The sequence below is a fragment of the Sinohyriopsis cumingii genome, chromosome 7, assembly GCF_028554795.1.
Source record: "Sinohyriopsis cumingii isolate HCF-2022 chromosome 7, ASM2855479v2, whole genome shotgun sequence".
Taxonomy (NCBI): domain Eukaryota; kingdom Metazoa; phylum Mollusca; class Bivalvia; order Unionida; family Unionidae; genus Sinohyriopsis; species Sinohyriopsis cumingii.
Window position 1 is genome coordinate 24792463 of NC_142967.1, and position 132125 is coordinate 24924587.

General features: G+C 36.8%; 2 protein-coding genes across 2 annotated transcripts; one reads left to right on the plus strand and one right to left on the minus strand.

Annotated features, from left to right (window-relative positions):
- Positions 1 to 1498: 1498 nt before the first annotated feature.
- LOC149794906 (signal recognition particle subunit SRP72-like) lies at positions 1499 to 71545 on the minus strand. The gene is made up of 20 exons (XM_089964547.1): positions 71401 to 71545; positions 62040 to 62157; positions 55548 to 55668; positions 52542 to 52607; positions 47973 to 48050; positions 46212 to 46323; positions 41142 to 41217; positions 37484 to 37564; positions 34778 to 34835; positions 33765 to 33896; positions 29847 to 29975; positions 29310 to 29447; positions 26394 to 26489; positions 19579 to 19682; positions 18286 to 18363; positions 16487 to 16618; positions 15669 to 15715; positions 10038 to 10151; positions 4651 to 4690; positions 1499 to 2181 (listed from the first exon to the last, which is right to left on the minus strand). Exons 1-20 carry the CDS (start codon positions 71504 to 71506, stop codon positions 2001 to 2003), a joined length of 2007 nt encoding a protein of 668 aa, XP_089820673.1. The 5' UTR covers positions 71507 to 71545; the 3' UTR covers positions 1499 to 2000.
- A 213-nt stretch (positions 71546 to 71758) lies between these two features.
- Positions 71759 to 101091, plus strand: LOC149794907 (ras-related protein Rab-28-like). The gene is made up of 6 exons (XM_089964548.1): positions 71759 to 71973; positions 75108 to 75204; positions 78264 to 78352; positions 81505 to 81631; positions 88184 to 88287; positions 93429 to 101091. The coding sequence occupies exons 1-6, from the start codon at positions 71899 to 71901 to the stop codon at positions 93603 to 93605; spliced, it is 669 nt and encodes a 222-aa protein (XP_089820674.1). The 5' UTR covers positions 71759 to 71898; the 3' UTR covers positions 93606 to 101091.
- The last annotated feature ends 31034 nt before the right edge of the window (positions 101092 to 132125 follow it).

Consider the following 132125-nt stretch of genomic DNA (forward strand, 5'->3'; position numbering starts at 1 on the left):
AATTATTGACCTGAGGAGGTTATTGCCACTCCTCCTAAAAACTATTTGCAGGATTGCCATGAAACGTTTCACTCACATTCAATCTGAAGTCTAGTTGGTCCTGATTAAAAATGGTGCAGCCTGGACATCCAATATGCCACAAAAACTGTCATCTTGAAGATCTTGTTATCTCCTGAATGAAAAGTCATACTGACATGGGGTTTTAACTAGAAGACTTTTTATAATGTTTCTAGTTGGTCTTGAATGAAAATTGTGTCAACCTAATGTGCAATATAGCCACTGGCAGTCATCTTGAAAATCTCGCGGCCAGTCCTCCTAAATGGAAAGTCATATTGACACAGTCTTTTAACCAGGAGGCTTCTTATGTAACCCATAACTACTTGATGCCAGCAGATAAATTAAATTTAATTGTTATTTGTGTATTCGAATGAAGATGACTAGATTTTCAGGTTATCAAATATATATCAATTCAACTCTTTGCATTTGGACATTTTGTGACAAAAGCATTGTTAGTACAATTTAGCAAAATCCACTCAAGACAGATAAATAAAAGTTGGTAGGTATGCATATACTAATGGCTTAAATTGAATTTCATGCTGTCGTAGAAATTATTATTTATTGCAATTTTTGAATGCTTTGTAAGACTTTATAGTCTGTGCAGGGTAGTGGGATACACATTTTATGAATACAACAATATTTGTTCATATCAGGCCATTATGTATAGTGGAGTGGCAGCCAGATGTAAAGGTCTTCATGCCATAATGTTTTCTGTCATTCTTCTGAGCAGCATTTCAAAACTCTTTAATGGTTTTCTAATTTTAGTAACAAAAATTGGTAAAATTCTATATTGTGATTTTTGTGAAGTCATTTGAGTGATTTATTTGCTTCATTTTTGGTAACAATGGTCATATTTGATGACAGATCAGTTTTATTTGGAAAAAAAGGGAAAAGCCTTCAATCTACAATAATTTCTGTCCAATTTGTTCATATTGATTTTGGGGCTGTCCAATTTGTTCATATTGTTTTTGGGGTTGTCCAATTTGTTCTAATTGTTTTTGGTGCTGTCAAATTTGTTTGTATTGTTTTTGGGGCTGTCCAATATGTTCATATCGTTTTTTGGGGTCTGTTCCATTTCTGAAATGCACATGGTACCCACAGAAGGCATTAAAAAGAAAAAATTGGATACACTAATTATTCAAAGAGTTCATATGAAAATTAACTACCCCACATAAAGTACCTTCCATGGGTTCCAATTATGTTTATAGAAACAACCCTATGAGATTTGTTTTAGAAGTTTTACAGGTTTTTCTATTTTAAGTAATGGTTGCTATATCTGATGGCACATCCGCATCATTTGCATAAAATAAAACAGCCTTCATGCCAGGATGTGCCCTACCATGTTTCGCTAAAATTAATCTAGTGATCTTTGTGAAGTTGAAAGCAGCAACTGTTGGATGAGACCAGGTGAGCTAATAAAAAACACAACAAAACAGCAAACTTAAAAGTAAAATTTAATTTCATATTTTAACCAAGATAATGTGCAGTCCCTGCATCAGCAGCAGCTACATACTATACTATGATGGTAATACTATGTAACAACCAAATACAAATCATTGTTTTTATGTATATTTTTTGACATTAACAAAAAAGGACCATCTCAACACTGAATAGTGTATTTTCATTATGTCAAAACATTTTATTAAAAATGTAAAGATATCCATAATAAGTAAGAATACTAACGTCTAGCTATTTTCTTTCTATCTCACAACAGATGGTCAAATGAATTGTTTAAACCATGTGAATTTATGTATAATGCATATTATTGAAAGCATTCACATGAATAAAACAAAGGATATAAATAATTATTTTTTCCAAAAAGAAACTGCAATGAACTATTAATCCTGATGTACAAATTTTTCTTTCAAGTGTTAAGGTCAATAATGCATGAGAAGAGGTGTTCCTATAATAAAATTTGACAAAAGATCTTGGATATGTTCTTTTCACCATTTATTACTGCTACCCTTTTTCTTCTTTTTCTTCTGAGCATGTGCTGGCTTTTGCTGCCTGGGTCCCTGTTGAGAGGCTGACATGGCCCCTTGAGGGGATGGAGCATCACCTGATGATCCAGGCCTAGGGGAACCCACATCACTACCAGGTGCTGAGGAAGGTTTACTAGAATCTCTGAAACAAAACAAAGTTTATGAGATTATGAAAATGACCAAAGTTCCTGCATAGTTTTTCTCTGTAAATTTTACATGCCAAATTAACACAATTATTTCCTTCAGAGATAAATTAACAGTATTTGGGAAAATCATGCAAGACTGAAGCAATATCTTACAATTTTTGGAAACTAAAAATTTGGATATTTAAATCTGATGCTAACTTTGCCTTACATTATGTTTATATTTGCAAATTCTTTATGCACAATCTTTCCTTGTATACAATTAAACAAATTCTTAGAAAAGCATTAAAATTTCACAACCACATTAAATAATTAAGGACCAATTTGTTGAATAATGGGCCACAATTATGAATAGATAACTTAAATGAGAAATGCTGTATACTGTTATTGGTGTTTATTTATATAAAATTTTATGGAAAACAAGAACAAAATGTTGATATTATTGCAAAAGTATAAAATCTCTAAGACAAGATTTGTATACCTGAGACTGTTTATCTAAACATTTATTGACAAGAATCTATGAATGTGTGCAAGTGTAGATCCACTTTTTTTTTTTTCTCTGCATATCCTACTTATTACCCTAGACTGATATTCAGAAAGTTGAATAAGGTGACTTTGGGGTGGCACTCATCAACTCAATGGTAGTCCTATTAAAAGAAAATTACCCCCCCCCCAAAAAAAAACTTTTCTCGCATAAGATATTTCCTAATGTACTGAAATCCCCCAACCGCATTTTTTTCTTCTTCTGTTGGCTCTTAAGTGAAAACAGAAAGTACATTTGTCTAAATTAGCATTTACATTATATCCCTTGTTCCATACAAAGGTACATCAACACCATAGCAGCCATAAGGTACCAATTAAAACAAAAATTTTAAAGATGTATAAAACTTTTAATTCCAAAATATTCCCCAAACCCTTTAGGAAGACAAATAAATGTAAATGATAAGTACATTATAAAATTAAAAGGTAACAAATTTAAAATCCTTAAAATATATAGCCAAATTTGGTATATAATCTAAATGACCCAAAGGGACATGAATGAGTCCACAATTCTCAAAACATAAAGCTTCCTATTTCTTTTCTGCAATCATTAAAATCAATGAATTTTATTTAAGGAAAACAATTCTGGTACAAAACAAATTTAACAATACTGCAGTAAGATTTAACAAATATAAAGAAATCAATCAACATAAAAAAGCACACGATGTAAATACCAGACATTGCTAAAATCTTAAGATAGCGATTCATTCAGTGACTGAAAATTTTGCAGTTGTCAACAGATTTTTCACTTAAAGGCATTTATGTCCACTAGTGTAATTCATTTGCATGCATATGATGCAAAGAATTGAATTTCTTAACAATGAAATGAGCATAAATTCATAATTTATCAATAAACTTTTGTGGTCTAGAATGGAAAAAAAATCAGAAAAAGAGGAATATTTGCTACAATTGATTAATGGCTAAGTTGAATCTGAGATGGAAAAATCTATAGTGTGGTTGTTATCTGGTATATTAGGTAATCAGGCTTCTCAGTCATTAAACTTTATTCCATAGTTTGAATTAAAAATGCTACTCCAGATGTGGAAACATTACTGAAAATTTGCTGATGCTACTCTAGATGTGGAACCTTACTCAGAATATACAACTGCTACTCAAGATGTGGAACCTTACTCAGAATATACAGATGCTACTCTAGATGTGGAATCTTACTCAGAATGTACAAATGCTACTCAAGATGTGGAACCTTACTCAGAATATACAACTGCTACTCAAGATGTGGAACCTTACCCATAATGTACAGAGGCTACTCTAGCTGTGGAACCTTACTAAGAATGTAAAAATGCTACTCAAGATGTGGAACCTTACTCAGAATGTACAAATGTTACTCTAGATGTGGAACCTTACTCAGAATGTACAAACGGTACTTGAGATGTGGTACCTTACTCACAATGGATGCTACCTTTTGATGGGTTAGAATAATTTTTAAAAAGAATTTAGAGTCAAGATAAGTTCTTTGATGAAGGGGCCTGATATTTAAACCTGTCAGCGTTTTTCGGGGCAAAATGTATTTGGGATATTCTAATGCTAGTCTGGTGTGTGGAACGCTATGACCTTTTTACAAATCATGCTGTAATGAAGCAGTACTATATGAGACTCCTCAAAATTTTAACCCAAATTTCTGTTGCAAAATTTTAATATCGATAACAATGATGAAGCAGCAGCTGGCAGAAAAGTGGTAATAATATCTTGCCATATACCAAAACCTGGCTTGATAAAAACAAACATCTTTTTTTTAATGTTATCTCTTCTTGCTCATTTTCATATAGATTTATTGGTATTTAATTACAGATAAAATTACTTGACAGATATTTCTTTGCAGGGAGAAAAATGCCTCCTGTACTTTTTCACCTTCAACACTCTAATTACCAATACATTTACCCAAACAAAATGCTTGCAAGTGTACTTACATATCTGCTGAAGAAGTTGTTGCTCCTTGAGTTCCCTTTCCTGTAGAAAAAAATTAAGACTTAAATGTATATTTTTGAAGAATGTTGATATAGCAAATGATTGTACAAAAGGATTTTTTTTACAGTTAATTATATTTTGCCATTATTATTAACCTAATCACAACAATATTGGCAAATAAAATCTGCTACCTCTCAAATCCAATTCTCCAAATGATGAAAATTATCTTTCCATCTATATATCGATGTATCATAATAGCTCTTACAAAATACTTCCATGCGGGGGGGGGAAGGAGCAAAAAATACCAGTTGTTTACCCGAGCAAAAACAACCGGATGCTCACATTATAGGGATGGGTGGATGGGATTGATAGTAATATGCACGGGTGTGTATTCTCAAAGAAAAACATCATTTGCTGAACAACTGCCTCTCTGTTAAAAATATAACTTGATCACAATAACATAACAAGAAAAAGAAGAGAAGGAAACTGAAGAGTATCCAAACTATATAATTGTCACCCCTCAGAGGAAGAATCACAGCACCCTAGTAAAAAATATTAAATGTCTCTTAATATGAAGGTAGTACAATTAGAAAGAGTAATTTAATATTGTACAAACCAACTTGCGGGGTTCTGCACACAGACTGGTCGAATAAAGTGAAGCTATTAACTCTATGCCCAGAATGAAGGCTCTTCTTTGATGAATGGGGCCTGGTAACATTCTGGATCATGACCTGACGAGGTTCAACTCTCACCTTTGTCATGCCATATTTTGTATACAGGAGCTGTCATGAACGGAAACATTGTTTGAATGCAAAACTTGCTAAGATAACTTGAATTTCATGAGCTAAGATCTTCATGAGGCATACCTGATCCTGAGAAATCTCTGGATATGCCAATTCAATTCAATAACCCACTGGAGCCATGAGGCCAGTACTTCAGAGGTTATGTCTTGCTTTTCCACGATTTGCAAGTGGTATAGACATTTCTCAGTGCAACTTGATAGCACCTGAGAGAACAAACATGATCCTGTATATTTGCCTCTCTTGACAGAGCAACTGAAGATGGGGACAAATTATTATTTTTTGATTCCCTGTAGATGGCAACCTGTAACATCATCAGTATGAATGTATCTTTGAAACAGAACTGCAGATAATGCAAATCCTCTCTGCAAATCAAGTGCTGAACTATTTTTCCTTTTTAAAGCAAGGCTCTCTATATATTAGCCAGGTGTGAATAAGAAACTTGTCTGGATATTGACGAAATATCTGTGACCTTAGCTGTCTGAGCAATGTGAGGAGTTACCAAAATCTCATAATTTTCAGGTAACATTACAATATTGAGCAGATTGTTAATTTACCCAGGACTGTCCCATTGGAAAGGAACAACTAGAGCTAGTATGCAACTCAACTTCTGAACTACCTGTGGAATCTGGACCTCAAAAAAAAAAAGGGGGTGGGGTGGGGGTGTAGTAACATAGGTCCACATCCCCTTCTAGCTTAATGAGTATAGATGGCCAAGGCCTCTGTGTTTTGGAAAAGACATATGAAGGTGGGTAGTTTGCGGCTCCACCCAGTTTACAAACAGCTCTATTGCAATGCAGTCCCAAAATATGCAAAACTGATGACAGAAAGATGGATGGAGACCATCACCACAGAATCTCATTGACAGTAGTATAGATTTGCCATCTCGATACTGAACTCTACAGTGACAATAAACCAATTGACTCGGCTCAGGTGTACATAAGGCCTTAGTATCCCATTGGTTTTTTGGGACCAGAGAGAGAGCCTGGCTTCTGGACTACTGCCACCAAATGCTTTGTGAGCAAAAGCTCTTCTTCTGTGAAATGTTAACCTTCATTTGATCTGTCATGAAAGAGGTTAATGAAATGGTGCCAAACAAGATCCATAGCTTTAATGACTTGGATCACCCACTGGAAGTGGTTGATCCAAGTCTGCTTAAACAGGAGCCTGGCACCCACAGGAAGGTCTTCTGCAGATAGGAGAGATGAAGAGTAACTTCTGAGTACCTGGAATATCAGGAGAAAAGACACTAGGTTTTCTCTCCAACCTCTTGCCTGCCTACAAAAGTGAGGAGCCTGTGACCACTTCACTCACAATTCAATTGGGCATGAAAGGACTGTTGCTGTTGAAGCAAACATCTTCTGACCTTTTGCTAACAACCATCCCATGACTGTTACTACTCCTGACTGAAAGGAATTAAAGGTGATTGTGGACAGCTGAAGCAGTAATACTTGTGCACCTGTTTATCTTGATGCAACTGCCAAACAGGTGGGGCGAGCCAAAAGGAATAAGATGGCTGGTATATATCTTCAGACTTAAGCCAGGAAATCTGATTGTAGATTCATACAGCTGGTTTTAGTGGTACAGTAAAACCTGTTATGAGAGACCGCCCCTTCTGCCAACAAAAAGTGGTCTCACAAGACAGGTAGTCTCTCATAGCACATGTTACAAAAAGAACAGTTTCCAAGGTCCAGTTTCAGAACAATTTCAAGAACAATAACCACAATCATTGTACATATATTCTTTATTAATAGTTCTTGCTAAAATATTGTATGCATTCATCTAAAAACAAAATATGTAGCAATAAAGATATATACTTCTCTCATTAAACATGAAATCACATTTACATTTGAAGATCACATATTTTAGCATATGAAATCGTTTCTGAATTACTCGTTTATAACAATCTAAATTTGTTTTACCGATGTTGAAAACACTTTTTTGCTAGTGGTCTGCTCTTTTTTTCACTGTTTTCAGTTACTATAATTATTTTCTCCAGCCTTAAATTTTGTCTCTTTTTAGTTGGAGGTTCATCTGATGTTTTATTAAGGTTCTAGAGTGTTAAAATTATTAGTACTTTATTTTCAATATTCCTTTTATGTTTGTTTTTTATCAGAACAATCATTACTAATCAAGTGGTCATTGTAACAATTGATTACATAAAGGTCAGTGGTGTCTGTGCTCGCAATATGGATACCAGGTCCTACAATAAGGTCAGGAAGCAGGCTAAGTGTGGGAATAATTAGTCTGGTTCCCTGCTTTTTATGCTCCCTGCATTGCTCATCCTATACGAATAGTGGAGAACAATGCAGGGAGCATACGAAGCAGGGAACCAGACTAGGAAATAATCTACATATACTTTAATCTGGTTTATGACAAAAACTATAAAACAATATAGACATAGTTAAAAAATTCAGACATCGGTAGCCAGCGTATTTTTTTTTTTTAAATTTAAAATTTAGAACAGTATGAGCAGTAGCTTTTACGGGGATTAAATAAAGATCGGTGGAGTTTATCCTCATTTTTGTTATGTGGTCGTTCAGAGCAGTGTCGAAATGTATATTTTGCCAAGACATTGTGGTCACTGGTCGCGTTCAGCAGGTGGTCACTCATAACAGAGCATTTATATAATAAAACCGATCCATGCATTATGATTTTGGTCAGAAATGACGGTTGCTCATAGCAGAGGTCGCTCATAGCAGTTTTTACTGTACCAAATCCATGTATGGACATGTGAAGAACTTATATCCAGTAACCTTCCATGAAGGAGGAATATCTTTCAGCATGGTCTCCCATTTGCCTGTACAACGGCAGTAAGACAACCCTGAAGCAAACTCGTCCAGCATCTTGCACCTCGCTAGATTAATCCAATATTTCAACATTAAATGAACATGGCCCAATGTAGCAACTTTTGCATCTGTGTCTGATGTGACTATAGCTTATGTAAAATCACCATAGGGATTGGTTGGGGGCAATGCATCCCCCACTAAACTCACCACTGATTTTAAAATTTCAGGTGAAGGCTAAGAAAATACATGTCCATGGACTTGGATTGCAATCTCTTCTCCCTCCCCATGCAATCCTTTTGTAAAACTTTAGACCACTCAGAGTATGTACTACAGACAGATCATGAACTTGTAGCAAACGTCTCAGGAGTGTTTTTGATAATGATGTACCTTTTGCACCTTTTGCATTTGGACATCATTTTCACCTGAAAAAAGAGAAACTACCACATTGCAATTAAAAAAGCCCCTTAAATTAGGTCAAACTCATGAAGAGAAACACGTAGGAGAAAGAAATTCCACTGTGAGATCAAGTCATCTTATTACACACACAAAAATCCAAATTAAAATTAACACGAATGGCAACAATATTAACACTGTAAAACAAAAATATCCAATACCAGATGAACACAAAAGTTCACATTTTTTAATGCATTCAAGTCACATGGAATGTTGATGCCATTCTCAATGCATTCAAGTCACATGGAATGTTGATGCCATTCTCAATGCATTCAAGTCACACGGAATGTTGATGCCATTCTCAATGCATTCAAGTCACATGGAATGTTGATGCCATTCTCAATGCATTCAAGTCACATGGAATGTTGATGCCATTCTCAATGCATTCAAGTCACATGGAATGTTGATGCCATTCTCAATGCATTCAAGTCACATGGAATGTTGATGCCATTCTCAATGCATTCAAGTCACATGGAATGTTGATGCCATTCTCAATGCATTCAAGTCACATGGAATGTTGATGCCATTCTCAATGCATTCAAGTCACACGGAATGTTGATGCCATTCTCAATGCATTCAAGTCACATGGAATGTTGATGCCATTCTCAATGCATTCAAGTCACACGGAACGTTGATGCCATTCTTGAGCAAATACTTGAAACTGAGAATGCTTGGTGGCCACCTTGTGGTGGGAGAGCAAGGTAGGGGACTTTGAAATGGTTACTTCCTTTACTCTAAATCAGATAAAACTGAAACGATGACTTTTCATCTTCTCAGGGGGTGGGGGTGTGAGTGGATTTGGGAGGTAGTGAAGTTTAGTTCCTAATGGTAGTGTGACCAGATAATGTACCCAATGGAGAAAATCAAAAATAGATTCATGAAATTGGGGAAGCAGGAAAGCAGTAAAGCATTTAAAGATATTTTCTGTCTGTAAATTTAAGCAGGCAAAATCCTGTATTTTAAGCAAGGGAGTATAATAAATATTTACAAAAGTCTAGAGTGAATATGGCAAAAAAAACACCTGCCAATACTTTAGTTTGCACAAATGAATTGAAAATCTTTCATTGCACTTTTTACATTCCTTCCATCAGGGTTATTTAATTTAAATTATACTTGGAAGAAAGAGAACACATCTTTTTATCTCACTTGGGGGTAGGCCATAAGCATTTTTTCTGTTCTTGTTAAATCCTAACTCATTTCTATTTGTGGTGCCTTTAAAAATCAAAAAGAAGATGGGACATGTGCTCCCCTCTCCACTTAGATTTCAGTGCAATAGCCTTTGTCATCATCACATCAATCTAAGTCTGAATTAGAGGGCAAGAAAAATAAACAAGTATTTCCAAGTACCTATATCCTTCTTCTTGTCCTTCCTCTTGCCTCTGTAGTAAGACCTCTCCCTCTTGGGCAGCCATCTCTCAGGGTCTGGGGTACTGCCAGGCTCATAGTTCTTGGGAAGTTTTCCTACAGAAGAACAAGTATAGAGGAAATGAATTTCACAACACAGCCTGTGAATACACCATACAAAGGGAAAGTTTTACATGTTTTTTTTAAATCTGCTAATTTACATTTAGCAGTTAAAATTCAAAAATATTTACGTTGTGCCAACTTTGCAAAACTTTTGTGCAACTAAGGACCAAAAAAATGCACAAATGTTTCCAAATTAATACATATGTGAATATTTAATGCTGACTTCTACATTATACATTAATGCCTATAGCATCCTGTATTATTCAACTAATAGTTTTTAAGATCTAATTTCAAACAGATAAGAGCTTGTTATTCAATTTATCAGGTAAATGTATATAGTTTGAAATATTTTACTGACACTGATATGCGATGTTCAAGGTAGTGCTAAACTGTACCGTGTCATATAATATTTACTTGTTACTGTGACATTACTAATCATAAAAAGGTTGCTGGTCTCCATGTTGAAACTGCCAATGGACTTTTGCAAGATCGGTACTGAACATATCAAAACATATGATGTAACAGGTCTCTACAGCCAAATGTACTTGAAAAATGACCAGATACATAAATTTAATATCAAAGTAAATCTAGGATATAGATAGACATGGTGGACACACATGTAGACAAAAAACTGACTGCCACGTTGAGTTTCTGTGTGAGAGTGGGTGATTTGGATTTTTAACATAGCTTTAACAATTTTTCAGTCATATCACTCGAATGTCTGTAGTGTGGCAGTTTATAGTGATGTCTAGCACTGAGGCATCATGCCGCAGACATGCATCATGATGTCCCACCCAGTCATATTATCCTGACACCAGGCCGACCAGTCCTAACACCAACTCTTAATGCTGAGTACCAAGCGAGGCAGCTGTTAGCACCAATTTTTTAAGTCTTTGGTATGACTCGGCCGGAGATCAAACCCACGACCTCCCACATCCGAGGCAGATGCTCTAGCTATTAGGCCACTGGAGTGGTTTTGAGTTTCTGACAAAACTTGTTAAGAGTTACATGACATATTAGAATATCATTCATAATACACCACTCCCTTGTTTTATTTCATATATAAAAATAAAACAAATTGGCTATTATTTGATTAACATTGCACAATCACTATAAAATTTGTAAATGAAAGCTTGTTATATTGCTTGTTGTAGTCTTGCAAATGCAGCAATTTGGAATCAACATCATGAAATTGAAAAATTTAAACAAGAAATCATAACAATGTATAAAAAAACAAAAACATTTTCAATAAAAATCATATAACAAAATACCAATCCAAAGAAATACTTGTAAATGCCTCAAAGAGGCAACACTAAATATTTAATTTTAAGTCTTGTCAAGTGAAATTATGATTTAATTCAAATTTGTTAAACTTCGTTTTACTGTAAACATCATGAATATGACATGCCCTGTTATGTTCAAACATGAAAAGAGTTGACTGTCATGGCAATGCATGCAAATATTTCTGAGAGAACCTAATTAAGTGCTTACTTAATCGCAATGCTGGATTGATTTCAACAGCTTTAGAAAACTTACTACTTCTTTGGCATAATAACACAAAGTTAGTAACTGATTGGTTGTCTCAGCATGGTAAACACTTGCCAAACGGCTGTTGTCTCAGCATGGTTAACACAAGCCAAATTGTTGTCTCAGCATGGCTAACACAAGTCCAATTGTTGTCTCAGCATGGTAACAAAATCCAAATGGTTGTCTCAGCATGGTAACACTTGCCAAATGGTTGTCTCAGCATGGTAACACTTGCCATATGGTTGTCTCAGCATGGTAACACTTGCCATATGGTTGTCTCAGCATGGTAACACTTGCCAAATGGTTGTCTCAGCATGGTTAACACTTGCCAAATGGTTGTCTCAGTACGGCAACACTTGCCAAATGGTTGTCTCAACATGGTTAACAAAAGCCAAATGGTTGTCTCAACATGGTTAACACCTGCCAAAAGGTTGTCTCAGCATGGTTAACAAAAGCCAAATGGTTGTCTCAGCATGGCAACACAAGCCAAATGTTTGTCTCAGCATGGTTAACAAAAGCCAAATGGTTGTCTCAACACGGTTAACACTTGCCAAATGGTTGGCTCAACATGGTTAACAAAAGCCTAATGGTTGTCTCAGCATGGTAACATTTGCCAAATGGTTGTCTCAACATGGTAACACTTGTCAAATGGTTGTCTCAGCATGGCAATACAAGTCAAATGGTTGTCTCAGCATGGTTAACACTTGCCAAATGGTTGTCTCAGCATAGTAACAAAAGCCAAATGGTTGTCTCAGCATAGTAACACACGCCAAATGGTTGTCTCAACATGGTTAACAAAAGCCAAATGGTTGTCTCAGCATGGTAACACTTGCCAAATGGTTGTCTCAACATGGTTAACAAAAGCCAAATGGTTGTCTCAGCATGGTAACACAAGCCAAATGGTTGTTGCAGCATGGTAACACTTGCCAAATGGTTGTCTCAACATGGTTAACAAAAGCCAAATGGTTGTCTCAGCATGGTAACAAAAGCCAAATGGTTGTCTCAACATGGGTAACAAAAGCCAAATGGTTGTCTCAGTATGGTAACACAAGCCAAATGGTTGTCTCAACATGGTTAACAAAATCCAAATGGTTGGCTCAACATGGTTAACACTTGCCAAATGGTTGTCTCAGCATGGTAACATTTGCTAAATGGTTGTCTCAACATGGTAACACTTGCCAAATGGTTGTCTCAGCATGGCAATACAAGCCAAATGGTTGTCTCAGCATGGTTAACACTTGCCAAATGGTTGTCTCAGCATGGTAACAAAATCCAAATGATTGTCACAGCATGGTAACACAAGCCAAATGGTTGTCTCAGCATGGTTAACAAAAGCCAAATGGTTGTCTCAGCATGGTAACACTTGCCAAATGGTTGTCTCAACATGGTTAACAAAAGCCAAATGGTTGTTGCAGCATGGTAACACTTGCCAAATGGTTGTTGCAGCATGGTAACACTTGCCAAATGGTTGTCTCAGCATGGTAACACTTGCCAAATGGTTGTCTCAACATGGGTAACAAAAGCCAAATGGTTGTCTCAGTATGGTAACACAAGCCAAATGGTTGTCTCAACATGGTTAACAACAGCCAAATGGTTGTCTCAGCATAGTAATACTTGCCAAATGGCTGTCTCAACATGGTTAACAAAAGCCAAATGGTTGTCTCAGCATGGTAACACAAGCTAAATGGTTGTCTCAGCATGGTTAACACAAGCCAAATGGTTGTCTCAACATGGTTAATAAATGCCAAATGGTTGTCTCAACAAAGTTAACAAATGCCAAATGGTTGTCTCAGCATGCTAACACTTGCCAAATGGTTGTCTCAGCATGGTAATACTTGCCAAATGGTTGTCTCAACATGGTAGTACTTGCCAAATGGTTGTCTCAACATGATAATACTTGCCAAATGGTTGTCTCAACATGGTAATACTTGCCAAATGGTTGTCTCAACATGATTAACACTTGCCAAATGGTTGTCTCAGCATGGTAACACTTACCAAATGGTTGTCTCAACCAATTCCAAAATATAGTAAGATCCACTTGCAGGGTCAGTCTGATTTTCTTTTTAGAATCACACACTATAAACAGTTTTTACAGTGTGACAATAAGGAAGACACTGACATCTTTTTTTCTACAGATTGTAAATGTGTTTGCCAAGCTGATTTCACAACTGCATGAGTTGTTTATCCATTTGTTCTCTAAAATATCTTGAATTTTAACTGTAAATGACACTTTTCATACCTCCATTCAATGTATATGAACTATCTCCCTTGCAATAATGTCACTATATTATTGGTAGTCATGGTAATACATTATCAATTTATCTCAATTATCAACATGGTATATCCTTGAATTATTTGTAAATTAGGTATACTCTCTCTCTCTCTCTCTCTCTCTCTCTCTCTCTCTCTATATATATATATATATATATATATGCTATTGGTTGTGATATCTGTGCACTAGTATTCTTTCTTGGTTGAAACTATATTTATTTTCCCTCTAATAAGCATGCTTTTTTGATGAAAGTCAATAAAACCCACCTGATTTTCATTTAAGTTGTCACTAAGCATGTCTTTGTATCATCACCATTTAACTTTAACTGTTACACAAATCTTCAAATTAAGGAGCACCAAAGAGAGACAGAGATGTCCAGCATATACATACATGATGAGACACTGAGAATGCATGTTACAATGACCTTAATGTTGCAAAGTTTATACATCTTGAGACAGTAGTTTACTTCTGAGCTCTGGGTGTGTATATGTGTGATTTGGATTTTTAACATAGCTTTAACAATTTTCAGTCGTGTTGCTATGATATCTGCAGTGTATCAGTTTACAGTGATATCTAGTACTGGGGCAGACATGCAGCATCATGTCCCACCCAGTCACATTATCCTGACATCAAGCTGACAGTCCTATCACTAACCCCTTAATGCTGAGCACCAAGCGAGACAGCTACTAGTAGCATTCTTATAAGTCTTTAGTATAACTCTGCTGGGGCTTGAACCTGCAACCCCTTGCATCTGAGGCAGATGCTCTAGCAACTTAGGCCACCAGAGCCATTCTGAGCACTGTAACATCAACATCCAGTATGATCCACCAAAGCGGGTGGTATTACAGAAAAGGAAAATTATGAAGTTCTACAGTAATACCAAAATAAATAGACTTTCTACTTGCATTAAAAAATACAGCAGAAAAAACAAAATAGTATGAACCCTGCTAGTGTAAGGTGTTGAAGATGATGAAAAAGAACCCAAGCAGCCTGCAAAGCCTCCCAATCATTTCAAAGAACATAAAGTGATGGTTGCTTGAAAATTCATATTGAAGGAAGAGGGAGAAGGTGGCATTGTCTTTAAGTTCATGGCCTGTAGGAACAATCATTGTCTTTAAAATCATGGCCTGAAGGAACAATCATGTTCTTAAAGTTCATGACCTGTAGGAACAATCATTGCCTTTAAGTTCATGGCCTGTAGGAACCCAAGAATCCACCAAAACTGGTATACCACAAAATACTGTGAATTCAAAAAATCAAAATTTGTTTTTTCATGCCCTGATATGGTTATAGGGTGGGTCTCAATGGTTTCCAAATTATAATCCACCTACCACACATGTATGCCTCAATGTTCCTTGAGTCTATTTTAAAATCTTGGCACTTTGGTCAATGATTACACAAATTCTCACTCACCCCACCCCACCCAATCATATACCCAAGTGTTGGATCAAGATGCTAAAACCATTTCATGCATCAGTGAAACACCCCTATTCCTAAAATTTCAGATCTTGAATTGTATCAGTACACAAACATTGCATACACAGGCACACACCCATCTGGACATGCAAAATCACACAATTCCTGGGATCATCATCTTTGGCTTTAGATTAAATTAAATATTTCCCTAAATTCTTGCAACAAATAAAGGGCATAAGTAATCATCTACAGACATTGCTCATTTTTCTTTATAAAATAGTTTACATCTGATTTACCCTTTTTCTTTTTCTTTTTCATCTTTTTCAGCAGAAGTTCATCCCCACTGAAAATGGACAAAAAAGTATTTCAAAGTTTAAATATTAATTAAAACTAATCCTTTATACATTAAACTGATAGCAAATTAACTTCATCAAATATGAGTTGTTCCTAATTGTTCCATCTGAGAAGGTCACTCTGCATTAAACTAGCTCATGCAACCATGAATTGCTCAACATGAAAGGCAAAAGTGAATTTGTTGTATTCAAGGCATCAAGAAAGAATGCACTTCCAAACTGAAATCTGATCAGATCTGACTTCAATCTTTCTATCCAAGGACACCAATTCCACTATCAAAAGGGATACCACTCTAATCTGACTGCCACCATAGCAAGATGTCTGATCAGATCTGATACCAATCTAGTCTGACTTCCACCATAGCAAGATGTCTGATCAGATCCGATACCTATCTAGTCCGACTTCCACCAGAGCAAGCATATGACCTTTAAATACGTTGGTTGATAATCATGCTCAAAGATATGATGAATACCTTTGTTTTGCTTTGGAAGGCTGATTTGTGAAGTTATGGATGTACTAATGACATTATGATTGGGTATTTGACTAAGAAATTTAGTTTTGATTCTTAGTCTCAACTCAAGTTTAAGTTTACCAGCTTTGTGCTGATAAAAATGTTGACCTCAAGTTTCTCTTTCCACTAATTGCTAATTAAAATGATGTCACAAACATAAAATACTTTGCAGGTATGGTATTTGAGGACAAAATAGCATGCAAATATTCAAAACAAAGTCTCAGGATCATATGCATGTAGGATTCATACACTTTCGGCGATGGTTCTGCTTTCTGTAATTTCTTCATGTACTTGGGTCCCAGGGAACTGAATGCTGTCTCCAAGCTGTCCACATCAACTGTCTGAGAGACATCTTCTGGTGTAGGAAGTTGACGACTGATGCTGTAAAGTAAATAATTACCACAAAAAGTATTAATAATCTTATTGACAGAGTTCTTAATTATTCATTATTTGGTTGTTTGATTAGTCATAAATTATTTGATTTATCAATACATTAATTATAATAACCTGGTATTTATGCTCAACAGCTTATTCCAAATACAGCACTTACAAACTGCTTATTTGAATTTCTTCACGTCTGTGTAATTAACAGGCAACATCAAATCTTCTCTTGCCCTCAGAACAAAACCAAAAAGCACAACAATTAACTACAGATTTACCCTTTTCATACTTTAAACTGATCTTTGTTAATAAAAACACAAGTCCCCTTTTCATCAAGCCTGCTTTTTATTTAGCTTGAAAAGACAAACATAAAAACTTTGCCACTGAGGTTAATCTAGGATGATATGGATAGATCTAAAGAGGTACAGATAGACAGGTGAACATGACGAGCTTGCACTGAGGCAGGGTTGACAAAAACCTTTACAACAAGAACAATATAAATGCTATGTTACTGCCATATCAAAAGATTCTGATGAAATAATTTTTCTTCTTTCATTCTTGATCAAAATGTTGCCATTTGACATATTGACCCTAAAACTGATAGGTTCCTCTCTTGCCTCAAATGCTAGCCATCCATAAAGATTGGTCTTAGTTTATGGCATAGGACTTCTATCATTCAGTGGGAACTGTTTTTGACCTTGGAGTTTCTCTGACCTTGACATTTGATGTTTTAAGCCCTAAATAAATAGGCATCTTTCTTACCTCTAATCCAAGCTACTGACAAAGTTTAATCAAAGTGGTACAGAATTCATATAGTGTTATTGAGATCACTTCCTTCTCAATGTACCATTGAGCTGTAAACTCCTGACTCCAAATGAACTGGTCTGAGTGATACTGTGTTGACTTAACTGGTATAGTGTTTCACTGCAGAACAACACGTCAAGTTGGTCATTTAGAACAATGAATGATCCGATGGTAGGACTCTAACCCAGATTGAACCACTGTGTCTCTCTGCCTTTATTTGTTTCCTCTTATGACAAACTGAACTGCAAAATCAGACTTATCTTACATTCCTGGGGCCCCATGTGGCAGAGTGGTATAAAGCGCTCACAGTTCCAGATCATTGTCATATCACAAATGTCTGCGTAGGTCTGAGTCTTGGGCTTGGCCAATGTAGGTATGTGAGAAAGCTTGACAGGAGCTTCTCGTGGGTTGGTGGTTCTTTCTGGGGTTCTTCCCCCACCATTTATACTGGCTGCCATGTATAGCCTATCTTGTGCTGAAAAATGGCATTAAACCCTTTAACAACAACTTACATTCCTGAGCCCTCAAAAGTCACTATGGATCTAACACTAGATCTCCAGGCCCCTATAATCAATATGTGTCTTCTCAAATGCAAGGCACTTACAAAGTTCACTCACATTATCTGGAACAGTGTTCAAGTTACTGTGTAGAAAGTTTTCCTTCTTTTCATCTCAGTGACCTTGACCTTTGACATTGTACATTTTGTATGGGTGAATAGTGATGAACTTGATCTACTGTGGAAATGAAATGGGAAATAGATGGACAGACAGTCAACAGCATAACATGCAACATTCTGACTTATGGCAAGTATATAATAATCTTCAGAAAACATTGTAAAAATTCCAAATTAAGCATATTCCTACCTTTGTGCCTTGGTTGGATCAAACTTTGAATAAGCTGCAGTAAGTTGGGCTAATAACCTTGGGTCATCTGGGTTTACTCTGGATAGAGAAAATATGCAGCTGAATTATTATTTCACTCAACAAAAATATGGGAGTTATAGGGTTGATTGATCAAGACTCACAATGCAGGTATAAAAATTGTTCCTCAAATTATCTGCAACTTTCATGATTAACGTTAATAATAAAAGATTGAAACTGAATGTTACATGGTATCATCTTGTTTTTAGAGCAATAGAATTTTCAATTAGTTGAGTACCTTATACCACACTAAAACTTTCCACGTTCTCCATGATCCTTTTACTACAAAATAATGTATATATTTAAATGCATGATTTTAAAATATATATGAATAAAAGCTATGATTATCCCATCAAATCAAAACAAGTGAAAGCAAATTTAATCAGACAAGAATTCCACAGACTGCTCTCTTAAGGCAAACCCAGGAAAACCAATGAAGCATAAAACACTGGTCACTGAGGCCTCCTTCTGCCTGTCATAAGCAGCATTGTCTATGTTGAATATCCCAGCATGCTTCAATGACCTTGGAATAAATGCAAACCATCCATCCCAATTACAAGGTTCATGAGGGTGTACTGTTTGTGAGGCTGTATCCCCTCAACAAGTTTCATAAATCTTAATATAACAGTATATATACATGGTGCAAACAATTTACTTGGTCATGTGTTAAATGCTAAAAATATACTTAAACCAGTAAAATGTGAATTGCTCCAAACAGTGACACTCATTTGTTTTAAGGACTAATATAATCATCTAGCTTTATGATCCCATAATGAATATAGCTTCAGAAATTAACTTAAAAAAACAAAACTGGACCAAAGTCAATAAAAAGCCAAACATTTAAGCCAATTTTAATTATAAAAACTTGAAAGGCAAAGTTGGTTATGGTACAATGTTATATAGAAACACATAAAACACAAAGTTTGTACTGTATGTTAAACTTAGTAACTTAGTACCTTTAGAAGTGGTTGAAATAGCTTGTATTTTAGTTGCATAAATATGCATTTTCTAAGATACATTTTACAATATACCTTGGTGGTCCTGGGTTCAATAACCAGCTCAAGCACATGCAAAGTTAATTGGTCACCTAAGGATGGTGGTCCCTAAAAGTTGAGCAGTTTCCTCAAGTAGAATACCACCTTGCACTAAGATATTGTCAATTTAATCAAATTAATTGTCCGAACTTGTGGTAGAGAAAATATAAGATTTTATACACATTACAAGATACTCTCTTACTTGCGAAGTTCCTCAAGTATTTTTGCTGTTTCCTTAGCATTGCCATTCTTGAGCTGAAAGTTGGCACTTGCTCGCATTAAAGTCATCAACTCTTCACTTCCGGGCTGGAAAATAAGGGTAAAGTTTTAGATCTGGCTTAGAACTGATAAACTAATCATGTCAATGATGAAGAATAGACCTAACATTTTGTTATGAAACATCTCCATGGCTACCAATCATAACCATATTGAATTCTCTAACAAACCTTTTCTACAGTAAATATAATCTACACATTTTCTAAGCTGCATATGATTTAATATATTACTAATAAATATTCTGTTCACAGGTCAAGTCCAAATTTCTCCAACAGACATATTTTATAAATTTTCAGACATTATGCAGCCAATTCTTTTTGTGTTTTGTTCGTTAACTATCAAATGTTGAGACCTCCCCTTCTCTCTTGTTTCATCTCCCTAGCTTTCCTACAGATACCAGCTACTTTCTCTTTGGACATGACTCACTGCTGGTGCAGTTTATTCATATTTCACAAATGGCTGATCAATTAATCAATTTGCTGTAACCATGTAGAAGACAATTCAACCAGAAATCCTTGACAGCTTCTTCAATACAACAGAAGATGTCAATCATAAATGTGCAATAATTATAATCTACAATGGTATGAAAGTGACTGATCATGGACAAAAAACCAAAATGACATGAGCAACCTTATGTTTAATTTAAAAAGAAAACATTGCACACTGGGTACAACAAATCATGGGAACTGCAGATAATTTGCATGACAATCTATTCTTGGGGATGAAATCAGGTTGATTCATCAGTATGACCAAGCTTTCAGAATAGAATAGGAGGTTTTTTGAATACAAGACCAGGGCATGCAGCTTGCTCATCCTGTATGCTGAAGCCAGAGCTATCAGGAAGCAAGTCTAATAACAGCTAATAACTAAGCCACATTGAGCCACATCAAGACAAAGTAAGCAGAGCCTGAACAGGTCAAAATTAGACAACAGGTCAGTTATATCTTTCTTAAGACCAAAACCCTCTCTATCATGATGCTTGATTGATACCCTTTCATAGTGATAGGAGGTTTCTTTTTCTCAAGGACAAAAAAGTTAGCAAACTGAGGAACTGATGGTATGAGTAAGTAACATCATTGGCCTCATACCAGTCAACTTCCCCTCAGATACCATCAAAGTGGGGGACCTTCTATCTGTTAAGATCCTCTCCGGCTCCATGATAAAGTAATAAACTCTTTTCTCCTACCTGATGAAAACCGACTTGAATTAGGAGCTTATCCAGACATGGATGGAATGCCAACAACCTTGACTGCTTGAGCAATGTGGGAGTAAGCATACTCTTTCTGGGAATGTCTATTGCAAGAGTCAGTTAATTCCTGACCCAGGATTTGTCAAATAAGAGGGAAGCAATTAGTCTGAAAGAGTGCATCCTTACCTTCTGAACTACCATGAACATCAGGCATAGGCCTACATATCCTCCCTGCTGATCAACAGAATAATGATAGTGCAGGCTGCTGGATTCAGGAATGCGGAGACAAGGTGTGCAGTTTGTTGTTCCACTTTGTCACAATCACTCAAACAATGAGCAGTTGCACAGGGTTCAAATCAAAGAAAGAGACAGATGGGGAGATCACTCGATACAAAGCAGCTGGCCTCTCCTTGATTGTAAATCAGATAGGACACTGAACCTGCCTAAAATGTGCTGGAACTGTATGGAAATATAGTACTGTATACACCATTTTTATTGCAGAAGGTAATTCACCAACAACAAGCTGTCTTATATTATCAGGATAGTCTTTCCAAGCACAGAGAATGGCCTTCCTTTTCCAGAAACTGAGTAGTGTCTTATCCTGTACCATCCACTCACCGTTATCAAAAAGCGAAGCAGCAATTGGGCCTCTTAACTAAACTGTGCAGCTTGTGATTTCCAGTTTGTCAGGTTTTAATGATATTTACATTGCTAACCACTCAATCTTGCCACTAAAGCAGGAAGTGATGGATTTCAGTATAGATCACAAATGACATGAAACTGACAACCACTGTAAGGAGTGTCATCTACAGAGGCATCACATATACTGATGGCAGAGTAAATAAAGACTTCACTGCCTTGATGATCCAATCAATGCATTTGGGCAAAAGCTGAACACGGCTGATATGAGTTAGAAACTTCATACCAAGATGAACATAATGCATAAAGGGGACAATCTGACTTGTCCCTGTTTACCACAAACATTGAAGGGAGATACGCTGGTTCATATTTGGAACTAAAACTTATGAAATATTTCTGTGAGTAGAAGAGTGAAGAGTATATGAGGGCATCTCTTTTCACAAAATGCAAACTGCAAGGCGCAGTAAGGTCAATAACCATCATGTCATGTCCAATGACCACAGCTATACAGAACACTGATATCCATGCATTATCTAGTCCTGTTTTATAACCAAATGGACAATGGTCAAGGTTGGAGGTTTCCAGCAGAGGCGAAATTAGCACGATATTCCTCATCAGTTGGGGATTCCTTGTTAATACTGTAACAAAGAGGCGCAGACAAATGATATACTGATACTGTAAAAAGATTCAGAATATCCAAGTGGTATATGTCGAAGTGAGATCAATACTGACAATATCAGCACCAGCTCCTAGTTCACAAAAGAAGAAAAAAAGACTAGCATTAACAATATCTCAGATTTTGTCCTGAATATGCATGACAAATTTTGAAATTATCAACAACTGTGGAAAAATTTATAACAATGTTTGTCCTCCTAGGCAGCATTGACAGAATCTTTTATTACAGGTGAATAAGAGAAAAGACAAGAACACTGAGGACATTTCCTTATTTATAACCTTGAAGCTAAACTCTTCCAAAGTCATATCTGAGCATATCAGTAATCTGAGGTCGTCCCTTTCCTCAACAGAGGGATTTTCTTCATCCTCAATGCCTGTCATAGTCAGAAATAGCATACCTGCCATGGTCAAATACAGCATGCCTGCCTTCACCAGATACAGCATGCCTGCCTTCAGCAGAAACAACATGCCTGCCATGGTCAAATACAGCATGCCTGCCATGGTCAGATACAGCATGCCTGCCTTCACCAGATACAGCATGCCTGCTATGGTCAAATACAGCATGCTTGCCTTCAGCAGATACAGCATGACTGCCTTCGTCAGAAACAGCATGCATGCCTTGGTCAAATACAGCATTCCTGATATGGTCATATACAGCATGCCTGCCTTCACCAGATATAGCATGACATCCTTCATCAAAAACAGCATGCTTGCCATGGTCAAATACAGCATTCCTGCCATGGTCATATACAGCATGCCTGCCTTCACCAGATACAGCATGACTGCCTTCATCAGAAACAGCATGCCTGCCTTGATCAAATACAGCATTCCTGCCATGGTAATATACAGCATGCCTGCCTTCACCAGATACAGCATGCCTGCCTTCATCAGAAACAGCATGCCTGCCTTGGTCAAATACAGCATTCCTGCCATGGTCATATACAGCATGCCAGCCTTCACCAGATACAGTGTGACCGCCTTTGTCAGAAACAGCATGCCTGCCATGGTCAAATACAGCATGCCCGCCTTCACCAGATACAGCATGACTGCCTTAGTCAAAAACAGCATGCCTGTCTTGGTCAAATACAGCATGCCTGCCATGGTCATATACAGCATGCCTGCCTTCACCAGATACAGCATGACCGCCTTTGTCAGAAACAGCATGCCTGCCATGCTCAAATACAACATGACCGCCTTCAACAGATACAGCATAACAGCCTTCGTCATAAAAACAGCATGCCTGCTTCGTCAGATACAGCATGCATGCCTTGGTCAAATACAGCATTCCTGTCATGGTCATATACAGCATGCCTGCCTTCACCAGATACAGCATGACCGCCTTCATCAGAAACAGCATGCCTGCCATGATAAAAAAAATACAGCATGTCTACCATGGTCAGATACAGCATGCCTGCCATGGTCAGAAACAGCATGCCTGCCATGGTCAGAAACAGCATGCCTGCCATGGTCAAATACAACATGCCTGCCATGGTCAAAAACAGCACTCATGCCACAGTCAGATACAGCATGTCTGCCATGGTCAAATATAGCATACCAAAGGGCAATGAAAATGCTGTATAAATCACCATGTGTGGTGTTGAACGCTAATGACTGCATAGGCAAGTATATTCAGCCTCACTGTATCCAAAACAGAAATGGGTCCAGATGGTGAGTTTTGTACCAAGACAGTCATTGGGGTTGGGATGGGTAGCTGGATGGTTGGTATAGTATGTGCAGTCAGTTGACCAGTAAATAATGTCTGCTTTATTAGCTGGAAATTGAAAGGGTATGAAATTGTACGTGCGTTCGACTTTAATTTTTTTTAAATAAAAGTGACTCATGACCATTGCAGGCCTATGCACTTAGTTCTTGGGTTTTACATGTGTATGGGGTTTTCTTATGAACTCGTTATTAATTTCCTATGTGTGACAAAATTATTGAATAGTTTAAATATGAATGCAATTTTGGCAATGGAGTTACATATATTATGGATTAATTGCAAGCCCCCATGGTACGATATCAGATGGCAAGTAAACGGTGTTGATACTGTGTTCATGCTGTATATTAGATGTTGAATTCAGACTCAATGATCTGGGAAAAAATTATTAAATATTGTAAATCTGTGTGAATTTTTTCAATGGAATTACATGCATTATAGATGAAATGCACGCCACGATGGCACAATAGTAAGCGGTGTTGATACCCTATTCATCATACACATTAGACATGAATACATGTTTATGTGCCAATGAGTTGTTCTCTGAAAAAAGTAAAATGCTGTAAAACCCCGCATTAATACAACCCCGATATTAACGCGATCCACTTTTTGGAACCCCAAATTATTGCATTATAGTGGGGTTCCACTGTATTATCACTTATTTAAAAACAGCATAAGGATATTTTAAACTATTTCATATTAGATATATTATTGTTTCTTTCAGCTTAGCTGTTTTCTATATTTTTAGATGTATCATGTTCATTGCAATTATCATCTGTCCTATTTCAACTCAATCCCAAATTAAGACTACATACAGTTTCTTTTAAAACTCGAATCTCAGTGTTCATAGACATACCTCTTTTGTCAAAAATGATTTCATGCTGAAGGCTTCTTGTTTTGCCTGTACTAAGTGCAACAGCTTAAGGTTATTTTCAGCTGCATGTGACCATGGAGCACTATCTACCACTGCATGCAAATCAATATCCTTCTGGCATAATTTGCATTTTGCAAAGCTATCTGAGAAACATCTCATAATCCAAACTTTATATTTTTCTTCATCTAAAAACCAAAGTAGGAATCAGCAGCCAGCCATGTCAAAGCGAATGATTCAAATTTAAACTACTGCTACATGTGGGCTTTGTACAAGCGGAAGTTCAAAATGTACGACTGCGTAGTGGCCAGTTGAGGAAAAAGTTCCGTTCTGGCACAAACTTAGTGAGAGTCTGACTGTTTTTTGCTGTTTTTTTCCCCTTTTCTTTTTATTTAATTCTGTAAAATGAAAACTGTTTATTAATTCCTTTTGGTTTCATGAAAATCAAGGCTTTTCAAGAAGCCCAGACAATATTTTCAAGGTCCTCTACGGACCCTGTCAACAGTCTTATTATCACTCAACTTTGAGTAATATACTCAAAACCAGGTTGGCCAGATGGATGGATGGACTAGTTGGCAACCAGAATAGCATATAATGGAAAGTATGGTTCTTCCATGCTATAATGCCTGACAAACAAAGTCTGAATGTAACCACAAGCACCCAGTCTTACTGACACCAAGGCCATGTGTGAGAAAGCTTAGGGACTTATTTCCAATGTGTCATGGACAAGGGAAAATCTTTCCCCATATTCTCTGATTTTGCCAGTAGATAGCCAGCAAATTACATGGAACCAATATTTCACATATTGCTTGTGATTCTAACAATCTATGTATGTCATAACAGCATTTGTGATGTCAGGCCACTGCTGTCAGAGCACTGAAGGGACTCTTCATGGGAGGTGGGGTGCACCATAACATTGTCCCAAAGAATGCAAGTGATTTTGGATATGGGTGAATTCTTGAAAAATCTGGGGCAGACATTTTAGATTATGACCTCTTCTCACTGCCGTTCAAAGGTTAATTTGAGACATTAAACCACACTCTACCCATGTACTGCAGACACTGCATTGACTAAAAGACTTGCACTTGATGCATGACAGACATGCCATATAATTGTCCTCAGCAAACCAGGAAAAGAAAACAGCATTAATACAAATAAATGAAATAGTGTCTACTTTGCAGTTCAATAGTGTAACACAGGTGAATATAGCAAACATGCACAACTTACTGGTCAATGAACAGGTCTCCAGAAATGCACAAATATACAACCAGAATGTCAACACTAAAACTAACTAAAACACAAAAAAATGTAGAGAGATGGCTTAAAACACTGAATAAATGTCAATGGATTTAGAAGGAACAATGAAAGCTTAAACTTGCAAACATCCAGTAAATGCCTGAAAAGGTGAGGTACTTTGTAAAAGTTACTTCCCTCTGTGTGTGTGTTTTTCTCTGTGTGTGGGTGGGGTTGTGTGTGCACATGCATTTACACACAGCTAAAAGATAATTTCTGTCATTTTAACGATGGCTGTATTCAGAATGTTGCAGACATTTTCCAAATTCTAATGTCATCATTACTGTATCTGACTGAGAAATAAATGTATGGCATCCATGAGCAAGCCTGACTTGCTCTACATGTCTACCCACTCACCTGTCTTTTCTTGTACCAGTCGATGGCCCGAGTAAAGATGTCAGATGCTGCATTATGGTCCTCCTGGCTGAGATACAGAGTCACCAGAGCTGACACCTGGAACAAACAAAACTTGATGGGAAGTATATAAAGTCAATTCTTTTTAATTTAGCCCCTACTTTGGCATGAAGTCAGGCATAGCAGCTCAGTGGTCAGCATCCTGGATTCATGATCAGTGGGTTGTGGGTTTGAATCCTGACAATGAAGAGTCTTGACATAACCACTACTCTTGGCACTAAACAGTCTTTCATTAAATGCCTACCAAAATATAATAAAATCTCGGAAAAATGGTAGGTTGTTAGAGGGGTAGATTAATAGAGTGGTAAATTAATAGGGGGTGGTAGATTGGTAAAAAGGTCAATTGATGTAGCAGTAAATTAATAGAGAGTTGTAGATTGGTAGGATGATCAACTGACAGAATGTAAATTAATAGGGGGTGGTAAATTATTAGAGATGTAGATTGAGAGAGTGGTAAATTAATAGGGGTTGTTAGATTGGCAGAATAGTCAATTGATAGAGTGGTCAATTGGTAAATTAGTAGATTGACAGAATGGTAGATTTACAGAGTGGTAGATTGACGGACTGTTAAATTGGTGATGTGGTACACTTATGGAGCGGTAGATTGATAAGAGTGGTAGATTGACAGAGTGGTAGATTGATAGAGTGGTAGATTGATAGACTTTAAAATTGGTGATGTGGTAGACTGATGGAGTGGTAGATTGATAAGAATGGTAGATTGATAGAGTGGTAGATTGATAGAGTGGTAGATTGATAAAGTGGTAGATTGATAGACTGTTAAATTGGTGATGTCGTAGACTCATGGAGTGGTAGATTGATAGAGTGGTAGATTGATAGACTGTTAAATTGGTGATGTGGTAGACTCATGGAGTGGTAGATTGATAGAGTGGTAGATTGATAGACTGTTAAATTGGTGATGTGGTACACTCATGGAGTGGTAGATTGATAGAGTGGTAGATTGATAGACCGTTAAATTGGTGATGTGGTAGACTCATGGAGTGGTAGATTGATAGAGTGGTAGATTGATAGACTGTTAAATTGGTGATGTGGTAGACTCATGGAGTGGTAGATTGACAGAGTGGTAGATTGACAGAGTGGTAGATTGATAGAGTGGTAGATTGATAGAGTGGTAGATTGATAGAGTAGTAGATTGATAGAGTGGTAGATTGATAGAGTAGTAGATTGATAGAGTGGTAGATTGATAAAGCGGTAGATTGATAGACTGTTAAATTGGTGATGTCGTAGACTCATGGAGTGGTAGATTGATAGAATGGTAGATTGATAGAGTAGTAGATTGATAAGAGTGGTAGATTGATATGATGGCAGATATCTACTGCATAGTATTTAAACTCTTTAATCTCATGTTAATGTTAAATAAATCCAGTATTTTTAAAGAGACTGCTCTGCACTGTAGTAAAACCAGATTATTCAAGAAAAACTTCATGAAAAACTTCACTGAACATGTGCTTTTCTATTGTAGTGCTGAACTTATTTCTCTTAGACTCTTCTAAAGCCTAGTGCTACCTTTATATAATTCAATTTGAATTCTTAATTATAACGGAAATATAATACATGGATCAGACTGAATGAAAATAATACATTTGAAAATTATTTTAAAAATCTCCAATTTCCACAGCTGCTTTATCAATGCCTTCATTTACATGTTGGCTACACATTCTCCAGCAATTGAAGTACTGACTAGTGAACAAACACATATTTTACCTACTGTAGAATAATCAATACCTTCAGGCAGTTCTGAACAAGGTGAACACTGACCTGGGTTATATGAGGAAACAAAAGTCCCTCATGTCTTTTGACCTTCGAATCATTGTCAGAGTGCAGACTATCAACTGGTTCATTGAAATGCAATTAAATACAGAGCCTACTCAATATCCCAGTGCATTATGTACAAAACTGCGAGCAATGATTTCTCATTCCATATGGTCTGGTTTTCAAAACTTCTGCACCCAAGTGCAGATATGTTGATGGTTAGATCTGTACTGTTTCATTCTGAACCAATCAAATACTGCAAGAACTGTTTAACGTTCAAGTCAATACCACCAGTCATGTATGACGAAATAGTGTTACAAAATTGGTCACAGTTCATATAAACATAATTTTCATTCTGTGTTTCAGTGAAAATGTCTTGCTGAAAAGATAAATTCAGGAAAAGTAACCATATAAATATTTTCAAAATGGCTGCTGTGGTAACTACTTTGCAGATTAGAGCATCATTTTAATACAGGAATAACATATACATTTCAAGAAAGAAGTGTCTATTATTAAATATCTGTATGGCCACCATTAGAAATCTTTTCACAAAAACTTGATGTTGGCATGACCATCTATTCTGGAAAAGTAGCAATAACAAGATTTTCAAGATAGCCATTTTGGAAGCTAAACTAGATATCAGATTGTCAGGATTTTCATTTAGGACCAACTAGACATCGTAAGAAGAGACCATCTGTTAGGCAGAATAGCAATAACAAGATGATGGTTACTGCAGTAGCCACACTGGATGTCAGAATGAAACAATTTTCATTTAGGACCAAATTAACTCTGAGATGAATGTGCATCAAATTTCATGAAAAATCCTCCAAGTAGTTCAGGAGGAGCAGCAATAAAAACCTTGGCTTATGGACAGACAGATCAAGGACCACAACATAGTCTCTTCTAATCTATGACCAGAAAGGCTGCAAATAAGACTTACAGAGAGACAATGACCGCATCACTTGAAATGTATGCTGCAGATCTCCAAATGCTTAAAAATCTAAGTTCACATTTTCCAAAGTTAGAGAAACTAGCTTACACAGACAAAATCAAAACAAGTAAAGACAGGCAGACATATACTGCACTTACCACTCCAAGTTTGTACTGCAAATCTCCAAGAGCCTTAAGGCAATCACATGCTTGGTAAACACTGCCCTGGCTCAAATACAACTGGGCTGAAGCCAACTGAATACTCAAAGCATGCTCTGGGTGAGCTTTGCTGTAAACCTGCAACAGAAAGCACCTGCCTTTAATATTAATAACAGATAATCTAGCCTAACAGAATTATTGTATAATGGTACACACAATATATTCAGTTCTCACAGACCTTATGTTTTAATGTTTGATGTGCAAATAATGTTACATGCTAAGAATGATCTATCTATCCTAGAGAAAACGTTTCCTCTCAAATAATATCCAAACACAACATTAAATATATATTAAAAAAATTAATTTGACCCTTATTTTGTTACCAAAGTTTTTTTAAACTCAGTTTTACCCACAGTTCTGACACCAAGGAGATTGTTTACTCTAAATCTTGCACCCTTATGGGGATACACTGTAAAAACCATGCAAAAACAATTATTATAAATATATTTAAAGCTGCAATATTATATACTTGTTTACCTCAAGAACCTGAATGGCTTTGGACATCTGTTTGTCTCTAGCAAAATGGGCAGCCTCAATCAATACAGGTGTTTCAATATCTGGGTATTTGCCCTTCAGTTGGTCAGCCAGCTGGACACACTGGTCAGACTGAAAAACATTTTTAAAAACAATTTGTTCATTTTGCTTTAATCATAGGTATAAATATCTAGTTGTTTTAGGGGTAAAACTAATTTCAATTACTTAATACTTACCTTTGACTATTGCCTTATTTATCTCATCTGGATGCAAATCCCCACCCTCCAGCAAATAATTCCATCCTCGCATCAGATGGTAAGTTCAAGAAATCTTGAACAGACAGAACACAGACCCTGTCTGACTTACACATTACATGTACATGCCAAATACACCTCTTGGACCTGAACTGTGATTACACTTCGGACATCAAAGATGTTTGAGGGGTGAGTATTACATATTCAAAATTAGTTTTTCCTCTCCATCCGCACCCAACATTTTAATAGCAGAAACACAATACATGTCTCTATCAAATTTTGCTACTTTGGAGGAAGGTAGAGGGTCTCAAGAAACTGTTAAAAGAAAGATGTACATACTCATACATTTTGCTACTATAGAGTACAACGAGAAAATGCTTCCATTCTGGTGCACCAAAAATTAAAGGTAAAAGGAGAAAGTAATGTGGAACAGCCAAAATGTGGGCTCTCATAACATTTTCCAATGAAGAATAATTAAGAAAGGCTTGGGAAGTGGCAAACGCTCTGACTTCAGATTCTTTAACTGTCATTCAAGAAAGGTCCCTTTCAGAGAGGGACTGATAAGCTCCTTTCATAGCGAGTTTAATCCACCTGGAGACTGTGATGCTGAAATATCAGTGGAGCCCTTAATAGGTAAGAAGGGATCTTCCTCCTCCTTTTAGAGGCAGCCAAACATAACCATAAAGCCAGAACTGGGCAGAGAAGCCTATCTTGATTATCACCAGTGCAAATACAACTGTGGCTGGGGATCTCAATATGGAATGGAACTACCAAATGAAGCTGGTTCTATGCTTGGAACTCTAGTTCGCAAAGATGAGAAACTGTCTCATAACTTATGTTGAATTTTTAACAACCTTTTTCTCCGTACAAGGCATGAAGCTCACTCTCTCTCACCACAGGCAGACTACTTTAAGTGTAATATCCTCATTGGAGGCTTCACTCAATCATTCAAAAGGGGAAATTGAAAAGCTCACAAAAAGCATAATGGGTGAGACCAAACATCTCCTCTCCTTAAAAAGAGAAGAAAGTTGGTCAATGCACTCAAAAGAGACATATAGGATCAATGTGCTTGCTACTGCCACCAACCACAGAAACTTCTCCACTCTATACTATATACCTTAGATGTGGGATGCCTCCAAGCCCAGACTGTGCAGCAACTTTGCTAAAAACAAACTGGTCATGCTGGACTGATTGCTTGAGATCAGCCAAGCATGATGGTGGAGAATCTGTGGCTTGCTGTGGGGAAAGGATCCCTTGTGCTGTGACAGCAGTTCCTTCCTCTGAGGAAATCCCCTGAATTTGTCTACCAACAGGATGAGTAGAATGCTGAACAATGGGGCCATAGCCAGGCTACAATGAGCCTGGGAGCAAAGGTCCTGACTTTATGGACTACATGAAGATTCATTCTGAAGGGCAGGAAGGTATAGAGCACAGATGATCCCACATTAGACTGAAGGTGTCCATTGCACAGGCCACCTCATCAGGTCTGAAGAGACATGAAGGGCAAGCTTTTTGTTTAGCCATGTCATGAACAAATCCACCAAAGGTTTCTCTCACACCTTGAACAGAAACTCTGTTATAGATTGGTGCAGAAACCAGTGAGAGTGCTAGTAAAGTCCTTCTAATGGAAACAGGAGGTCCACCACAGAGTTCAAAGATCCCAGGAGTGAAAGGTATAGTTGAAATGACAAGGTCTTGGCTTGCATAAGGGATCCTTTGATGGCATTATACATCAACCAGTCATCAAATTACAGGTGGATTGGGATCCATCAAGACCTCAGGCAGACTACAATTATTCTAATTACCCTGATAAATGTTCCTGGGGCAGAGGCCTCCAAACGGTGAAGTTAAAAACGAAAAAGCCCAATGCTCCAGGTGAAAACAGAGATACTTTAGGTGTGGAGGAAAAATGGGGATATGAAGGTATAATGTTGACGGACCAGCTAGAGGGCCTTGTGGCATTTCTGACTGAGGCAGTCATCTCTATACTGAATTGCTTCTCATATGGGAATGTGTTTAACGCTGAAAGATCAATGATAATCCAAAACTTTCTGCAATTTTTGAAACACCAGGAAATTCCAGGTTTAGAAAGCCAGTGACAGGCCTTTTAGCATATCTCTACTGTACCTTCTAAAAGAAGGGTATACACTGTTCCATAAATGTCTTAGAGCCTCTTCTTTCCCTTCCTTGGGGAGATCATCAACTTTCTCACCCGTCTCTCCATCTAGAAAAGGACTGGTGAAAAGGAGCTCTGACTGGGTTCTCATTAGAAGAATTGGAGTGAGACTGTTGCTCTCCCTTGCCTGCTAGGTCCAATCTGCTCTTCACCATTGGGGAGCTGACTTTGAGAGGGTTACAATCATGATCTAGCTGGAGAGTACACATTCTCTCTGTGAGAGGGTACTGCTCAAGCCAAAATCAGAAAGTGTATTCACACTCTTCCAGTGACTGTCTGCACTAAGAAGTGACCCAGGATTGATTCCTGTCAGGAGGTGATTGTCCTGTGATGACCGTCCAGTATCTTTGGGCCCTATATAAATTTGGCATAATATAAATAGGTGTGGTGATTCTCCCTCAGGGCCCTCTTGTGCCCACATTTCCTCCACTCTGCAGCATTTCAAGCTGAAATGACAAATATGTACTGCCAAAGCAAGTACTCTCTGAAATGGAGAACATTACAAAAGAAATATTCTAATTTAGAAGAAAAAAATAGATAGCCACTGGTCAGAAGTGAGGAGGGCCATTCAAGAGGGGGACCACTGTAGTTTTTGTTGTTCTTGCTTTCGGTTTAATGCCATTTCTCATCGCAAGATAGACAACACATGGCAGCCAGTATAACTGGTGTATGAAGGGCAAATCCTTGTAAGAACCACCAATCCGTAGGAAGTTACTGGTAGCTTTCTCACATACCCACACTGGCCAAGCCTGAGACTAAAATCCATATAGACAGAGGCGAGATGGCAGTAACCAGTACCAGGTGAAAGCTTTAAACCACTTGGCCACTCTGGGACCATACCACTGTACAGTAAATTATCATACACATATCATATATTTGACATCAATGTGGATAGTGTACCGTCCTGCTCAAAGAACTAGCATCATTACAAATTAATTGGCAATTGCTTCAGAATAGATTTTGTAGAGATAAGATACATTTCTATGATATGACAATCAGAACATTAGTTGTCTGCAAAATGTAAAACAAATATGGCCAGCTGGGAGTCAAGGACTGGAAAGCTTGCAAGTTCATGCAAACAATATAAGAAATGGATATTCCAAATGCAGAAACGGGGATACACAATCTCAGGAAGTCATATGGTATACTGATGGCATATCACATTATATGAATAAACAAGTTCATATAATTCCTTTGTTCCAAATTAAACTGCAACAAAAAGAGGATCTGTCTCACTGACATCATATTAAACAAGTTGGTATAGTCTGAAAAATACTGATGTTCTTTTAAGCATGGTTTTGCTACTATTATGTGTATCATGCTGAATTTGATCATAAATCAATTAAAGAGACTTGTAATGTGTTGGATAAAAAAGTAATCATAAAGAAAACTTCAGATTTGGAAAAATGATAACTCTGTTCTAGGATTGCCTGATCCAGACAACAAAACAAAAGAAAGATAAATTAGCAGACTGTTTCATCTTCATATTACCTGGTTTGTGTACATATGCAGCAGACATTGGTTTATGCTGATTAGTTCTTTCTGCTTAGATGACAACTTCTGCTTCAGATTGTCTGCAGTGGCCACTTTCATTTTCTTCTTGGAGTCAAAAACATTCTGATCCTGGGAAAGAGACATTAGGATGAGTTAGTAAACATTAACAGATTTTAAAAAGAATACAACTTATTTTTCTAAAATTACTACACAAAAAAACGCAAAAGCAGTGACTGCCAAAAGAACTGATCTAAATGGAAATGTTGTTGCTGCTGCTGTGCTGTTTCACCATTTTCAGCACAAGATTGGCTATGCATGGCAGACAATATAACTGGTGGAGGAAGAACCTGTGGAAAACAGAAGAACCACTGACCCACAAGAAGCTACTGGCAGGCTTTCTCACATACCCATGTTTGCCGAGTTCGAGACTCAAACTTATGCAGAGTTGAGATGGCAGTGATCTCGAATGTCGAGCAATTTAGACCACTAGGCCACCAGAAATATTAACCCGATATGGGTAAAACAAATTCATGGTACTTTCATCTCTACAAAACAGGTACCAAAAATTATTCAACTTGTGTGTTCGAGTTAATTTGCGAGTATGCAGGAATTATATTGGGTACAAATTATATTTGTTCCAACTCCAAATGAAATATTTGTATGGGTTCATGCAAAGAATATAGAATAACATAATGTATTTCAACAAAGCCATTATTTTAATCTATATTCTGAAATCCAGCATATTCTGAATCCCACACTTAATCAAAATTGCTTTCATTTTTATTTTTATTCACCTGCTTGAAAAAAACAAGCTTTCTGGTGCACTATTAATCCTACATTACAATTTTCTGGTGCACTATTAATCCTACATTACAATTTCCTGCATGAAATGACAGGGTTAACTAACAACACAATTAAATGATTTAAACTTTGATATAGGTATGCAGAGAGATCTGACACTAAGCAATGAAAAACAAATAACAATTTATATAAGTAACCACAACTCTTACCTTGTTAATGGTGACTATGTTGTTGGAAACCACGGCCATCAGTCCAACATCTGAGGGTCTGAAAATTAATAAACAGTTTTTTAATTTTTTTTTTGTTTCAGAGCTACTCTGTTAAAATTTTTTACAGACATAAACAGATGACCTGAACCCTGATTTACTTACTTCAGGAGAAGTAGCAATGACAAGATTTTCAAAATCATTTGTGTGGTGGCCATACTGTTTGTCTCAGCAGCATGCATGTTAAGTTTTATAGGAATCTTCCAAGTAGACAACTGGGGTGAGCATGCATGTCAAGTTTTATAGGAATCCTCCAAGCAGACCATGGGGTGAACATGCATGTCAAGTTTTATAGGAATCCTGCAAGTAGACCATAAGGTGAGCATGCATGTCAAGTTTTATTGGAATCCTGCAAGTAGAACATGGGATGAGCATGCATGTCAAGTTTTACTGGAATCCTGCAAGTAGAACATGGGGTAATCATGCATGTCAAGTTTTATTGGAATCCTCCAAGTAGACCATAGGGTGAGCATGCATGTCAAGTTTTATTGCAATCCTGCAAGTAGAACATGGGGTGATCATGCATGTCAAAGTTTATAGGAATCCTCCAAGTAGACCATGAGGTGAGCATGCATGACACGTTTTATAGGAATCCTGCAAGTAGAACATGGGGTGAGCATGCATGTCAAGTTTTAAAAGGAATCCTCCAAGTAGTTTAGGAACAGTGGTAACAAGTTTATGCTAATGAACAATTAATATCAGACCATCCGATAAGCTCTCCTTGTCTATGACCAGTAGGTTAAGACAGGGGCATACCTTTTTAAAAAAAACAAACAGTGAAGCATGTTAATGAAAACACATGCATATTTTCACCTCATGTTAATGAACACTGTCAAATTTCAGGATAATTACTCAAGAGATGTGGGACTGACTGCATACAGAAGAACTGTTATACAGTATAAAACTGTTATACAGAATATACATTTAACACTAAAACAGGCACAGCTCTGAAAAAACTCACCAGTAAATTCTGCTAGGATTTTCATAATTCCCCATCTGGCATTTTGTATAAAGGATGCTTTAAAATTCTGAAAGGATGCAGCTTTTACAACGCGACTTACAATATGTTTCAACAAATGTGTGTGATAAATACCTTCAATCAATTAAATTCAAGGCTCACAATTTTATCTTCATTATTGGCATAGTGGCAGTGATTGTGTGTACTGACCATGGCACTATGTCATATGCAGAAGAACTGCATAAACATGCAGTGATGTTATCACCCAATACAAAAACTGTGTGTAAAAGCAGTGACATTACAACCCAAAATACAAACTGCATGTAAAAGCAGAGACATTACCACCCAATAAAAAATGCATGCAAAAGCAGTGACATTACCACCTAACACAAAAACTATATGCAAAAGCAGTGACATTACCTCCCAATACCAAAACTTCGTGTTAAAGCAGTGATGTTACCACCCAATACAAAAACTTCATGTAAAAGCAGTGACATTACCACCCAATACAAACATTGCATATAAAAGCAGTGACATTACCACCTAAAAAAATTGCAAGTTAAAGCAGTGATACTACCACCCAATACAAAATGCACTTAAGCAGTGACAATACCACCCAATACAAAACTGCACATAAAACCAGTGACATTACCACCTAATACAAAATCTGCACGTAAAAGTTGTGACATTACCAAGAAATAACAAAACTGCATGTAAAGGCAGTGATAATACCACTGATTACAAAACCTGCATGTGAATGCAGTGACATTACCATCCAATACAAAAACTGCATGCAAGAGCAGTGATAATTCCACCAAATTGAAAAGCTACATATAAAAGCAGACATATTACCATCCAGTACAAAAATCGCATGTAAAAGCATTGACATTACCACTCAATGTAAAACTGCATGTCTGCCATTGCACAACCTCGCCAAAAGTGCACTGGATAAAATGTTTATCATAACACTTGATATTCAATGAAACTATCTCACAACTCAATTACAACAAGATATTTAGCATCCATTTGATTATGGCAGCTGATCTTTAAGTCAAGCATTCATATGATCAGGTTGAGCCTTCTTCATATTAATGAATGATACAGGTTTTGCTATGCTTGCAGTGACTGCATGACTTTCATGAACTCACTCATTTTTATGGGGCAATTCAATGAATATAGCTGGGACTTGCACAATCGTATGTCCAAGAGAAAACACTGCACATGCTCACCTCATGTCAATAAGGTTACAACTGATCATGCACAGAAACCGGAGTAAGCTACAAACACACACATACATTTTCAGGATACAGATGTTGGGATGGAAAGACAAGCCAATGCCAATATGCCCATGCCATATTCATGGTGTAAATGTTTGACCTGGAAAGACAAGCCCAATGCCAATATGCCTCTTCCATATTCATGGTGAATACGTTTGGCATGGAATGACAAGCCCAATGACAATATACCCCTGCCATATTCATGCTGTAGATATTTGGCATGGAAAGAGAAGCCCAGTGCCAATATACCTTTGCCATATTCATGGTGTAGATATCTGGCATGGAAAGAGAAGCCCAGTGCCAATATACCCTTGCCATATTCATGGTGTATATATCTGGCATGGATAGAGAAGCCCAGTGCCAATATACCCTTGTTATAGTCATGGTATAATGAGTACTTTGTTATATTCTTACTTGGTTTTCAGCACTTGATTGTACAGCTGAGTTGCTTCTTGTATTCTGCCTTGTTTTTGTAAAACATATGCAAGTTGTACTCTGCAAGAGAAGCAAATCCACAAATAAATATGAAGTTTAGATACACTAATTAAGGGATCATGTGAACAGACACAGATATACAGACTGCTAAGCAAGACAGCATTGAGAGAGAGAGGGAGAAAGAAAGAGAAAGATAGAGATTAAAATAGGTTTTACGGAATTTCTAACAAATCTTGATAAAGTCTAGGCAAAGTCCATGCAATAATTACAAGCAAAGAAATATGTAATTTAAAATAACAAAATCACAACACCAGTAGGTAATATGACAGTATCATGTACCAACTTTTGGTCATTTAAGTCCAGATGTGAAATCATAGCAGTACCACTTATTTCAAAGGTATATGACAAAATAAACACGAAATCTGCAGATTTAATAGTTTTGCTTTATCTAAACTGTTTAGTACTTTTAATAATTTTTTACCTATCCATATCAACACTATTTCATACCCTTGTTTAGTACTTTTTATGATGCATCTTATGTATCAGGTAATATCATTCTGCAGTAACAGTGCCAAAAATAAAACTGAGCTTAATGCAAAGGTTAATACAAATCACTAGAGCTTGAAAATACAGGTCACAGTGATTTAGTTTTGAATAAAGAATGTTGTGCTTCTCTGCATCCTCTGTACATATCAAGTTATATGACTGAAGGCAATAGTGTCTAAGAAAAGTTAACGCAGATGACTATCATGTGAAATGTCAGTCACTGTGACCTATTCTGACTTATGGGTGTAGTAATCTTCATGATGGATTTATATTACCAAGGAGATAACCCTAATGGCAATAGTGTCTGAAAAACGAAACTAAATTCAAAGGTTAAAGTAGGTGACTATTGTGGAAACAACAGGTCCCAGTGATCTGGGTATGACTGAAGGGTGTGGCATTCCTAACGATGCAAACTTATTGCAAGTTACATGTCCGTAATCTGTATAATAATGTCAGATAAAATGAGATAAATGCAAACCCAAACATAAATGCAACGGTAAGCACAAATCATATACCCATGATAATTAGGTCAAAAATATTTAGGTTTCACAGATACAAGTCATATGACTGTACAAATAACAGTGTTAAAGAAATTGGCCTAAATGCAAAAACTAGCTTCAGTGTTAATGCCAGAAGGACAGACTGATGATTACAATTCCAGACAGACACCATCAATCCATAACAGGGATGATCAAATTTTGTTTTCACCCACATGTCCAGGACAAGTATTTTCTGAAAATGTGCATGTCCCACCTTACTTTTCACTAGTCCCAAATCTGTAATCATTTGTCAAGGTTTGATGAAATGTATTGCTTAAAAAATCTATAGAAATAATAAACAGAATAATGGACAACAGAATTTATTTATTTAAAGAATTTGCATTTTTCAAAATATTTGTTGATACCACACATTTGGTTACTTTAAGTGTATATATATATATATATATATATATATATATATATATATATATATATATATATTTATATCTCTGTGTGTGTGTTTTAGATGCAGGATTTGTATGTGTACATGTCTGCCACTAGGACCAGTGCTAAAGCAAGAGTTGATAGCTCTATGTTGAAATCCTCAAGATGCAGTCCATTTGCTGACATGTCCTTTAGAATTTGTAAAGGCTCTTCATGTCATGAAAGCCATACTGGTGGCCTAGTGGTCAAAGCGTCCGCCTCAGATGCGGGAGGTCGTGGGTTCAATCCCCGGCCAAGTCATATCAAAGACTGACAAAAATGGTACTAACAGCTGCCTCGCTTGGCACTCAGCATTAAGAGGTTAGTGTTAGGACTGGTCGGCCTGGTGTCAGGATAATCTGACTGGGTGGGACATCATGCTACATGTCTGCAGCATGATGCCCCAGTGCTAGACATCACTATAAACTGTCACACTGCAGACATTGTAGTGATATGACTGAAAAATTGTTAAAGCTACATTAAAAATCCAAACCACACACACACACACACGTCATGAATTCCTTAATGAAGTCTTGATTAAGTTCCTTGAACTAAATTCTCATTCACACACAGCAGTGGATGGGCATATAACAAACAGGGTCTCCAACAGTTGCATAATAGACTCAGCGAAGGTGGAGTGTTCACCAAGAGTGTTTCAATAATTTCTACAGGTGGATCCTGAGACTCATTATATTCACTTTGAAATCTAAATACTGCTGATGAATCGAAGGACAGTCTTCCTTGATCAAAACAACTTCAGACAACTGGCAAAAGCATGCAACACTTCCTTCCAGTATTACACCAGAGCTGCCCTCTCATCGGAAAGTGCATGTAGTCAATGACTAATACATTGGTTGAATTTCCAACCTATGCCAAATTGTGGGATATTGTTTACAATAACTGCAAGACAGCTTTCCTTCTAAGTCAATGAATTCAATCTGGTGATAAAAGACAACACAATGCTTTTGAAACTTTTTGTCTTTTACTTACATAATATTTGTCTTTTACTTACATTATATTTGTCATTTACTTACATTATATTTGTCATTTTTTGCTGCCACAGATTCAGGCTTAACTCTCTTTGGAATTTTTTTTTTACCTCACGCTCGGTAGCAGTAGTATATTTTATCCCTCCACTTTCACTTGAATTTTCTTTTTTCCAAATTTTCTTATCACAATGTTGATGTGAAAATAATTTAGCAAACTCATTTTATCCAAAGAGTAAATATCAAATTCACAACATACTTTTTGTCATTTAAATATGAACAGAGACAGCTCATAAATTAGCATAATTGTCTTGCCTGATATGCAATATTACCTGTGGAAGTTAATCCTCTGTATTATCAATAAAAACTACAGGAATCATTAGTCATTTCATCAGAAAACCAACACCAAGCTGGTGAAGGTCCTTTCAATAATTTAATTACACCTGCATCAAAATCAAAATAAGCTGTTTGTGAGGGTCTTGTCTATGTCAATGCAATACAATAAAGCCACTTAAAACACTACTACTGCACAGACTTTGTTTTGTTTGTTGTGTTCTAATTTGGTTGCTTGGCCCCAAATGCAGTCAAATGGTAACAGAACATGCATACATGAAGCAATTAAAGTTATCAATGACCACTGCTAGGTGTGATACAGGATGTAAATGTATACATGGACGGGGCAAAATCAAGTGTTCAGTAAATCCCGAGGGTATGAATGGCTAGATAAAGGTTGATAATGCCAGACTTTTTAGAAGAGGAAGAAAGGCACTTGTCCTGGACTAGTGACTTGGAATATTTTACTTCCCTAACTTCAAAAATGAGTAATCTGGGAAGATGGGTTAGAGATTTGATCAGCCCTGCGTAAGCCAGAATTGCTTTGTGATATGGCCAAATATTCCTTCTTTTCTTCATTTATAGATACATTTAATCTCCAGGATGTCAGATACACAAGAAAATTACATGTAGAAGGCTCCTGTAGAACAACACCAGAAACCTCTTCCATGGGAATCATTCTATGATGTATGTTATATGACTCTGCAAACACTAATAAGGACACTTTAGCAATGTGAAATCTTGTCAATTAATCACTGTCCTCACAAGTGACAAGCAACAGAACAATAAATAGCCTACTGGATTTTTTACCTGATAATTGCCAGCTCTTCTTCAACTTCCTCCTCAGTTACATCTGGATCATCAGCAAAACTGCTTTTACAGAGGGCTGTCAATGAATTGCATCAAAAATGAGACAAGCCTTTGAAAAGAACTTGAAGATGATTAAATAATTTTATGTCACAAAACAATCAATTATTTTGTTGGAAGTAGGAATATACCAACATTACCCCAAATACATGGACCATACAAATTTCCAGTCACCACATTTCCAAACTTTGTAATAATTTTCAACAATACATTAAATTTCTGGACACCATGTACAGTGTTTTAAGCAGATGGAGAAATAAAATCAAATGGAGTGAAAACAGATGTTGAGCACATACTTAAAAATGTGTGATTGACCGGATGATAAGCAAATCCTGAAACTGCTTTCATTACCCTAGTTACTGTCAGAGTTTCTTTGCCCTTCTTATATGCTTTTTTATTTTATATCTCTTTCTAATTGCTGAGATTTTATTTCACGTAGGGGTCATCATATAATATTCACATCACTATCATCTTATCCAAATGATTTATAGTTGTAACCCAGTATGTAGACAGGGCCAAAATAATTCTGCTCTCAATACTGCATTAATGATTAAAGTGAACCATTTTTTATAAGCTGATTCTATTTAAAGTCACTATATTTTTTACTCTATGAGTATCCACATGCCTGAAAAGTGGATGTCACTCTTACTAAAATGATATACTCAGCTGGAAACATGATGAGTCTAACACAAACAGACCTTTGTGAAAACTTATCTACAATGGCAGTTTATTTACACAAACAAAAAGAAAAACAAAACACCAGTAATACAACTAGTATTATTTATTTGTAAAAGAAAATATTAAAATATTATCAAGTAAGTGTTTTGATTTGCAATCAAGGAAAGAATGCAAAATTGTAGAACTAGCTCATTTTTGGCTCATATTTATGACTGAATGTTCCATGTGCATCAAAACATAATAAAGATATTAATTTTCCAGATACGAATTTCAGGAAACAAGAGTCCCTTGAAGGGGCTAATGTTCCACTGTCCAAAAGAATTCCTACTTCTATCTGTAGAAAATGCTGGGCATCTTACTTCTATCTGTAGAAAAGGCTGGGCATCCTACTTCTATCTGTAGAAAATGCTGAGCATCCTACATCTGTAGAAAATGCTGAGCATCCTATATCTGTAGAAAATACTGAGCATCCTACTTCTATCTGTAGAAAATGCTGAGCATCCTACTTCTATCTGTAGAAAATGCATTTCACCCTTGTTTAGTTCCAAGCTCAACACCCTTTATAGAAACACATTTACCACCAGGGTCCATCTTTAGTTCATTTAATAACTCAGATACTGGCTTTTCCCTTCCTTAGCTCTCTGAGAAGCAGTACAGAACCCATCCAAAACAGATTTCATTGCAGATACATCCCCGACCTCCTTCTTAAATGTCATGCTGGCAGATGCCAAAGATGGTATAATGTCCATCAGAAAATAAAGCATGGCAACAAACGTATGGTGTGTGAGATTTTCATAAATATGCACGTATTCCCATCCTTTCTGTGCTTTTCAAAATAGCATATCACTGGCTTCCAAGAATGGTACACAGCATATAATGCACCGTAGAATGCCAGCCAAAAAATTTTATGTACTTCGTTCATAGATTATTCATTCGAGTCTATTACATTTTAAATCTTTCAGTTCAGTTGTCCTTGCATTAGACTTCTTAAAATACCTGAACAATTCTTTCAATACATCTTGAAAGGCTTCTTTTAAATAAGTTACTTCTTCTGAAGCCTTTGAAGAACACAGGTTTAACATATGTGCCATACAGTTTACTGACACAAGATGAGGTTCCTTTCATTGCAACAGCAGTTTTAATGCCAGTCATAATGGAGGTATCATCACTGCCAAGCCCTAAAATCTTTAAAAATTTCTCTAGCTCACTAAAGAGAACATTTGCTGTCATATGTACACTATTCATATGCAATTTTCTGAGGAAAAGTAACCACTTTTGCAAATACAACAAGCTTTTTATTGACAGAAATGTCAGTGCTGTCATCTATCATAACAATGATAAATTCACTAGAGTGTAGTTTCTTCTCTACATCTGTTGTGATAAAATCTGCAAAATTGCTGCAAGAATCATAGTGTGCATTATCCCCTGATTTTAAGGACTGTTAATGCTACACATGCATTCAATTTCTGCAATTCATTCAAACTAGAATATTTTCCAACTGGCAGGCTATTATAGGCAACATAACATGCTGTTCACACGGCACAAATGACAGCATAATTTTTTCTGCCATTTTTTAAACTGCATGTAACGCTGCTGACTGGAACTCCTTCTGCATCAAACTTTCATCAAGTGCTTGGACATGATCTGCTGATTCCATATGCCATGTCAAAATTTGTGCAACCATTTTCATTAGTAAATAGATTATTTTTGTTAGGTTCTTGACAAAAAACATCCCTCCTTTTGGTTCTTTCCTTAACCAGCTGGTGGTATTCAACCACTTGTCTTGAAATTTTGGTTCCTTTTTTTCCTCCTTTACTCAGTCTCTGGCTCCACTTCCACATGCCTGATGACAAGTTGCCAGCTAGTTCTGTGTCACTGGTTTGTTTGTCATTTTCATTTCATGTTGGAACATGAGAGCTTTCCTCTTGCTCTATAATATCAATTGTAGCAGACGATCTTACTGCAAAGAAATCTGTTATCTTCCTTTTCAGCATACTTAAGCTCACTACTTGTTACACTCTATAAATTTATAGTATGGCTGATCACTGGTTCATATTGTTATATCCCTCTGGGGGAAAATTAAATTGGAACCCGTGGATAATTTCTGCTAGGAAAACCAAACCTTAGACTGGTCCAATGTCATACTTTTATATATGTAATTACACATTATGGGCAGTATCTATATTTCAGTCAGGAACCAGGCAATAAAATCAGCAGCCGAATTCAATCTTAAAGATGCTTGCATTGAAACACTTTATTTACCTTACGATAGCTTGATGGAGATCACTGGCAAAATGGATGAATAAGACTTAATTCTGACAAACTGTGATGTTTAATTTCTATCTTTAGTAAATAAAAATATAAAAATACAGCACTCATTGGGTACAACAAATTGTGGGAGAAGTTGCGTGACTAATGGTTTTTTTGCAAAATTTCCTGCAATCTCGCAGCCTGGCAGCATCTCTGCTTGCTGTTTGCTTTTTGAATAAGGAACAGCCTTGAATAAAATCCCAGTGAGTGTGGCCTTTGCACAACCACCACCGCTTGCTTTCTGATGAGTGATTGCATCCTTCTCCCAATTTAATGGTATACATCGTGAAGAGGGAAGATGAGGAAAGGGGAGGGGGTTGGGTAAATGAGACCTGAAGACTATCTGAAACGACCTGGATCACCCAATCATATTCTGAGAGATAGTGAGTCTGAAATTGCACAAGTCGGTGGCCCCCAGGTAGGCTGTCTACAGGCGGTGGGGAATGTAGGTCAATGTTTATAGTTAGGAGGCTTGAAGGTGGAAAAATACCCAAAAGCCAGTCAAACACCTCCTTGATTTTAGCCAACTAGGGAATGAGCCACAAAGCCAGTGTCTCTTCCTCCTTGTCGAAATCTACCGATGCTTTAACTTGCAGTATTGAGTAACAGTAGGGAATGGAGGTCATTCTGATGCTGCAAACACCAAATAAATTTCCTCGACTGCAACCTTAAAGCTAAATTCAGTCTGTTCCGTGGTCAGATCTGAGTATGGAGGATTTGAGGAGCATTGTCTCACTCGGAGTCAGGTCTCATTTGGAATCAGCTTGCAGCCCAATATAAAATCACACCAGGTCGCATCAATGACAGAAGTCTGAAAATGTCACTAGTGCTCCCTTGTAGATAAGCTGTGAACATTTGGAAGTCTGGCACTGCTGGAATTGCTGGTTAGTCTTGCCAGGGTACAAGTTGGCCTGGACTCAATGGTATAGAAGATAGTCTGGCTATCACTGGTACTAACCGCTCCAAGGCCCTCGCAGGACAGACAGATTTCTCACTGAAATCTCCAATATAGTAAAGGCATGTCAAAGACGGTGCGGCTAGATGGACAGATCTGTCACTAACATCCGCATAAATCCTAGCTGGCTGGACCGTTTAAAAAAGAAGGTCCCCATGCTGGGATGGCTAGATGGCCAGCAACAGATGGTCAGCTGGTGATGGCTGATAACGGTGCAGTGGTAAGATGTACAAAACTGCATGGACTGTGACTTACAGGCCCAAAGGCTATGTTCTGACCTTAAGGGGAACTTATACCCACCAGGCTAAAATTGGAGGAACACTCCCCGTATGAATTTTAATTGGTGTGACAATTTTTTCAAAAGGACCAAAATGCTGGCTGGCCGGCATCAGTGTGACTATAATGAGCTGGATCAAACAGATCCGGTACAAACCCCATTGAGTCCTGACTTACAGGCCCAAAGGCATTCTCCGACATGCAGGGGGTCTTATGCCTGCTGGGCTGCCAAAAATTGAAGGACACTCCCCCAATGAGTCAGAATCAGCAGTGATGAACTTTTGGTTGTCTTCCTCGACTTATTCCATATTTCCTTCCCTCAGATGCCATATGGACTATTTCTCTGAACTTTGCATTTTATGAATTTAGTAGACATATCTCCTGAAAAGTAACAAGAAAACAAAGCATAAATTAGCAATTTTGTATGTTACTAACTAGCTAATACTGTATCCCAGACTTCCAATGACCACAAATTACACATGCTGCGTAGTCATACACAATATACACTTAGTATATACAAAACAAACGTCATGGTAGACTTCCATGCTAGGAAGTTGCATTTATTGCATGAAGAAAACATTTCTGCTGAAATGAACAAGGAAAGAAAAATAATGTCACATTCTATACTTTCTAGACTGCTTTGAACTTATGCATTCATGCTTTTAGTTGACATTTCTACTGAAATGACATAAGAAGGGGAATCAAAGCATACATAAACAAATACAAGGTGATCTTCTGTGACCAACTCCTATCTTCAGGGGAACTGTATACAAATTTATTTCCATAAGATTTACCTTCAGTCTTTTTCAGTTTCTCCTCTGCTAACTTCAAGTTTCCCTTTCCAACAAGGAAGCAGCTGTGATTATAACACAATTCATATGAATTTTCTCTCAATCCTGGGTCATCCTAAAGTTAAAACAAAGATTTTAAGAAAAAGAAAGCAAAATAGCAAATATTAAAATAACAGGAAAGAATAAAAATCTTTAGGTAATCTGACAATAATAAGAATTTAGGGCTTGACAGACCACCATATCTCACCATGCCATCATTAATCTTCTCCATATGTGGCTTTCTAAAACTGGAATGCAAATCTGAATGTTGACTGCAATGCTATCATCACCACTGTCAAAAGTAAGATATCTATGTTTCACTATGTTCTTGCTTCAGGTCTGGGGATGAAGAATATGTTCAAAGTACTGCATGTTAAAAGAAGTGACTAAATGAGGCAGAATCTCTGATGGTACATTGGTTAGGATGATGCACTTGTGACAAAAGGATGTGGGATTGAACCAGCCCAGCTCAGCTACCACAGAGTGTCCTTTGACATGGCACTTTATTTCAAACACCTCAAAACAAATTAATCTACATGTGTTGCTGCATCATAAAACACCAGACCAAACCAATAATTCATGTCTTGCAGAGTCTGCAAAATTTACAGTGCATCCTGCACGGTCATATTAAGCTATTTTACAAATTTGGACCATGTGCCCACTTATTTCTAACATCAGGTCTCCATGTTTATCCTGAAAACTGTCAGGAAATATAGACCGTATCAGCAAAACATTAAAACATAGGCTGTCAACTATATGTAATCTGCAGACATTAGGCTTCTAGCTAAATTTAATTTACAGACATTAGGTTGCTATCTATACTTAATGAACAGACATTAGACTAACACCTAGGTTTGATGCACAGACATTAGGCTGGCACCTACGTTTAATGTAGTGAAATTAGGCTGGCACCTACATTTAATGTACAGACATTAGGTTGACACCTACATTTAATGTACAGACATTAGGCTGCCACCTACATTTAATGTACAGACATTAAGCTGCCACCTACATTTAATGTACAGACGTTAGGCTGACATCTATATTTGATGAACAGACATTAGGCTGACACTACATTTAATGTACAGACATTCGGTTGACACCTACATTTAATGTACAGACATTAGGCTGACACCTACATTTAATGTACAGACATTAGGTTGACACCTACATTTAATGTAATAAGGCTGATGCCTATAATTAATGTGTAGACATTTGGCTGACACCTATATGTACTGTGCAGACAATAGGTTGCCACCTATGTGTAATGTGCAGACTGTCTGTGCATATAATTTTACTATGCTTATCATTATAATTACTGCTATACTAAGCATGAGAACTCTTATATTTGGTAATGCAAATATGTTGGATAGGCAGTACTCTCACATTTGGTAATGCAAATATGCTGGATATGCAGTACTCTTATGTTTGGTAATGCAAATATGCTGGATAGGCAGTACTCTTATATTTGGTAATGCAAATATGCTGGATAGGCAGTACTCTTATATTTGGTAATGTAAATATGCTGGATAGGCAGTACTCTTACATTTGGTACTGCAAATATACTGGATATGTAAATAACAAATGTGCACATAAACAGTTAAATTTATGTAAATATAAGAGATACGCAAATAAGCATATGCAGCTAAGTAGCTCCAATTTATACCTATAAAAAATATCCCTAGCTAATAGACAATTCACAATAACAAATTTCCATACATATACCTGATCTACTCCATCCCAAAGTTGCAGTGACGCCAGGACAGCAGCTAGATTTGTCTCCCTTTCCTCATCAAATTCATCCTGAAATACAGATGATGTACATGGCTAATTAATGCTCACATCAAACTTATAAGTACTACATGTCCATACCTAAAGGTCTATACAAATTTAGTATATACTTCTGACAAATCAGAAACATGGCTATCAGGAAACAGTTCCTATTTAATTTGTAATTTTTCACAGCAGCAATTATAAATGTCTAATACAAGATGACATCCAGTTTAAAAAATGCCATGAGAATTTTGATAATTTACACAGCTTCCGAGTACTTGTAAACTGCTCCAATGCCTGAATTAAGTTCACACATTATTTAGTCTTTGGGGAAACTAATTTTTCAAGCAAAATATGTTTCCTTGATTATACTTAACTGATCAAACATCATACTACTGTACAAGTACAATGTTGCTGGCCACATGTTTGTCTTATTTTCCCTTACAATAGGAAATAATCTTTCATTGTCACTGTTGCTTATCTCGAACTGCGAAAGACAGGTTATGTTCAACAAGAAAGCTCACAAACAATGCTTCAGCACTGGTAGCATGCAGGACTTCACTAGGTGGCTTAAAGTACTCCAAAACTGAAATCTGGGGGGGGTGCTATAGCAGTGTGCTGTTTCACATCGTTCTGCCACATACCTCCAATGGCTCATTTTGTTGCTTACAAGTTATCTTTCATACATGTACTTATAATAATATTATTACATGGTACATATATGACAGGTAAATTATAAGCAACAATACCAGCCCTTGTGCCCATTCCAAACTGTAAAATTTTTGGCACACTACTGTGCGAAAAGCATAATTTACATTGATGTTTGATGGCTGAACACTAGGCCAAATTTTTGTGTACTTCAATTTATACTTCATTTTTTGTGTAATGCAATTTTTTTCCTTGGAGGTGAAAACATTTTAACTGCAGTGTATCTTAATTACAAAATGACATTAATCTAGAAGACAAAACATCAAACGGTGAACAATTAATGGTGTCGTAGAATATGAGAAAACTGTGAACTCAAGCAAATTACAATAAGCTAATCTTTCAATCTAAACAATTCCAACACTCGAAAAAGCTGTCTTCATGCTGTTTCCCAACCTTTATGTGCTTTTTGCTACTAATGTGCTTCCTCACATCGTCTCTGCCACCATGCTCAATGCTAAAATTTGTGGCACACTGTGAACAAAAAGCATGATGTATATCAGTATTTGACGGCTGAATGGACGGCAAATGTTTGGTATATTCCAATGTAAACATCACTTTTTGTGCAATACATGTCTTTTTCCTCGGTGGTGGAAACTTTTTAAAGAGGTGATGCCGAACAGTAATTCAAATCAGTGTTGGCAACACATGCATGGAGAAAAATTCCCATTAGGCCCCAGTTTCTTTTAAAAGTATTTGTAAAACTACTCTTGAACATATAGATTAAAATATGCTATAATGCTTGCTACCGGGCCAACGGTACCAATTTGCTATAGTTCTACTAATATCGCAATTAGCAGTGCCGAACCATTTCGGCAATAGCCAATACCATGACTAGCACTTAATGGGAAAATTAAAAATAATTGAGAATTAGGGAATTCGTGATTTTTTGGCATGCGGTGTGAATCCACAGATCCTGTAGAAAGTTGTGAAATTCATGCCAAAATTGTGAGGGTTGGCAGCTATGCTTATTGCTACTAATTTCATGAGCTGAAATGCTTAACAAGTTCATTTAATATGGGTTAAATCTCTGTATCCAGAATGGATAGCTATCTTAACCAGGATAGAGTCTGTGTTGAGATGTGATCCTTGCTCTCTTTCCTGTCTGGAATATGATGAACTTTTACTTGGATTAGTAGCTGAAGAAACCACCTAAAAAAATCAGCAAAAAGAATGCATGGGTCTGGAATCTGGTTTCCCCGTGCCTTTTGATGGAATTCACCACAGTGGAGTTCCCAGATAGAATGAGAATGCCCCTTCCATGTAACGCTTCCTGCTACCAATGAAATGCTTTCAGTATTGCTTTCACCTCCAGGATAATGATATGCAATAGACAATCCTGAGTGGATCACATGCCATCTGAAAAGATGAAATGAGATGTGAACACCAGTCTTTCTTCATTAGCAAGTTAACAGATGTGAGAAGACAAGGAGAAAACTCTGTTGGTAACATGCAAAAGACTTCTTTGACATTCTAATGATAAAGTGATCATGCTTGTCAGCATATTTACTCATCTCTAGAAGAATGTGGTGATGTCTGTGCCTCTTGTATAATCTAAGCTGGCACTGGAGAAAATGGTCTAAATTAGCAATCAACCATACTAGCATAATTGTAATTTGCAGATGATCATGGAGCACATCCTCCCTCAGAGTAACATGTTCCACTTCACAGGTACTCTGGCATTAAACTGGGCACAGGGTGCTGTGTCTTAGGGTGCTATAGTGGTTATGCTGATACAAGAGAGTGCCAGGTATTAGGTATCTGGTGTTAGGTAGGCATACTGGACAAAGATATTCCCTACTTTGACTTGCAAGGCAATATCAACTGTGGTTTTAACTTCTTGTGATCTGAAATGTATGGTCAATTCAGATCATGGTAGAACAGTGTTAACTGAGTTAGTGTAATCTGATCTTGATTTTACTTATTGATAGCCAGTTGAGACAAGCAGCCAATGAACCAATGAAGTATGTAGTCTACACATCCAACCAAAAATGGTTTGTCAGGTTGAGGCAGCAAAGGTGGATCTGGGGCTGTAGCTGCTGTGGAAGAAAATATCATGGATCACTTCTTGGCTGATAGACCTCCTGAACTGCAATACTCATCCCACAGGAAATCACTGGTTGAGGTCTTGTGTGTAATGGCTTCCTCTTCTCTCGAAGTGTCCTTTTGCATTTCCAATTTCTGTTTCGACTGTGCTCCAAATATTAAGGCCCAATGACTTTCAGTCCAGCCTGTACATATATGACATGTACCCATACTAAGGCCCACTGACTTTCAAACCAGCCTGTACATATATGACATGTACCCACACTAAGGCCCACTGACTTTCAGTCCAGCCTGTACATATATGACATGTAGCCATAATAAGGCCCACTGACTTTCAGTCCAGCCTGTACATATATGTCATGTACCCATAATAAGTCTCACTGACTTTCAGTCCAGCCTGTATATATATGACATGTACCCATACTAAGGCTCACTGACTTTTAGTCCAGCCTGTACCTATATCACATGTACCCACAGTGGTAAACAACACAAACTAGACATGTACTATGGTTGTCTTCCACACCTTTCCACACTTTTAAAAAAAACTGTGTGCAGTGCATGCCCAGCCATTTAACAGCACCATCATCAGCAAGGTGCAGAGCATGCAGTCCAATGGGGAACTTTGCCAGTGGGTGGTTTTTCACAATGTGTGACATGTATGTGATGTCACCTTTCCACTGTGAACATTGTTTGCACTAAATCCTGCCCATGGTTGGAATCTGTAACAAGAATTAGAGCAAACAATAATATGCAAGTGTGGCCAGCAATTCGCCCTGCTACAGAACCCAAGCAGTGGACATTACAAGGTTACTACACTATACTGTGTAAAATCACCTGTGAAAAACCCGATTGGCATCTTATAAAAGCAACAAATGAGAAGCATCACTTTCAGTAACTATGGTGTAAAATGTTATGTAAGAAAGGCCACACGAGACTGTCTATACAGGTAAAGTCACCAAAGAGTCACTTTTCATAACTACAAAGTAGATAACTATAAATTATCGATAGAAAACTGGAGTATACTGTCCTGAGAAAAGAAACTACTCTAACTTGCTATAATATCAAATACCTTATTAAGATTCTTGCATCAGGAGACAGGATGCTACTCAGTATGAGTGGAAGAACTATGTGTCTACAGGATTTGGCACTAATCCAGATATCATAAGGAGAACACGCTGATTACTACCTTTGTGATCAGAAAACATTTTGCTCCCACAGCTAACAAATTTTAGCTGGAATGACTGGATTTGCAAGGAAATGGTAGTACTCCTAAGATATTATGATCATGTAATATTTTTGAAGAAGAAATTAAGGATTTTGGGGTTCCAAAGAGAGGTTATTTCGACACATATTTTCTTGCCTTACTTTATCCTAATTATTTGGTGTTTCTTGAATATATGTACAATTGAACAAATGACTAGTATTCCTTGAATCACTGCCAATACATGTAGTTTACTAAAGAAAGTGCTGAATAATGAATTATTATAGTACAAGACTTAAAAAGTAAACCTAATGCTGACTTGTATCTTCCATTATGTCCCATAGGGAACATAAATGTAACTAAGAATACACATAAAGCACATAAAATAAAAAAAAAGAGAAACTGAAGAGAGCTGGGGACATTCTTGGTCTACTCAGGCTATTTGAGCACAAGAACTACAGTCATTAACACCCTGGCCATGTCATTAATACCCTGGCCATGTCATTAATACCCTGGCCATGTCATTAATGTGGTATTTAATCATGATACACTGATATATGTGCACTCACCTCTGAATTCTTGACCAAATCCTTGTAGAGTTCGTAACATTCTGCATACTCTTCCAGACGATACAGCTAAATGGAACGACATAAAATTCTCTTTCATATTTGTGAAAACAAATGCCTGTTTTTATTTATTTGCCACTGAATTAGTACCACTAACTCTGCATTCTTAATTCAACTTAATAATAAGGTGTGACACTGTTGTTACACTGTACAAAAGATGTACCTTTAATATACACTGCAACATAGGGAGAAATTAATAAGGAATATTTTACTCTCTCCTTGCAAAAAACATAATTTAAAATCACAAAATTTGCATCATAAATGTAGTATCAGTGCTTTGTAGAGGCACTGTTACTAAATGTACCCATATCTGTAACAATGCCATAACAATACATTTGTTAACAGCAACATTGGTAAACAGATACCAAACTTTACAGTCCTATGTTTTTATCAATATTTCCTTGCCCATGTCTTCATGAACTGGACCCATGTGTGACTGGTTGTACTTTTGTCATTATTGTTACCATTTATCTAAGTTAGAAGTCTCAAATTCCTCCCCACTTTATTTAAACTTGCATCTGTATTCACTGTTGCTCTTTGACAAGTTATTTTTTTTGCCTATACAAATTGTCTAATTATAAATACATGATGTTAGGGTTGTTCCAATAAAACATAATAATACCCATGAAAGGCCATTTGAAATTTGGCCAGTCACTCGGATGCAGTTTTGAATTGTGTATGATTTTTATAGCAGTTTAAGTCATCATAACATTCATACAACATTTAAAAACTGCCGTACATCTGTACCATTTATGTTTAAATGGAACATCCCTTACAAGCAATGTTCCAGTCTCATTATGCATGAATGTTGTAGTGTTTAACGATATTTCACTACAAAAATGGATATGTGGAGCCAATTGAAAGATAAAGTTCATAAAATTCAAGTCTCGGGGCTTAATATGTCATAATGCATAGCGTGTTCCAGTCAATTAAAATATGTAATCATGCATGTGCATACAGTGTGTTCCAGTCAATTAATATATAATAGTGCCATTGCATGGTGTGTTTTGGTCAATTAATCTTTAATAGTGTATGTGCATACAGGGTATTCCATTCAATCAATTTTTAATAGTGCATACGGTATGTTCCAGTCATGGGAGTAATATGTAATAGTGCCTGTGTATACAATGTGTTCCAATCAATTAATATGTAATAGTGCATGTGCATACAGTGAGTTCCAATTTATTAATATGTAATAGTACATATGCATAAAGTGTGTTCCACTTAATTCATATGTAATAGTGCATGTGCATACAGTGTGTTCCACTCGATTAATATGCAATATAGACCCTGATGTGATGACATATTATACACGAACAGATCTGGGTCTGTGCAGCTGGATTGTACTTAAAAGTAAGTATACCAGTACCTGGATTTGTCATGCACAAAGCTATGAGACAGAAAGTTACTGTGCAATCCTTCAATATTTAGCTTACATAAACAGACCTATCTTATAATTTACACCCATACATACATAAGCACGATGTCTTCAAAATCCAGCCTACATAAACACACTTATCCTTTCATTTGTACCCTATATACATTAGAACAATAGCTTCAATATCCAGCCTACATAAACACACTTATCCTTTCATTTATGCCCTACATACATTAGAACAATAGCTTCAAAATCCAGCCTACATAAACACACTTATCCTTTCATTTGTACCCTACATACATTAGAACAATAGCTTCAATATCCAGCCTACATAAACACACTTATCCTTTCATTTATGCCCTACATACATTAGAACAATAGCTTCAAAATCCAGCCTACATAAACACACTTATCCTTTCATTTGTACCCTACATACATTAGAACAATAGCTTCAATATCCAGCCTACATAAACCACTTATCCTTTCATTTGTACCCTACATACATTAGCACAATAGCTTCAATATCCAGCCTACATAAACACACTTAACCTTTCATTTATGCCCTACATACATTAGAACAATAGCTTCAATATCCAGCCTACATAAACCACACTTATCCTTTCATTTATACCCTACATACATTAGAACAATAGCTTCAAAATCCAGCCTACATAAACACACTTATCCTTTCATTTATGCCCTACATACATTAGAACAATAGCTTCAATATCCAGCCTACATAAACCACACTTATCCTTTCATTTATGCCCTACATACATTAGAACAATAGCTTCAATATCCAGCCTACATAAACACACTTATCCTTTCATTTGTACCCTACATACATTAGAACAATAGCTTCAATATCCAGCCTACATAAACACACTTATCCTTTCATTTATGCCCTACATACATTAGAACAATAGCTTCAATATCCAGCCTACATAAACACACTTATCCTTTCATTTATGCCCTACATACATTAGAACAATAGCTTCAATATCCAGCCTACATAAACACACTTATCCTTTCATTTATGCCCTACATACATTAGAACAATAGCTTCAATATCCAGCCTACATAAAAACACTTATCCTTTCATTTGTACCCTACATACATTAGCACAATAGCTTCAATATTCGGCCCACATAAAACACATTTATCCTATCATTTGTACCCTACATACATTAGCACAATAGCTTCAATATTCAGCCCACATAAAACACATTTATCCTGTCATTTGTACCCTACATACATTAGCACAACAGCTTCAATATTCAGCCTACATAAACACATTTATCCTGTCATTTGTACCCTACATACATTAGCACAACAGCTTCAATATTCAGCCTACATAAACACATTTATCCTGTCATTTTTACCCTACATACATTAGCACAATAGCTTCAATATTCGGCCCATATAAAACACATTTATCCTGTCATTTGTACCCTACATACATTAGCACAATAGCTTCAATATTCAGCCCACATAAAACACATTTATCCTGTCATATGTACCCTACATACATTAGCACAAGCTCTAGATTGTGGTCCACATGCCATGCTTACCACTTGTGCAAGAAGTTCTTTGCATCTATAGTCCAGAGAGCTTACAGATCTGAGTGTTGCCAGCGATTCCTGGGTTCTGTTTAGACGATACTCACAATATGCCTTCTCAAACTTCAGGCCACTGAAATTCACAAATATCAACAAATTTAGTTATTCAGGCTATTTAAATTTACAAAATATTGACAAATTTAGTTATTCAGGGCACTGAATGCAAATTTTTAAGTTGTTTTTCTCAGCATTATGGAGACAAAAATCGTCTTCTTCAGTCTATCTCATAAAGACAAATGGTAATAACTCTTACCTATTACAACTCTTGCCACTACCAGGTGTTGCTTTAGCTGAACAATATATGAATGAGGATGCTTGTATGGAGGTATGGTTGGGAGGTTTTCAAGTAATGTGATTGGGTATGTATTCTCCGAGAAACACAATTTACTTGAAACTTTGCTTTCTCTTTCAAATATTTATTCAATCATATTAAGGTTAGTAGAGTAGGTAATAGGAAGAGGCAATGCTGAGCATCCAACCTCTATCTTGGATACTGTTCCAGAGAATGATGGCTGGATTACCCATGTTACTGATAGCCAATTCTCCTAATTACACAAGCAACACAACCTAGGGTCACTTGATCTGTAACCTCAAGATAAAAATCTTCTTACCTACAAAATTTCACTGACCAATCCAGAGAAGCTAATCGGATGTGTTGATTGCTTTTATTGAATCTGGTGGTCATCTGAACGGTGACCACTGGACCTACCAGATTCAAGGTTTGCCTTTGCAAACTCAAAAAGGTTGATTCTGCATGCCAGCCAACAGCTTCGACTATATCTCAGCTCAAGATGTTACTTTCAAAGACGAGGCTTGCAGAGATTGCTCTGATCTCATGAGGTGACTCTGATCTTGTGAGACATATGAGTGTGCCAAACATATAACCCATTTCAACCAAGAAGCAAGAGCTTAATGGGTAATATCCTGTTTCCTAGCTTTGACCATAAGAAATAAAAACGCTTGCACATACAACAACTTGTCTCACTTGTGCGCTTCAAGTAGTGCTTCTCAGGAGGCCTCTATTCTCAACATGTCGATGGAAGAAGCGACTGAACAACAAATATCTGTCAACAGATGGTAATCTATTTTTGGCTACAAAGCCTGGCTGTGTCAAGAAAACCAACAAACTATCCAATCTGAGGATAGTTCTGGTGGAAGGAAAGTTTGGTAACTGGCTCATCATGCATGCTAAAGCTAAAGCTATCAGGAAGAACATTTTATATGACAGTAGTTTTCATGAAGTGTGGGTGAAAAGCTCAAATTCATTTGAATTAAGCCATGTGAAAACCTAAGACAGATTGCATTTTGGAAACAGTGAAAGATTTAGGTTGACTGAGATCAAAACTGGCTAACAGATCTTATAGATTTTTATCATGCAAAATATTAGTTCTATCATGATGCTGGAATGAGTCTGATATCATGGAGCAGTAGCCTTCGACAGAAATTAAGGCCAAGTGATTCTCCTTGAAGTGCCAGAGAAGACAATACAGCCAGTAATGGGATTCAGGTGCTCAATGGGATATGTTACTGATATGGCACCAGTCCTTGAAAAGATTCCACATTCCCTCACAAGCATTCAGAGTGGAGTGCCTCCTTCTTCTCAAGATTATCTCCACAATCTAAGGTTAAAATTATTTTTCCCACAAGGCTGCCTGGACAAGAACCAAGCATGAAGAAGAAGATGATGGTCCAGGCAGGGTTGGAACACCTGTGAGTGTGGTTGCTTGAGAATATTCAAGTTGGCCAGTATCTTTCTGGGCAAATCTATCACTAGATCAAGTAGCTCAGTAACCTATGACTTGTCCCCTCTGAGAGGGACTATAAGAGTCATCTTGCATTTCTGACCCTTAACTTCTGGACAAGTTTTGGTATCAAGACTGTGTGATGGTAGGCAAATGTCCACATCCCCTTTCAACTGATTTCCAGCGTGTTAACAGCAAAAGCTTCTGGTTCCAACTCGTCACAAAAAGATCAATCATCATATGCCCCCTAAGCTCAAAGATCAGAAGAAAGACTGATTGATGGAAAGACCATTCCAATGTGAAGGCCTTGACCTTTCCTGGATAGAGTGTTGCCCAAGACAATGAGTCTGTTGGGAATGTGTCTGATTTGTACGTTGATATGGAGGATGTCGCACCAATGTAGAAACTATGAACACACAAATTGGGTGATTTGGTGACCCCCAGTTTGAGGAGGTAGCTAACTACCAAAGAGTTGTTGGACATAACGAGGACCGTTTTGCCTGTGAGTCGATCTTTCCCGAAGTAGAAGGCACTGATGAAAGCCTTCATTTATAAAAGGTTGATGCGTAGAGGCTGCTCCCCTGCAGTTGAAAGTCTGACTACAGGTAGGCACCACAACATATGTACTGGCACCAGTACGTGCTGTTATTTCCACTTGGGGCTTCTGCAGAATTGCAATGGTCAGCCAACCTGGGTTGCACCAGTGATGCAAGAATGATCGTATCCCAGGTGTAATCATGATGTTTGATCGAGGGGACTTGAAAAGGGGCACCATTGAGCAAGCAATATCAATTGGGAGGGGAGCATAAAAAGACGACCAAAGGGGATCAAGTCTGCCACTGCTTAGAATAATCTGAGAAGCTGCATGAACTTTCTTGCTGAAATCCAAGTCTTGATGGAAACAGACTCAACAAGTTTGATGACCCTTATTATACAAAGACGATGAAGCCATACCAGATTCAGGTTGGTGATAAACTTCATACCCAGATAGACAAAAATCTAGAAGGAGGTTGGACTTTTCCCAGTTCACTTGAAAGCCTTGATGATCTAAAAGTGAGTAGATCATTTCTACCTTGAAACAGACCTTACCATATGTTTCTGGAGGATGTCATCCAGGTATGCTGCCATCACTGTAATCAATCAGAACAAGGTGAAGACATGATCCATTACCTTGCTAAATACATATTGGCTGATGTTGAGGCCAATGAGTAGGATTTTGGATGGATAAACCATGTTGCTGTAAGTAAAACTGAAATTCCATGATGTGGGGTGGATAGGGAAGTGAAAATATATGTAGGTCAGATCAAGACCGACAGGATTCTCATCCCATCGGATGCAGAGATGGATTGATTTCACTGTCTCCAGCCTGAATTTTGGTGACACAATGTATTAGTTGAGGTGACTTGCCATTTGTCTTCTGAATAATAAACAACCTGAAATAAAAACCCTATCTGACAGTACATCTGTGAAAAGGGGAGAGGAGGAATGGAGAGGGAGTTGGATAAATGAAATTCTAAATACCTCCAAAATGACCTGGAACACCAAATCATTATGAGGGAATAGGGTAATCCAGTGAGCCAGAAATTGCAGAAATCAGCCACCCATAGGTAGGCTGCCTGCTGGGGAGGGTAGGTTACTGTTTAGACTTAAGAGGCTTGAAGAAGGAGAAATATGGTTTCTTTCTGCCTATGAATAGTTCCCTCCTAGCTCATTTACAATGTTGTCTCCTGGCATTGGGCTGGTATCTATATTGTACATTTGACTTAACAGATCCCTAGTCTGCTTATCATTCCTCCAGAGTGGAGGGATCTGATTGCTTCAGAATACCTGTGAGGGCTGATCAATCAGTGAGTTGATGGGGCACTTTCAGAGCTGCCTGACTCTAAACTTCTTCTATTTTTCCGGCAAAGGTTATTAAATAAAAGTGATGGAATCTGATGAATTTTTGCCTTTTCCAACATGACTGGAACATGTTAACAGTACTGTGAAAGTTTCCTTTTTGTAGGGAAAAAGTTTACGCCAACCGCAGCTCAAAACGCAAACTAACTTTTACTGATTTGAAATGTACTTTAAAGTAAATGTGCTTCATCATTCGTTACGTGATTGTGCTATGTTTTTCCACTGAATTGAGACCAATATGACCTGTTACAAAATTAATATTTTAAAGCTGTGTGTGCATATTTTTGATGGAATCAATTGTATTGTGGATTCAATGTATATGATGAGGTTCGCAGCTGAGTACACAGTGTTGATACTCTATTCATGCTATACATTAGACATTTGTATATAAACAAGATTCACATATATGTACCAATTCATGGTTCTCCAAATAAAGTAAACTATTATATTATGTCTTCTCTGTTTTCACTACAGGTGTATTTCTCATTTAATATGCATCAATTCAAGATGGTAACTGTGTCGACGAAGCACGTATTTTACCGCCCACATTTGTTTTTACCCCACCCCACCCCACATTTTTTTTTTTGGGGGGGGTTTACATTTTCTTCAGCTAACTGACTTGATTGCATATAACACGGTTCGGTATATAACGTGGTCGGGTTTTATGGCTCCCAACTACCGTGTTATAGCGGGGTCACACTGTATGTGGGTGATTTACACTCACTGGGCAGCCTGAAACTGAGGGGTAGGGGTGGTGGACACCCTCCATATTAAGTCGAGAAAGGCTAACACAGACCTGCCAACCCTGAGGAGTTTATGTTCAAAAGTACTCCTCAAGAAAGGCCACCCATCTAACACGACTAGTGGCCAACATATTAGTTCACAAATGTAAAATTTATCCCTCACAAATGGCCACATCTTATTAATATGTGTCCAGAACTAATATTTAATTACAGTAAGGTAAGTAATCTGATTATCTTTTCTGATGTCTGTTTCTGGATGTCAGGTTTCATTACTGAAAGAAGTGTTGGCTAAAGTACATGTATCACTAAGGTTATTATTATATCAGTAACACAGGCGTTTGCAGGAAATGGGGTCAGCATTGTTCTGATTGAGCTTTGGGCTTCACACAACTGATTCTATTTTTAGCCTGACGATTACGACTGACGTAATTGTCAAAATCATAACATGGTCAGACAGGCTAAAAATATATTTTGTGGATTAACACACACACACACACACACAAATAATTAACACTGAACAAAACAGGGTACCAGACAAAGACTGAAAAATCAGTGACAGTTCATGTATCGCTTCCTGTATAACAAGGCATTTTGTTTACAAATGTTTAGACAGCAAAATCAAAATGCAGTACTGTACGATTAGCAAAATAGGAATAAATCATGACAAAAATTTTAACATGTCATCAAGTGAGCGAAGAAATAATACTTTAGGAGAAAAATAAAAGTTATTTGACTTGATGACAATGGTGAGAGTTCACTTGCTGAAAAATTTTAAGTTGGGAAGACTCAAATAAACAAGATCATAAAAGATAAGGAGAATATTCTGTAGCAGTAAGAAAAGGGAGTAAAGGGAAAGAAAATTATTTTTTAAATAAAAAACAATGTATATACCAAGGTTTAAATAATAGTTTTGAATGGTTTTGTAATGCGTATGTCAACAATACGTACTCATATTTCACACCTAAGAATATGAACTAATAATTTAAGCTACCTTGAAATAACTCTGTTTTTGAGACAAGAAGAATATTTTAATAATTATTGCTTCTTTTAAATGAAAATATTAATTGCTTAAAGTTATATGTAGCTTTCCTACTATATACACATATACATACACATCTCACAAATATAATTCCCCTCTGGAAAGGCCAACCGTCTTATACGGCCACTTTCCCGGCACAGAAGGGGTGGCCCTATATGAGGGGGACAACTGTATGGACACATTGAGTTATTCAGGACATTGAAATTCACAAACAATGACAAAATTTAGTTATTCAGGCCAATGAAATTCACACATAGATACATTTACCTATTCAGTCCACTGAAATTCACAAACACTGACACATTTAGTTATAAAAGCTACTAAAATTCACAAACACTGGCACATTTAGTTATGCAAAGAATATTTGCCATTTGCTCTTACCAAGTAATTGCTGCTCTGGTGGTCCAGTGGTTAGAGTGTCCTCAGATACGGGAGGTCGTGGGCTCAAACCCCAGCCGAGTCATAACAAAGACTTACAAAAATGGTACTAACAGCTGCTTCGCTTAGTGCTCAGCATTAGGAGGTTAGTGTTAGGACTGGTTGGCCTGGTGTCAGGATAATGTGACTGGGTGGGACATCATGCTGCATGTCAGCAGCATGATGTCCCCAGTGCTAGACATCACTATAAACTGCCACACTGCAGACATCGTAGCAATATGACTGAATTTTTTTAAAAGCTACTTTAAAAATCCAATGATGCTCTTGCAAACTGCAATATATTCATGCATCACTGTTTTCACGACTTTCAAAGTATGTCAGGTACGTGGTGAGAAAATTATTTTGATGAGGCAAAGAAGTGAAGTTCATTTTCAGTTACTTTAATTCAGTTTTACATACATTACATCCTTATTCTCAGTATCGAAAAAAACCTAATAAAAACTATTTCTAATTAATACTTCATTAATAAATATTTCTAGACCATCCAGACATTTTAGATAATTCATAGCTACTTCATCATAAAATGACATAATAATACAAATGGGAAAATATCTCTAATACAGTACATGTGAATGTCACTTACCTTGATAATGCCTTCTCCTTGTTGATTAAGTTGAGAGCCTCCGAAAACTTGTCCAGCTTAATCAAACACACAACTTTGCACTGAAATGCTGCAGTCTCCGTGGGGGCTTCTTGCAAAACTGTAATAAAACTAGTTAATATTGTTTATCCCAATATATATGCTTATTCTAATTAATCCAAACTACATTAGCAGTACCATCTACCATCACCATCAAGCTGTCATGCGTTTTGATCCTGAATCATAACTTCTAACTTTATGCAAAGGCACATATATATTTATCACAAGACTACTGTTTTATAAGATCTCATCACAAATGACACCATAAAGCCATACAAAGGAAAGGCACAATGACCTAAATAGTTAAATGTGTTCCAAAGCCATTTTGTTACAACATCCTGCAGGTTGGTAACAAAACCAAATTTTTTTAAGCGACAAGATAAATAGAATCTCAAATTTGTGCTCATTCAAATGAAATTCACGAAACTTGTCATATAATTTCAATCTTTTTACCTGCCATAGTTGACAAAATATAAAAGGCACAAGTGAGTTTGGGTTTTGCCTATGGATTTGCCTATACACTAATGAAACCCCAAATGACTTAAACCTTGGTAAATCAAAAGTACGTTAAAACTGAGTTATACTTCTGGGTCCAGAATAGTTTCTTCTTAAACATGAATAAACTCTCCATCAACCAAACACCCATTAATTTTGAAAAATGAGAAAAAAAAAATGGCCTGAAATGTAATTTTTTTAAACATTAAAATGAAAATGGTCAATTTGAGCAAGTGGTCAGCCATATTAACTTAAAAAGCTCAGTATAACCTGAAAATGAAATACAAACAGATGGAATGAAATCCTGAATATCACATATATCCATTACAGAAACTGACTGCATATCGATGTGCAAAATGCTAAACTGCACTGCAGGTGCCTATGGATAAGGTGGTAACTATGCCTTTTAATGATTCTCTGGGAAACACCCCTTAATGAACAAAAAGTACAAACAAGGTGCAACATATGGAAACACTCCCTATAGACAAAATGTACAAACCAGGTGCAAAATATGGAAACACCCCTTAATGAACAAAAAGTACAAACAAGGTTCAACATATGGAAACACTCCCTATAGACAAAATGTACAAACCAGGTGCAACTTATGGAAACACTCCTTTATCGACAAAATGTACAAACAAGGTGCTGGACATGGATATGGTTTGAATCAGACTCAATCAATTCCTTAAATGTGTACATGTAATGAAAATTTCACCTTGAATACATTATTTCTTCCACTTCTGATGGCAATGTGAACTTAAGTACATGTACAGATACAAGTCATTCAAACTTGACATGATCGTGGTTCTCTAAAATGTTCAAATGCTGTCATAATAGGACATGATAGTAAAGAATAAGTTTATGGTTCGGAATTAGTAGACTTTAAAGGGATTAAATAATTCTGAGCAAAATTTCAATTGTACTGGATAATTACTTTTAAAAGAGGGGTCAGATCCCGACTATAAACACTGACACAATAAAAGAAGGTTGTACAGAATCTTCAACAAAGAAAGCTGCTAATAACCCCACAGCGGATGGGTTTAACTGTCTCTGAATGATTATCTGGTACAGTGGCCATTTGGCCACAAGAAAAAAAGAGAGAGAGAGACAGATAGACAGAGATAGTGTTTTGAAGTCATGCCTGAGAAAGTGAGAGATAGAGAAAAAGAGAGTGTGTGTGTGACTTGGATTTTTAACGTAGCTTTAAAATATTTTGAGTCATATTACCACGATGTCTGCAATGTGGCAGTTTATAGTGATGTCTAGCACTGGGGCATCATGCTGCAGACATGTAGCATGATGTCCCACCCAGTCACATTATCCTGACGCCAGGCCAACCAGTCCTAATACTAACCTCTTAATGCTGAGCGCCAAGTGAGGCAGCTGCTTTTACCATTTTTGTAAGTCTCTGGTATGACTCGGCCAGGGATCAAACCCACAACCTCCCATATCTGAGGCAGACACTCTAACCACTAGGCCACCGAAGCAGTTCAGAAAAAGAGAAAAGAGGTTACACTAGTTATTGTAACTTAAGACATGCTTCTACTAACTTCATTAAAAAGGTGCTTCAGTCTATGCAAGATCAATAATTTTATACTTCCACCTTTAAAATCCTGATGAACTCAAACAGATTTAAATGAAATATAAGTTTTTAAATAAACTGTATAAGACTCAATGAGACACCTATTTCAAGAATGCTCACCTTACTTTCTTTGAGCAGTATTTTATTCAAGAGAACAGGCTCACATACGGTTTACATGATACTCAGTAATAGTCTACAAAAAAGTTGATAAGGGCAGACCTTTAATGCACAGACACTTGATTTTAACAGTAAAAAGAAGAAAACTAAGCGTATCCCCTAGGGGTGCAAGACTAAGAGTCTAAAACCCGTGATGGCAGAACTAGGAGTAAGAGTAAAAACGAATTTTGTATAAAAACTGGGGATCATATGCAGGGATTGAAATTAGCGGTAGTCTGCTAGCCCGAGGCTAGCAGATTTCCTATTGGACTAGTAACTTTCATAATGTTAATAGTTCGATGGGCTAGTAAGTTTCGGTTATCAATAGTCAGCGTTTGTTTATGCAATTCCCTAATAAAGACTTGACTTAGCAGATGTTCTGTAGAATCAAAGCAGTGGCCATTGTAAACACAATCATAACATATTAGCATGAGAACATGAAGTCAATTTCTGCCTCGGAAAGGTGCGTTTCTATGACAAGAATCCATCTGATTTTGTGCATTTCACTTAACAGCGCAAATTATGGTCCCATCATTAACAATGGAAGTTTGGTAATTGATCCTAATTAATCTGATAATGAATTAAATGAAAAAATGACGTGGTATCACACTTCATTCACTCGACCACAGTAACAAACTACAAAGCGGTATACCACACAAAAGAACTATTCAAAGAAATTAGTTTGCATGTTTTTTCGTTTAAGGTTTTTTTTTTGCTCGCTACCCAAACGCTCCAACAGTCACAAACAGGAAACTCCATACTGTACATTTCCCTCTAAATAATTATAAGAATTAGATCAATTTATTACGATTACGTTATTGACACATCCTTTCCATACAACTACTTCTTCTATTATGATAAGAATAGTTTTTATATTTTTCCCTTACAAGAATGAACAAATAATTGAATACACATGTATACATCCAAGCAGAATGCTATACATTTGTTGGGAATTAAAATCTCTGAGCATGGGCATCTAAGATTTGAAAATTTTCCGCCTTATTATTATTTTCAACAATACCTTGCGGTTCAATTAATTAGGAACAATTACCAAACTTACGACTTATGATACCATAATTGGAGCTGTTAAATACAATGCGCCGAGTGTCAGATGGCTTCGTTTGATGGGAACACACCTTTTCCAAGCTGAAACTAACACTATCTTCTGATTGTAATATTTTAAAACAGTGTTTACAATAGCCTCTGCTTTGATCATGCAGAACATCCGCTGAAGTTAAGTATTTGTTAGGGAGAGGCCATTTAATTGTGGGAGGGGGCAAAGACACGTGTTTTGAAACATGTATCTTGCTCTGACTTCCTTATATCTTATATAAAGGACACTGTGCCATTCCTTTTCTGGCTTTAAATAATTCGCGTCAGCTATACTATAACATCTTTTATTTCAAAACAAGGCACAATTCCCTCCTTATAAGACAGGCAAAATGTGGCATTTGATAGAAGGTGTTCATCCACCGGAAACAAAAAAGAGGAAAAGTTGAATGAGAATGATTCGGAATAAATCTTATGATAGGGAAAAGCGTAATGGAAAATTTCAGAAGAAATGGACAAAAGACAGTGAATGGCTGAATTATGACGAGGAAAGGAACGTTATGTGGTGTAACTGGTGTACGCAATTCGCATAAAGACACACAGAGAAAACATCCAGTTTTGTTGTGAGTTGTGCGAACTTTAAAATTGAATCGGTAAATATACATGAAAGCTGTGACATTGCTTTATGAACAGGACTAGTAAAGACTTGGCAGGACTAGTAAATTTCTCAATATACTTGTCCTTTTGGCTACAAAGAAATTTGTGTTAAATTCGAGCCCTGAACATACGAAAAATTTGGGGGTCTCTGAAGCACAATTGAGGGTAAAGGAAACAGTGACACCCTGACTCCCAAATGACACAAGAACATCTCATGGTTCGAAATGTGACACCATGTCAACTCCTTGCTAATTCAAGTACCTTACAGAGTTTTTCATGGCAACTTTTACTAAAGCTGTACGGATGTCATTTTTTTATCAATTGTGTCGATACCCCATATAGCCGATTATTAAAATTGCTGACACCGATTATGAGACAGATTATTTCATTATTATTTGTTTTATAACAATGACTAGTTCAGAAACATAAACCTATTAGTATAAAGGTATTTTGTCGAGTGAGTTATAACAAGGTTGTTTATGCAACAAGTGAATTTGAACTTCTATACAAAAACAAACAAACTGGATAAGAAGTACATTGCAATTTATAGAAAACAATGATCACACAAACATAAAACTTGAAAAACTAACACTGATAAATCTTATGGTTTGCTAATTCAAGATATAAATGAATGAAAATGTAGTAAGCTAGTCTTTTAACTTACATTCAGTGATGCAGGTTGCCATTACTAGATTTCAATAAATAACTAAAAAAATGTTAATAACGATAGCCCAATAATAATTAAAATTAATAATACGCAAGCTTTAAGACTAAAGTTAGATGTCACTGTACGCTGGTTGCAGCTAATACTGAAAGAATAGTTGAGGTAGGTTGTATTTAAGCAACAGTAACATTTCTCCCTTCAAGCCAAGTAACAATCCAAAAAGATCTGGCCTACGCTACTAAACAGCTGTTTGCTCGGAACACTTCTTCACTGAATAGGCAATGTTTGAATCATGGATCCAAGATGACAGCTGCAACAGAATGACATCAATGACGAGTTGCAGCATGTGTGCAAAACAGCTGATGCTGTTGTTTTCAGCCAGACGCATTGCTTTAACTATGTTTGCACCTCCGTCACACTGAAGAACATGGCTGAGTTTTGAGAATGTTGTATTCCTCGCATAATTTGTCCAGTTTGCTCCAAAATATTCTCCTGTGTGATTTATCAAGAGGCATTGCTGCTAAAATTACCCATTTCCCTGAAAGTCTTTTGTCAGCCAGTGTGCCATAAGAGTCAACAAGGCTACACTGATGGACAGGTTTGACCACGCATCAGAGGTCAAGCTAAGGTCAGATTGGGCAGAAACTAAATCACACACCTTGCTATGTATTGCCTTATGAATGTCAGGTATCAAAAATGTGGAAAAGTACTTCTGTCTTGGAATTTTATAGCGCAGTTCTGCCTTGGCCATCAGACATCAAAATCCAATGTCTTCAACTATGGAACATGGTTGCACATCTACTGCCATGAGCTCTGCAATAGCTTTGTGCCAATTAATAACTCTTGGGTCATCAAATGCAAATGACTGCTTTTATCTGCCAGAAACAGGGCATGTTCGATGATGCTCAAGTGCTGGACAAGATTTGATGTCATATAGTTTTTAGAATCCTCTCCACCTCTGGAAATGCATGTTTTGCAAAGTGTACAATTTGCTTTGGACTCATCAACTGCATTTACTCTGAAGTAATTCCAGACTAAACTTGATTGTTTCGAGTTCGACATTATGCATAATCTTGGTAGCATATTTAACAGTGTACAATCACTAGTCAATATTAATAATCCAATCGATTGGCTCTCTTGAAACAATGCTTTAAATCAAGTAAGAAACTACTAAGTTGTCCACGTGGCAAGATGGATGCAGGCACCACACTGCGAGTCATGCACTGAAGCAGCTAAGCAGCTGGGGTACTCAGGGGTAATGTCACTGGCACTGGCATGACAATATTAAAGCTGCATAATATTTGTATGTCAGCATTCAGCTGCTTCAGCGTCCAACCGTTATTCGATGATTAGCAGCATTGCAGTACTGGCTAAAAAACAGATTAACTATAGTGAGTCACAGTTTAATAGTAGTTGAAAATTTCGCCACCTATTTAATCTGTCTAGCTACCTGCTGAAAGTTCAACAGCCACATAAGGCCTCATTGGCTGCTGTGATTGGGATGAGTGTGTGAATGGTATTGATAATTTGCTGTGTGCAGACAAAAAGCAGTAGTTTATAACAAGAGTGTTAAAAAGTATTTACTTTTAAAAATATACTGTCTTTCAATTAATCCCCAAAACAAATGTTTATTCCTTAATTTCCACTGTTTAATTCTGATTTAAAATTTAAGCCATGTCAAGATAAGTGTTATGATCGAATTTATATTTTGGAAATTTGTTTATATTGGCACCGATTATTTCTACCGATACCGATTGTTCTAATAATCGGCCCGATTATGAGTATGGCCGATTAATCAATACAGCTTTAACTTTTACTCAAAGTTTTTCTGTTGTATTGTGTGATATGTTACACTTCTTGGGAGGACAATACTTCCAGTCTCTTTGGATTAAATTGACCAAGACTGTGATTGCTTCAGTGATATATTTTCTTCTGTGCAAATGACTTACGGGTCATGACCCATAAACATAAGTGTACAGTATAATAAATAAACAGACTAGTTGAAAAAATGTGCACAATTTTATTTCCCAGATACTGGTCACAAACCCTTTCTACAGAATTCACCAGAAGGAAGTAGCCCATTCTATCAGTTCCTAACTTGCAGTAATATGCGTTAGGATCTAATAATCGTACCGAACATGGCACAATATTATATTACTACTATTTTCAAAAGTTGTAAATAAAATGCTCTCACTCTGCATATACATGCATTCATACATGGGGCCCCGAGTGGTCTAAAGTGCTCTCCGTTACGGATCACTGCCATCTCACCTCTTGTCTGCAGCGGTTCAAGTCTCGGATTCAGCCAATGTGGGTATGTGTGAACGCTTGCCAGTAACTTCTTGTGGGTCAGTGGTTCTTTCCGGGCTTTTCCCTGGTTCTTCCTCCACCATTAATACTGGCCGCCATGTATAGCCTATCGTGTGCTGAAAAATGGTGTTAAACCACACAACAACAACAACAACATACATGTGTGTATTTGAGAGAGAGAGAGAGAGGAGGGAAGTAGTTTTGAAGATTAAATATTGTAACCTTCCCGGACCTCTGAAAGAAATTACTCAGGTATTAGATGAACTATTATAATTTTGGTACAAATCTTTATATCATTGGCACGAGCAAGGTATTAAACAGTGAAACACGTTTCTCTTCTCTCACTGTTGTTGTCATTATTAATGAATGTAAATCTCTAGTAAACAAATTTGTGTTCACAAGTGTCTTCTTTTTCATTGTCATATGTGGTAAATGTATCATTCATGGTAACTTTTTTATCCTACCACCACATTTTTCACATCATCATCATCAATGGTATAATTATCAGGTAAAGTATCATTTGTACCTCTCTAACGTCAGTATTACCATAAATGCTACATATGAGTAATTTTTTCATTCGTCATCTGCCTTTGCTCTATCATCATTGGTAAATCATACAAGAATCATTGTGTTCTCTCTCACATCATCATTAATTGTAACACATCATATTACATATTGATTTTATCCGTCAGAATAATTTTTTTCTCTCTCTCTCACAAACTCACACATCCCCATCATCATTAATGGCTAATCAGTGGTATAAAGTATCACCTATACTCCTTTCCTACTGTTTGTTTTCTCTCAATCATTATCATCATCATCATAATAAATAGTACATCTCTCATACAAGTAACATATTTTCTTTTCCACTATTATTTTCTGTTAAGAAAAAATATCAATACAAGCAACAGATGATCTTACCAAGTGGCAACCTCTAGAAAATCAATCAAACACATTTTTTTAATCTACCGGGTCCAGCATCCATTTTTAATATTTGAAGTGTGATGACATCATCAACCGTTATTTCTACTATCCGAACTTTAACTACATATTTCTGGTCTGAAAATTTACATAAAATTATAAAATGGTACAATCTGAAATAAAAAGCAAGCTAAACATTTTATCTTGTGAAATTACTTTCATTATGTTATTCAGCCCATGGCAGAATGGGCTACTTCCGTCTGGTGGATTCGAATAGAAAGGGTTTGTGACCGTAATGGTGAAAATAAAGGTTAATTCGCCAGATTGGATTCAGGGGCCCTGAGTGGCCAAGTGGTCTAAAGCGCTCTCCATTACAGATCATTGCCATCTCACCTCTGTCTGCGTGGGTTCCAGTCTCTGATTCATCCAATGTGGGTATGTGAGAAAGCTTGCCGGTAGCTTCTCGTGGGTCGGTGGTTCTTTCCGGGTTCTTCCTCCACCATTAATACTGGCTGCCATGTATAGCCTATTTTGTGCTGAAAAATGGCATTAAGCCCTACATCAACAACAACCAGATTGGATTCATGCGATGATCATCTGAGAGTTATGCGTTGGTACATCACTGTAATTTGAATGTATATGTGTAGCTTTTTAGTCTTCTTGCAATTCCAAAGCGATAAAAGACGCATGAGAAAAGTCAAATCAAGCGGAGGGTTGTAGTCACCATTGCAATCTTTGTGTTCATTTATATTACCAATAAGGTGATTTCATGTTGTAAGAGATTTTGCCGTACTTTATTGATAAACGTCAGACACCTGTGGTTGAATCAACTTAGAACTGTTGGTTTCACTTTCTTTCTATTACATAATTTAAGACCAAGAGTCGAAACATGTAACCAGTCCATATGCTAATCATTATGCCTGCTTAATATGCAAGTGCAACAAACTGAATGGAATACTATCCTTTCAACTGGTCGACCTATACTGCTGTACTACGCCTACTGATAACTTTATTTTCAGTCGACTGATAACGGGTAGTATTCCATTACAGTATTTGCCTATTAAGCGGGCACCATCATGGCCATGTTGACCAGTAGCATAGGAAAATGGCCTGGCATTCCTTAAAGGTGTGGTATTAAATAGCATTTTCTGTAGGTATAACAAGTCGAATGCCCGTGCAAAACACAGTACCCAATTTTATTGCGTTAAGCGAAGTATACCTCGACATAGCTGCGATGAATTTTAAGCAGTCGTGCAGGAAGGCAGAGAAGTGTCCTCCTTTATTATTAGTATACGTACAGTACATGTGTATAAGTATACTGTAAGCAATTATAGCGCCCCCCCCCCACACACACACACACAAGTATCCAGATGGTACCGTTTCAATCATTTGTTACACGACGAATTTTTTCAGTTGTTTATCTTTGCAATGTTCTACAATAAAGTATCGTTATGTGTAAGATGTCTCACTTTTATTTGCTGTCTTAAGAGCCCGTTCATAGTCTTGATTTTGTCCAAATTTGTTTAAATCTGTATATAAAGATGATAACGCCGGCTGGCTTGCCGTGTTGTCCATTTTCTCGGCTGACTAAATTGAATTTCACACGCAAAAGAGTTTTCGAAGATGGCTCATACTGGAAGAGTAGTTTCCCTTAAATAATCTCAAATTAAAGTCTTATACCAATTCATGAAAATTCGAAATGAAAATTAGTAATATTATTAATAATTGATAATTTATAATAATTATTATTTCAACATTTTTAATATAATTGAAATAGACTGTTGGTGTTTTCTGCCATTCAATATACATTTTGCTTCATGTCGCGAAGCAACATTGTAATCAAAAGTTTTTCCAACCAGAAGAAAGGATTTGTAAGATTATAAAAATAAGATGTAGAGCAAAATTTAAGGACCAGTTGAAACTTAACAACGCTGGACTTAACATTTACTTGATAGTCATTAGTCAAAATGTCTGATTCTGAGGATGAAGCCCCTGACAAGCAGATTAAAGTTGTTATCTTGGGAGATGGTGCCTCAGGAAAGGTGAGTTTACTTCCACGTCAGCTGTCTTTATCAAGTCGAAAGATTTCGGTTCACAGAACTAACGCATATCAGATCAACAAGGAATCTATTTATGTTTGTAATTGTTAAGTTTGTAGAGTGTTAGGCCTACACCCACAGTCTCATTCGCACCCTTAATTTCTCCCACAAGTCGTTTTAGCCCGAGTTTCCTCTGACCCTTGCCACCCCATTTTTGATATTTGGATATTTATGTTGGGGTGTAGGGTCAGAGTCCATTCCCTATCGAAAAGTTGTAATTCGCCAGCACGACACGACTATATGTCCTCTGATGTCATTGACATGTAGGTTACGAGAGTTGTGTAGTTACGTGCTTAGGAATGCAAATGGCCAGATCCAGGTAAAATTTCAGCAACGATTTACTTTCATCTCGTCTGTCAGTGGATTAAAGACAGAACAAATGCTGTGATCGCAATTTCCAAGAAAATAAATCATATTCCTATCGAATTCATGCAGGTATATCACGATGAAAGGTCGTTCAAGTTTGCTGGGCTGGTTGGTAAGCGGCTACCCCATGCCAACACTAAATGGTGTCGGCGAATTCCAACTTTTCGAAAGGGAATGGACTTTGACCCAACACCCCAGCATAAATGTCCAAATATCAAACATGAGGTGACAAGGGTCAGAGGAAACTCTGACAAAGGTTGTTTAATCTATAGGTCTAGTCTGAGTTTCCTCTGAGGTTTCTCACCCTATGTTAGACATTTTGATATTTATTTTGGAATGTGAGATAAGAATGCAATGTATGTCAAAAGTTGTAACTTACCGAAACTGCACAGTGTTTGCATAGGGTTCATATTTACTACTGGGCCTAGCAAACGATTATTACAGTAACTATTCTTAGTGCCATGAGAAATAATGACTTTACATTCAGTGCATGAAATTGATAAGATGATATGTCTTCTCATAAAATGCAACATTTATAATTTATTAAGAAACATGCAAAACTGTTGCATTGATGAAATTTGACCTGGTGCTCTACATTTTGTATTACTAGTCACATGACTATAGTATTTGCCTTCCTCTCCAATAGTTTGTATCCCCCTACTGATCTTAACAAATAGAAAGCATCAAGAATATAAAAAAACCACACAACTTTGTCATTTTGTTCATCAGTTTAAAATTTCTAACCTGTCACCAGTTTCCCCATGTTTAGTATGAATCTATGGTCTTAAGCTAAGTAACAGAAAAGAGTGAAAATGCAACAAGTTCTGTAAAACTGAACATAATTTATTTCCCTAAAATACAAAGTTAAAACGTAAAAAGAACAGTATTGTGAATTAAATCCTAAATAGCCCTCAAAGTTCTATGAAAAGCTCAAAATTTATTATAGAGTATTCAGGGTCTGTAGCGGACCTTGAAAAGCCTTGAAACATGAATTTGTAAGTCAAGGCCTTGAAAACACTTTGAAAATTCAAAATATTGTCTATGGACCATGAAAAGCCCAGATTTTCTTGAAACCAAAAGGTATTTATAAATAATTTTCGTTTTACAAATTTAAATAAAATGAAAAGGAAAAAAACTATTTAAAAAAAATATTTCGCAAAGTTTGTGCTGGAATAAAACTTCCACAACTGGCCACTGCACAGTCATACATTTTGAATTTCCGATTGTACAAATCCCAGATGTAGCAGCGATTTAAATTGGAATCATTTGTACACTTTGAAATGGCTGGCTGTCAATTCCAACTTATTGTCTAGACCAGTGCTGTCCAACCCGCAGCCCGGGCTGATTTTAAATGCCTGCCAGAGCTCGAACAGCTATATATTCATTGCTTTTCAGTTTTCTGCTGAGGCCCTTAGCTTCAAGAAAAACATTTTTCATTGGCCCATGGTGTCAAAAAGCTTGGACAGCACTAGGCTGGACAAAGAAAAAAATTAAAGTTTTGGATTATGTGATCATTCTCAGAAAGCTTTGCAAAATGCAACTATCTTGAATAGTCAATATGGCCACCATACTGATGCTCTTGAAAATCTTGTTTATGTTTCTCCACCTGAATGGATGGCCATATTTCTATGATTTGTAGTTGGTCCTAAATGATCTGACATCCAGTATGACCACCACAACAACCATCTTGAAAAATGTTGTCATTATTATTTCTCTTGAATAGTAAGTCATATCATCATGGGGTTTCACTAGAAGAGTTTCTTGTTGTTGATGTAACATAAATTGTGCAAATCTAATGTCCAACTTTAGCAGTCATCTTGAAAATGTTATTGCTACTTCTCCAAGATGGAAATTCATATCAGCATTTGAATTTTACCAAGACTTTTTATGAGGTCAGGTTGGTACTAAATGAGGATTTTGCCAATCTGTAAGGCTAGCATGTTAGCCATCTTATAAATCTTGTTAAATGTATTGGTACTCCTCCAGAATTGAAAATTATTTTCACACGAGGTTATCACCAGAAATTAATTGTGATGTCTAGTTGGTACTGATTGAAAATAGCGACACAGTGATAAAAAATATGGCAGTCATAGTTTTCATCTTAAAAATCTTCTTGTTGCTACTTCTGGAAAGGTTATTGACATGGGATTTTCACCCAAAGAAATGTTTTGCCATCAAGGTTAATCCGGAATGAAATGATCCCAGTCAAACATCCTACATGACCACATTGGTGTCATCTTGAAAGTCTTTTTATTGACAGAGGGTTTTCAGAAAAGACTTAATTTGATATGTATGTCCCAGATGAAAATGGTACCTCTCAGACATCAAATCCTTATATATGTATAACAATCCAGACAGCTATCAATGCATGATCCTTGTATATGCATAACAATCCAGACAACTAGCTATGCATGAACCCTATATATGTATAACAATCCAGACAACTAGACATGTATGGACCTTATACATGTATAACAATCTAAACAGCTAGGCATATTTAATCTCTGTACGTGTATAATATTCCAGATAACTAGCCATGTATGACCCCAATACTTGTAGAACCATCCAGACAACTGTCCGTATATGCTTTCTATACATGTTTGACAATCCAGAGGACACTTAAGCATATTAAAAATGTTGCATTCATTGTAAAATAGTTTATTTACAACATGATTGTGCCAGATTAATACAATATTTTAAATTTTCTTCAGACATCCCTGGCCTCAAGATATGCTCAGGAGCAATTTGGAAAGCAGTACAGGCAGACGATAGGTCTAGACTTCTTCCTGAAGCGGATAGTTTTGCCAGGTAAATGGCTTTGTCTTTTTTTGTTATAGTGAAGAAAGTCAGGATTGCGAACCTTTCATACCAGTTTGGCATGTCTTGGAAATGAAGAGAATTGAATCCATCGATTCTCATATGGAAGTGTGGCACTGAATTTGTCTCACTTCCCATGGCACTAACCATGTAAATGGCAGGCCCATGGCAAAGTGTGGCACTGCATTGGCTCATTTCCCATGACACTTTCAGTATGAATGGTAGTCCATACCAAAGTGTGGCACTGCCTTGTCTTATTTCACAAAGCTTTGACAGTATAAATAGTAGATCCATACCGATGTGTGGTACTGCATTTTCTGTTCCATTGCTCTAATGATAATAATAGTGAGTCAACGAAAATTATTATTCCTATGCCTCTCAAAAAAAGTAGAAATTAAGACATAATATGACCTTGCGATCCTGCTAATGTGGACACATGTCCAATGCCATTTAAGATAGAGATTTGAAACGAGTGGACATAGTTGGGGGATTGTTTATGAATATACACAACCATTTTTTCATTTTGGTTTAACTAGGCATATACATTTAATTGGGGTTGGGGTTACTAATAAAATTGTTAATGCTGCTTTGATGCAGAATTTTAGTGTCACAACAAAAATGGTTTATCCTGGTGCAGATACGGTTATATTTGTGAATTTTGGGTTCATTATGTCATCTTAATCATCTCCGACTCCCTTTTTATTATTTTTTATACTAGTCATAGACAAGAGGAGCTTATGGGAATCTATTTCGCTTCATCCTTCAGCTTGTTTGTTTCTTACTGCTACTTCTCCTAAACTACTTGGAGGGTTGCCATGAAATTTTTGTTATGATTCTATGGTCTTAAATGAAGTAACAGAAAAGTGTTAAAACCTACAAGTTTTGTAAAATTCAACTTATAATTTATTTCCCAAGAAGACAAAGTGAAAATTTAAAAGGAACTTAAAGTATTGTGAATTAAATCCCCATTAGTTCTAAATGTTCTTTCACAAGTCCAGGAGTGTTAAATATTCCAAAATAAATTCCATTGGTGTTCTGAATTAATTCCAATCATGAATGTGCTGATGTACCAATAGCCTGAAATAGTGTTGATGTGCTAACATTCTGGATGTATCACAATGATACAGTTCAAAATGTCTCTAAATGAATTGACAGTAATATCAAAATAGTGATATAGTCTGAAAGTATTAGTGAGCACTTTGTAATTCCAATTAATAATTGAAATAAATAAATCCTCTCAGATTAAAATTGAACATAACTAAAAAACTGATTTGACTTCAAATTCTAATATAAATAACCTTATTTTAAAAACACGAGACACTAAAAGATTATCAGAATGAGGGTCAAAAGTTCATTTCTAAAACATTCCAAGTTATTAACAAGATCATGTCTATTACTAACAATTTAGTATTAAAAAAACATGGCAAACATCAGGTACACAAAGAATTCCAAAGGAGAAAATCAATGTTCTGAATCCTAATCCAATTAAACATGTTTACCTGCAAACAATAATAATTTAAAAATATAATCTACTCATTTGTCCCATTGGATAAGAATACTGACACTGTATGGGTGTGATAAATGTGAGGTACACATTTGTCCCAGTGCCTAAGAAAACTGACACAGTATGGGTGTGATAAATGAGATATACACATTTGACACAGTGCATGTTTTCAGTCATACTACCAATTGCTATATATACATAAATAGTGGTGTTTATGACAATTTTATTTTATTAATCTTTTCAGACTGTGATAATTCATTATCATCGAACTTTTCTGTTTTATATTTTCATTCATGACTTATTTAAAACAACATTTTCCATAATTCTTCAAATTGAAAGTTGTATTGTTTTCCTTTATTACCTGTCAGTTTGTGGGAATGTTGTTCATATAAACAGTGTGTGTGTGTGTCTATGTATGTGATTAGGATTTTTAACGTACCTTTAACAATTTTTCAGTCATATCACTATGATGTCTGCAGTGTGGCAGTTCATTGTGATGTCTAGCACTGGGACATCATGCTGCAGACATGTAGCATGATGTCCCACCCAGTCACATTATCCTGACACCAGGCCTACCAGTCCTTACAATAAACTCTTAATGCAGAGCACCTTGTGAGGCAGCTGTTAGTACCATTTTTGTAAGTCTTTGGTATGACTCGGCCGGGGTTTGAACCCACGACCTCCCGCTTCCGAGGTGGACGCTCTAACCACTAGGCCACAGGAGTGGTCTTATAAACAGTAACCACATGCAGTACACAAAAGAAAGGCCATTTTGAGGTAAACTATTTTAAATGAAAAGACAGTTCTTGTATTGCATAAAAATTAGTTATCAGGTGTATTTTGCTATACAAATATACAATTACAGAGTTTGTATTTGTGTTTATTTGACACACTCATATAAATAGATAATTTTGATGACAACAAATAAATCAAGTCTTTCTTGTATCATTGCTGTTGTTGTGGGTTTATTTTTCAGCACATGATAGGCTTTACATGGCAGCCAGTATATCCTGTGGAGGAAAAACTTGGGGAAAACCCCAAGAACAACCAAGCCATGTGAAACTACTGGCAAGTTTTCTCATATCCATATTGTCAAGCCTGAGACTTGAACACACACAAACAGAGGTGAGATGTCAGTGAAAGTTGGACTGCCATGCCAACCACCTACTGCTCTTGCACTAAAGGTTTCTGCTACTTTTCCAAGCTGATAGGATAAAATATACTGCCATTTCCCTATCAGGGAGTTTCCAAAGCTGCATGGGTAATATATACTGCCATTTCCCCATTGGGGAGTTCCCAAAAAATGAATGAGTAAAATATACTGCCATTTCCTGATCAGGAAGTTTCCAAAGCTGTATTGTTAAAATACACTGCCATTTCCCCATCAGGAAGTTTCCAAAACTGTATGGATAAAATATACTGCCATTTCCCCATCGGAAAGTTTCTTAAGCTGTATTGATACAATATACTGGTACTGCATATGCATTGGTGCCTACATAAAAGCATTTTGGATGTTTGTGTTTTTAAAATCTTCATTCCGTTTCAGGCAATGTCCATGTAGCTATGCAAGTTTGGGACATTGGAGGCCAGACTATGGGAGGCAAAATGTTGGAAAACTATATTTATGGCTGTCAGGTAGGATGAAGTCAGAAATTTGTGCTTAAACATTTTAACATTAATATTAAAAAGATATCTAGGAATTATTAGGGTTTATTTTTGTACTTGAGTACTGGCCTCATCGTTTCAGAGCTATACTCCATTTAGATTGATACCTTTATATTTATATCAAAGACAAACTCATTTTTTAAACCATTCTTATTAGTGATTACAATCTCCCATGTAATGCAAATTATTGCATAAATTACACAGAGCTCCCACTTATTGCAATTGCATAAATTACTCAGATCTCCCATGTAATGCAAAATATTGCATAAATTACACAGAGCTCTCACTTAATGCAATTGCATAAATTGCATAGATCTCCCATGTAATGCAAAATATTGCATTAATTACAATCTCCCACTTAATGCAAAATATTGCATACGTTTCATAGATCTCCCATGTAATGCAAAATATTGCATAAATTACAATCTCCCACATAATACAAAATAGTGCATAAATTACATAGATTTCCCACATAGTGCAAAATATTGCATTAATTACAGTCTCCCAATAAATGCAAAATATTGCATATATTACACAGAGCTGCCACTTAATGCAATTGCATAAATTACACAGACCTCCCACTTAATGCAAAATATTGCATAAATTACAATCTCCCATGTAATGCAAGTATTGCATAAATTACACAGATCTCCCATGTAATGCAAAATATTGCATAAATTATACCAGTTTGATGAAGATGATGCCGGATATGCTGTCAGAAATCAAAATAAGGTACGCATGACAGCAACAAGTGGTTAGGTAATTTGCCAGTTGTCTTTGTGGATTTCCATATGTTTCGTTTGTTAAGTTGCTGATATCCCTATAGCAGAGCATTTATCAAACACCATTTGTTAGCATTTTTTGTCAGCACCCTAATCTACTATATGACTCTCAGTGAGTTGTTGATATCCTTCAAGGTGAGTATGGAACAAACACCACATGATATCAGTATCAACCATCGCCATTCACTCAGAAAGAATCTGAATGTAACTCCTGAATTTGACATTTAAAAGTCAGTTTACTCCTAATATACAGCTGCTTATCGGACTCTGTACTTCTTCCCTTTGCATAGTTGTATATGGTATGGAACGACTCATGTGAATTCTATATATCTTTCCTTTACATACTTGTATATGATATTTAAATACTCATGGGAGATCAGTACTTCATCCATTTCATTGTTGCATATGATATGTAACTGCTCATGGGACACTGTATTTCTTCCCTTTACATTGTTGTATATGATATGAAACTGCTCATGGGACAATGTACTTCTTCCATTTACATTGTTGTATATGATATGGAACTGCTCATGGGACACTGTATTTCTTCCCTTTACATTGTTGTATATGATATGGAACTGCTCATGGGACAATGTACTTCTTCCATTTACATTGTTGTATATGATATGGAACTGCTCATGGGACACTGTACTTCTTCCCTTTACATTGTTGTATATGATATGGAATGGCTTATGGGACAATGTACTTCTTCCGTTTACATTGTTGTATATGATATAGAACTGCTCATGGGACAATGTATTTCTTCCCTTTACATTGTTGTATATGATATGGAATGGCTTATGGGACAATGTACTTCTTCCATTTACATTGTTATTTATGATATAGAACTGCTCATGGGACAATGTATTTCTTCCCTTTACATTGTTGTATATGATATGGAACTGCTCATGGGACAATGTATTTCTTCCCTTTACATTGTATATGATATGGAATGGCTTATGGGACACTGTAATACTAAAGCTGTCCTAAGCTGTATAATAAAATTGGTTTGGGGCCAGTTTGTTTTACAAAAGCAGATAGAACTAAATTTGGAAAAAATCCTGATCTTATTATCAAAATTTTGATTTGCCTTTAAGCAAACACAAATATGATAGACTTGTGAACTATTTTTCAAAAATTAACTTACATTTTGGGAATGTAGAAAATATTTTACTGTTTTGGAACCTCAGAACCTGTTGAGATGTATACATTATTATTGTTGAAATGCAGATATTAGGAACAAAGAACTTGAATTCAAAGAGAAAGATTTTTCTTTTCAATTTCTTATCAGTTTTAGCAATTGCTGCAACTAAAGAAAAGTAAATAAGATGAAAATGACTTAACACAAATATTTTATGCCCCTGTATGTAATGTTGGTGTGATATAGTTACCACTTTGTCCATCAGTAATCAAGCTGTGTATGGGTGTCTCTTGATACGTAGAATTTAAAGCATTCAGTAACAAATATTTCTGTTACAAATGAACAAAGTTTGGCTGTTAGTAGTATATATTTCAAGTGCTGGAACAAAGGGATATTTCTTGTTGTTACATAAGCTAGAGATAGGGTGATACGTCATCTCTAAAATATTCTTGTCTTTATATAAGCTAGGGATAGGGTGATACGTCATTTCTAGAATATTCTGGACTTTGTAAAATTTGGAGATAGGGTGATAACGTCATTTCTAGAATATTCTTGTCTTTATATAAGCAAGGGATAGGGTGATACGTCATTTCTAGAATATTCTTGTCTTTATATAAGTTAGGAATAGGGTGATACATTATCTCTAGAATATTCATGTCTTTATATAAGCTAGGGATATGGTGATATGTCATCTGTAGATGATTCTTACAAGTTGTAGCTTATGATAGATATAATTGAAATCATCTTATTTTTGAAAGGAATAGTCAAACATTTGCATGATAATGCCATTTCAGCAAAATTTCATCATCATCATCATCATCCAGTGGCTTCTCATGGGTCGGTGGTTCTTTCTGTGGTTTTCTCAGGTTCTTCCTCCACCATTTATACTGGCTGCCATGTATAACCTATCTTGTTAAACCCTACAACAACAGCAACAACATCATCATCGTCATCATTTACTGTTATCTTTTCATTTTCAACAGTATTTGCTGTTATCAGCCATATTTACCACAAATAGCAGACCTAAAGAGCTGAGCTGAGGCATGTTACTGTTGTCAAGGTTACTTTATTTTTCTTTAAATACAACGTGGAATCAAAGGACTGAATATGCAATTTATTGGCTGCAAGTAAAATGCTTTTCTGACTGATAGTTATCTCACTTCTAAAGATTTGCTGTTATGAACAAATTGCATTTTCAGGGCGCGCTGTTGGTGTATGATATCTCAAACTACTCCAGTTTTGAAAATATGGAGGACTGGTATAACATGGTAAAGAAAGTTTGTGGTACGGAGAAGATGCCACATCTAGCCCTTGTTGGAAATAAAGGTAAGTCAAGGGGAACACTTTCACATAGATTGCATGATGGATGCAAAAACTGCTTCAAACTTTGCCGTTAGACTTAGAGATTTTTGATAAAATATTATTATCCCTTTCCTTTTTTTGAAAAGAAAAGGCATTGATTATGTGATCCTGCATGCATTGTTAGGACTCTGCGGTCTTACACTAAGTAACAGAAAGCAGCAAAACCAACAAGTGAACAAAATCTACAAATAAATTTATTTCTCTAGGTTACACAAGTGAACATTTAACCCTTTACCTCATAAAGTGTATAGCTTTTTAGCCCATCGATATACATGTAGCAAAGTTGTCCAGTGCAGTGCACTATAAATAAAATACCTGTTACCTATTTGACTCCATACATATAGGCCTGCAAGTTAACTGTTAAGCAGTGTAGTCTGTGTATTATATGTGTCTTTAACAGCAGTTTTAACTGTTTTACATTTTTGGTACACATATTATGTATAACAAGATTTAAGAGTAAAATCCAGTCCTTATAGCTGTATAGTTATTTTTCACAGAAGACTTTTTTATGTGCTTTAAACTCTTGAGAGAATTCGTCGGTGAAGCCGCGTGACCAACTGTAGCTGCCATTTCTCATACTCAAAATTACAAGCTCTTTGTCTGTGTCTACATCACTAAATCATCTGAATTTGATAATTTATAAAAACTAATTGCTGCCTGCATCAATATGATATCCTTTACATAAGTTATTGAAGCTTTCATAGTTGTGATTCTAATCATGAAAACTCAAGTACTGAACAAAATCCCTGGCTTCCTTTTTGGAGAGTGGAGAATACGACCCACTTTAAATAGCATATTTTGACCAGATTTTAAACAGCCACCACATGATCTGATGTAATGGTCATTCGTAGCAATGAATGTAGTATCTAATAGGGGATTTTCCATGAAGCTGCCACTACGAAAACCCACTCAAATGGCAGTAGGCATCGAAAAGCGCTTCCATGAAAATGTTGTAGAGGTGTTAAAAGGTGCTTCCATGCAAATCAGGTAGAGGCGTCAAAAGGTGCTTGCATAAGAATGGAGTAGAGGCATCCAAAGGTACTTGCATGATGTAAAGGATTAAGAGAAAGTTTTGGTATTTTTAATTAAATCCCAAATAATCCTAAATTTTCTATCACAAGTCCAAAAGTTTAGAAAGTTCCAGATGAATTCAATATTGAATGTACTGATGTACCAATAGTCTTGCTGTATCATGATAATATGATACAGAATGTCTTTGAACAAATTCACAATAATCCCAAAGTAGTGTTTGTTTCGAACAAGTTTGCTTCAAGAACATTCTGACTTCGTAAATAAGGTTAGGCCTTGAAGTCAAATACATGTAAGCATCTTTTTAAAAAAATGACAAAAGTCATGTAGGCCAAACCTCAACCCTCAATTATGGACAAAGGTCAAGCACATGATACAAATTAAATATTTGTAACAGCATGCATGAGCACTGCTCCGGAGACCTAGTGGTTAGAGAGTCCGCCATAGATGCAGGAGGTCATGGGTTCGATCCCCAGCCGAGTCATACCAAAGACTTATAAAAATGGTACTAACAGCTGCGGCCTCACTTGGCGATCAGCATTAAGAGGTTAGTGTTAGGACTGGTTGGCCTGGTGTCAGGATAATGCGACAGGGTGGGACATCATGCTACATGTCTATGGCATGATGCCCCAGTGCTTGACATCACTATAAACTGCCACACTGCAGACATCATAGCAATAGGACTGAAAATTGTCAAAGCTAAGTTAAAAATCCAAATCACACACACACACAGCATGCATGAGTCATGTCACCGTTCATCCTACACCAGTCAATGGAGACTAAAAGACTTGAGGTATCATTGGGCATGGTCTGTAGAAGTATAAAACAGTTTTAAAATTTTATTGCAGACTCTGCTTGACAGTGCAGGGCAGGGTGGGATTGGGTTGATTTACATAAATTAAAAATAGCACCACAGTTAAGAGACACTCATGGCTGAGAATTGTTGCATGTGAGTACTGATACAAGTGTCAGCACATCTGATGAGATTTTGAATGTGTTTATTGCCTCTGGTTCATCCCTTCTTAGGGGCTTATCCTTGTAGCCTCTGGGTAATCCCATCCTCAAGGCATACACTTGTGGCCTGTTGGTCACAATTTAGAAAATCATGAGGTACCCATCCTATAATTATGTATACACATAATTAGCTTGAAAAGATGATATGCAGCTGTCTTTGTCCCCTGATTGTATTTTTGCATCTAGGAATTTGGCCCTAAGGGAACAGTTTTGGGGATGGGTGGTACAAAACAGGACAGCAGAGGGATAAGTATTCAACCGACACTCAGTATTCTGCAACATTCAGATTTATTTGCAGGTCATCATTCAATAGCAGTATTAATCAATGAATTGCAGTGTTTCCGGTAGATGTATTTAGCAGTGATACTGATATGTTTTAGCAGTGTTACCAATATGTTTTTAGCAGTGATGTTGATATGTTTATAGCAGTGTACCAATATGTTTTTTGTTCCACACATTAATTGCAACAGAGACTTTTAATTTATCCCATCTGTCTGCAAATCAAGGCATTTGTCTGCCCATCCTGGATTAGTCCTTTTAGCATAATTATACAAAAGTCACTTTATGCAGACAAGCAATAGACAGTTCTCATTTGGATCATTTGATTAGACTTTTATGCCAATTGTACAGATTTTGCATTTTTTGGAAAATCAGTATTATGCTTATTTTATTTGGTGAAAAACATGATGATGAGATTACATGCAAGCCACTTGACCTTGGAAAATGAAAATTAGTAGGTATTTTTATATGCATACATCAGTCAGCTGTGAGGTTTTCAAACATTTTAACTATTTGTTCTTTTTATCCCACTTTAGCAAGGGACAATAATATCCTTTTTGTCCATCCATACATCTGTCTGTCTTTAACCATATCTCCAATACAGATGGATTGAAAGTAACCAGACTTGGGACATTAGCTACCCATGTGATAACTATCTGCAACATGCTATGGCTCTCCCAAGAAAGATTTTAAAAGTAAAATATGCAAAAAGTGCAGATACAGTTACAGATTTTGAAATTTTGCAACTTGAGAAGATAACATATATGTAACAGGTATTAATTATGACCTTGTGAAAATAAGCATTCAAATAGCTCTGCCTTTTGCAGTCTTTAGTCTTCTGCATTTTTGTGATTTGACATAGGTAATTGAAATGTTATAGGCATGTATTTCTTTCTTTCTTTCTTTCTTTCTGCTTCTTGGACTTCAAATTCATTTTGGCTGAATGGGGAAGGGGTCATATGTGTTTTGCAAGCATGGATCTTTAGAAATAGAAATGTGTAGTTACTGTATACCAAAAAGAAATCAATTGATTATGTACCTGTAAGAAATATGCTGTTTTCCAAGTACCTAGACATGGCAAAACATCAACCTTTTTGTAAATAAGTTCATGTTGTGCTAGCCACAGATGGCTGATACTAATTTCAAAGGAGACAAATTGACACGTTTATGTCTTCATTGGAAACTTACTGTATTCACCATAATACCAGCAACTGCCTTAACAAGTACTCACACATAGTTATATGTTGTGTATATTATGTCTAGGGGCTTAAACTAAGTAACAAGACAAGGTAAAACCCAAAAAGGATTCAATTTTCCCAAATATAAATCTATTTCCCTAAAATGCAAAATCAAACAAAGTGAAGAAAAAAATAATAACTTAAGAGTACTTGAAATCTTAGAATGTTATCCTAAATTTACCAATCAATTTCACATTAATCTGTGAACTATTCAAAGGTATTCTGAAAGAAGGTTCTCATGTGCTTATGTGCTATGCTAGTATCACTGAAGAATCACAGTTCTAATAATCAATTATTTTTTTACTTCAAAGTAAATTCCATGAAAGGAGAATATCACTAAAAGCCTTGAAAGTTTCACATAATCGGATCAAATTATTTAAATTCGCAAGTCATTGAATAATATCTCATAATCCTCAAGGTGCTGTCTGTTTTAGAATAAATGTTTTTCCACTGCTAACCCAACTGGCATATTACTGTAGAGTCCTGGCTTTAACTCTTATTACACCTAATCAACAAAACTTGAATCGCAGAAAAGATTCTCAAACATTTAAATCATTATCTTTTGAAATACTTTACAGTCATGTTCTAACCTTCTCTAATAATTGAGCCAATCATCAACTAGGGAATGTATGATATCTCTAAAGGACAAATGTACTTCTAGTATCATGTAATGTTTTTGTGACCTCCATTTGAACTAATGTGTGGTGTACTTTGACAAAAATAGTTTTGACTTTACCCTGGCAGTAAGTCTTGATTTATGAGTGAAATGTTATACACACATGTATTTTTACTATAACACTAGCCAGCCACTGAATTTAAGGAAATTAAAATGTAAATGTCATAAACTCAAATGACATAAATAAAACTATTAATTGAATTGAACTGTATTATAAATTCATATATAAGATATATATCCGTAGCACATAAGATATCCATTTCTTTAGCATATATGTCTCAATTCTGGCCTAGTTGTTGGGAGAAGAGTGGCAGCTACAGTGCGCCAGTTTTCATGCCTATTTGTCTTATTACCAATGAACTTCATAGATTAATTCAGTTTCAAAAAAGGATCTTACTTGTGTTTTATTGGGCATGACCATATTGGGAGGGAAAAAAATGAACCTCTTGAATTTAAATCTTCCTGCATAGACAAAGGGAGCTAACTTTTTAGCTAGATTAATACATGTGATGGGGACCGTGTTTAGGACTTTGATAAAGTGCTCTTATTATGTTGCACGTCAGCCTCCCGATATTTACCTTAGTAACAATTTTTGTAAGTGCACAGTGTGTATATTTTGTCAAATACAGTATTTATATTTGCAAACATGATCATGTTAAATATATCTTGATTCCATTCTTCAGAAGAATTGTGCATACTCTTTGTTTTGTTAAAGATTTTTCACTGAATCCTTGAACTGTAACAGTCAGTTTGTAATCAGTCCATGGCTTTAGATGTGTTTGTCTGAAAGATAAAGAAACAAATTAAAGAATACCTCACACACAAAACATGGCTGTTCTATGTCATGTGGTCCATTTATAATTTATGACACTTTATACTCATGTTCTCTGAAAACCTTGCTTTGAAAACTCTCGTTTTCATGTATTTAAGTTAGATTCTAAAAAAGTATTTGTTTTTGGTGGCTAAATGAATGCATCATTGCTTTGTCTATTATATACCTGGATTAGAATTTATTAAATTGGTTATTTTACTGCCATGTTTGGAACTAATTTTGGTTTTTGAAATTCATGTGCCAGGTTATTTTGTGAACACCTCAAAACAAAAAAATCATACACTACAAGACTAATAGTCTTAATCAACAAGATGTTAATCATGACTTTTTGAAGGTATCAAGCGGCATGGTGACTAAGACTAGTCTTGGATGTTTTTGATTATATGGCTTTGAGTTAGTGTTCTGACAATGTTGAAGTACTATCATTTTAAATGAGCACAGAGAATCCTGAATCTCAGCTGATAGCATGGTTTATATTGATTGCTTGTACCGTAACATACAACATGGATTGTGCTTGCAACACACTGATAATTTTTGACTAAATTCTTCAAATAAATTGTTATGAGTAATTTTAAGGTATTCAAAATTTCTTTGCACATTTATAGTTTAATTATCTAATATGGTGCTAATCTGGAACAGTGATATGCCTTCATAGGAAATGTGATATGCCTACATAGGAAATGTGATATGCCTACATAGGAATTGTGATATGCCTACATAGGAACTGTGACAGGCCTACATAGGAACTGTGATATGCCTGCATAGGAACTGTGTTATGCCTACATAGGAACTGTGTTATGCCTACATAGGAACTGTGATATGCCTACATATGAACTGTGACAGGCCTATATAGGAACTGTGTTATGCCTACATAGGAACTGTGATATGCCTACATAGGAACTGTGATATATAGGAACTGTGATATGCCTACATAGGAACTGTGATATGCCTACATAGGAACTGTGATATGCCTATATAGGAACTGTGATATGCCTACATAGGAACTGTGATAAGCCTACATAGGAAAGATCATTTCCATATATCTCTAATGCTTATGCTCACTTAATATAGTTGTCAAACTGCAAACAACGTAACTCCTGATCTGCCATTGCATAATGTGTGTGCAGATCTGGGTCTATATTGTTTGTTCTATTGATTGCTCCTAACAAACTGCACATATCCTGATCTGCTGGCATATTACACAACAGCAGTTTGGGGTCTGTACAGTTTGCAGTTGGACTTGTCTTATAAGCAAGTACATTGTATATACATTATATTAGATTGAAGAAGATGGTCAGTAAATGGATTCATGCTATTCTTCAAAGCAGAGATGTAGCCTATGAACAGTCCTTAACATGAACAGTGGATGGATAATTGTTGCTAATTAATTTGATTAAGAATTACACTATATGACTCTCTTACCAGAATTATTTTCTCTTTATCATCAGCTGATTTGGAACACATGAGAACAGTGAAATTAGACAAGCATCAGCGATTTGCTCAGGAACATGGAATGTCCAGCCACTTTGTCTCAGCAAAAACTGGAGATTCAGTAAGTATACATAAGTTTTTATAAGCCTTATTGAATATGGCAATATGTCAATCAGCTTTCCTGACTACTTTTCTGATAATATAACACTACAACTATTAATTTATTCTTGGCACAAATCAAAGATTTTCTTTTTAAACTATTGCTAATTTATTAGTGTGCAATTTCTGTTAGCCAACTTTGGTGGAAGCCTGACATGGCAATCACTTTGTCATCCATGATATATATGCCTGACTGTTCTTCCATGCACACCAAATACAAATGTATTAAGGTCAATGTAATATTTTCAAGATTAAGCTCACCGTTAAAGTATTTACTTTCTAGCTATACTATAGATAAAAATGGAGCTGTCTTGCTGGTTTCATGGGAAAAATTCACAAACACCAGATGAAAGATTTGAAGTTATAAAAGTTAATTATACTAATTGGATGAAAAATGGGGACTAAGATGAAGCATCACTGGCCTGGTAATTAGAATAAAAAACATTGTATGCATAAGATCAAAGTTTCTTAATCAAATTAAGTTAAAAATTTGGGCAGAAAGATTGTATACAGATCATTTTTGAAGTGTATGTATGTATGTCTGTATGTATGTATGTATGTATGTATGTATGTATGTATGTATGTATGTATGTATGTGTGTATGTGTGTGTATGTATGTATGTATGTATGTATGTATGTATGTATGTATGTATGTATGTATGTATGTATGTATGTATGGGCTTATATGAAGATGCAGTATAGTTGAATATGCTTGTTGCTTTTAATTGACATGTTTCTGTTTTGGTTGGGCTGCTTAGATTGCACAAAATTGATACTAGGATTCCTGGTATGAGACTGTTCATTTCAGCGTTTTTGGGATGGGTGGACTTGGGTATCCTTTCAAATAAGGATATTTTTTATTTCACCTTAAAATATTGTTTTTAATTAATATAACACATATAACAGGTTCTTTTTTTCCAATAAATTTGAGCATTGTTTGAGCTATATGAAGGCTAGATTTTTTTTCCCCAAATATCCTATGCCCACCCACCCCAATAATTGGCCAGTCCCTAAGCATACTACGGGGATGGCATCTCTGAGACTTATACATTCACAAGTTAGTGAGTACAAATTAAATTGAAAGGCATAGTTTTACAGTGACAATAACTTCATAATATTTTGCTGGAAAATGGTCAAAATAAGACTTGTCCAGTCTTCTAAAAGTAATTGTCAAAATAAGATTTGTCCCCAGTCTGCTAAAGGTAATAGTAAAAATAAAACATCTCAGTCTTCTAAAAGTAATTGTCAAAATAAGATTTGTCCCCAGTCTGCTAAAGGTAATAGTAAAAATAAAACTTCTGTCTTCTAAATGTAATTGTCAAAATAAGATTTGTCCCCAGTCTACTCAATGTAATAGTAAAAATAAAACATCTCCTCAGTCTTCTAAAAGTAATTGTCAAAATAAGATTTGTCCCCAGTCTGCTAAAGGTAATAGCAAAAATAAAACTTCTGTCTTCTAAATGTAACTGTCAAAATAAGACTTGTCCAGTCTTCTAAATGTAATTGTCAAAATAAGATTTGTCCCCAGTCTACTCAGTGTAATAGTAAAAATGAAACTTCTCAGTCTTCTAATTGCAACCATCACAATAAACTTTGTCCTCAGACCTCTAAATGTAAAAGTCAGAATAAGACTTTTCCTCAGTCTTCTAAATGTAACCGCCAAAATAAAACTTGCCATCATTCTTCTAATGTAATGGTCAAAATAGACTTGTCCTCAGTCTACCTAATATGTCAAAATAAGACTTGTCATCAGTCTTCAAAATGCAATGGTTAAAATAAGACTTGTCCTCAGCCTTCTATTCTAAATGTAACAGGCGAAATAAGACTTGTAATTCTGCTCACTCTAACAGTCAAATAAGACTTGTCCTCAGTCTTCTATTCTAAATGTAATGGTAAACAAAAGACTTGTCAGCAATATACTAGATATAACTGTCAAAACAAGACTTGTCCCTAGTCTTCTAAATGTCAAGCTTCATGCTAAATTTAATTTCATTTCATTAAGTTCTCAAAAGGTTATTCAGTGGAAACTAAATATGTGACAGTATGGGACAGGACAGACAGACCTGGCTAACACTATTTATCACCTATGCAGCAGAAAAATCCAGCTGTTTTGCTAACCTTACTTTTCTTATCTCAGTCTAGTCATCTCAGACCAGTCGTCTCAGTCAAGGTGTCCACGCGCTCAAAACTACTTTTAAAAAAAGAAACCATTGTTGTCTCCTGCTGTGCCTGACGTAGTTGTTCTAAAATCAAACAACAACAATAACAACAAATATATAACAAAAACATTGTAACTTAAAGTCAAACCCTCCTTAATAACACACCATACAAAAACATGTAGAGAGAGACAAAGACACATATATACAGTTTCGTTTTGGTATTATGCAAGTTCGTTCCACACAGCATGGTCAGTTTTATCATATAGGCAGGCCTAGCTCAGTACATTTTCAGGTCAGCATCATTAAATGTAGCTAAAGCTACCCTAATTAGTTTTAAATACTTAGTGTGAAACAAATTGTACACTGTTAGCTGCATGTAATGATGCTGACCTGAAAATTGACTGTGCTACAGATAGAATAAAATTCTCATATACTGTGTGAAATGAACTATGACAGAAAACACTGATCCATACGCATAGAATATAGACCTATACACTTCATAGCCTCCCAACTCTCTTAACAAGTACAGAAAACTTAGTAACAGCCAGAAATGTGTTATGTCAAATATGCTTTATTCTAATTTTTTTAAGCATCTCCATTGTGCCCAAGTTGAATCAAAAATATGCCTACAGTATTTAATGACAAATAATGCACTTACAAGGAATCATTTATCCATCAAGACATTAGTCTATAAACAAATTTCATTGTAGCACTTGCCATTATTCCAAGACAGAAAAATAATTTTTCAAAGAATCCGTGAACTTGAAAGTTTAGCGCATGGTTATCCATTAGGGTCCGTATTTGGAGGGTGTTTTATACACAGGGGTAATATTACAATCAATATTAAGGACAACACAAGTATGTCACCAACAGGTTCATCTCCTCCAAAGAAAAGGAGAGCTATATACGATAGTGACACAGATCACTAATTACCCATGAATAATCTAATGCAACATATTACTCTTCATTACAGCTTGTACTAAGTATAACTACAGTAAAGCTGAGTACCCAGTATCGTTTCATTATTTACAGTATAACTTTTCAAAATTGGAACTGATGAAAATAAAACAGTTACTTGTAATAAATATTAATTATTTATTATCAATTTCATATTACATCCATATATTAAATGTGATAATAATATACCTCATTACTAGGTGGCGTTTTATGTTGTCATTTTTCTTTGCTCACACCACAGCCCTCATTAACATATTTGTATTAATGAACCACATGTAAACATTTGCACATGAACTATATTACACTAGTGAAGAGTTCTTTTTACTTTAAAGGAAAATATTGGGTGAGAAAAATAATCTACGTTAGGGTTTGGACCTTCACAAGGAAATCCCAGTCCTGGAGTTACACTATATGTCTCTCCACTTGGCAAGCCTCAAGGGGAGACAAATAATGTTACCCCTTCACTGGGATTTCCTTGTGAAGGTCTAAACTCCAACATAGATTATATATATATATACACCTGCCATAGAAGTGGCACAGGGAAAAAATAAATGTACATGTCTCTGAATTGGCATTAGAATGAACCAGATTTAACAGTGTGCTACATGTTATTGAATTTCCATGGGGATGGTAGGAATCAAGGGTCCTCAGTTATTGCCATAGTGTATATTGTTGTTTAATTTTGTTTGAGAGTGTGGATGGGGTGGAAATTGTTTGAGGGTGTAGATGGGGTGAAAATTGTTTAATGGTGTGGATGGGGTGGAAATTGGTTGAGGGTGTGGATGTGGTGGAAATTGTTTGACGATGTGGATGGGGTGGAAATTTTTAAAAGTTCTATGAAATAGTTGTATCTTCTGATTCCATACCTGGATTGTTATCAAACTGGCAATGTTAAATGGACATGAAAACTCTTCAGTAATGGGTGGTTAAAAGGTCAGAGATCAAGGTCCCAGGGTTTGTTTGGTAGTATCCTACAAAGGATGCAGAGACTTCATTGCACAGGAGATAATATGTTAACTGATTTGTTTTGTTGTTTGTGTGTGGGATATAAGTCACATCAGATGAACAGAATGAGACTATGGCCAGGAATTCTCCTAATTACCAATCAAAATCCAATTGTCCAACATACATGCTGCAAGGTATGTGTATCAAGTAGCTTATAACTGGGGGTATTTGGTTTACTGGTGAAATAAATACTGGTATGGAAGAACTTTGGTTTTAAGTAGATTCTGGAATACTGAGTTTTCAGCCTTGATGAGCTTCATGTTGTGTACATATAACATTATATTATTACCAAGACACATGCATCTTACCTGGCAGACAAGATGTCATGTAATTTGTAATACTCTATGATTTTTGCACTGTGATGACATCAGATGGTCAGCATTGGCTTTTCTCAATGCTGAAACAAGTTGAGTTTGAGAATTTAGCATTAAATCAAGATACAATAAAACAAATACAGACATTTGTTTCAAGTTACGAACCAGTAAACCTATCATTTTGACCTCCACTCAAGAACAGCCAGTATGAAATGTGTGTATATGTATGTATATATTTTTATATATATAAACTTCCCTGAATGGACCCATTTGTCACTTTCTGAAGATGTCACAAATTTTTTTTTTTATGGGCCATTGTTGAAAACTGATGTGAATCAAAGAAATTTCCAAAGTCATAACATTCTTGCATGATGCAGTTTAATTAGTGTTTCTCTTTTAATATAGATAATATTTGTATCAAATGAACAGCATTAGATCAAAATATTAAGTTCTTTTAATGAAATACACGATTCCAATTTGTCAAAGTATTCATTGGCTTAAAACTTTTCTTTGTGGACACCTCCATATCAAGATTACTATTTATATTTATGCCCTTTTCTTCATATATTAAACATTTAATAAGGGACACAGTTTTTCTGTATATTTACGAAGATTTCGTATAACGATCTCTGATTTCGATTCTGATGTTTTTATTTGTCTTTTTACAGGTATCTCTCTGTTTTCAGAGAGTAGCAGCAGAGATTTTGGGCATCAAGCTCAACAAGCCTGAAATAGAACAGCATCACCGTGTTGTTAAGGCAGAAATAATTCAGTACAACAACAACGAGGCTGCTGCAAAACTAATCCCTAAATCCACACGGACTTCAATATGCAGTATTCAGTGACTTATCATCACAATCTAGTCAGCTTTCACTTTAAAGGGAAAGTCCATGTTGCATTTTATTTATTACGAATAGGATGTAAGAGACATGTTTTATATAGCCTCCACACCAAAATGGAAAATATTTGTATTTATGGAAAGAAATAATTTTAAAAGGACCATATTCTCACTGTCACAGTCGACTGACATTTGACGCTATCCTTGACATCACATAATCAATTCGTGTTTGCAGTGGCTGCATGTACTACATGGTTGAATCTGGTTATCATGGTATTTCCATGCCAATTATAACAAACTATTCTTTACCATTAAGACATTCCTGATGTGGAAACCTATTCTTTTTACTTTCGACCCAGATAAAGTAAATCTGTTTTTAAGTGAGAATTCCAGAGATCAAAGAATTGTATATTACTTTTGCTCACATCAGAAATAGTCACAAACTTAAGGCTTTGTTCACCAATATAGGCATATTAAAAAAAGCAAGCATAACTCGAGGTTTAGTATGCCTGAACATTTTACTTTACAGAAATAGTCTATAGTCTAAACAACTATACTCTATGTAGTGTTTGTTGTGAACCTCTTGTAGTGCATTTTGTGAACACCAACCAGTCTCATGACACAACAAAGCATTCATATATTCTCTGATGCTTTCTTATGAATAAAACATTTAACTTTTTCAATATGTTTGTGACAGACATGCTTTACATATGCTAAATTTTCAACTATAATATCTTTAGCTCTTATTTGATTCGCTGTTTGTCTGTTACTCTTGCTACACTGTTTGGAGCATTGCCATGAAATGGGACACTAACATTCATTCCATGACCTAGCTGTTCTTAAGTGAAAATGGTGACCCTCAGACATGCAATATAAGCACCTTGCATGCAAGCTTGAAAATCTTGTTATCACCTCTCCACCTGAATGGACTGACATTGACTTTTCACTACAAGACTTTTTGTGATGTCTAGTTGTCTGTTTGGTTTTTAAAAAAATGGTGTTTATTGGACCTCCAATATAGCTGTCTGGGTGAAGGTATTTTGAAAATATTGATATCACTACTCCTCCTATATGGGTTCAGCATATTGTTATCACAATTCCTTTTGATGTCCAAGATAGCCACCATGGTAGTCAACTTGAAAGCATTGTTACCACTACTCCTCCTGAATGGATGGTCATAATTACATTGTGTTTTCCCTCCAGCATTATGGCCAAAGAGATCATTTTTTAATCTTTGTTTTCTCACTTCTTTAAGGGATGTGTTAATTTTGCTAAAGACTTTTTGCTATATGTAGTTAGTCTCATGATAAAAATGACAATGTGACCTCTCAAAATTTGACCTTTATACAAGGCTACTTCTAAATGAATGGTCATGCTAACATTTTTCTGTAAAAACAACCCCATCAATTTCTTCCCTACAGTATAGAGTTCTATAAGAAAATGATGCTGATCCAGTATTTCACTAAAACACTACAGCAGTATTTAGGTGGTGTTTTGAATGACCCATAACATGGCACCATAGTGAGTTAGGCCCAAACTTTGTTTTATCTCAACTTGATTGTGAGCACAAAAAAGCAACCCAATTATGAATGGATTTTAATCAAACCCAATCTGAGAATATCTATAAAAAACTACTTATATAACTTCATTTTGTTTCTCAACAGTATATTAATTATCGATTAGCCAAACCTAATATGTGGTTATATCTTGACCTTGAGATAAGTTCATTGATGTTATTCTGATGAGGTCAGGTTCAAGGTCAAATTCCATGACAGAGGATTTTGTACTGTTCTTACTGATAATGTCAACTGACAGGTGTAAGAAAAAAAAATGTATTACCAGGTTTGGTATGTTTGAGAATCTGCAGTAAACTGGAGATGGTTTCAGTACATGGCACTAAAATAATGAAAGGACAGAAGAAACTGACTTATTGTGCATTCACATAAATTATATTTTGCCTGCAGAACATCAGACTTTTCAAAGAGCTCTTGTTCTGAACTTCATTTTACATATTCAGTATTTAAGAAGTTAATATTTGTAAAATACTAGAGTGTGAAGTTTTCATGGACTTTCCCTTTGAAGTACTGGAATACAAAATTTCTGATGTTTTGTTGTAGGGCTATGGCATGATAGTTTTTTATAATAAAATAAATGCCATACCAGTGATTTTTATGTCAGAGGGTCTCCAAATATACTTAAGTTCATTCTCATTGAAGAAAATAAGTATTTTATGGCAAAACTGATTGTCAAATAATTACATGTATTTCATATCTGTTAAACAGTTAAGTGGGAAAACACAGTAACATAAAAATGTCTGCCAAATATGGATTCTCAAGACAGGCAGTCTGCCATAAGTGGCGCTCTACAGTTTTGTAATTTGCATAGGGTTAGAATTTTAAAGAAAAAGAATTTCCCTGGGTTTCCTCACTGGTTGTACTAGCTATTCATAAAATATTTTGTATATCTTGGGTGTAGTTCAAAGAACCTTGAATTCCCTTATTTTTTGGTTTATGATTGATGATTGTAATATGGGTTATAGAGTGTACAGCTTGGCCTTACTCCAGATGTGCACCTTTCTAAAGAGTGCTAGCTCCATTTGGTCATTTTCACTTCCTAAACTTCAGAGGATAATTGTTAAAGAAAGAGCCATTAACTTTTGTTACATTTTATATATTTGGCAATTAATTCATTGCACTTTCAGAAGCTGGTATTGTCTAGTCTGGCAAAATTCATTTTCCCTATATTAATAGCTGCTATGGAAAGTGTACTTTAGAATGGAGCAGTCATTTTAGTTTACAGTGTGCTTAGATCATGGACAATTTCCAAAGAAATGTCAGCCATATTACATTAAGGTAGCATAGAGGTATGCCAACATTCTCTCCAATGTGCATGTTTTAAATGCAAACAACTTCACCTTGCATACATTACTCTCTCAGAAATACATAATAACTGGTGAGCGCCCCCATACCAGTGGTCTTTCAAGATCGGTGGTTCCCCATATTAATGGTCTTTCAAGATCAGTGGTCCCCCATACTAATGGTCTTTCAAGATCGGTGGTCCCCTATACTAATGGTCTTTCAAGATCGTTGGTCCCCCATACCAATGGTCTTTTAAGATCAGTGGTCTCCAATAGCAGTAGTCTTTTTATTGTTCATGTTGACCAACAAGAAATGGAGATCATAGTACAGTAATTTATGTTGGCTGTGAGCATGTTAACTGATTAGGAATGTCAGTCAGATCTTGTCTTCAGTATAAGTAACCTTGACAACATAACATTTTCTTGCTCAGTAAATCTGTTAGACAAATACATTAGAACCCAATATATCTTGAATTTGTAACACACCAGGCTTATCAAATGAGTAAATATGTTAAATTAAGAGAGCAAACCAATGCATATACAACCTTCATGACCTTCAGTGTAAAAAATAATGATGAAACTTACTACAGAGGGAGGGTTTGATTGTGGAATTTGGTGTGACAGATGTATTAGGTTGCTGGTAGCATTTGATATGCAGGGTGTTTTAAGGGTTCTTGTAAATCAGTTTGAAAGACTGGTTTTTCAAGATATTGAGATCTGATAAACTGACAGCCATGTTCAGTGTAACATTCCTATCATTTTTTTAAGATTTGGCAGACAGAACTCTGGTCCAAAATACATTAAATTTTGTTGTTTTAGTAACAATATCCCATATGAATTTTGTATTTACGTCACATCATGATATGATTAATACATGTATGTACTTTTATGTGCACACAAATAACTGCATTTATATGTAAAGAATATGTACAAAAATTTTCTTTTATATCCAAGTAGAAGTATGTACTATTAACAGTTGATAAAAAACAGAAGGTAATTTTTTTCTTCTATTCCTTCAAATTATTCTTCACTTTCATCAGGCCAGTTTCACATGTTATGACTATTGTTGACCACTAGAAGCCAGATTGTACATAGTGCCAGTGTGAGCACTATTACAAGCGAAATTAACAAATCAGTAATTACATTTCTTGGCAACTGCAGCTGATGCCTGACATGAAATGAATGCAGTCCACTCTTCTAATAGCTTCTTTTTCACAAACACAGCACACAGTAGACCTGTTGCTAGGAATCTTTCACAATATGCAGTATATTGTCATTAATTTGGGAATTTTACCAAAAACAAAGATTTATTCATACCTTCAATAGCGTTGATATGAAACATGCGTCTGTGTAGGTTTGTGTGTATCAGATATGTAAAAGTCTCTCTGATCATTTAGTTAAATACAAATGCTTAAACTAGGTTTGTAAAGCATCAACTGTAGGTCATAGTGATCTCTTTGGCTCAGAAGGTGTAATGCTAACATAGATGCATTAAGCAAAGCATAAATTTTAGGTCACAGAGACCTCACTTTGCAATAAGGGTGTAGTACTTATCAAGATACAATCCCTCACCAAGTTTCATGATTGCATGTAGGATAGTATGCATATGGCATGCCAGAAACCTATATGGTTATGAGAGGATTGAACTTTTTAATCCAGGCCATTTAAAGGCAAAATATAGGTCACAATGACCTTTTGTTATAAGAGTGGTGCTAATAGAAGCATATTATCATCAAGTTTTATGATTTTAGGATAATCAGTGTCTAAGAAATTTTACATCAAACAAAATGTAACCAGTGTCATTGAAGCATAAAATATGAGTTTTAGTGACCTACTTTTGCAATGAAGGTGTAGTACTCATCAAGATGCATCCACTTAACAGGTTTCATAATTCCTGGTGGGGTTTTACATACACTGGATGCAAAAACTCTACGTGATTTTAAGCTAAATGAAAATACAACCCAACGTAGTGATGTGTGAAATGTAGCTCACAGTGACCTTTTATTTTCAAAGTTTGTTATTAATATAGATGCATAGTCTTTTAGTTTAATGAGTTTAACATGAACAGAACATATTCATGTTGACAAATCATTGTATTCACAATGTACAAATCAATGTACTCACAATGTACAAATCAATGTACTTGTAGTATTTTCAAAAGATGTGCACTTTTCTGACGTCTCCATTATGTGATGTGGTAGTGTGGGTATATTTGCTAACCATTTCTTGCACTCAAGACTATATAATTCCTTTAGTTTGTACATAAATGCTGTTTTACGCATTTTAGTATTTATCTAGTTGATTCTCTACTTTGTTCATGGGTGAATCTTATGTTGGTTTGTCCCTGTTTTATTCCATTTTGGAAATCAAGTAAATAGCAAGATGAAGCATGTCATTTAGTTTTTATTTAGGTGGTAGTGGTGATGGAAGGCACACCTTTAATATGCAAATTTTCTTTGTGATAGAAGGGGCTATAAAACAGACGCATCTAGTAATTCCCATTGCAAAAGTTACTTTAATAACCAATTGAATCCTTCAATGTTAAAGTGCTTTTTTTAAATCTTTAGTTATGAAATATTTTGACAAAGAATTTAATATTATCAATATTGGAACTTGCAGGTTGATGTCATGTAGTTTTCACTCAAATACTTGTCACTACAAGTAGCAGGTCCTAGATGAAAATGTTTCCAGCATGACATGTCAGCAAGTGATAAAGTTTGTTATAGCTACTTTTTCTAAACAGAGGGCCTCATCAACATTTGGAAAAAAGAAAAAATAATTAACCACTTGTTTCTTAAGATATATCTGTGTTTATTGATGCTGACCCAGCCTCCATCATGAAGATTTATCTATGCTGACCCAGCCTCCATCATGACGATTTCTCTATGCTGACCCAGCCTCTATCATGAAGATTTCTCTATGGCTAATTTTGATCCGACTTTATATATAGTTACTTTCCAATAAACAAGTTGAGGGCACTCTCACACATGTTGACTCCAGTTTTTGCCGTACTGACTTTTGAGCATGATAACATAAAAAAATAAGTATGGATTTTTATCAAATCCATCTTGTGGGTACAGATGATGGGAATGATGCTACATCCATAACTTGGTTGTCAGTGTTTCCTCCAGAAAATAACAATTATAGACTCTACCAAAGTTGACATGGAGGTATAATTTGTTATTTTCTGAAACATTTAAGTTCAGTAACTGTATGTCAGTGATATTGTCTTGACAATGAATCATACTGCAGACGCAGATATCTTGTGAACATGTAAGAATATTATGTCAAAGGTCTTGACAATGTATCATACTGCAGTCGCAGATATCTTGTGAGCATGTAAGAAAATATTTGGTATGTTGCAGCAGCTTATGAATATTTGAGCTGGCTTCAATAGCTAAGTTAAAAAGAACACAGGACAGAAAAAGGAGATAATGCAGGTTCCTATTAATTGTTTTTGGCCAGTAAAGTATTTGTCCCTTCAAGGGACCTTTCATAAGATTTACCAACCGCCTGATATTATATACAAAGTTTTCATGCTTTTTTTTCAGCAGGTGTGGGGTTGCTATGACTTGGTCATAAGAAATGATTATGTTCCAAATAACATTATAGTTACTAAGATTAAAGTATCTGTGTAGACCATGGCAGCAGGTTGGTTTATACAAGTCTATAGATAAGGAACAGTATCATTTCTACTTACTACCTGCTAGATTAGATTCAAAAATACATGTCCAATGTCTTATTGAACTTCATTTGTCCAGACATAGTCTTTGAGTCTTTGTTGTAAAGAGACACTATTATAATATGAATTGAAACTAACTCCAGTCTGTTCTAGGTTGCTTACATGTGGCTACTTTTGTTGAAGTTATTTATTGAAAGACTGGATTGTTGGACCTTTGAGGTCAAGCCTGATTGTCAAAACAATCAGGTATCTCATTGGCCAATCATGTGTGTTATTGACCAATCAGGTGTCTAATTTGACCAATCAGATGTGTTATTACACACCTACCTGAGTCCAAACAAATGATCCAGCTCATTTAATCCTATTTTCATGTCTCAGCCCTTTCAAGATCACATGTAGTTACACATGAAGTTTCTATTTAGCGGCCATGTACAATATATGAACCTTAATGCAGTTTTTAACAGTATTAGACTCTGGAGATTTTTGGAGTTTTAGAAATGTCAGCATGATTAGAATTGTGGATCTTGTCTTTATATACATCATAACAATTTTGAATTGTTCTCAAGTCAGAACAGATTTAAATTTGGTAATTGATATTTTCATAAACTTTAAAAGCAATACTAATGATGTGCTACAATTTTGTAATGAATGTTCATAAAAATTCATAATAATATAACTGCAATGGATGGCAAAAATAGAAATTAAATCAGTTTTGATTACAACATATGTAGGCCTTTGACACTTACTCATTTAAGGTGTTATGTGTTGTGTGTACTATATAAAATAAACAAAATTGTAGACCATGATTGAGCTGTGGATCAGCTTGAATAAAAATGTATGTATGTTACAAATGGTTACCATAGAAATGTGTTGTATAGTTAATGTGTTGAATATTCATGTGACATTTCTGCACTGCTGCAAATAATTGTATGAATACAATGTACTTACTGAAAATTCTTGTTTACTTTTGTTTTTTTACTTTATTCTCCACTGTGGACTAGAATCAGAGGCACTGTGATTCATGTGCAAGAATCAAAGATTACAGGTTCAAGTCATGTCAAACTGAGCCCATTCAGCTGCTCAGTTTGTGTCATTAGGCAAGACACTTCCGTTGCAACTGTCTAGGTACTAACGAGTATTTTACATGCCTAGGTGCTATTAAACAGCATTCAGTCAGTCTTTGTTATGTATCATTAAACAGCACTCAGTCAATGAATCATTTATCTGTTATGGGCCATTAAACAGCACTCAGTCAATGAATCTTGTCTCTTTTCAGTGCCATTAAACGGCACTCAATCAATGAATCATTTTTCTGTCATTACATGCCATTAAACAATGCCCAGTCAATCAATCTTTTCTCCATTACATGCCATTAAACAGCAAACAGTCAATCTTTTCTCCATTACATGCCATTAAATAGTACTTAGTCACTATCTGTTCTGTTATGTGCCATTATACAGCACCTATTTAACAGCACAGTCAGTCAGTCTTTTCTCCATTACATTCCATTAAACAGCAAAAGACAATCTTTTCTCCATTACATGCCATCATTAAAAAGCAAAGTTAATCTTTTATCCATTACATGCCATTAAATAGCAAACAGTCAATCTTTTATCCATTACATGCCATTAAAAAGCAAAGTTAATCTTTTTTCCATTACATGCCATTAAACCATACTTAGTCAAACTATCTTTTCTGTTATGTGCCATTATACAGCACCTATTTAACAGCACAATCAATCAATCTTTTTCCATTATATGCCATTAAACAGCAAACAGTAAATCTTTACTCCCTTACATGCCATTAAGCAGCACCCAGTCAATCAATCTTTTTCCATTACATGCCATTAAACAGCACACATTCAATCAATCTTTTCGTCATTAAGTGCCATTAAATAACACGTTTTCTCCATTACATGCCATTAAACAGAACACAGTCAATCAATCATTTTCCATTAAATAACATACAATCTTTTTCTAATACATGCCATTAAACAGCAGTCAATGAATCTTTTCTCCATTAAGTGACATTAAACGAGACACAATCTTTTCTCCATTGCATGCCATTAAACAGCAAACAATCAATCTTTTCTCCGTTATATTCCACTAAACAGTACTTAGTCAATCTATCTCTTCTGTTATGTGCCATTATACAGCACCTATTTAACAGCGGACAATCAATCTTTTTCCATTAAATGCCATTAAATAGCAAACAGTCAATCAATCTTTTCTCTATTACATACCATTAAACAGCACTCAATCTTTTCAATGTTATGTTCCATTATACATCACTCAGTCTTTTCTCTTAAATGCCATTAAACACCACTCAAGCAATCAATCTGTTCTGTGTCATCATACAGTACTCAATCAATCTCTTCTGTTAAGTGCCATTAAATAGCACTCATGTAACACTCAGTTAATCAATCTTTCCCCTCTTCCATGCCAATAAATAACATTCAGCTAATCAATCTTTTCTCTGTTATGTGTTATTCAGCAGCACTCACTCAATCAATGCTTTCTGTTATGTGCCATTAAACAGCACTCAGTCAATCAATGCTTTCTGTTATGTGCCATTAAACAGCACTCAATCAATGCTTTCTCTGTTATATGCCATTAAACAGCACTCAGTCACTCAATGCTTTCTGATATGTGCCATTAAACAGCACTCAGTCAATCAATGCTTTCTCTGTTATGTGCCATTTAAAAGCACTCAGTCAATCAAGCTTTTCTCCATTTCACATCTTTGTTTAGCAGCATTTAATGGCATAGAAATGGGGGTGTCTTTATATTCCAGAGTTGCTGCATTTGAATTTACAATAACAGCTGGTGTGCCAATTTGCAATCACATTAACAATGACTAATTCAGAAAAGAAAGTAAGATGGCCAGTAACTATTAAAATACATGTATTGCAATGAAAATGAAAATCAAACTTAATATGAAAATGGTTCCGTGGAAAACTAGGTTGATTCAGTTATGAATTTAACTCCATTTTTACCACACGATAGGCATTACATGGATACCCGTATGTCTGGTGGAGGAAGAACCGTCAATATATGGGAAGATAATGGCAAGCTTTCTTACATATCCAAGCTGGTAGACCCTAGACTCGAAACAACAGAGGTGAGATGCGAGTAATCTATAAAGGAGATCTCTATGAAACTTGGCCACCGGGGCCCCTGTGAAAAAAACTAGGTTTTGACTGCCAACTACACAATAGCATATGTCTTTCAAAAGTGTTATCACTCAATCATAATGGTAGCAGCGTGACTTGTTTCACTGTCTGTTAAGTCAAGCATGGCAATGTTGTCAGTAGTACACTCCACCAAAACCATATGACGTTAACATTCGACCTCCGGACGAGAACACTCCCGGGATCCAGGTCCTCTTTAAATATGTACAGCTACTTCGTAAAACATTTCACAACTCTTTCCCAGAAGTTAACAAAAAGACTAGATGCAAATGGACTTTAAGATCACTGGATGAATATACAATGACCAGGCCTAAATGGGCTTAAGATCACTGCATGCCATCTACTGCGTCCAGGCCTAAATGGACCTAAGATCACTGGATGATGTCTATAACGTCTAGACTTAAATAGACTTGGGATCACTGGATGATATCTATAACGTCCAGATTTAAATAGACTTGGGATCACTGGATGATGTCTATAACGTCCAGACTTAAATAGACTTGGGATCACTAGATGATGTCTATAACGTCCAGACTTAAATAGACTTGGGATCACTCAATGATATCTATAACGTCCAGATTTAAATAGACTTGGGATCACTAGATGATGTCTATAACGTCCAGATTTAAATAGACTTGGGATCACTGGATGATGTCTATAACGTCCAGATTTAAATAGACTTGGGATCACTAGATGATGTCTACAGTTAGTATGATGCTTACTGACATCCAAAGAATTTTCTTCTTTTAGTAACAGAAGTTATATTTGATAAACAATATACATCATTTGTACGAATCTGAAAAAAAACACCAGTTTTCTAATATTGGTAAAATTCTGACAGTAGTTTCTGACAATAAGTGTTTTAAAAAATTTTCTTCCATTTTTAGTATTTGTGACTATATTTGCTGAGTGTTCAGCATCATTTGCATACACATGAAAGACCTTCATGCCAATATGCTCTCTTGTAAGTTTGGCTAAAATTCGTCCAGTAGTTTTGGGAAGCTGAAAATAGGACGCAGGATTATACTTTAAGCTTACTTGGCCTTTTGGCCAGGTGATAAAAAACAAACAAAATACCCAAAATAAAATACTTTTAAAAATATTGAAAGGCTTGGTAATTCTGATTTCTTTTATTATAGTAGATTATTAATTCTCTTTTACAAATTTCATAAATCATGTTACCAGTGAAATGTGATCACATTTTGTGGAGTACTTCGGGAGAAGAGATCTTTTCAAAGGATTTTGTGCTTGTAGCAGAAGTGTGCAACTTTGATGGAAGATCAGCATTATTTGGACCCTAAATCAAAATACAAACACTCTGTATTAAGCATCCTTTCCATCTATCCATTCATTCACACTTCTTATAATCACCAATACTGGACAATTATTGCCATTTGGTATGTGAATTGCCGGACACGTACATGTGTCTTTTAAATATTTCTTTTTTTCATGTCTACTGATGGAGCAATTACCTTTTTTATATCAAATAATTCTACATGTGATCCTTATAACTTGCATAGTTCAGGAACCTTTCAATATATTATGATGCATTTGGATTGCTTCGCAGATCTAGATGTACCTTGTATGTGTTTTATCTCATCAACTCCACTATAGACTCAGCTATGGTCCTTACCAGTCCATATTTTCACTAACTGTTCCTTTTAGCTGGAATTGATTATGAACGAAAGTCACTAAGTGTTCTATGTAACTAGCAAACCTCGGGAATGGTTTCTCTAAGTGTTCCTTGTAACCGTTAACTTTGTTGCAACTCCCATATGAGTATGCAGACTGTGAAATTTTGTTACAATTCTGATGAGTGAAATTAGAGAATAGGTCATTTTAATTTGTTGATTTTTATTTTTAGTAATATCAGATAGCAGATTAAGATACTATTGACAAAATTCCTTAAACTATCTTGTCAGCATGCTACCTTTGAAATTTTGGTAACAATCGGTTGCCTGATATTAGAGAATTTAAAAAAAAAAATGCCTTCTAAAAATAATACCCATATTCAGTTGCTTTCTGTCAAATCTGGTAAAATTCTTTTGAGATGTTTAAAGATTTTTCAATATTTGTCTGTCATTTATAATGCCGAATTGGCATCATTTCTGTAAAAATTACAAGGCCTCGAATTATGTCGAGAGGTTCCTGACCTTCTATTTTTAATAACCGTAGACATAGATGGTGAATTGTCATTAACTGGAGAATATTAAGTTCTGACAGATAATTCAAGACACAAGCTCTCTTAGCCTTGTGTCAAGATGAAACAAGCAAATATTTATAAAGTGATCACCTGACTTACCTTGAACCTTCTGATTCGTGATTTCATAATGACGCTCAATATACACTGATGCGTCTTCCGGGTCTGATGCATATCCAATCAACACACGATATTTTCCCCCTTCAAACAAACCGTAACTTAGACATTGAATATTCACCATCTGGTCCATTATCATGAAGAACGCACTACGTGCACAGCTAATCTTTCCCCAAGTATGATGTCTATGTACGAACGATGAATAATGCCTTAAATATGTTTATTGAACACGTATGCTCCCAGTAAAGACCAAATATTTGAAGTCCTTAAAAATTCCAAAGTCTGGATAAGTTTAAAAAAGTGCAGCAATAACCTAAAATCCTCAACAGGTCATCTACATTTGCATACAAACATGCACTTTAAATTTCAATGCTCTACCCAAAAATTGTATGCGTATCGGTATTTATAATTTTGTCAAACAGTGAAATTTCAAATCTTAATACATGTAAAATAAAGGTTAAATGGTTGTAATGGCCTGAATTTAAATCAGGTAATTTGAATACTAATATACCTAGACCTCTCCGGTGGCCTAGTGGTTAGAACCTCCGCCTCGGATGCGGAAGGTCGCTGGTTTGAACCCAGACCGAGTCATACCAAATACTTATAAAAATGGTACTAACAACTGCCTCGCTCAATATTAAGAGGCTAGCGTTTAGGACTGGTCGGCCTGGTGTCGGGATAATGTGATTGGGTGGGATATAATGCTACATGTCTGCGGCATGATGCCTGAGTGCTAAACATCACTATAAACTGTCCCACTGGCGACATCGGGGCGAAAAGACTGAAAGCTACTTCATGAAATTTGCGTGCATGCCTATCGTCTTTACTTAATCATACTAACATCCAAATCACACATATTACACACATACAGTAATAGACTTAATGAATTTTACGTGTATTTCTGTCGCCTTTGCTTAATCATGCTAACATCTGAATCACACACATCACACGCATACATTACGTGTATGTCTATCATCTTTGCTTCATCATACCAATATCCAAATCACACACACATCAATAGACTAAATGAATTTTACGTGTATTTCTGTCGAAATGACTGCTTGATGGATGGAGAACAGTGGCACAAATCACACAGTCGTAAGCCACGAGACAATTCGCCACAATCCTATATATATATATATATATATATATATATATATATATATATATATATATATATATTTCATATGAATATGTATAAACCTGCTTATCGAGTCACAGTGCAGGTAAAATCTTGGTATTCAATACCACAATCGTGACCCAACATGACCTTTCACTCTGTTTAGAATGAGAGTAGTGACAAAGGACAATGGGACTTCCATGTTAAAAAAGGATTCAGACACTCTGGGGACAATGGGAGTTTAACATGGGGAATTTAACATAGGGGATGTATAGCGACAAAATATTGGGCATATTTTGGGACAATGTATTGGGTCTGTCTAGAGACGATGGCTACATTACTTGTAGGTCAGCGTGGAATTGTTTAAAGCTCTGGACCTGGATTACCATTTGTTAGAAGTGTACGAAATTTGCAGCTTTCCCAAGACAGATCAGTACCACGAGGGTGACGAAACTGAGAAGGGCATTTTTGTAGACTACGTGGATGCATTTTTGAAACGTCATACTATAGCCTCTAAGAACATTACCCAGTTTCTCTCTGACACTACACCTTTGTCATAAATAAATGTTATACATTCAGTGTTTATATTACTTTAATCGTTTTGATGTCTATTTTATTGTATTTTCGTCTTTCGTGTTCAGTTTTAAAATGTTTGAAATAAACGTATCCAGAAAAGTATGAAAACTCTTGTCTTGTCTGTCTTCGTGTCGAATGTGACATTCTCTGCATTATGGCTACCTTTGCTGTCTCTGTTCCCTCTTCCTCCACTTTCAAAGTCATCGACGAAAACTTAGATCGTGCCAATTGTGAGGCCTTGTATCTTTGCCATCCTTTTAACATGTTAATTGCCGGACCAAGCGGTTCAGGCAAAACTGAATTTGTCAAACGTTTAATCAAACATAAACATCTTTTGATCGATCGTCCACCTCAACGTATTGTGTGGTGTTACAAAGAGTGGAAATCGGCATACAGTCTCCTGCGAGAAAGTCAAGGCGATTCCATCGTGTTTGTCGAAGGTAATCCTGGCGAAGACGACGGGATCGTGTCTGACCCCAGTCAAACCCATCTGGTCCTCTTCGACGACATGTTAGGAGAAGACGAAGAAGAAATTGAACTGCAAAAGGCATCATCGTAATGCCAGTGTCATTTACATCACCCAAAATTTGTTTCAACAAAGTAAAGCCCATCGTACCACCAGTCTCATTGCTCATTACGTGGTCTTGTTTAAAAGCCCTAGATATAAATCGCAAATGCCATTGTTAGCTAAACAGGTACTCTTTGGCTAGCTCGTACGTACAACGATGCCACTCAAACCCCCCATGCCTATTTACTCGTGGAATAAACCATACCCCAGATTATTTGCTATCTCGTACTCATTTGTTTCACTACTGGTGCAAAGACGGAGGGCCTGTCGTGTACATGTCCCCGTCGACTAAAATAAAATCTATAAAAACCTTGGATACATTTGGTCTGTCTCACACACTGTCAAAATGACGTCCCTTCAATCTCATCTTCCCGTTAAATTGATTCGTGCCATGTATGGCATCAGACGTGAAACAAACCCGACAAATACGTGCTCGTATCTTGGAAGCCAGTATCAGAGAAGTCATACGATGGTTTAAGGTGACAGCACGTCAATTTTTGAAAGGCATCAGTCATATCCCACATCAAACTAAACGCTTTTTTGAGAAAAACAAAGTACCCTTGACGCAACTGGCAGATCCCCTCATTGACACTCAAACCAAAAGGCAAATGATTTTGAAACCTGATGGTAGCGGTTCCCTAGGAGGTGTCATCATTCGCTCCCCCTTAAAATGGGATCCCAATGCTTCCAAAGTCATCCCCAAGAAAAAGGCCACTCCCCGACCCAAAAGTTCCCAGAAGAAAAATAGCAGTGGTGTCAAGACCAGGTCACAACCTCAGAAAAAGAAAAGTCCCAAGAAAAAGAAAGCCCCCAGAAAAACGAAAAGTCTCCAGAAAAGACCCCAGACACAGTTTCTACCGGCAAGAGATACACTGTGGCCCGGGCGCAACCATACATTCCCAAACCACGACCTGCAGCGACGGTGACGACATCTCCAGTAGTCTTAGGTTCTTCCACTTCACCGTTGCTAGTGTTGCCAGCCAAACCCAATTTTACACCCGTCTTTCCTAATTTGATGAAAAAAGAAACCCGTGTCTCCAGGAACTTCTTATCCGGCGGTGACACCCTCCTCTTTAGCTGCTGAGGCAGCTGCTCACAAAGTACCTGCCCCCAAAATCAAAGTCTAAGAGAGATCGAGCAAAATTCAGAGTTTACTCGATTTATGCAAGCAAGAGCTGTCCCGATTTAGTCTGTTGCGAACCCCTCAACGTCGAGTGATGCATGCAATGAAGATGACACGACACACCTACAGTCAATGGCGACGCATTCCAGTATAAAAAAGACTGTACCAGACGATATGTATTAATGTTTTGGTGCTCCGGAACAAACAAAGATGTTACCCCCCAAAAGTCACCCCTCTTCTAATCCCAAAGGAAAGAAAAGGAAAGGACTTCCTCCTCGTTTAACCAAACAATTAGATATATTGTCCGTCATGTCCAAAGCCCCTCCACCAATGCGAAAATAACTCATTCAAACATCATTGAAAGACGTCGTCCATACCGTGTGTGGATGTTGCCTGAATGACTTGAAAGGCACGATCATTTTGTGTCAGTGTCAGAAAGAATGCTTAGCCAAGCATCGACACCTTCTTCGCTAAATGACCAGGAAGAAATACCCATCGTCAAAAGAAAAAGATGTTGATACAACGTTGAGGAATTTTGCCCATGTTGTTATGCCCCTTCTGAAAGAAGTATTGAGAACAATTCTGGAAGGACTCATGGGAGCAAGATAAAAAATAATACTAAGAAGATAAAAGGGACATCTGGGGTCAAAAGATCTCAGACGTGACCTTTGTAATCCGACAGAATGACAAAAATGACTTTGGTCCCTTACAAACGATGGATGGAATTATATCTTTGGGAAGAACAACGGACCCCATAATTATCTTGCAATCTTCATATGACCGAGATGCCCCAGATTCAACATGGATTGCAATAGTTGATGGATCTTTTGTCAGAAACGGAAAAATCGCAAAGGTACGGTCATGTGTTTCAGCAACATTAACTCTTTCATCAGATTTTTTTCCGAAACAGCTTGACCGACTCTGAAAGGTTTTAAGACTGTGATGAAAAGTCTAACATCACCATATCCCCCAGTGACCAAGACAGACGCAGCCCCAAGGATGCCTGAGGAAGAAGAGGCACGAGAAGCACCGTCAGCGTCCCCGTCCTTAATAAGATTGCATAAGAGGCACGAGAAGTCTTTCAAGCATCGTCAGCGGCTCCCATACTTAATAAGATTGCAGTGTCTTTGTTGACCCATTTCCCTACATCCCAACGAGGAGTACTCAAAGCTTGGGTCAAAAGATGATTTATACTCCTCCTTAGACAGAAGTGGAAAAGAAAGAAGGGAACCAGAAGTGAAAAAAGAAAGCAAAATAAATGTCAACTACTGTCTACTTTTACTCCCGTGGCATGTCGGACACGTAAAGCCGTTTCCAAACCGACAGAGGCACCGAGTTTCTGAACCAAGCTTTCCGAAAAGAATCAAAGAAAAGGGACATTCATTTTTTACCACCAAGAATCCAGAAACCAACGCACCTTGAAAGAACGCATGTGGAAATATTTTACAACACTATCAAGTACATCGACGTCTTACCGCTTCTGGTCAAAGCGTACAACAAATCTTACTAACGCAACATTGGATCCTCCCCCCCCCCCCGAGAAGTGACTCCCGAAAACAAAGTGACCGTCTTTGAGCGCCTGTTTGGTATGTGGATGTCCCCAAGAAACGTGGAGTGTTGACGTTAGATTGGGTGTGCATTGGCAAAACCAATCGCACTTTCGACAAAGGTTACTTTCCCAACTGGACCACCGAATTGTTTTGTGTCACTGTACGAGTGCGTTGCCGTCATCCTACCTTCTATAAAATGGAAGACATGAAGGGGAAGTGTTAAAAGCAACTTTTTACTTGCCTGAGTTACAATGCAAAACCAAAAAATAAGAAGACGAAGGGAACGACTTCGAAAGCATTCTCGATCAAAGAACCCGTAAGGTGAGAACACGTAGTGTCAAAGTACATTGGAAAGGATATCCGCCGAACTTTGACTTTTGGATTGTAGCTTCGCAAGTCATCGACTATAAAAAGAAATGACAATCATGCCCTTCAACACAGCCCCAAACATCAGTTTCTGCTCCTTCACCGAGTTCTTATCTGCAAGATATACAAAAGCAACATTTGCAGGTGTGGTGTGGAGAACGTGTGCCTAAAACGAAAATCGTCCTTTTCATCCAAATCTTTATGATGCATTGTGTAGTCGGTGCTGCCATTGCCAATTTAGGTTTCCAACAAGGAGACAAACAATTGTGCGCCTATCTACTGAGCAGTTGCATCGGTTACCTTCACCCTACTCCTTCCCTGAAATACTCCTACGGTAACAACGGGAGCCTTGCGTCCTACGTCAGTCACCCTCTCTACAGTCACAACAATAACAGTGCCATTTTAGACACTCCTCCGACCTTCAGCGACCCCTCGGACAGCATAACTCTGGAATTATGAATAACCAATTTTACTTAACTTTACCCAGTGACAGTTCCATGGATATGTTTCCCCACAATACTTTGTGCTGTTTCAAGGCCTATTTATCTCAGGCCATCCAATGGATCACGAAGCCTATTGGGAAGTGGCTTCGGTCGAAATGATTTATCCTCACAAATCAAAAACATCACTGAAAATCAAAATATTTTTGTGGTCCCAGTTCGAAACTGTAGATGCCTCTATGAAACGACAAGCGTCCACCGATATATCACGTTACATATATGTGCTGATCATTCCTCCAGGCTATTCTTTTAACGGACAACATCTGTTGGACACAACTGCTTCCAAATCCAATGCGCATTTTGGGAAAGCCTTGGACAAAACCAAACTAAGTGTCACCCTCGAGTACCACAAAGTGGCTCGCCGACTGTTGATAAAATATTCGGATGCCAAAACGTTGTCCATTACATTTTGCCCTGAATTGTTTGACATTTTGTGTGGAGACCTCAAGATTGTCAAGGTCCACTCATGCCACCAATTTCCAACAACTTGAAATTTTTGGAAGTTTCTTCGTTACCCGGTATAATAGATCTAAGGATTAAGTTTGATCTTTGTTAACTCTGATGTGGTGGAGTACAACGTGTGGGATAGACATCCGCACCGTTACTGTGAGTCATTCCTTTCAAAGTAGATTCTGCCACGACCAGTCACGTTCACGGTTTATTTGTACATCCTCACTAAGTCAGTAAGTCATATTTCGACAGTGTCACGATTGACAAAAAAGGAGATCTGGGTCAAAATATTCCATTCTACAAAGGGAAAGTTACCGTGAAACTCCATTTTCGAAAACGATTCTCTAACGACTTGTAAGTCACGTATCCTGTGTACCGATGAGTCTCTCGACAGCGAGGACATGGTTTAGGAGATATGTTGAAGTCGGCGTTTCCTTCGGTGGCCCCGGTTTGAAAACCGACGGTAACACGAGATTGCAAGCCTTAAAAGATGCAGATTTGACGCACGGAAAAGAATTTCTCCAAAATGTCATCATCAACAAATAAAATCCCAAAGAAGCTTTCTTAAGAGCAGGCAAAAATGTCTCACTTCAAACTAGGAAAAGGCTTATGGGCCGACGGGAACTCCTATAAATGCCCTGCATGCTGCCCAGTTGGGCATTTCTACTTCTCTGACACCACATCAAAGACAATGCAGAAAGAGACGACGAAGAAACCCCTCCAGAGGACATCACACACCCAGAGCTAGACAAACGAAGAAGAGAATAACTGTCAGAGAATTAGATGTCTTTTGATTATTAAATAGCAGAGAGAAAAAAAGATGCACCGTGAGTCTTGCGAATATTCCAAGTCGGAATTGGATCTGTTTGCCATGCCACCCACTATGATGACTATGCAAGAATCCAAATGGGTATAATTTCATCCCATCTTCTCTTTAACAACATCAGCCCCATCGAATTTGAAATCGAAAGACAGCCCGAAGATAACATCAATCTGAATTACAGTTATTTTTACCTGAAAGTCAAGTGATCCAAACGGACGACACCACTCCGGGAGCCGATGCTAGAGTATCTCCCGTCAACAATTTCAATCATTTCTTGTACAGCGAAGTGAATGTGTAATTGAATAACAAACTAGTCAGCAGCAGCATGGATACTTGTCCTTACCGAACCTACCTGTAAGATGTCTGGACGTACGGAAAAGATGCAAAGAACACTCATCTGGATGCTTGCGTCGTACGGAAACCTAACACAGTGGGCCAGGACAGGTTTAACGACAGAGCCTGTACTGGAGCTGACGATCATCACAATGCAAGGACATAGTTTAGAACTGATGGATCGTTTGCATTTGGACATGTGGCTTAAAGAAAAACATTTGCTGAACGAAGTGGATATCCACCTGAGACTGAATCGCAGTAATACTGCATTCCATTTGATGTCCCATGCCAACGAGTACAAAACCATCATCCAAGAAGCCAGACTCTACGTGCGACGCGTGTAAGTGTTACCTAAAGTGAGAAACGATATTAGTCACACTTTGAACAGAACGTATATGGCGTATATGACTCGTGGAATCGAAAACCTTCACCATTACTGCTGGATTCCGATCCAAGATCAAAGATTATATGTTTCAAGGACAATTACCCAAACTTTTAATCATTGGTATCGTCAGTTATGAATCCCTCAATGGGGCCGTCACTGTCAATCCTTTCCAGTGTAAGCACCATAGTATCCAAGAGCAAAATCAGTCGCGATGGCAAAACATGGTGTACGAGACCCTTCGAACCTAGGTTTACCGAGAAGAATTACAAGGATCGTACTTGTCCCTGTACGAAGCCACGGGACAGTTAGGGACCAACACCAGCCACATCATTTTGTACGACGATTAAGCAGGAGGCTACGCTTTGTGGGCTCTTGGTTTCACTCCCGACCAAGGCAGCGACGATGGACATTTTCACCCTATACAATCTGGTCAACTGCGTGTTGAACTTCAATTTGCAGAAGCTCAAACCGAGACGGTAAACGTCATCTTGTATGCCGAATTTGACAACACTCTAGAAATCAACAGTTTGAGAGAAGTCATTTTATAATATTAGAAAATATGGAAGACTCCTTGAACGGATGAGCCTCATTGGAAATAGAAATGGGGACCAAGGATTTCTTGGAAACAGAACAAAAAAAACAACAAAAAAAAAGACGAAGAGGTGAAGGTGATTGAGATTGCCAGAACAAGAACAACGCTTAGACACTTAGTCTCCTCTTTTGCCAAGCACATAGCAGAAACAATTACAGAGTTGACCAATAAACAGTGCTATGGATGTAAAAATGATCATCCCATTCAAATTCAACATGATAAACGCCTGATGATGTGTCAAGAAGAAAAATTGGACGAATATCTGGATAACGCTTGGAGCGTCATCTAGGAAGAAGCAGTGTTTCATCAGCAGTATAAAGACTTGAGTGATCGTTCCTCCCCTCCACTGACTACTCTAGATATCCATCGCATCGAATATCTCTTGAGTACGGAGACGAAGCAAAGAGACGATTACTTGACATAGATTTTGAAGGAAAAAGTCAGGATTGAATTGACTTATCATTATCCGTGGAACAAGAAAAAAACAAAACAAAATGGATACTTGGGAACATTATAACCTTTTGAAAAATGTTCGTACACTGGTTCTTGGAATCCTGTCGTGTGCGCTAAAATGAGCTTCCTCGTCGCAAGCCAGAAGACTATCAAGCTAATGTCATCAACACGGACGACAGACATCTCCCAGGAACACACTGGGTAGCCGTCTACGTTCCGAAAGATGGTTATATGTCGAGTATTTTGATTCGTATTGGAAGACGACATCATCGACTTTATCAGAAGAAATGCCCAGACGACACGATTCAATAATGTGAAATGAAAAGGTACAGATTCCATGGTACGTTGACAATGTTGCGCGTATTTTCTTCACCAACGTAGTCTTGGATATCCTTTAGAACATTTAGTGACTTACTTTGATCGTGATTCTTCTAGAAACTACGAAAAAGTAGATCTTTAGCAGGAAACGTAATTTAATAGATCAATGGTCATAAGAATCCCATCAGTGGAAGTCTAGCTTCACTTCACAACGTTGTCAACCTTGTCCAAAATAAATTATTTGACATTGATTGAACTTTTATAGTATTGATTGATGGTTTGTTGATTGAATAAAAATATTATCTTTTGAAAAAGTTTGGTTTTCACTATACATACACTTTGACTTCTCTCTATTCCTCATCATGAGATAAGCTATAGCGTTCCTACCCAAAAACTGTAGGTATGTTTTCTATCGCATCCGCGTTTGAGACATAAAGCGGCGAGGTCTCCATTCTGGCCATCCATTGTTGACTCGTCAACCTACGACGATGTCTTCATGACTAGCTAAAATGAATGAAGCACACGTGAATTTACATCGTGTCAGGCAAATACTGATGCCCAAAGCTGAAGAGATAGAGAATATCAGGATGTTAAAAGTGGCCCAAGACCTGATAGAAGAGGTCTTCAGAAATGAAACCATGAAGGAGTGAGAATGGTAGACCGAGAAGTAAAGACTTCTGTAGCAGCAAGAGAGAGAGAGAGAGAGAGAGAGAGAGAGAGAGAGAGAGAGAGAGAGAGAGAGAGAGATAGAGAGAGAGAGAGCAACAACAGCAAAAACAACATCCGCAGGAGAAAGATAGACGATTTGTCGACTGTCGCGTATAGACACTAAAGAGTTTTCCTTCTCCTTCCGAAGAAGCAAGTAGTATCTTGTGGGAAAGCCTGCAGCCAGACGGAGGCGCAATTCCAGGCGTTAAAGAGAGTCACAACCCCAAACAAAACAGCCCTTTTCAGGGTTATCCCAACAATCTAGAAAAGACATACTACTCTATTGCCAATATATTTGTCTGCATTTATGGTTGTCTAGAGGTTATATCTTTGACTTGTAAAGTAGTGTGTGTGTGTGTGCGTTTGTAAGTAATGGGATAGAGTGTGTCTATAAGCGCTTCGTTTCCATAGCTTGTAAGATAGTTTTCATATATATGAATGAGTGATAAGAAAGTGTGGTTTAGGTAAAAAGTGAACGTGTTTCTTTTAGGTCCGCGCGTTTCATGTTATTGATAGTGGAGTGGATGGGGTTTCAAAATATCACCAGATAAAACAATAAGAGTAGTCTTCTCCACAAAGTCAAGAGGAAAAATTACCCCTCCCGTTCTATATCTTAACAATAGTCAAATTCGTTTTGAGCGAGTGGCAAACTTCCTCGGTATGCACTTTGATGAAAACCTAACACGGAAGCATCACATAGAGGAACTCATCAAAAGATGCAGTCGGGACATGAACCTGCTCAAAAATAAAACGTGAATAACATAGGGAACAGATCAAGATACATTGCTGACACCGTACCGATCCTTACTTAGATCAAAGTTAGACTATGGCTGTCAAATGTTTGATTCAGCAAACCAAAGCCTACTAAAGAAACTTGATAACTTGCAATACTAAGCACTGAAACTGTGCACTGGAGTTCTAAACAATACCTCACTAGAAGAACTACAAATCAATACAGGGGAGCTCCCACTATAATTACGTAGAGAGGAAGCTATATTAAGACACGGAACGAGAATCTCTACCCATGGAAAATCTCATCCAACAATGAAAATTATCGAGAAATGCAATGTACCATTCAGTCGGTGACACGCACCACTACACCCAGGAGGGAAGAAAATACACGAGTTAACAAAGGAACTGGAACTACCTAAACTCCAAGCATTAGAAACTAAGTACAATGACCCAGCCCCATGGGCATGTAAGGCACCAACAATTAATTTTTGAGGCCTTAACCCTTGGGGAAAATGAGCTCGAAGCACTGAAAATGAAAACGGAAATACTCAATAAAATATAAAATAAAGTCACACTAAAATCTAAACAGATGGGTCAAAATCAAGTGAAATAAACAGAACTGCAGGAGCAGTCTACATACAAGGAACAAATGTTGCATTAGGATAAAGATTACCAAATCACTGCTCAATATACATTGTGGAATTCTGGGCTGTTATTGAAGCCCTCATACGGATAACCGACTTAAAAAAAAGTCCTAAAAGCAGTCATGATGAGTGGCTCATTAAGCGTGTTAAGAACCTTATAGTCAGGTAAATCCCAAAGTAGATCAAACTTCCTAAACGACACCAATCTACTACTTCAAAAACTTAATCAAAATAAACAAGTAGTAGAATTCATGTGGATTCCATTCCACATAGACATACAAGGAAATGAAAGAGCTGACAAAGAAGCAAACACAAAATCACAAGAACAATAAATCATAGAAATCAGCTATAGTATACGTGAAATATACAGCCAAGTCAGGAGGAAAATCGATGAAAATGGCAAACCATGAGGAACAAAACCTCAAAAGGAAAAATGCTATACCTTATACAAAGACAAACAGGTAGAAACATCACCATCACAAAACTTAAAAATATGAAAGACCTGAGGAAAATAAATAGGATCAAGACAGGAAAACCCCTCCTAGCAGGAAGCTTTGTTAAATACCTACGAACCAATAATTTAAGGGGAAATTGCTGCCCCCAGGTAGAAGACCTATAAAATGTATTCAAGGTATGCACTCATTATGCAAAACAAAGGAAATTATTTCAGAAAAAAAACAAACAAGAAAATATAGGCTCTCAAAGTACATATCCGTAAATTTTGATGCCTAAAATCATCAACGAAAACTCAACTTACCAAAACATTATCAATAACCTCTCATATATAGGTAAAATATAATTAATGACTCAAATCCCTCTAGTTAATCATATCCAAATTAGAACAATAAAAGCCTGAAATAACCTCTATAATACCGAGCAATAATTAAATGGAAATAAGGCTAAGGTAGCAAAGCATTAGTGAAAGACTATATATAACAAAATTTTATACTAAATCAGGAATTCATGTAAAGGAAACAGTGGATTCCTGCTCCAAAATAGAATACGGGGGAACGCTGTGCAATCTAGAGCCTTGGCAATGGGGCAGGGGAAACGAAACAATCGACGAAGGGCGCAAGATATCGGTTACATAGGGCTTGGTTCTGCCTGTGTGCAGACTCAGACCCAACATCGATTGTTAAAGGACAACTGCCTCTCGTACGCCTGTCGGTTGCATGGGGTTCTGAATAAATGAACAATGCGATAAGTAACAGAGATAGTAATTTTATTTTAAATTAAAAAATTGATTTAATTATATTTAATTTATATTAACTAACAGGTCACATGAAATATATCGTAAATAAGAACTAAATTATAAAAATATGCCCATTATAGTAATTATAACTCAACATACCGTCGGGACACATCAAATATAGTTAAGGAACCGTACAGAGCACAGAGAAAAAATAAACAATGAATCAAAATTCTGGCAAGACGAAATTATATTTCAAAAGAGGGGCCAAAATAATATCAATGGGTGAGAAGTTTGCGCCTGTGGAATCTTGGAGGCTCTCTACCTTTCCTTTTCTCCGCTGCCAGGCCCGGACCAAACAGACTAGTGAGCGGTGCTCACATTAAAGCGCACGGGGGTGAGGCTCTGATCCCCCACCCCGTGCGAATAAGTAAAGAACCTACGGTGTAGGAATTAAAGGGTCGTAGATGCCCGAATGTGCGAAGACGGCCATAATTAAAATTCAGTCAGTCATTGTTAGTTTTTATGTAAGGGGGATGTTTTCCTTCACGTCCGCGCTTCAGGAATATAAAGCGGGGCGTTAGTCAGTCTGGCTACCCGACGTTGACTAGACAACATTAAAAATGAGTAGAATCAGTAAACTATCAGAGCCCCAGATGCACCTGGAGTAAGCCAGGCGACTCCTGGACGAGCTGGCCATGGAGGCAATCCAGGAGGAAGCCAGGATTGAAGAAGAGGAGGAGAGGAAATAGAAGAAAGAAAAGAAAGGAAAAAAAAGAAAGAGAAGGAAGAGAAGAAAGGATCCTGCCTCATGTGCACTTGGAGCTCAAAAAGCCTGCCCTTTTCAGAGCTAACCAGATCTCTAGACAAGAGACTTTGTATTTGTTTTCCCTTAACAAAAAACACGTATCCCTAAACACAAAAATAGTGTTTGTGCGCGCGGGTACGTTTGTATGCGCACGTACGTTTGTGCATGAGTGTGTATGTGTGTGCGCGTACGTTTGTGTTTGCTATATAACTTAACAAAACCCATTTTCCCTGCACAATTATCCTTCCCACTATCAATAGATAGGAAATAATGTGGGTTTTGTTGGTTTTAGTGTCTTGGCTTGTTAAAACATTTTAGGTTAGCACTCTCACTACCATGGGTTTGTTTGGTAGGATATATTGATAGTTTGTGACGGGATGTTTTCCTTCACGTCCGTGTTTTAGGTATATAAAGTGTAGCGTTCATCATTGGCGCCATTCAACCTTGAATGCTGAGAAAAGATGGCAATCAACCATTTGGACAAAATGAATTTGTTGGAAGATGTAGTGGATGATCTGGGGATGGTGGAAAAGTTGGGAAAGCTAGAGTATAGAGCTTATAGTCATCACCGTCTCAAAATGGACATCAATAATTTAAGAAAGGCGAAGGAAACGCTAAGAGAGCTAATTAAACAAGAAAAAGAAGATATAGAGGACAAAGAGAAGGAGAAGATGAAATGATAAGATTTGAAAAGAGGAGGAAAACGAAAAGAGGAAAGGAGAGTTGATATAGGTAAAAGAAGAAGAGGAAAAGATGAAAAGAAAAAGAAGAATGTGGCGGAGAAAATAAGATGTTGGCGGAAAAGAAAATGAGAATCCAGAAAAGAAAAGAACTCAAATGCCCTTTTCAGGGCCACTCCATTGTCTCGAAAAGATGCCTATTCTCTCTTGCCTAAATTTTTTTAGTCGATCTTGTGTGATAGATTTAAGTTAATAAATCTATGTGTAATATGTCTATGTCTCTAACCCTGCCTCTATGTCTATGTCTCAATTGTGTCTAGACTAACGCGCATTCGTATCAACCCCTTGCCACACTATTCCGCCCAACTGAAGTCAGCCCCTTGCAACATTGTTACCCGTGTCCAGTGCTGTGACGTCACCCCTTTTCAACTCCTATTGTCCCTAGACAGACCCAGTGCATTGTCCCTTGCCCGGCCCTAAGGCAAGGCGAACGAGGCAAGCGTCTTGGGCCCACACTTTCAGGAAATCTACTCCGCAATGCATTTTGTTTTTGCTTTCGGCCTGCTCATCGTTTGCTGTCTATGGACCCCGCATGCTGCCTTGGGCCCCGCACAACCTAGGGCCGGCACTGAAAGGCCCAACATTTTGTCGCTACACATTCCCTATGTTAAATTACCCATGTTAAATTCCCATTGTCCCCAGAGTGCCGGTACCCTTTTTAACATGGAAGTTCCATTTTCCCTAGGGTGCCCCCATTCACTACTAATGAGCCGATCGATAAAATGAGCACTTTCGTGAACTCAAGAAAGCAAGGAAATTTTCGCAAAGGCAGCCAAGAGCGATAAAGGAGCGGAGCGCCTGTGGCTTTTGACGATGCGTAAATCTTCGAAGATTCATTTAACACGTGTAATTGTAGCCACGGAAACCCGGTTGGGGTGGGTTGAAAAACTATGACTAGGGATGTCCGAGATACGTGCCCAATCCCTAATCCGACCATTCTGGATGAAGATATTCACAGTTGGTAAAGAAAAACAAGCAAGGAATACTCTCCCTTACTGTAGAGGAGAAGACTACTGTCGGATGGTACCTGCCCGGGTCACTTTTGTACGACATTCGGTCTCAGTGAAACTATGACTTTGCTCTGGTAAACAAATGAATGTAAAAAGGAGAAGGTAGTGTAAGAAACTCGTGGTCCACAACTTGTGAAGGAAAAACAAACAATACCCACCTTAACTGTATAAGAGAATACTGCTAGACAGTATCTGCATGGACCACTTCTGAACGACAATCGGTCTCAAAGAAGATATGCCTTCGTTTTGTTGTTGTTGTTGTTGTTGTGGGGTTTAACGCCATTTTTCAGCACACGATAGGCTATACATGGCGGCCAGTATTAATGGTGGAGGAAGAACCCGGGAAAACCCCGGAAAGAACCACCGACCCTCGAGAAGCTACTGGCAAGCTTTCTCACATACCCACATTGGCTGAATCTTAGACTCGAACCGCCGCAGACAGAGGTGAGATGGCAGTGATCCGTAACGAAGAGCGCTTTAGACCACTCGGCGCCCCGCCTTCGTTTTGGTTATCAATGGTCCCATGTAACAGGATAAGGTAGTGTGAGATCGCCGAAACACAATTTCAGGGTTCATACTGAATTCCGAATGATACATTCAAAGACTTTTTCCACACTTTCAAGGAACACATAGATTTCCAAGACATATTTTCACTAACATTTTGTATAAAAGTTATGTTATATAAATAAACAACGAATGCAAATACTACAATATTGTTTAATAATGAAATGAATCTGAACGGGTTATCAAAGAAAGAACCCAAGAAAAACTCGACTACATTCGAATCTAACAATCTTGGACAATTTTATTTGTGATTATGGAAGAAATTAAAATGCCTGGGTTTATTTCAGTTTTCAAAGACTTTTAAAGACCTCGGGTAAGCTGCTCGATTTTCCCAAACTTTCAAGGCCTTGAAAATGCCACCTGATTTTTCCCAAACTGTCAAAGACCTATGAATCCTGAACTTTCATCATATCCTTCGGAGAAGATCGATTTACAAATGCCCATGCAGTAGCAACGAATGAAAAGTCGTTATCGTTAATGTACTGATAAGCGCTCTTAACAGTCACTTTAATCCACCTTAAACAGGTGGCAGCTTAAATGTCAGTTGAGCCCTTAAATGGGAGGAAAAAGACATTCCGTACCATATCTTCTCCCTTTAGAATATACTGAATAAATAGGTAAAGCCCTACCTATACATAAAAGTCTACCCTGATCATCTCCACAATGACGGTCGAGACTGGGGATCTCAGTCGTGAGTGGAGCAACTGATGGAAGTTGTTGTTTCTGTTAAAAAATCCTGGTAAGCAAAGGAGAGAAACCGACTCGTGATTTCCACTAAAACTTACGTATCCTTATTCCAACGACAGAGCAAGAAACTGTCAACTTCGTCTCGAAGACGCAATTGACAGCAAGAAAACTGTACTGAGGGTAAGATTTTCGAAAGAACTTTGTCCAAATCTTCATCTAGCGTTAATTAGAGACCACAAGACAAGAGATTTTATCGCGGCATTTGCGAGCAAGACACTAGTCTTTGCTACGCAAAATACCTGATCAGGTCTACTATAAGAGTTCACACCAATGGCCCTTGATAGCGGCAACATCATAAGGATACTATCTCTCAAGACAGGATTAGACGAAAAATCAGTCGTTACACTCATAGAGGAACAGCTCGGATAGACACCAGTTGCAAAAGATTCTCCACTTCACATCACAGACCTTAGACGTGAATCGTCTCATTGACTGAACGATCTTTTCGTGGCCTGATACTATCGTTGAACCACGTTCGTTGGGATCATAGTGGGGCTAATGAATGAGCTGAAAAGTGTCATTCTTTACTTTGACAAGTACATGTGAAAAAGGAATGCATGCGCTACCCAGTGCCTGTGGTCGGGGACTGGGAAACCGTAAAATAGGAGCTTGTTGTTTAATATTGCAAACTAGTCCACCAAGGATGTCCCCCAAAAGCTGCAGAAAGAATCTGCTACACACTGATGTAGTGACCATTCCGTAAGAACTATATTTTTCTTCCGTAGCATACTCTCTGCTGTAATATTATTTCTGTCAGGAATGTGGCAAAGGAGGTTTCAAACACCCATACCAATAGAAAAGACATGTATAGCCTCTTGTCTGAGGTACGCTACCACCACCATGTTGTCTGAGGCAACCATGACGCAGCCTCTTATCTTGTTGGTGTAACCCTAAAGATCTTAGTAGACTGCCTTCATTTCTAAAATGCTGATGTAGAGAATAGTTTTCCCTGAACATAAACCCTGATGAACGAGTCCTTTCTGCTCCAGATGACAGCTCTTTCTCCCCAAATCTTAAAACTGAACGAAACGGGTATCAGGGGCATGCATGGGGACTCCGGCCAAAAAAACAGACCTTAATATGATAACCAAATCATATTGAAGCGGTAATCTATCATTCCCCGTACGGGTAGGAAACACTGATGAGGACACAAGTACAGTCTGCATAAGGGAACCAGGTCTACTGCCGAGTTCAATGTTCCCAGAAGCAAAAAATCCAAATCAAAACAACAACAAAAGCCGACAATCTTGTCATGGCTTACTGTGTCTCAAACAGGATCAGGAATTCTTCCTGATGGACACGGACTATTCTGAGAAAAAATTCATTCCCACGTAGACAATATCATGAGAGATAGTAGGCTCTGGTTACCAGGGCCGGCGCTGCCATATAGGCAAACTAGGCAGCCGCCTAGGGCGCTGATTTCAGGGGGCGCATTTTTAATATTTTTTTTTTTATTGTTTATAAATTTGGAAATTGATATTTTCCGGGGGGGGGGGGAGGCGCCAGAATCTAACCTTGCCAAGGGCGCCAGATAGTCTGGCCGGGTCTGGCGCCGGCCCTGCTGGTTACTCTTATTTGGGTAAAAGACCAAGCATGGTCACTATGGAGATGGCCCAGTCTCCTGATCTTATAGGATTCCCGACTGATGCTGGGTATCCATCTTAAAAGGTTCCTGCTGCTGAAACCTATTTAGGAAAGGAAAGTAGGTCATTAAATGAAATTGTCGTCCTTTCTTCGTAACAGGAAAATCCGGAGAGAGAGAGAGAGAGAGAGAGGGTGGGAGGATCCTTAAGGTTGTCCACTCTTTCCCATCAGAAAGGGGGAAGGGCCAGCCAATTTTTTCCCTTGTCCTTTAAAGTACACCTTTGAATTCTCGGCGTTCGTAGGGAATTCTGAATTGGTCTCATTGCTTTGAATGGGGCTGCTTTAACGGACTTCGTCAATGGACCCTGTAGCCGGTCAGGATGATCGGGCTTCTTGACTGTTTTTGATGGCCCTGGAGTAGAGATGAGTGACCAGTGTTGCTGGTCTCTCAAATTCCGAGAAGACATAAGCGAATGGGCCCTCCAAAGAATCTCTGCCACCAGAGAAGTTTTTGTTATGCTTCAGTAAAACTTCAGATGGTCCACACGAACATCCTTACAGGGGTTGAGAAGCTCAAATGATAAAGCCACAAGAATAACACATGCCTTGATGTTTTTGTCACTGTTTAAATCAGACTATGATTCGCAACTGATAACGGGTTCCTCCGGACTAAGGAAGGTTGCCTAAAAGATGTCGGATGGGTGGCTGGTGACATAGTCATTTTGTTCTAAAGTTTCCAGTGTTTCAACTGGACAGCTAACCCAGGTCTTTGTGGTATTACCCACTTGTGCTACTTCGCGTCCAAAGTAGGAGATTTAAAAGCCAATGTTGGGGTGTGAGGCCTACAGCTAGCTGTAGATATCAAGGGTCTCAATGTAGAGGAGGTAGCGACTACCCTTTACACCGTCGAGCAAAAGTCCTGACCCTTTAATCATTGCAGAGTGAGGAACCAAAAAGCGATCCGGTCTAGATTTAGTTCCAGAAAGCTTCTCCAAGCTGGAAAGAATGTTAAGTGTCATTTTAGCCTGATAGTTTGAGACACAAATCATCGGGCAAAAGTCAGTAAACCCCGTTAACCACTTTGTCAATAGACTAAATCTTTTCTACCTTTGATCCATTGACAATGGATGGGAGGAGGTATCGAAACCGAAGGGAGGTGAGCAACTTCATTATGTTTTGTATCAATCTCGTGCAAATTGAAGAGAACATACAGGACGTCTTTATCCCACTCTTAATCTAACTGTATGTAGTTGTGGGTGACTTAAGGATAAGAGGGACGTCAACTCTAACTCCACAAGTGGAGCTAACGAACAGTCCCTAGAAGCAGATGCAACTGTCCCACTTCATCCCCTCTGACCTCACACTGGAGGAGGGGATGCACTGCTAGAGGACATATCTCACTCTATCTCAGCAGAAAAGAGGGTGCTGCTTCTCTCCAGCAGGATGGTGTGACTCATGCCCTGCCCTAAGGGATTGGGGAGCTGCTGCTCCTCCCTAAAGGAGGACATGGGTCAATCCACCTGCTCACTACCTCTCTTATGTGGAGGCCCACTATGCCTAAGCATCTTCAAGGAGACTTCAGAAATTCTTCTCTCATTTTTCGCTAAATAACTCAGAAATATGCATTTTTGATGTAGGTTTAAAATCACAGAGGAGAAAATTAAGATTATTTGAGCATACATCGATGTTTTATGGAAAACACTCCAAAAATATTTATACACTTCTGGTGAGAAATCAGATTTCCGGAAGTAACACAGAGTCTGGAAGTCCCTCAGGTTAATCGGTTGTGATGATAATGGCTGATAGTGACAACACTAGTGAATTAATGGCAAACACACTTGGAACTGCATTTGGCAGGAGTCGTCCCATGGTCTTTCTCCCAAATGACTGTTTCATTTTAGAGACGGGATCGAAATAGTCTTCTCTGAAGCGGTCACTACATATAAATTGACTTTCTCGTCTATCACCAGTCAGCCAAGTCCAGACTTTTCTTGTCATTTGTATATGCTTAATCCATTGTTACCTTGAAACAGGATTAGTAGGAAATGAGTGCAAACTCACTCCATGCTGTATTGCTACAACCTCCAACAATACACCATTTTATTCACACACGGCTCCACTTGTTGAACATAACTACAATGAAAATTGGAAATCTGTGTTCCCTACAGTCACTTCTGTTTTGCCTTATGGAAATTACCGAGCGCAAAAATCAGCAAGGAGCTTTTTGCCTCCAACGATAAAAAAATCAATGTTCTGTAGTCATTATGTTCATTAATGATGAGGTATATGACATAATACAATTCGCTTCGTGAAGGTTAATATTATAATATAAACGAAAGTCGTGTGAGCTATGCTATATTAAGAACTGCAAGAACTCACATTTCTAGGTGTTGTCCCCAAGAATTAAAACAATCATTGATGTTGTAATGGAAAAAGATAAATGCTTAGTCGAGTAGAAAATAAAACTAAATAATATTAAAGAAAAATCAAACATGACGTTAATAAGGCTTCTTTAAGAAATGGAAACTACTAAATTAGCAAAAACGCATTTTGGTAAGATTGCTAATGATACAGATCCTATACTAATTTCTGAGAATGAACTGGTGTTTGATCACTAAACCATCAACACCAAAGAAAAAATTGGTGTGTGACCAGGTTTTCATAGATAAAATGTGCACAAGTCATATTAAAAGAAATGAATATTACAATGATTCAAAGCTATAATAATTAAACAATCAAATCGAGATGAGTCTACATACAAAATTCAGAAAAGACAGGTAGACTAAATACCTACCCAAGCCGGACAGTAATTCTCAAACAGTAATAGTTACTCTACACCCCTGTCTGGAAAGAACCTAAATCCAAGATTATACAAAAAAAGGGTAATTCCTGACAATGAAAACAATGCACATAAAGAAAAAAAGATCAAATAATGACAATAACACATTAAGTGAGGGCAATTTCTCATCAACATACATTAAAAGTGAAGACTGAAGATCTAAGATTCAACAGTCTAATACACAATTCTGTTCAGTGAATTTTTTTGGCATAATGCAAGTACTGAGGATGAATTATTCCAAAATGGAAAGCCTGTGTGGCCAATTTAAAGCATGTCATAAATTGCTGTTGAAATCCGATGGTCTGCTATACTTGTTCGATTATTATTGAGATCATTATAGTTTTGTATGTTTCTTGTCATTATTTAAATGAACAGAAGTTGCAAAACTTATTTTAAAACTCCTGCAGAGCTCATAGTACTAAAATAAACCCAGCAAGTAAGTATGGTCGTATCTAAGACATCAAGCTTCACAATAAATGTGTTATTATTACAACAGCAGATTCATATAAATACAAAACAAAATAAGACTTTTTTCCTAATTGAGGAAAATATTTATTAATAGTTGATCCTCTAACCTAGATAAAGGCAAGCCAGCAACCAACTGATTAAAGAAAGGTAAGACAATGATATCATCCATAGAAGATTGTAGGGACATAAATAAATGAACACAAACAAATATATCAGCATTTGGCAGTAAAATTTATTGAGAATTCAGGTAGATGTTTAGCATCTGACGCTGAACTTTTCATTTAGTGAATTAAATTCTTTATAGCAAAGAAGAATTAAAATATGTCACAATTCTGAAGACACTAACATGCTAGGAATTTGCATTCATAACAACAGTACTGCTATCTATTGGCAATGTACAGATATAATATCACATCTTAAGAATGAAACAAGAGTACCATGTACAGCACACTGTTCACCTGCCCATGCAAAACAGTCATCCATAAATGTACAAGTAGGACATGAGTAACTCTGGACAAAGGTCTTTTAGTAAATGTACTGTTCAGAACCATTTCATATTACATTTACCACGATTGTGAACTCTTACGTTTGAACTCCAGAATCTATAGGTTTCTTTATCACCCAAAGTGTAAGCCATCCACAAAGTTAGGCAATAAAACTTACTCTAAAACAAAGTTATAATGCAAAATCCTTTTATCCTCTCAGCCAGTGACAATGACCTTTTCACTACCAAATCAACAGGCCTCTTCCATGTCTAGTACAAGCCATCCAATAACTTTGATAAAGGTACATGTACTAAAACTAAAACTATTATTTTTAAAAAATACATTTTTCTTTGGTTGCTCAGAGATCTTGACCCCGAAAAGAATAGGCTTTTTAATTAAACAACATGCAAGTCAATACAAAATTTGATAACTGCTGATGGTGCAGACAAATATCCTTTCCTTTTTTTTCTTCGCTGTAACAGTGTTCTTGGCCATTTTGGCTTTAAAATGGATTGGGTTCTTCCTCAGTCCAAGTGTAAGCCATCCAACAAGTCAGGTAATTTTAAATGATGGAAGACTTCTAGTTATTGTGTGGAAACCAACTCTGTAACAGCAGACAGGTGAACAAATGTGTTATATGGTATGCATATAAAAAATATTAGAGCTGCATGAAGAATACAATGAATGTCTGTAACTATATACAGTAAGTAACTCCTAAACTTTTCGTACCCTTGCAAATTTGTTAACTCCTTACTGACTCCTTGAAACTAATTGCATTTCTAAGTTGTGCAGTGACCATCATGAACTGAAAAATGTATAGAATAATGGTGGACACATCAAATAAACAGGAGCCTACCTGCTGTTATAAAATCAAATTGAAGAGGGACAAAGGATATAATTTTCATGCATTCATAGGTTCATATAGAACTGTAACCTCATGTACAAACTCTTGTTCAATATGGACCAAACTGCATAGATCTAGATCTGGTGTAGCATAATGTGTGATCAGATCTGGGTCTATGCAGTTTGTCAGGACCAATCAGTAGAACAAACAACAGACTCTGCTCTGCTGGTACATTATGCAACAGCAGATCAGAGTCCATGATACTTATAGTTGGAACCAATTTGTACTCTGGCACAATTCCATAAATAGAGACTCCAACACTAATAGGATACAACAAAACAACCCAGATAAGCAGGGGTTTGATTATACACATAAAACCATGCTCACATTCTTACAAAATATCGACTAATTTCAATGGAACTCAGATTTGTAAAATGTTTAACCGACTCTTTGCCTTTAAGAAAACCTAAAATGACAAGCTCTATTGGCTTACCATTGGACAATAATACCTCAATTGTAAAATCACACTTAAAATAAAAAAATCCTTTTGAGAAAAATCACAAATATCAAATTTAAATGACTAGACTTCATTTAAAACTTCTATGACTTTCATCTAATAGGTGCTGTACTTCATTTTACAATATTCAATGTGATTGTCTCAAATATTCTCACACTCATTATACACGAGTCTCTTTATGTTCAGCTTACCATTTATGTTGGCTAGAAGTAAAACACTTCAGCACAGAGTTTAATCTAAACAAGAGGCCAAAGTGTGCCTGATATCGCTAACTTGGCTTACCCAACAGCTGACCATTTCACTCAGCATGCTTATATGGTATGTGCTACGTGACCCATCTCCAAAACTTTATATTAAGCCAATCTCACCTATTTTAATATAGTCTGCTACAATTCTTTACAAAAGCATAATTAATATTCCTAATTACTCAATGATAATCAAAGTCAACCAAGATCTTTAAAAGTTAAATTTACAGATGCTTTAGTTTGTGTGTGTGTGTGTCTGTGTGTGTATAATTTGGAATTTTAACTTGGCTTTAACAATTTTCACATCATATCACTAAGCTGTCTGCACCGAGGCAATTTATAGTGATGTCTAGCACTGGGGAGTCACACCACAAATATGTAGCACCATGTCCCACCCAGTCACATTAGCCTGATACCAGGCTGACCAGTCCTAACCCTTACCTCTTATTACTGAGCGCCAAGCAAGGCAGCTGCTAGTACCATTTTTATAAGTCTGTCTGGGGTTCAAACCTGCGACCCCTCACATCCTAGGTGGAGACTCTAACCACTTAGGCTACCAGGAGATTTAATTTGTGGTCTATATTATCAAATGAATTCCAGGCAAACTGAAACTATAATTCACAGGGGTTTATTTGTGAAGGCCATTGATTTCTTTACTCTTGGTATTTAAATACAGAAGTGTTTCATTAGAAAGGCATATTGTACTAATTATTTAAAAGCTAAAACTATATATATATAGAGAGAGAGAGAGAGAGAGAGAGAGAGAGAGATACATACATACACACACACACACACACATGAAAAAATGTGGGTTGTTGTTGTTGTTGTTGTTGTAGGGCTTAACGCCATTTTTCAGCACAAGATAGGCTATACATGGCGGCCAGTATTAATGGTGGAGGATGAACCCGGAAAACCCCCGGAAAGAACCACCGACCCACGAGAAGCTACTGGCAAGCTTTCTCACATAACCACATTAGCCGAATCCGAGACTCGAACCGACGCAGACAGAGGTGAGATGGCAGTGATCCATAACGGAGAGCGCTTTAGACCACTCGGCCACTCAGGGCCCTGAAAAAATGTGGGTAATGGCAATAATATGATATGCCATAAAATAATGCACCATACAGGTGATAACAAAACTGGCAAATGTTTCAGATGGCCATATTATAAACAGCCAAATTCTGTTTCACCAAACAGTAAATTTCTTATCAGATATTTAAGAATTTCAAATATTTGGCCAACATTTCACATATAATTCTATGCAAGAAATGTATAAGCTAACAGAATTTATTTACGAGAATATGTTCTTACTGGAACAAACCTATTTTAAGACACAAAATTACTTGCAAACAGATATAATTTAATCTGAATTAAAATACTGCAGTTTATGCCAGCATGCAACAGTACATTTTCTTTAACAATATTCTATATATATATATATATATATATATATATATATATAAAATTCCGTAATAAAATTATAAATTAATTTTTATCAATAAGGTGCATTTGCCAAGTTTTACAAATTGTTCTATTTAAATTTATGCATGCTGCATTTTATAATTTATCTTCTCAGATTTTCAAAATTATTTAAAAAAAGGAAGAACTGTAATCCAAACTTGTGATCCACAAGAACATGTGTTCTCTCCCTTGCTTTCCATTAGCAAAATGATGGGTATTTTAAAGGAAATAAAAAAGTTAACACTGCATATAATTTGAGACCTATTTCTTACTGCACTGAATTTCATTGGTCCAAAGAGCTCGCTTATAATAAAATTCATGGGTTAAGGTTATTGATTAAGTGAACTACAAAAGCATGGGTTAAAAAACCAGTCTCTATGGCAGCAAAAAGTTGAGCCCAGTTGATGCAAAACAATATGCATGGTTCTTGCTCATCATCAAACTTGGGGGATATGTTGATCAAATTTAATGAAAATCCGACAGGACATATAACCTCCAGAGTTACAATGAGCCCAGTTAATCAGATGAAGAGATCAACTCCATAACATGCATAATCTCTCTTGTTAAAGAACTTGATACATGCTCATATTCCAATCCGGTTAAAATCTGATAAAAAATTTGGTTTCCAAAAAGGTTTTTTAAAAGGTAATAAGATGGAAGATCACCTCATTGATACGTCTGGATCTCACTAATTATCAAACTTTTTAAACATCATGATGATATAAACTTACATTCCAAGATTGATCAAAATCAGCACAGAAACATGACCTCCAAAGCAGCAATAAGCTCAGCCATTCAGATACAAGAGTTTCTCTAATATGAATTGGTCTCCTTATCTTTATCATATAAGCATATATTCAAATGTCATCAAAATCAGGTTTAAAAAATATCTTGACCATGGAGTTGTAAGACGCAAATGCCAACTGATGGTCAGTGGACAGATGACAGATGATGGACACAATGCCATACCATAAGCTCACTTGGCCTTACAGTCAGGTGAACTAAAATCTTTTAACACTGACCTTAATCCAGTGTGTGGACTGATGTATAGACATGCACACATATGCCAAAGCAGGCTTGATAATAAAATAAACCCTTGAAAAGTGTAGACCCAGATCTGCAGTCCATAATGCAGCTATACCAGGGTTAACACGGCATATTCTAATCAAGTTTTGATACAAAAAGCTTATATCAGAATCTGGCATAGTCTTCTTCAACCAGACTCTCAAATGGCCATATAATATCTTCGCCATCCAAAGAAATGGTAAAATGCTTTTTTTTTTATTACAGTTAATCCAGTGTTAGAAGGTGGCAATGAAGTCAAACAGTTATTCAAGTGAAATTACAAAAACATTTATCAAAACTTTTTATGAAATACTTCCTGTGATCATTCATTTCTCATTATATAAATTTTTTATGAAAAAGTGGTATCACTAATGCCGAAACTTAAGTCTAAAAGGATTAAACAGGATTTTTTTAAAGACAACAATGCACGAAGCATGTTTCAATCAACCAATGAAACATGGAATTTTTACATGAAACAAGATGTCATCTCATCAAATTAATCCTATCACCTCATCAGCCAACCAAATCACTTTTCACATTTTAGGGTTGCCTCACATTACAAGAAAAACTCATTTTTACCCAAGCCTCACAAGAGGTCTGGCTGAATGACACAAGGCCTGACTGCAGACTATGGCATGGCAGATCAAGGACTACACTGGTCACAGGTGGGTACA

What these genes read in the sequence shown, in the direction of transcription:
- LOC149794906 (XM_089964547.1), bottom strand. Translation starts at nt 71,506, where the DNA reads ATGGACAACACGGCAAGCCAGCCGGCGTTATCATCTTTATATACAGAT. An exon ending in GAAGAGCTGGCAATTATCAG is followed by an intron (nt 37,565 to 41,141) that starts GTAAAAAATCCA and finishes CTTCTCTTGCAG; the next exon opens with AGTACAACTTGCATATGTTT. An exon ending in GATCCAACCAAGGCACAAAG is followed by an intron (nt 16,619 to 18,285) that starts GTAGGAATATGC and finishes TTTACTTTACAG; the next exon opens with CATCAGTCGTCAACTTCCTA.
- LOC149794907 (XM_089964548.1), top strand. Translation starts at nt 71,899, where the DNA reads ATGTCTGATTCTGAGGATGAAGCCCCTGACAAGCAGATTAAAGTTGTT. An exon ending in ACTATATTTATGGCTGTCAG is followed by an intron (nt 78,353 to 81,504) that starts GTAGGATGAAGT and finishes TTGCATTTTCAG; the next exon opens with GGCGCGCTGTTGGTGTATGA. An exon ending in AGCCCTTGTTGGAAATAAAG is followed by an intron (nt 81,632 to 88,183) that starts GTAAGTCAAGGG and finishes CTTTATCATCAG; the next exon opens with CTGATTTGGAACACATGAGA.